We start from the raw sequence: 132,823 nt of genomic DNA, 5'->3' as shown, positions 1-132,823 counted from the left end.
ATGGGCCCAGTGCACAGCGACAACCCCGCAACACAACACAGATCAACACATACACACAGCCCACTGGCCCTGCACAACAACACCCCCACAACACAACACACACAGCCCACTGGCCCTGCACAGCGACAACCCCTGCAACACAACACACACAGCCCACTGGCCCTGCACAACAACACCCCCACAACACAACACAACACACACAGCCCGCTGGCCCTGCACAGCGACAACCCCTGCAACACAACACAGATCAACACACACACACAGCCCACTGGCCCTGCACAACAACACTCCCACAACACAACACAACACACACAGCTCACTGGCTCTGCACAGCAACAACCCCGCAACACAACACAGATCAACACACACACAGCCCGCTGGCCCTGCACAACCACACCCCAGCAACACTACACAGATCAACACACACACACACACAGCCCACTGCCCCTGAACAACTACACCCCCCACAACACAACACAGATCAACACACACACACACACACACAGCCCGCTGGCCCTGCACAGTGACACCCCCTGCAACACAACACAGATCAACACACAGCCCGCTGGCCCTCCATAACCTCACCCCCTGCAACACAACAAGATCAACACACACACACAGGCCGCTGGCCCTGCACAACCACACCCCCGCAACACTACACAGATCAACACAGACACACACACACAGCCCACTGCCCCTGAACAACTACATCCCCCACAACACAACACAGATCAACACACACACACACACACACAGCCTGCTGGCCCTGCACAACGACACCCTCTGCAACACAACTCAGATCCACACTCACAAACAGCCCACTGGCTCTGCACAACCCCTCCTGCAACACAACACATAGAATAAACACACACACACACACACAACCTACTGGCCCTGCACAACAATACCCCCTGCAACACAACACAGATCAACAGACACCCCACTGACCCTGCACAATGACACTGATCAACACACACAAACAGCCTGCTGGCCCTGGGCACCAACACCCACTGCAGCACAACACCCCCTCCTTCTGCCAACACACACAGATCAACACACAAACATACAGTTCAACACACACACTCTAAAGTGTTCCCAACACACAGCCTCGAGTCTACACCACCACATCTCCTCCAGCACAACACACATACATGTCACCTCCTGTGCCCCCCCAACACACACACAACCCCCGGAACCAACTGTGTCCACCTGTCAACACACAACACGCACCTCCTACCCCAAAATTGATCAACTTACCCCTGCCTACCCCCCAACACACACACAGAGCCAGCTGTCCCCAATGCAATCACACACCTACCAGTCCCATGGCGCACACAATCCACACACGCACGCCCCTGCTTCCTCCCAACACAACATGAACGCATGGACCAACACCCACACACACACAGAGCTGGGCTTGTCCCCTCCAGCAGGGGGACACACCCACAAACACACCGGCACTCCCACTAAAGAAACATACACACCTAGTGGTTAGAGCGGGGGGGGGGGCTGGGAGCCAGGACTTCTGGGTTCTCTCCCGGCTCTGGGAGGGGAGTGGGGTCTAGTGGTTAGAGCAGGGGGGGCTGGGAGCCAGGACTCCTGGGTTCTCTCCACAGCTCTGGGAGGGGAGTGGGGTCTAGTGGTTAGAGCAGGGGGGGGGGCTGGGAGCCAGGACTCCTGGGTTCTCTCCACAGCTCTGGGAGGGGAGTGGGGTCTGGTGGTTAGAGCAGATGGGGGCTGGGAGCCAGGACTCCTGGGTTCTCTCCCCGGCTCTGGGAGGGGAGTGGTGCCTAGTGGTTAAAGCGGGGGGATGGGGGGGCTGGGAGCCAGGACTCCGAGTGCTTTACCCCACTGGACCCAGCTACTCCAGCTCTGGCCTCTCCCAGCAGGGGGCGCTGTGGGGTGTGGGGCAGGACGCTGGCTGTGGGGGTGGGGGCGCCCGGCTCGGGGGAGAGCCCGGTCCAGCTGGCAGCTGCGGGAGTTTCCATAGTGCACTGTGAGGCGTGTACACACCCGCTGGGATTCATGTCTCTATAAGGGCCGGTGGCGGGTGCGTCTCGGGGCCGCGTCCTGCCTTCGTCTTCCCCTTCGGGCCCTGACGCTAACGGGTTTGGATCTGACAGAAGGTTTTAATCAGGCCTCGTGGCTAATTGGCTGTAATTATTCCGGTGTTCGTTAAAATATCCCGGGGGGGAGCACTAACATAATTATACTTAGCAGCCGTTGAGGGTGTGTCAGAGTCAGGAACAGCTAATTACCAGACAGAGAGGAACCCAGGCGTCCTGGCTCCCAGCCTCCGATCCCCTGCTCTAACCACTAGACCCACTCCCCTCCCAGAGCCAGGGAGAGAACCCAGGCGTCCTGGCTCCCAGCCTCTGATCCCCTGCTCTAACCACTAGACCCCACTCCCCTCCCAGAGCCAGGGACAGGACCCAGCCTGGGCTGGTCAGAGCCGGGGAAGCAGATGGGAGTCAGGAGGGGGGAGCCCCAGTGGCCTCGCATTGCTTTCCCCCCTTACGGCCTCCCTTGGCTCCCGCCCCCAGCTAGCGCCCTGCCCCGCTGCCCACAGCGCCCCCTGGTGAGTGAGGTCGGGACTAAACCAAGAAGGGACAGGAGGGCTGGGGGGTAAACCCAGATCCCTTGCAGACCCCAGGGGTTCCCCCCACTGTGCCCCAGCTCCCTTGCCAGCTGTGGCCTGGGAAGCCGGATAAACTAATCACTGGATCACCACGCGCGCCCCGCCCGCCAGCGACGCCCCCCCATGTGCTTCCCCACCCTTCCCTCCCCTCCCCCATTGCAGAGCGTCCCATTCACAATTCCCAGCCCGGCCCAGCCCTGGGGGGGCGGATCTGCCCTCGGGAGCCGCCTGCTCCTTCATTGCAGGCGAGATAAGGAGGGACGGGGCTTCCGCCTTTGGTCTGGGCATAGGACAATACTCCGAGTACTGGTACTCTGAGCAGCATTACTGCCACTCCTGCAACCGCTGCTGCTGGCAGGCCACACCTGCACCCAGCGGGAGTGTTGCCCGAGACGCGGCCTTCAGCATTTGTCCTGGTGTAGAGAGGGTGGGGTCGGGTGGAACGGTGTCGAAACACCGTTACCCTCAACAGTGCAACAGACATTGTTACTGCTAGTGCTACACACAGTGTTAGCAACACCGTTACCCTGAACAGTGCTACAAACACTGCTAGTGCGGCACAGGGTGTTAGCAACACTGTTACCCTCAACAGCGCTACAAACGCTGTTCCTGCTAGAGCCACAGACTGTTAGCAACACTGTTACCCTCAACAGCGCTACAAACACTGTTCCTGCTAGTGCAGCACAGGGTGTTAGCAACACTGTTACCCTCAACAGTGCACAGACACAGTTACTACTCATGCTACAACCATTAGCAACATCAATACCCTCCACAATGCTACAGACCCCATTCCTGCTCATGCCACACACCGTGCTAGCTATGCTGTTACTGCTCTTGCTGTTGCCAGAAATACTCCAAACCTTTATCACTCGCGTTGTTGCTACTGCTACAACAAATAGCATCATTAACATCACCACAAACACGGTGACAGTGAACGTTGTCACTCATACTCCAAGACTGTTACCCCAATTCTGGGAACACTGTAACCCCCTGACTTATGCTACTGACACTGTCACTAATTGTAGGAACGGGGTAGCCACTGATGTTATAACCACTAATCCTACAAGTACTCTGCTCAGTAACATCACCATCACCCCGTCACTGCTCCCAATAATACAGCCATCCCTGCCACTCCAGTTGTTACCTCTGATTCTCCAGTCGCTACCCACATTGTAAGCACCATTACTACTTACAGTTATTACTCCAACTGTTACCGCTGTTACTCTAAAGAGTTACTAGCCAAATGGTACCACCAACACACCAGAGAGTTACTAGTGAAATCGGTGCCACTAATACTGCAAGTAGTTACTACTAAAATTGGCACAAGTAATACTCCAAAGAGTTACTAATGGTCCAAAGGGTCACTACTCACACGGATACCACTAATATTGCACAGAGTCACTAATACTCTACAGGGCGACTAGTCAAATGGATACAGCCAATGTTCCCAAGTTAATACTCAAACGGACATCCCTAATACTCCGAGTTACTAGTCAAATCGATATCACTAATACTCCACCACTAATACTCCAAAGAGTTACTAATGCTCCAAATGGTTACTACTCAAATCAATACCACTAATACTCTGTGGAGTTACTACACAAACTGCTCACATCAATACTCCACAGAGTCACTACTTAAATAGATACCACTAATACTCCAGCTAGTTACTACTCAAGCTGGTATCACTCATACGCCAGAGTTACTCAAACCAATTCCATTAATACTACAGACAACCTGAGTACTTACAATTGTTACCACTAATTCCAGGATCAATGTTACTCCTCAAATCCTCACCAATAGCAGGCACCGCAGCTACTACTCGCCTGGTTCCTGAGATTTCTGTCCCTGTTAACGCCTCGGACTTGCGCTGCTCTGTCCAGTGGCCAATTTCTCTCCAAAAAGAAAGAGCTCGTTCACATTCGCCCAGCAACTTTTCAACAGTTAAGAGGATGGGCGGGGGGGGGGGGGAGCCTCCCAGCTACTCTCAGACAAGGAATAGCCGCTGGAAGACAGTCACCTCTGGTTTTGAAGTTGGAAAATTGCAATCAGGACTCCTGGGTTCTCTCTGGCTCTGGGAGGGGAGCGGGGTCTGGTGGTTAGAGTGGGCGGGGGAGCTGGAAGCCAGGACTCCTGGGTTCTCTCCCTGGCTCGGGGAGGGGAGCAGGGTCTGGTGGTTAGAGAGGGAGGGGGCTCAGAACCAGGACTCCTGAGTTCTCTCCCCAGGGTCTGGTGGTTAGAGCGGGGGGCCTGGGAGCCCGGACTCCTGGGTTCTATCCCTTTCTCTGGGAGGGGAGTGGGGGCTGGTGGTTAGAGAGGGAGGGGGCTCAGAACCAGGACTCCTGAGTTCTCTCCCCAGGGTCTGGTGGTTAGAGCGGGGGGGCTGGGAGCCCGGACGCCTGGGTTCTATCCCTTTCTCTGGGAGGGGAGTGGGGGCTGGTGGTTACAGCAGGGGGGCAGGAGCCAGGACTCCTGGGTTCTCTCCCCGGCCCGGGGAGGGGAGCAGCTGGCGCTGGAAGGGAAGCCACAAGCTTAGGCTGGAACAAGCCAAGTTCTGGCAGGTCAGGACGCCCGGGCTGAGCCCCCCCGTGGCGGGCCCCGCATCACTCACCCTGGGCGCGGAGCGGAGGGTCCCGGCGCGGGCGGCGGGGCGAGCGGACTGGGGCAGCCGGGCGGGGCGCGGGGCGCGCTGGGAGGGGATCAGGTTACCCATTGCATCAGCTCCCAGCCCCACGCTGCTGGGGCACATCCGGCTGTGGGAGGGGACCGGACTCCTGGGTTCTGTTCCCTGAGGAGGGGAGGGGGGGCTGGTGGTGGGAGCAGGGATCCCGGACTCCTGGGTTCTAGTCCCTGGGGAGGGAGGGCTGGTGGTGGGAGCAGGGATCCCAGACTCCTGGGTTCTGTTCCCTAGGGAGGGAGGGGGGCCTGGTGGTGGGAGCGGGGATCCCGGACTCCTGGGTTCTATTCCCTGAGGAGGGAAGCAGGGATCCCAGACTCCTGGGTTCTATTCCCTGGGGAGGGAAGGGGGGCTGGTGGTGGGAGCGGGAATCCCGGACTCCTGGGTTCTATTCCCAGGGGAGGGGGGGGGGCTGGTGGTGGGAGTAGGAGGCACTGGGGAGTAGGACTCCTGGGTTCTATCCAGGGGGTGGGCACGTGGTTGGGGGAGGGGCCTGGGAGCCAGGACACCTGGGTTTTCTTCCTGGCTCAGGGAGGGGAGGGTAGTGGGGGCTGGTGGTTAGAGCACAGGGAGGGGGGGTTGGAAGCCAGGACTCCTGGGTTCAATCTGCAACTCGGAGAGGGGAGGGGAGTGGGCTCTGGTGGGCTACAGCAGGAGAGGCTGGGAGCAGGACTCCTGGGTTCTCTACAAGCTCTGGGAGGGGAGTAGGGTCTAGTGGTTAGAGCAGGAAGGTGTCCTTTAAACCCAGCTCCCCCTTAGGACCCTGCCTCAGTTTACCCAAGCCCAGATTTTTGTTTTCATCTTTTGTTTAAAAATCCAGCTGTGGCAATTGATTCCCCGGGGCTTAAAACCCATCCCGATCTCACGGAGCCACACGGCCACCCAGCCGCCACCCCAGGGGAGGCGCCAACCCTCAGCCCCGGCCCGGTTAGAAACGGAGAGAGCCGGAGCCGGCCGGGAGGGATCCCTGGGAGCCCCTGGTCTGAGCCCAAGCAGATAAACTCCCTTATTAAGCTGCTCTGGGGCCCTAGGCTACATGGAGACACTGGATGGGGCTGTGGGTGGATCTGAAAAATGGCCCCAGGGGAGGGGGTGTTAGGCAGATAGAAGCACATTCTCCCCCAGACAGGGGCCAGGTTGCGTCTCTAGGAAGGAGATGTGCCAGCCTGCCTCAAAGCAAGAGAGAAGGGGGGGGATCACCCATCAGGTCACTGCAGTACAGGGAACATGACACACACGGCCACAGTCCTGAGTGCATCCATTGCAAGGCAGTGGTGATATAGACAACCCAGCCCCCTGCTCAAACCCACTAGACCCCCCCCCTCCCATCCTGGCACCAGGGAGAGAACTCAGGAGTCCTGGCACCCAGCCCCCTGCTCTAACCACTAGCTCCCCCTCCCCTCGACAGTTCACAGGGATGGTGCCAGACTGGAGTGAAGGCTTCTGGCTCTAACTGGAGTAACATGATGCTCCGGGCTCCAGGGTTCTCTCCCAGGCTCCTGGCGTGGGGGCTAGAGGGGAGAGCCAGGACTCCTGGGTTCTCTCCCCAGCTTGGGGAGCAGAGGGCTGGAAGCCAGGACTCCTGGGCCCTTCCTGGGGCCTCCCTCCTCTCTCTTTTCCCTGCCCATGAACAAACCCGGCCACAACCAGCCACTTTTTCCTCCTTTTATTTCCACTTTCATTCCTGTAGCACATTCACTCCAAGGCCCGAGCGGGACCCCCTTCGCCAAGCCCAGCTTTGGGCGCGGGGGTTTAGGAACATGTGGGGTCTCCGACTGTACAGAGGATATATACAGGGGATGGAACAGCTGTGCTGACCCAGAGGCCATAAACCCAGCCTGATCCAGGCCAGGTCCCCTTGGCACCACACCAACGCCCCGGCCGGCCGCCCTCCGCCGCGGCTTTAGCTAGATTTGGTTCCTTGGGTCGGTTAGAGAACTCAGCTGCTTGGGAGGCAGAAAGAGATCGAATCGCTGGCAGCCTGGAGGGGGAAGAGCTCCAGGCGCTTGGCCGTTAACGGGAGCAGAATCCAACTCCTCGGTCTTTCCCCCAGAGGAATCCAGAATCGCCGTTGGCTGGGGGGTGGGGTGGGGGGAAGCACCCAATCCCCCTTGAAAGTGACGCCTCGAGCCCCCCAAGGCAGTGTTAACTGGCTGCTCCCCCAGCCTCCCTCCCAGAATCCACTGCAGTTTTTAGAGAGTCCGTAGCCAGGAGAAGTCGCTCGGTCAATTCCTGGTGCGAGGGCCGCGTTTCTTTTTCAAAGGGGTCCCGGATCTCGAGAGCGCACCGGGCAAAGCCTGTGAGAAGACTCCAGCTGCCTGATTTCAGCACCACCCCGTGAGAATCCCACCTTTGTTTCAGAACCTTTGTCCTGTTTAAACAGCCCGGCCGGGTAAATAAACTTCACAGCCCAGAAGGTTGGCAAAATAAATAGAGTGGCACGAAATAAGGAAAGGCTGAACACCAACCAAAACATTCACAACTCAGCACCGCTGGCTTCTGCGGCTCATCTACAAAGAGATCAAATGGGCGCCTGGGTTTCAGCAGCAGAGCACGAGTTTGGACGGGGCCCCCAGCACAAAGCCAGGAAGTGGAAGACACAGTAGGCCCTACAATAACAACACTATCCCAGCACAGCGGGGCGATCGAGTAGCAAACGCCGCTAGAATTTTTGGAAACATCACTAAAGAATTTGGGGTTGATCCAGTTCAAAAATCAGTCAGATCGTTAAGGGGAGGGGGGGCTCTGAGGGGAGGGGGGGCTCACATTCTCCTGCAGTCAATGACAGCTGAGATTTCCAACTGCTAATTTAGCCCCCATGGCAAAATACCCAGAGATCTGATTTCCCAGCACCCAGGGTACTAGGATCTGTCTCAGATTTTAAATATTGAGATCCCCAAGGATTTTTAAAGAAAAAAAAAATCAACGGTTTGATTTTTAAAATTGGGATTTTTGCCCAGGAGTTTGCCAGCTCAGCAGGTGAAACTGACTAGGCAAAGGAGTGAAATTACCCAGGAGTCGTGGCACCAAAGAGAAATAGCACTTCCTGGAAACCGGATCAATTCAAAATTCCTTCAGGTTTAATGATCTCAAGCGTCAGCAACCTTAACGAGGGGAGCAGAAAACCAGATCGGGCCTGATTCCCGCTCTGGCCGTCTCTGAGCCGACAGTCAGAGCACAAACTGTCCTCATTCTATTGCCTTTGGTGGAGCAAAGCTGCGTTTCCTACTAAACACGGGGTGTTTTCCACCCCAACCCAACCTCCACTTCTCTCTGAGATGAATTTGGCAAAGTTTCCAATGGAGACGTACCAAGCTCTTAGGAAAGAGGAATCCAGTGTGTGAGATGGAACAAGATCTGGGGGAAAAATTGGCATCTGGAGACCCACAAACCATCAGCCTGGGTTTGGGAAACATCTCAGGATAAACCTGTCCCAGGTGCCAGAGAATATAAAGTCATCACCAGTTAGAACCCAGTGGATTTGGGGGAGACAGGAGTGGGTGTCAGGGTGTCTTTCAGTCACTTGGAAAACCGTCCCCGGTCGCTCCCAAGACACCCACAGCGTTGGCAGCCTCCCAGCTGACTGTGCCAGCAACGGCTTCGTAGCTTTCACCCGAGCCCAGTTGATCTGGATTGAAAAGCAGCCCCAGGGATCTAAAAGAACCAGCTTTCAGGCAAAGCGCGGCTGGAGCCGGATTCGAAAATTCCCACCCGCCAGTCCTGTGTGTCATTTAAATCCAGGGAAGCAGAGAATGGACGATTGCGAGTGGCATGGAACGGAACGGAGCACCACGCCTGCCCCTGGAGCCTCGTCCGTTGGCAGAGACTCAAAGACAACCAACCTCCATGGAGCAAATCGGAGCTTTAAAGACTTTTTTTTTTTTGATGCATCAAAGGCAAGCTTTAAAGAGCTGCAATTTCTCCCGAGAGCTGAGCACGTCGGGTGTTGAGCTCTGGGGAAAAAACTAGCTCTTATTTAGACTTGGAGACCTTTAGAGACGCTGGCTCTGAGCTAAGCACCTGAATACCTTCCAGGGCCTGGGCCTGAGACGGTAGCAACCTGCCCCTCCTCACCTCTTGGGCACAAATCTTCCTCCAAGAGCAAGCACCCCCTCTGGGCGGAGCTGAGATTAATCCCCTTTGATTAAAGGCAAATCAGAATCGGGTCAGTTTCCATTCAATGCCAAAGCAGTTTCCTCTTTTCTGAACCTCAGCGTCAGTCGCAATGACAATTCTTTGCAGTTTCACACCCCCAATTTCCCTCTGTTTACAAAAAAAACCACCACACCCCAAAACTAGCCTCTCGTGCTGACCTGAAAGCCCAGCCTAGAGCGACCTGAGCCCTGAGGGACGGGCTGGAACGTCTTGCCCGGCCGAACTGTATTTCGGTCTGAGGCTGAAACTGATTAGATGCGAAAATGCAATGGACTAGACGCAAGAATAGGCCCCGGATGCTCAGCTGGTGGAAATCAGCGTCAGGCTGTTGACTTCCCCACTTGGGGAGCTGGTCTTTGAGCACTTTCTAACTGACAGAGGAAAACATTTTCCCTCCCTGCACCTCTCCAGATTGGGTGGTACCACGAGCAGGTTCGTGGGCAAGTCAGGGGTGTCTGCCTCATTTAAATCCAGAGCAAGGAGAGGGTGGGGAAAGACAAAATGGAAGGGGACGAGCGATCCTGCCAAGTCTTGCTCGGGAACAGATGCCGAGGGTTTGTTCGAGGGCCTGGTTTCTGGCCAGCTTTGGAAAAGAGACTCCCCGTTTCTTGGCTGGGATCAGAAGATCCTAACCTTGGCAATGAGGATGGAGGTGTTTTAAGGACATGAGTGTCCACAAGAGTCGAGTCTGACCCTCCTCCAGCGGTGAAATCCAAGAGCCCCCTGCCCGTTCAAAGGAAGCGGCACAAATCACCGGAGTTGTCAGAGACACACCGGCGGCTTCCTTGTTTCCTCACGCTGGGAGCTCCGGAGGAAGCACCCCGCTGGGGCAGGTTTGATCTAGCCCCAGAGCAGCAGGGCAGGGCTTGGTGCGTGTTTGTTCGGGGCTAAGCTATTGTGGGGCTGCCCGGGGGGCACGGGAAGGGCGGAGGAGAGTGATCGCTGCCGCCCCCCATGGGCTATCAAGGAGCACGCCACCCGCTGGGGTCAGCCCATCACACTCTCCCGCAATGGGCTGTAGGGGGAGCATGTGCTGCGTCCATTCTGCTGGACACCGGAGTCAGGCGCCTTCCCGGCGTCGGCAAGACGCTGGAGCCAACAACAGATGGGGAGGCAAACGCCCCTGGATCTGAGGGGTGACCCCCTGGGCACCCCTGTTCCCACAGAGCCTCACTGCTGCCTATAACTGCCCACCCCTGCCCCTCGCTCCCGCTGGGAAGATCTGGAACCCGAGTTTAAGGTTCGGCCCACGCGCGATCCAGGGTACAGCCCAAGTGGCTCCCTTCCCTGTCACTGCGTCCGACTCCCTGCCAGGACGAGGGAAGGGGCCGCGCAGCAAGGCAGAACGTGGTGTTTTCAAGCCGCTGCTTTTCGGAGGCAGCCAAAGGCGAGAAGATGCCGACGCGGGTCAAATGTGAAAACCCCCCTCGAGCGCAATGAACGGAGAGCGCCGGGGAGTCAAGCCAGCCAACCCTGCTCGCAAGGAGACAAGCGGCCGAGAACTGAGTGGCCTTTAGCAGGGGCCACTGACGTCTCGATCGGGCTCGGGGGCCAGTCGGGTCGCAAGACGGCTCCTGCGGCTAGTCAGTTACAGCTGGGCCAGCCAAGGGGTGTGAAACTGACCAGGGCGGGGCTGCTACAGTTGACTAGCTGTGGGCTGTAATTAAGGGGGAAGTTAATCTGGTGGGAGGGGCCAGTCCCCTCTGCCTCCACCCCACGGCCAACAGCCCCCTGCGCATCAGCCTAGTCCATCAGCCCAGAGAAGCATCAAGTGCTGCCACCGATGGTCAGTTACAACACGAGTCGTAATCAATTTCTCTCCCCAGGCACGGCCAGTTGAGGAGGCGGGGGGGGGGGAGGTGCGTAGGAGCTCTGGGTGGGGGACAGGGGCCGCACCGGTGCAGGCTCTGGCCAGGCCAATCTCTCGGGACCTCCCACAGGCCGGATACACCCCCCCAGAGACGCCTGCCAATCCGGGCTCTGCCTGCCGGTCCCTCCGGTAACAGGGCTACGTACCAACTCTCTGGCGATCCCCCAGATCACCAGAAAGATCCCCGGACGGCCGGTTTCTCTCCCCATCCCTACCTAGATCCTGGGGGATCTCACAACCCAGAGCCGCCCTGGGGTAGAGAACTCAGAGCTGCAAAGCCCAGCGTGAGTTATCAGTGCCCTCTAGTGGCCAGGCTGCTCCCCTACAGGAACTGGAGCAGGCACGTTTCCCCTTGTTATTGTTTGTTTTTCCAATAGGACCTAGAGAAAATCCCCTTCTCTGCTATGGCACAGCCAGCTCTCTGCTTCGTCTGCCTTAGAGACTCTAAACCCCACGTGGCTGCATGAAGGGATTCATCTCAGACGTCATACAAAGAGCCCAGCTCTGGGACGATAGGAGGGGCAGATATCCGGAGGGGGGGAATATCCGTCGCTGTCTTGAGCCAGGCCATCCAACACATGCACTGATGCAGGGGGTGGGTCTCTGAGCTAAGACAAGGCCAACGCAGATGGATGCCACTGAAACAAAAAGGCATCGGGGCTAGATCCCAGCTGAGCAAGCCCCGCTCAACTCCGGGCGGACGCGAAGGGGAAAGAGGATGTTCGGAAGACGTCTTCGTCGGCAGAAATTCCCAGATCGGCGCGGCTGATGCAGGCCAGGCTCCGCTTCCGAGCCCATGTCATAGAAACGAGCGAGGCTCCGATCTCGGCAGCGTCCAGAGACGCTCCAGACTGATGCTGGCCCGGCCGAGATCAGAACCCGCTTCTGGACAGACCGTCAGCAGATCGCACGCCAGAGCCAACCCGCCGCAGGGACGCTAACGCAGCGCGAAGAGGCGCGATCGACGGAAATGGTTTTGTTTGCGATACCTCCAGCCCGCCCCTCTCCCCGCCGCTATGGCTCCTGCCCCAGAAGTCAATCCACATGCGAGCAGGTCTTGCCTCTATCAACAGCTGATCTCTCGTTAAAACAGGAACAGAAAGACTCGGCTGATCGAAGATCTCTGGTTAGTTTTACATCCGAGCAAATCCAAGGAGCCACTGGGGTCCGTTTGCCCAGGGAAACGGCTACTGAACGGAAGTGTCAAGCCAGCAGAGATCACACGTTGTTTGATCCCCCAGCATCCCGGATTCCTGCCCTTTTGCATCATGGGAGCTGATGTCTGGTCTTCCTCCAAAGCGCGGAATAAATTCCACTCGATCTCTTCATGGGAGGAGGAAATATACCACGACTGGGCAACTTGGTTTAAAAGGGAACCAGCCAAGTTATGGGTCAGTGAAAAGCGGAACGGAAAAGCGCACGTACATCCCAGCCGTCAAGTCTTAACACTCAACGTAGCATCTGAATCTCTGGGGCGGGGAGCTGGGAGCCCTCCCCAGCTTTGGGCAGCGACGCTGTCAGAGGCTGCAGCCGCAGCGGGGAGAGAAACCAAAAACCGGATCTGCTAATGCACATAAAAGAAAAAGGCACCGGAGTCCGAGTGGCCGATCCTGGCTGGGTCTCTGAAGGATCTTCCAAGGGGATGGATCTGCCAAAAGGATCACTGCAGTCAGAAGGGGATGGTTAGAGGGGAACCCACTGGGAAGGCCAGATACTGGTAGGTCCATGAAGGATCTTCCAAGGAGAACATTAAATCCGGGGGTGTTTGAAGGGGATCTAACAGGAAGGGAGATATTCTAGTTGGTCTCTGATGGATCTTCCAAGGAGATAGTTGAAACTAGAGAGGATGCCAATGGAAAGGGCAGATCCTGATTGGTTCATGAAGAATGTTCCAGGGAGATCATTAGATCTGCAGGGGGATGGAGGGAGGGGGTCTCACAGGGGGGAGAGATCCTGGTTGGTCCATGAAGGATCTTCCAAGGAGACCATTAGATCCAGGGGGAACAGAGAGGATCCAGAGCAAGGAGTCCCTCCTGGCTGACCTGTGATGAGTCTCAAGGAGGCCACCAGAATGGGGAGTGGTGGGAGAGTTTTGGGGGGAGGGGGAGATGTCACGAGACAGCTGGGGACTCTGCGGCCGCCTCGTCCCCCTCCTCTGAGTCCCAGACCTCGGACTGCAGGTAGTCGGCGAAGAGGGCTTTGGCCCGGTGCAGCACCTTGGCCAGATTGTGCCGGCGCACCAGGCGGTCGAAGTGCATGGCCAGCTCGTTGTAGTCCATGTTGTTCTTCATGATGTGGTCCCGGTGCTCCAGCAGGATGGCCAGGCACAGGAAGAGCATGAAGGGGTTGCCTTTGCCGAACTCCTGCGGCGGAGGCAAGCTCACCGTGGCTGGGGACGGGGCGGCGGGGAGGGGGCTGCTGGGTGAGGAGGATGGCGTGTCACCTGCCAAATCTCCCTTCTCCTCCGGCAGGCTCTCGCTCTTCTCGCTGCCAGGGAGGGGGGAGGGGGAGGGGGAGGAGGTGGAGTCTCGGGAGGGCGTGGGCGGGGTCAGGAGCCGGAGGGACGGGGCGGAGAAAGACTTGGTCATGGCCGGGAGCTGGAGCAAGGGGTCCTGCTCGCTGCAGAAGTCCTCCTCTTCCTCCATAGAGCGCTGGGATCTCAGCGAAGGCTCTTCCTCGGAGCTGTCCTCACGAGCGCTGTAGTACTTGAATTCTCCAAAGCTGGATTGCTTCAATAAGGTCTTCTGCTCCAGACAAGGATGGTCTCCGGGGTCCTCCAAGCAAGGCCGGTCCCCAGTCGCTTCGAAGCTACAGGTGGGCCGCAGCATGTGGCGTTGGCGGACAGGCTGGCCGCTCTCACTGAGCCTGGCCGGCGGCCCCACCAGCTCCACCTCCTTCTCCGGAGGATCCGGTGGCAAGGAGCTCCAGGTTATCTCCAGCATCCGCAAGGCGTCCTCAAAGGCAAACTCCCGTTTCAGCTCCAGCAGCAGCCAGCGGTAGCAGAAGAAGAAGTCGTCAGCACCCCGGGAGAGGAGGTAGGCGTAGAACTCAGGATCCGAGTACTGGAGGAGCAGCTTGAGGTGGGAGAACTTGAGGGACATCACCTCGCCGTCCATCTGGAAGTTGCCTTCCAGGCGCTTCATGATGCCGCAGAAGCAGATGAAGGCGTGGGCCTCGTTGTCCATGACGGCCAGGATGGGCGAGGCGATGTCACTCATGCCCTGGCAGTAGGAGATCTGCGGGTGGGTGACGGCGTAGGTGGTCAGCAGGTCGTGAAGGGCAGTCAGGTGCGGGTTGTCCTCCGAGCCGGCGTAGTAGGGGTGGGTGCGGTCCGTGCGGAGAACGTCCTTGAGGACGTTGCTGCGGATGAAGTCCAGGTCTTCGGGGCTGGCCCGCTCCGCCCACTGGCCCTTCAGCTGGTCGTACTCCCGCGTCTTGCGCTTCATGTAGTTCATGCGCTCCTGGCCCGTCAGCCCGTCCGGGTAGACGTTCAGCAGGTAGCGCCACACCACCTGGGGGCAGAGAGAGGAGCTTCAACACCCGGCATCTTCCCGCCACCTCTCAGCGTCCCACCACCTCTGACCCGCCCTGCCTCTCCCAGCATCCCACCGTGACTTGGGGGGCAGAGAGGGGTCTCAGCGCCAGGCATCGTCCCACATAGCCGGGCACGCTATGCCCCTTTGTGCCACGCACCCCGACATCTCTCCTCCATGGCTAAGCACCCCGACATCCCATCTCCACTATCCCCCATATCCCAGAGCCGGGGAGAGAACCCAGGAGTCCTGGCTCCAGCATCCCTGCTTTAACCAGCAGACCCCACTCCTCTCCCAGAGCCGGGGAGAGAACCCAGGAGTCCGGGCTCCCAGCCCCACTCCCCAGAGACTCACTTTGCGCAGCGAGGGCTCCACGCCGCCATGGTAGATGCGCAGCCGCAGCTCCTCGGGCCGGTTCAGCTGCCCCTCGTGGTTCAGGTAGGTGTGGAACTCGGAGTCGCTCAGCGGCGGTTTGAACGGCTTCATGTCCTCCCCGTAGGACCAGCTCAGAGCCTGCTGGACCTTCGACAGCGTCCGGCCCACCTAGGCAGAGAGACGGGGTCACTGAGCGAGTCCTGCTCAGAGCAAGGCATGTCAGACGCCGGATCCTCCCCACTGTATGGGGGAAACTGAGGCACGGGAGCAGCCCGGGGAGGTCAGTGCAGTAGGAGACTTCATTGGCCCATGATGATCCTAGCATTGGGACAACAGAGCTGGGACCAGCTACCAGGAAGAGCAGGCAGGAGAGCGGGAGTCAGGACTCCTGGGTTCTACCTCCGGCTCTGGGAGGGGAGTGGGGTCTAGTGTGTTAAAACGGGGGGTTGGGGGGAGAGAACCAGGACTCCTGGGTTCTCTTCTGAACTCTGTTCCACCCACGTAGCTTAGGGTGCTTCCTACCTGAACCACCCTCCTCCCCGTCCCCTCTCGACCCACCTGGGAGATGATGGTCTGGGTGAAAGGCAGGGCGGCCGCCGCCAGGGACCGCTTCTCCACCAGGAGCAGATCAGTGCTGATGACATCTTTGGGGCTGATGATGTCCCAGTCCTCCAGCAGGGGGCCTGAGAGAGCAGCACATGACAGTTAGCAAGGTCTGTTCCCGGCTCTGGAAGGGCAGTGGGGTCTGGCGGTTAGAGTCCGCGGGGGTGGCAGCCAGGACTCCTGGGTCCCTAGCCCTGCCACAGTGACTCACTGTCTTCCGAAGGCTTGATGTCTACGAGGAGCTGCAGGTAGGGCTTGGAGGCGCTGGCGAAGGCCGTGGTCAGGTCCCAGTCCGACAGCAGTGACAGGTACGTCTCCTGGCCCTGCTTCTCCTGGCCCAGGTAGCTGATCCCAAAGTTCTTCTTCCTGGGTGAGGTGGAGGTGATTGGCTCCAACGCACGCAGGACAACATCACCCCAGGCACAGCGTCTCCCCTCCCGGCACCTCTCGGGCTCCCCCATCGGTACAGAACCCCACACGGAACCTCCCACTGCTCCCCTGGGGTCTCCCATTGGCTGTGAGGACACACACCCCTTTGAGGTCCTCCGTCGGCTACACAGAACCTCCCCTGCCTCGTTAGGGTTTGCTGTCAGCCATGATGAAGGACCCCAACGGGAGGCATCCTCAACCATACAGAACCCCCCCACTACTCTCTAGGGGTCCTTCACCAGCCGTTCCGGCCCCTCTGCCTTCCCTCCTTTCGCAGGGTCCCCCATTGGTTCTTCAGACCGAATGAGCTCATCTGTCCCCCAAGTCTCCTCTTTGCCCCCTGGCTCCGCACAGCCTCAAATTCTTCACTAGCTCCGTCCTCAGTCAGGATCTAACTCCCAGGCAACCCCAGAAATAGCAGCACTGGGGAGAGAACCCAGGAGTCCTGGCTCCCAGCCTCCCCACCCCCCCCCCACTCTAACCACTAGACCCCACTCCCTTCCCAGAGCCGGGGAGAGAACCCAGAAGTCCTGGCTCCCATCTCCCCCCCAGTCTAACCCTCCAATGCTGGGCACAGGTCCCTGGCGGCTGGGGCGGGACTCACCCGTTGAGGTCGAAGGCGCGGATGAGGATGTGCTGGAGGACATCCAGCGAGGTGATCTGGGGATCGACGGCAAAGGTGCGGAACTCGGGCTGCAGGAACCCCTCGCGCTTCTGGGGAGACAGGACTGGAGTGAGCGCCCACAAGTGGGGACAGGCCCCCTGCCCCATTCCCCACCCCCCGAGCCAGCCGGTCCCCCATCCTGGCGCCCAAGGGGGAGCCGGCGCCCCCTAGAGGGGAAAGGCCCTGGCTCATTCCCCACCCCCCCTGCGCTGCACAGATCCTCCCGGGTTTCGGACGGAGATCTCCGCGGACACAGGGGCAGGGCAGTTTCCCGGCGCTCTTTCACACCGAAATCCTCTCTCCTCGCTGGCCGTGGGAGGTCTGACTTCCTGTGCGTTTCTTGCCCCTCCTTAGCAGGTGCCTCGCCCCAGGTCTCCTGGCCTCCACGCAGCCACCCGGGGGGGAGGCCGGGGGACGAGACGCAGGCGTCCGCTAACGCAGGAGGGGAAAGGGACACTGGGTCGCGTCCCCCGCTCTGTTCTGGCTCTGACACGGTCAGTGAAGGCAAAGAGGGTTTGTCGGGGGCAGTAAGGGTGGGGCGTAGAGGGCACACGGACAAGCAGGACTCCTGGGTTCTCTCCTGGCTCTGGGAAGGGATTGGGGGCTGGGGGTTAGAGGGAGGGGGGGCAGGATTCCTGGGTTCTCTCCCCGGCTCTGGGAGGGGGAGTGGGGGCTGGTGGTTAGAGCAGGGGGGTTGGGAGCCAGGACTCCTGGGTTCTGTCCCCAGCTCTGGGAGGGGAGTGGGGTCTGGTGGTTAGAGCGGGGGGGCTGGGAGCCAGGACTCCTGGGTTCTCTCCCCAGCTCTGGGAGGGGAGTGGGGGCTGGTGGTTACAGCAGGGGGGGGCTGGGAGCCAGGACTCCTGGGTTCTCTCCCTGGCTCTGGGAGGGGAGTGGGGGCTGGTGGTTAGAGCAGGGGGGGCTGGGAGCCAGGACTCCTGGGTTCTCTCCCCAGCTCTGGGAGGGGAGGGGTGTCGGGGGGGCTGGGTGGGGGAGGGGGAGACTCCCTCCTCACGCCCCGATCCCGACCCCCCTTTTCTCTCGCCAGCCGCCCGCCCTGGGCTCCCCCTGACCCCCCCCCCCCGCCCTGTAGGGGGGTCCCACACTCTGCGCCCCTCCCCCCGCCCCATGTGACCCCTGACCCCGCCGTGACCCCCTGACCTCTCACCTTGACCCGGACCCGCACCACCTCCCGCTCCTCCTCCTCCTCCCGGGCCTCGCCCCCCGCCGCCGCCATCCCGGCCCCGGCCGGCTCCGCGGGGGGGCGGGGGCGGAGGGGGGGAGGAGCCTCGCGCCGGACGGGACCGTTACGGCCCCGCCCCTGGGGGGAGGCCTCGCGCCGCGGCGGGTAGAAGCCGGCTCGCGCCGGGCGGGCGGCTGACGTCAGGTGGGGATGGAGGGGGGGAAGCCTCACGTGACCCCGCCGCTACTTCCGCTTCCGGCTCGGAGGCCTCAGCTCAGGCTCTGACGTCATCGCCCTCCTAAAAATCCGAAGTGGGGAGGGGGAGAGACGGGAGCAGCCGGGCCCCTCCCCGCCGCGGGACGGGGATTCGCATCCGGGGTTAACCGGAAATAGCCGCCCGGCCACGGGAAACAACATCCGGGTTAACTGGAAATAACCGGACAAGCCCCTCACTGGGGAAACAGCGGCCCAGCCAACCGGAAATAGCCCCCCAACCGGTGAACACATCCGGGTCAACCGGAAATAACCGCACAGCCACGGAAAACAACATCCGGACCTACCGGAAATAGATGTACACGCAGGGACAGCAACATCCGGGTTAAGCGGAAATAACCGCCCAGGCAGGGAAAACAACATCCGGGTCAACCGGAAGTGACTTCCCCCAACGGGTGAAAACAACAACATCCGCCCGCAGCTCCAGGGACCCGGATGCTTCTTTCCCCCGGCAGCCGGAGCAGGAGCCCCAGGCTCAGCGGGCAGACGCCGCGCCTGCGCCCCAGCACGTTGCTGTCAGGCCCCTGCCTCAGTTTCCCTCCGCACTTTGAGTTGCTCCACGCGGTGGGGGGGGGGGACAAGCTGCTGTGGGAGCCCCACCCAGGGTCACCGCCAGGGGGCAGCTCGGAACCGGGCAGGGGCTGCAGGAGCTGGACAATGGACCCACAGGGGCCTGGCTCGGGGAGACGCAGAGATCTGGGACGGAGCGAGAGGCAGGGCCAGAAATGGAGCCCACGGTGGCTTGCCCGCGTGGAGGGCCGGCCTGTGTCATAACGGTGCCAGCCGAACGGCTCCCCGTGCCAGGGAACTAACCCACCCTGCTCGGTCTGGCAAGGCCGCCCGGTGTCACTGCAAATCCTGGCTGCGATGCCTGGAGCCCAGCGCCGGGCGCGTCTGGCTCAGGTGGACTCACAGGAGGAAGCTGGAGGCCAGAGGCTCAGTCGTTAGAGAGTGGGACCCCTGGGGCAGGGGCTGGCCCACTGATCGGGCTCCCCTAAGGGGCTGTTTAAAAGCTGGAGCATAGAACCTGTCCTGGGGAATCCATGACACAGCACCCAGTGGCTCCTTCCCAGAGCAGTAGTTACCCTGCTCCACGTGTTACATCTCTGACCCTTGTTCCCTTCCCTGCATTTTCATTAGCTGTCCCCCAGAATCAGGTGTTTTATGGGCTCTGTGGCCCTGCTCCTCCATTGAGGGGATGGAGCTTTCCTACAGGACAGGCAGAATCCCACTGTGCCCAACCCAGTGAACACTGCATTAGAAATGGGGCCTTTCCCCTCTAGGGGGCGCCAGCTCCCATCTGGTCCCAAGCAGGGGACTAGCTGGCTCCAGGGGGCAGGGAATGGGGCACAGGGCCTTTCCCTTCTAGGGGGTGCTGGCTCCCATCCGGCCCCAGGGCAGGGGACTGGGAATGGGACACAGGTTAATGAGATGGAGAGTGCAATCCCCTGCTAAGGGAAAAAGTATTTCCATTGATCCTTTTGGAATACACCCCTCTCGGAGAAGGTCACTCTCCCTTGTTCCTGGTCATGGTTTTAATCAGGGCCCCTCCATCTCCTCTCTAAAGCATCCCAGCCCAGGAGGGACCCTCGGGATCAGCTGGTATGACCTGCTGTATAACCCCTTCTGTCCTGGCAGCACGGCGCCACCCGGACGGCGACAGTGGCAGACAGGGACAGCTGCTGGAAGGCAAAGGAGTACATACGTGTGTTTATTAAAACAAGCTGATTGGCCCTGTCCACCAGAGGCACTTAAGGTCCCAGCATCCCCCACCCTGCAGCCAGTCAGGAGGCAAAGGGGGGCATTGTCGGGGGCACACAGAGACGGGGTCAGAGCTTTGGTTATGGGACCAGGGAGGGTTTGGCGGAGGAGGGGGTGCTAGGATAACAAGTCATAGGGAGGCAGACATCTCCCCGACCCTTGCTAGCGATCTCCTCCCCCTCTTACCCGTCCCTCCCCACCAGGCCGGCAGGTAAAGGCGGCTTGGAGAAACTTGAATGTCGCTCACAGAGGCTGGGAAAAGAGCCAAGACGTCCTGGCTCCCAGCCCCCCAGCTCCCCTCCCAGAGCCAGGGAGAGAGTCCTGCGCACGCCAATCCCTGAGCATCATTCATTCTTCAGCCCCCCCGGGGCAGTTTTGTGCCAGATACCCCCATCCCGGGTGGCAGGGGGGAGTGAGGCATCAGTGTCTCTTGGCCTTGACAGAGTCCAGCGCCCTCTGGGCAGTGCTCAGGTGCCGCCAGGCGTCGAGGAGGAGGATGGAGGGGATGATGATCCACAGGGCGTTCATGAAGACAAAGTAGAACCAGAAGTAGAGCGGGTGCCACATCTCGCTGTGGGCGAAGCCCTCCCGGTACTCAGTGTAGAAGTACAGGACGTCGCCGTACAGCTGGCCTGTTGCGGGTGGGGAAGAAAGCTCAAGGGGTCAGATCGAGGGGAATCCAAGGGTCATGGAAAGATCAGGGGGGATCTGGGGTCCAGGCTAGGTTAAGATGAAGCTGATCTGGGACCTCCGACCATCGTCCCCTGGCCATTCTACAGCCAGGGAGAGAACCCAGGAGTCCTGCCTCCCAGCCCCTCCGGTTCTAACCACTAGACCCCAAGCCAGAGAAGGGACCCAGGCATCCGGCCACCCTTACCCAGTGACACCACCAGCTGCAGGATGTAGCGGTGGGGCTGGCGCTGGAGAAAGGCCAGCACGGTCCAGAGGCTCAGCGGGCCCCACGCCCAGGCAGTGATGGTCTCCATGCACACAGTGAAGTTGTCCTCTCTGCAGACAGAGGAGAGAGGCACCAAAGGGTTAACCCAACTTCTAAGCCCCCCCCGTCCCTCCCAGTCAACCATGTGTCTCAGCTCGCATCCCATTGGCCTCAGTTTCCCCAGCTGTACGGCGAGGAGAAAGGTCCTGCCTGGGTGTGTTTAGACTGGAAGCTCTTTGGGGTCTCAGTGGGGGGAGGGGGTCTGTGTAGCGCCAGGCACGATGGAGGGGGGGGGCTCCATGCAGCACCCAGCATGACAAGGGCTGTGATCTCCCTCTGGGAGGGGCTGTGCAGTGACAGGCCCCGATGTAGGAGCTGGCGGGGTGGGGGGGTTATGCAGCGCCCAACGGGGGCCCTGCTCTCAGGGGTGGGTCTGTGCAGCACCTGGCACGACAGGGCAGGTTCTCTGGTCTCTGCTGTCCGGGAAGTCAGACGTGCTGATCACAATGGCCCCTTCTGCCCCCGGAATTTACGAACCCACGAGCGGCGTGGCTGTGAAAAGGCCATGGCACGACGCAGCAAACCCGGCTGATCTTTTGGGACCTGGCAAGCTAAATTCCCAGGATGTGCGGGGGACGAGCGGGTGGGGACAGCAACACCACCCCCGCCCCACAGACTCAGCCTTCAGAACTTCCCCCTGAGATCGGGGAGGGAATTGGGGGGGGGCCAATCTTTAGGCTGACACTGCCCCAGCTTGGAGTTGCGGGTGGGGAGATCTCTGGTCAATTTACATGTCGCTTCTTTGGCTGTTTTCCCCGCAGCGCTCCTGCCTTACGGCTAAGCAGGGCTTGCTTCCGAAGAGCTGCGTGTTATTAATCGCCGAGGAGAAAACAAGTAGCCCTGGAGCACTGTGTCCAGTTTTGGGCCCCACACTACAAGAAGGATGTGGAAAAATTGGAAGAGTCCAGCAGAGGGCAACAAAAATGATCAGGGGGCTGGAGCACATGACTTACGAGGAGAGGCTGAGGGAACTGGGGTTATTTAGTCTGCAGAAGAGAAGAATGAGGGGGGATTTGATGGCTGCTTTCAACTACCTGAAGGGGGGTTCCAAAGAGGATGGATCTAGACTGTTCTCAGTGGTGGCAGATGACAGAACAAGGAGCAATGGTCTCAAGTTGCAGTGGAGGAGGTTTAGGTTGGATATTAGGAAACACTATTTCACTAGGAGGGTGCTGAAGCACTGGAATGGGTTCCCTAGGGAGGTGGTGGAATCTCCATCCTTAGGAGTTTTTAAGGCCCGGCTTGACACAGCCCTGGCTGGGATGATTTAGTTGGGGTTGGTCCTGCTTTGAGCAGGGGGTTGGATTAGATACCTCCTGAGGTCCCGTCCAACCGATATTCTATGGTTAACTAGCCTGTCGTTTGCTGGGAATAACGCAATGAAGGCAAGGGGCGGTCACCCGGAATTGGTCTCGCTTCGACTAAAGTAAAGAGTCAGGAAAACGAGGGTTTTGCTCTGCCGATGGCTGCTGTGGACTTCAAGCCATCGGATCAGGTTTGACCTTCCTCTGCTAGATCAAGCACCTGTTATCAAATGTTTGTTCCCTGCGTAGATACGACCGGGATCCAATCACCCTTCAGCCGTCTCTTTGTTCAGCTCAATAGCTGGAGCTCCGGGAGTCTCTCACGCCAAGGCAGGGTTTCTAATCCTTGAATCATTCTCATGGCACTTCTCTGATGCCTCCCTGATTGAGCAACGTCCTTCTAGAGTTCTGGCCACCAGAAGAGGACGCAGGATCCCAGCAGCGGTGGCACCCGGGTCAAATCCAGAGGGGAAAATCCTCTCTGTGTTCCACCTCCCAATCCCCATTTACACATCACAAGGTGGCCTTCGCTCTTTTGGCCCCAGCGTCGCACCGGGAACCCACACTCAACCGACTGTCCCCCATGACCTCCAAATCTTTGTCAAGCCAGAGTCCCCCTGCCCCCATCCTGTACACATTGCCTGTGTGTTTTGTTCCTGGAGGGATAGATTTGCATTTACTCATATTAAACCACATATTGTTTGCTTGCACCGAGCTAGCAGGCATGTGTAAAACCTGATGGGTTTTTTGAAGGCTGCAGCTGATCCATTCCAAAATTTCCAGGTGGATTTTGGGCAGATGCCAGTGGATTGTGGTGGGTGGGTGGGTAGGAATCAGGAAAAGGGAAGGGGGGGGGAAATGGGACACACAAAGGCTAACACTCACATGACGTATCTGCTGTCTCCTTTGGCGTACTCCTTCCCTGGAGACGAAAACAAGGAGATTCAGATGAAACGGTTGCTCGTCGGTCAAAAAGAACGAATCGAATTAATCATTTTATAGAACCGGACAGAGGAACGTGGGGAGGTTTGGAAACAAGGGAGGAAATATTCTAAAACCCAGTAGATTTTCACAAAGTTTTTGGGCTGGGAATTTCCATAGTTTCCTCCCACTGTTCCCAGCTAGGAGCAGTGGAACTTCTGGAGCTGTTTCTACAAGGATCCATAGTTCTTCCCAGCATCCAATTTCACGGGCTCCCATCCCTTCTCTCGGGAAGAGGATTTCCCCAGAGGGCAGGTAACCTGTCTAGCAGAATTCCTTTCCTCACATTACACTGGCAAACAGCTTCTGTCAGGGCTCCCCTCAGCTGGGCTAGAACCCAGGAGTCCAGACACCCAGTCTCCCCTGCTCTAACCACTAGACCCCACTCCCCTCCCAGAGCCAGGGAAAGAACCCAGGAGTCCTGGCTCCCAGTGCCTCTGCTCTAACCACTAGACCCCACTCCCCTCCCAAAGCCAGGGAAAGAACCCAGGAGTCCTGGCTCCCAGCCTCCTCCCCCCCCCCCGGGTCTAACCCACCAGACTCCATCCCCCACCCAAAGAACCCAGGAGTCCTGGGTCCCAGGTCTTACACAGCTGGGAGAGGAAGGACTGGTCCCCTGGTATATCCGTGTGGTAGAGGCTGAACCAGCCCTCGATCACGCCATGGATGAAGCCGCAGATGGCGAACCAACAGAGGGCCAGGCGGCGCCCGGGCCTCATGGGCGCCCCCGTCCACCCCCGCCAGCCGGCGGCCCGCCAGGTGAGCGCCAGCAGGACCGCCGAGACGGAGAAGAGGAAAGCCAGGCTGTGCCAGGTGGGGCGGTCGTTGGGGACGTAGCGCCCGATCTCCAGGTCCCGGGGCCAGTAAGGGTGGGGGGCGGCGAGGGGCTCGGCCTCCAGCCCCATGGCAGGCAAGACAGGGACTCCCACTGCCAAGGAACAGAGAGATGGTGTCAGGAAGGGGATCCGGGGACTTTCCCCTGGGGGGGGGGCTCAGTCCCGGATTGGGGGGGGGGCAGATCCACTCCCCAGCTGGGCTGGGAGCGGGGACCCCCGGGGGGGGTTGCACGTCACTGCGGGCAGCCCCCTGCGTGCCCGCCCCGGCAGCCCCTCACCCGCTCAGCGCCTCCCACCAGAGACCCGGCGCCACCGCCCTCTGCCCGCGGACTGAAACCGGCGCCCGCCCGCCCGGCCACCTGCACCGCTAAGCCCCGCCCCCGCGACCAATGAGCGCGCTCCTTGGCCGCCGCCTCCGCTCGATCCGCCCGCCCGTTGGTCCGCGGGCCTTTTCTTCGCGGCCAATGGGAGGCCGGGGCGCTGGTGGGCGGGGCCGCGAGGGGCCCTCCCGAGCAGCGGATTGGCCCAGGAGTCGGCTGAGGCGATGTGGGCTCAGCAGGGGGCGGGGAGGTTGGGGTAGCCATGGAAACAGGTGTCGTCAGAGCGGGAGATTTAAAGGGAGGAGGGAAGGGGCCGTGTTTGGGAGGGGCCTGAGTCCAGGGGGAGGAGCCAGTGTCCAGGGGGCGGGGCCAGTGTGCAGGGGAGGGGCCTGAGCCCGGGGGGGTGATTGTGTCCAGCAGGGGGAGGAGCCTTTGTCTAGCGGGGGGAGGGGCCCATATCCAAGGGGCGGGGTCTGTGCCCAGGTGGCGGGTCCAGTGTCTAGGGGGGTGGGGCCTGTGCCCAGGGGGCTCATCAGGGGAGGAGCCTGTGGCTGGAGGGCGGGGCTTAGTTTCAAAGGCAAGGGTGAGGCCCCCTGACAGGTGCCCTGGGTCCATGGGAGGGACTTATACTCACCGTGGGGGAGGAGCTTCTCCCCAGGGGTGGGGCCTTAACCCAGCTGGTAGAGGGATTGCCGCTGTTCCCCAGCTCCCCTGCCCCAGAGATGGCTGCATCTCAGCACTGGACAAGCCAGCCCCGTGTTGCATTATGAGTAGCTGTTCCCTGGCTGCCCCTCAGTGCCAGGTGAGCCCTGCCCATGTGGTGTTATATGCGGCTGTTCCCCAGCTGCCCCACCCCAGAGGTGGCTGCATCTCAGAGCCAGGTGAGCCCTCCCCATGCAGCGTTATATGCAGCTGTTCCCCAGCTGCCCTAAACCTTGTTTAATGCTAGCTAAAGTCAGATCAGTGCAAACCACAAGGGGCAGGTCTCCTGGGTTCCCTGCCACCTTTCGCAGGGCGGGCCCTCCTTTCTCTGTGCTTCCCAACTTCAGAACGGACATAGGGCACTGTCCTGCCGCCCAGGGTTAAGGTGTCAAGTGACTGTGAGGTGCTCAGATACTGTAGCAATGGGGGACAGAGAAGTACCTAAAATATAGACCCCCCCCCCCCAGCTCTAATCTACTAGCCCCCACTCCCCTCCCAGAGCCAGGGAGAGAACCCAGGAGTCCTGGCTCCCAGCCCCCCCGCTCTAACCACCAGACCCCACTCCCCTCCCAGAGCCAGGGAGAGAACCCAGAAGTCCTAGCTCCCAGCCCCCGGCTCTAACCACCAGACCCCTCCCTTCCCAGAGCTGCCGAGAGAACCCAGGAGTCCTGCCCTCACTCCCCTCCCAGAGCCAGGGAGAGAACCCAGGAGTCCTGGCTCCCAGCCCCCGGCTCTAACCACCAGACCCCTCCCTTCCCAGAGCTGCCGAGAGAACCCAGGAGTCCTGCCCCCACTCCCCTCCCAAAGCCAGGGAGAGAACCCAGGAGTCCCGGCTCCCAGCTCTGGAGCTAGAGGGCATCCATTGGCTGTCTTGATCGCCCGCCCCGTCTCATCCCATCCGGCTCCCGATTGGCCGAGCCGAGCCGTCTCCCCTTCCCATAGGAGGCTGCGCCGATCCTCCCCGCCCCCAAATTTAAAGGGGATTAGCTCCCCCTCCCCCTCCCCCCGGGAGAGCCGGGCCGCAGGACGGGCCGCGCGGGGACAGACGGACCTGGAGGGAGAGGCTCGCAGCAAAGGTACCAGGGCCCCGCGCGAGCCACAGCTGGAGGGAGGGGAGAGCAGGGAGACCCCCCCTCTCCCCCACATCTGGATTCAGCCACCAGTGCAGCTGTTTAGGCGACCCCCGCCATTCCCGCCACATCTGGATCCAGCCACCAGTGCAGCTGTTTAGGCGACCCCCCCCCCATTCCCACCACATCTGGATGCAGGGACCAGTGTGGCTGCAGAGGGGGAATCCCACCCCTGGCCACCTCTGGCCACATCTGGATGTCATTGCCGGTCTCCCAGGCTTCTTACTTGGGGGGCGAGGGGGGTTATCAAGACATGTTGCTGGGGGGGGGGGATGGGGCGGGGGGGAGCCTGCCTCCCCACAGCGTTCCTAGTTCTCAAGTTGGGGTGATGTGCATTCCACTCATTCAATACTACCCCCCTTCCACCCTCACCCTACCACCCCCCTGTGGCCCAGCGGTCCCAGGCTGGATCAGGCCCTGGTTGAGCTATGTGAATCCTGGAAAACAGATAGATCAGTGTGCTAGGATTTGGGAAGATAGATAGATACGTGTATGGAGATGGATGGATGGATAGATGGAGAGAGAGATGGGTACATATGGGGAGGGAGGGATGGATGGATGGAGTGACAGATGGATGTTTATGGAGATGGATGGATAGATAAAGGGGTGTATATGGGGACAGATGGATCAGTGGGGGTGTAATGGAGATGGATGGATCGATAGAGGGGTGTGTAGGGGGATGGATGGATCAATAGACGGGTGTGTAGGGGGATGGGTAGATAGGTGCATAGGTAGGGGGTGGTGCAGGTTGGATGGATGGATAGAATCATTGTAATGTCAGGCTGGAAGGGATCTTGGGAAGTCACCAAGTCCAGCCCCCTGTGCTGAGATAGGACCTTTCATCTAACCGTCCACACATCCATCCATTCATTAACCATCCAACCATCCATTCATTAACCATCTAACCATCCACACATCCATCCATTCATTAACCATCCAATCATCCATTCATTAACCATCCACACATCCATCCATTCATCTAACCATCCAACCATCCATTCATTAACCATCTAACCATCCACACATCCATCCATTCATCTAACCATCCATTCATCACCCATCTAACCAGCCATTCATCATCCATCTAACCAGCCATTCATCAACCATCCACACATCCATCCATGAAGCCAGACAATCAAACATGCCAATATGTCTTGGCTTTTTCGGCTCCATGTCCTCTCCAGCAGCTCCTGTCCATCCTGGTTCTCCTTGACTCCCCCACCCCTCCCTTCTCTTTCAGGCCCTGGCGATGGCCACTTTCACCCGCCAGGAGTTCTACCAGCAGCTGCTGCAGGGCTGCATGATACCCACTGCCCAGCAGGGGCTGGAGCAGATCTGGCTCCTGCTGCTCATCTGCCTGGCATGCCGGCTGCTCTGGAGGCTGCGTAAGCAGGTGGCAGGGATGGATGGAAGACTGCAGGGAGGGTTGGTTGGAGGGTGGGTGGGTTGGATGGAGAGAAGGAGGGATGCATGGAGGGTTGGTTGGTGGGATGGATGGTAGGTTGGTGGGTTGGACGCATGGAGGGCTGGTTGGAGGGATGGAAGGTAGGTTGGTGGGTTGGACGCATGGAGGGCTGGTTGGTGGGATGGAAGGTAGGTTGGTGGGTTGGACGCATGGAGGGCTGGTTGGTGGGATGGAAGGTAGGTTGGTGGGTTGGACGCATGGAGGGCTGGTTGGCGGGATGGAAGGTAGGTTGGTGGGTTGGACGCATGGAGGGCTGGTTGGTGGGATGGAAGGTAGGTTGGTGGGTTGGACGCATGGAGGGCTGGTTGGCGGGATGGAAGGTAGGTTGGTGGGTTGGACGCATGGAGGGCTGGTTGGCGGGATGGAAGGTAGGTTGGTGGGTTGGACGCATGGAGGGCTGGTTGGCGGGATGGAAGGTAGGTTGGTGGGTTGGACGCATGGAGGGCTGGTTGGCGGGATGGATGGTAGGTTGGTGGGTTGGACGCATGGAGGGCTGGTTGGTGGGATGGAAGGTAGGTTGGTGGGTTGGACGCATGGAGGGCTGGTTGGAGGGATGGAAGGTAGGTTGGTGGGTTGGACGCATGGAGGGCTGGTTGGTGGGATGGATGGTAGGTTGGTGGGTTGGACGCATGGAAGGCTGGTTGGTGGGATGGAAGGTAGGTTGGTGGGTTGGACGCATGGAGGGCTGGTTGGTGGGATGGATGGTAGGTTGGTGGGTTGGACGCATGGAGGGCTGGTTGGGGGGATGGATGGTAGGTTGGTGGGTTGGACGCATGGAGGGCTGGTTGGTGGGATGGAAGGTAGGTTGGTGGGTTGGACGCATGGAGGGCTGGTTGGTGGGATGGAAGGTAGGTTGGTGGGTTGGACGCATGGAGGGCTGGTTGGAGGGATGGAAGGTAGGTTGGTGGGTTGGACGCATGGAGGGCTGGTTGGAGGGATGGAAGGTTGATTGGTGGGTTGGACGCATGGAGGGCTGGTTGGAGGGATGGATGGATGGAAGGTTGATTGGTGGGTTGGACGCATGGAGGGCTGGTTGGAGGGATGGATGGATGGAAGGTTGATTGGTGGGTTGAATACATGGAGGACTGGTTGGTGGGATGGAAGGTGGGTTGGACGCATGGAGGGCTGGTTGGTGGGATGGGTGTATGGAAGGTGGGTTCGTGGGTTGGACGGATGGACAGTTGGATGGATGGAAGTGTCCCCACCACAACTCCATGTCCCCCCTCCCCCAGCTCTGCCCGGCTATGCAAAGCACCTCAGCACGGTGGTGGGGGGGTTCTACGCCCTCCACCACTTCTTCCAGCTGCAGATGGTCTGGGTGGTGCTGCTCAGCCTGCTCTGCTACCTGGTTCTCTTCCTGTGCCGGCACTCGGCCCACCGTGGGGTCTTCCTCTCCATCACCATCCTCATCTACCTCCTCATGGGGTGAGGCCTGGGGGGGCGGGCTGGGCCTGGGAAGGGACACAGAGGGATTCTGGTCTGCAAAAACCTTCTGGGTGGAGGTGGGTGCATGGCGAGGATGGGGGGTGCATGATCCATGGAGAGGGGAAGGCCGGACCCATGAGGGGAAGGGGTCCCTGAAGCTAGGTGAGACCCCGCAACTCCCCGTAGGGACCCCAGCCGAGTCTAGCGAGTGGGAGGAGAAGTGGGAAGACTGGGTGGAAGGCAGCCCTGGGGTGGGGTGCAGCGATGTCTGGGGAGGGGAGCCAGCCCTTGGCTGGGGGGCTGGAGATCAGCTGATCTCACAGGGCGATCCCCACCCACCCCATTAGTTCCTCTCTCTGATACAGTCTCCGTCCTTCTCTCCGGCAGGGAGATGCACATGGTGGATACCGTGACCTGGCATAAAATGAGAGGTGAGACTCTGGGACTGGGACACGGGGCCCCCACTGGGACTGGGACACGGGGCCTTTCCCATCTAGGGGACGCCGGCTCCCATCCACCCCCAGGGCAAGGCGGGCTGGCTGGCGGAGGGGGTGGGGTGTCAGGACACCTGGGTTCTATCCCCAGCTCTGGGAGGGGAGTGGGGTCTAGTGGTTAGAGCAGGGGGGGCTGGGAGCCAGGACTCCTGGGTTCTCTCCCCTGTAGTCCCAGGGTACCCCACCCCCCGCCTGTCTCTCTCTCCGTGGCAGGGGCCCAGATGATTGTGGCGATGAAGGCCGTGTCCCTGGGCTTCGACCTGGACCGAGGGGAGCTCCCGGCCGTCCCCTCCCCCGTGGAGTTCATGGGCTACATCTACTTTGTGGGCACGGCCATCTTCGGGCCCTGGAGCCGCTTCCGCAGCTACCTCCAGGCGGTGGAGAGCCGGGCCCTGGTGAGAGTCGGGGTGTGGGGAGGGGGAACAGCGCCCCTGGTGGGGACACCCGGGACTGCGCCTGGCGGCCTGTCCCCTTTAGCGGGCGCCGGCTCCCCCCAGGGCAGGGACTGGCTGGCTCGGGGTGGGGAATGGGGCAGGGGCCTGTCCCCTCTAGGGGGCGCCGGCTCCCCTGTGCCCCCAGGGTGGGGATTGGCTGGCTCGGGGCGGGGGGTACACGACGGGACACGCTTGCTAAGTGGCCCTTCGCCCCGCAGAGCCTCCCCTGGCTGCGGAAGGTGTCCCGGAGCCTCCTCCTCTCCATCATCTGCCTCCTCGTCTCCACCTGCGTCGCCCCCTACCTGTTCTCCTACTTCATCCCGCTCTACGGCTACCGGCAGCTCAGGAAGTGAGTGTGTGCGTCCCCTCCCCCCACCCTAGGGAACAGGGGTTAGACCCCACGACCTCCTGCTCCCTCCCGCTCCGCTGCTGCAGGATCCTCCCAGTGTCCTCAAGGCCCCAGCTGGAGAGAACCCAGGAGTCCTGGCTCTCAGCCCCCCTGCTCTAACCCACTAGACCCCACCCTCCCCTAACTGAGCCAGGGAGGGAACCCAGGAGTCCGAGCTCCCAGCCCCCCCTGACCCCACTCTCCTCCCAGAGCCGGGGAGAGAACCCAGGAGTCCTGTCTCCCAGCCCCCCTGCTCTAACCACTAGACCTCACTCCTCCTTCACTTTTCCACCGGTACCTTGATCCCCTTGCTGCCCCCTCCGATGCCCAGCATCACCCCTCTGCCCCCCGCGAGAGGCGCCTCGCTGCCGCTGCGACTGAGAGCGGCCCCCAGGCCAGCGTCGGTCTCCGTCGCTCTCTGTTTCTCACTCCTTTCCCCTTCGCTCTGTGCTCCCGCTCCTTGCCCGGGATCCCGCCGGCCTCAGGAGGAAGCGCAAGGCCAGGTAACGGCAGCCCTGGCGTGCGCCGGGTTGGGGGTTCGCTCGCGGGTCGCGCCGCGGCTTGGCGAACGGCTCCTCCGAGCCACGGCCCATCGGCCCCCTCGCTCCATGACTCGCTCGCCCTCTGGCCTTGCCGTCCTGCAGCTGGCTTGTTGCCGCAGCGGCTCATTTGCCGCCCACCCCCGGCACTGAGGTCCTGGATCTCTGGCCAGGGTTCACTGCCCAGCTGCCACGGCCCGCAGCTGCATTCGCTCGGAGGTCTGTGGTTCTCAGTGACTCAGCCATGGCTGGCTCCGTGGCCCCGTGGCTTCTCCCGTGGCTTGGCGGCTAGCTCCCTGAGTCACTCGCTGGCTGGCCCCGTGGCTTCTCCCGTGGCTCGTGGCTAGCTCACTGAGTCACTCGCTGCGTGCCCCCATGGCTGGCTCCGTGCCTTCTCCCATGGCTCGGTGGCTAGCTCCCTGAGTCACTCACTGCGTGCCCCCATGGCTGGCTCCGTGGCCCCGTGGCTTCTCCCGTGGCTCGGTGACTAGCTCCCTGAGTCACTCGCTGCGTGCCCCCATGGCTGGCCCCGTGGCTTCTCCCATGGCTCGGTGGCTAGCTCCCTGAGTTACTCACTGTGTGCCCCCATGGCTGGCTTGCTCCGTGGCTGCCTCGCTCCGTGACTCGGTGGCCAGCTCGCTCCGTGGCTGCCTCGCTCTGTGACTCGGTGGCCGGCTCGCTCCCTGCATGGCCCCCTGGTTCTCCACCTGATAGTTTCTCCTTGAATTTCCCGGGTTCTGCCTCTGCCCACACCGCCCAGGGGCTTGGCAGTGAGGTGAGTGGGAGGCCGGCCGCGGTGGGAGCCGGGCCCTGCCCCTCTCTGGGAGCAGGGTTCCCGTGGGCTGACCCCCATCCCACCAACCTACGCAGGTGGCTCCGGGCCTACGAAAGCGCCATCTCCTTCCACTTCAGCAGCTACTTTGTGGGATTCCTCTCCGAGGCCACGGCCACGCTGGCTGGGGCGGGATTCACCGAGGAGAAGGACAACCTCAAATGGTGAGTAGCGGGGGAGAGAACCCAGGCGTCCTGGCCCCCAGCCACCCTGCTCTAACCACTAGACACCACTCCCCTCCTAGAGCTGGGGAGAGAACCCAGGAGTCCTGGCCCCAAGCCACCCTGCTCTAACCACTAGGCACCACTCCCCTCCTAGAGCTGGGGAGAGAACCCAGGAGTCCTGGCCCCAAGCCACCCTGCTCTAACCACTAGGCCACACTTTTTCCCCCTCCCCCCCCGAGCCAGGGAGAGACTCCAGGAGTCCTGGCCCCCAGCCCCTCTGCTCTAAGCACTAGACCCCACCCCCTTCCCAGGGCTGGGTAGAGAACCCAGGCGTCCTGACTGCTCACTCTCTCTCTCCTGGCAGGGACCTGACGGTGTCCCGACCCTTGAATGTCGAGCTGCCCCGGTCGATGGTGGAAGTCGTCACCAGCTGGAACCTGCCCATGTCCAGTTGGCTCAATTCCTGTAAGTTCCACTAGGGGGCGCTGGGGGGAGCGGGGCAGGAGCTGGCTGTGGGGGGAGCTCCTGGCTATTACATCCCGGATCTTTCCCAGCAGGGGGCGCTGTGGGGCGCGTGGGGGGTGGAATCTTCTGGCTATTCCATCCCGGATCTTTCCCAGCAGGGGGCACTATGGGGCACGGGCAGGGGGGGAATCTCCTGGCTATTCCATCCCTGATCTCTCCCAGCAGGGGGCGCTGTGGGGCGCGGGGGGGGGGGGGAATCTCCTGGCTATTCCATCCCTGGTCTCTCCCAGCAGGGGGCGCTGTGGGGAGCGGGGCAGTTTGGTAGATTTACACACACACGGTGTTTCCTTGCAGATGTCTTTAAGAACAGCCTGCAACTGGGGACTTTCTCCGCTGTCATTGTCACGTACGCCGCCAGCGCCCTCCTGCATGTAAGTTTTGGGGGGGTTGCGGAGAGGGGGGCAAATGGGGGAGCAGCCCCCCCCCCCCCGGCTGGCCACTGGCTGATGTCTCCCCCTCTCCTCCTCATCCCCAACCCCAGGGACTCAGCTTCCACCTGGCTGCCGTGCTGCTCTCTCTGGGATTCATCACCTACGTGGAGCATGGTAAGTTTCCCTGGGGCCCGGACGGGCCCTTGAAGAGCTGGCGGCTGTGTGCCCTATGCCCCGTAGTGCTCCCTGCCTGAGGGGGATTCTCCGTCTGCCTTTGGAGGGGTTGTGTGACAGCATGATCTGTGCGGGGGGAGGGGGGTAAATACACACACCCACACAGAGCAGGGCCCATCCCCTCCTCTAGGGGGTAGCAGGGACACAGACACTGTGCAGCGAAGTGTGTCCTATGCCCCGTACTGTCACACACACCCCAGGGGGATTTTCCTCAATCTCCAGGGCCAGTGTCCTGCTCTCACGTCTTTCTTTTCTCCCAAGTCCTCCGGAAGCGCCTCTCTGTCATCTTTGACGCCTGTCTCCTCTCCAAGCGCTGCCCGCCCGGCTGTCCCCACCGCCATAACACGGTGAGCCCACACCTGGGTTCAATCCCCAGCTCTGGGAGCAGAGTGGGGTCTAGTGGGTTAGAGCCGGGGGGGCTGGGAGCTAGGACTCCTGGGTTCTCTTCCCGGCTCTGGGAGGGGAGTGGGGTCTAGTGGTTAGAGCAGGGGGGCTGGGAGCCAGGACTCCTGGGTTCTATCCTTAGGCAGGAGGTGAGTGCAGGGTGACAGAGGTCTCCCTGAGGTTGGTAGGGGATTGGAAGGGAAGGACATGGGTGGGGGTCTCTGAACTGGGATCTTTCTCCCGCAGAATCCCTGGGTTCGGCTGCTGAACCTGCTTTTCGGCGCTCTGGCTGTCTTCCACCTGGCCTACTTGGGCTCACTCTTCGACATCGACGCTGACGACACCGTAGAGGAGCAGGTAGGGCGGTGAAGTCCGACTGTACATCAGTCATCAGCAGAAACAGGCAGCCCTACCCTCCTGATCTCCAACTGTACCTCAGTCATCCCAGGAAACAGGCCCCCCTACCCAACTGGGATCCAACTGTATCTCGGTCACCCCCAAGAACAGGCAGCCCAGCCTCCTGCTCTCTGATTGTATGTCACTTAACCCCAGGGAACAGGCATCCCTCCCGTCCAGATTTTTTACTGTACCTCAGTCCCTGCTTTGATGGGATCTGACCTTGTCACCACAGGGACAGTTGTTCCTACCCTCCTAACTCTCAGCTGTACCTGAGTCACAGGCGGCCCAACCCACTGGGCTCCCGACTGTCCCCCAGCACCCCAGAACACAGGCGTTCCTGCCCCCAACTGTAGCGTCTCTCTCTGCCGCAGGGTTACAGCATGTCCTACACCATCTACAAGTGGTCGGAGCTGAGCTGGGCCAGCCACTGGGTCACCTTCGGCTGCTGGGTCTTCTACCGCCTCATCGGCTGAGCTGGACTGGGACACAGAGACACCGGGAGGTGGGGGGTGTCCTGGTGTGATCTGACTGTACCTCCCACAGCCCCTACTGAGACCATCGGACACAACCTCAAGAGCTGGTGGGCTTCAGCTGGGGCCTCTGGCCCCAAGGCATGGGCAGGAGGTGATGGGCATCAGGGACTGGGTGGGGGGGCTAGTGGCCCCATGGGGAATCACAGTCCCTGTCCCCTGCTCACTGGCCAGCCATTAACCTCTCCCTGCCTTGAAATGAACTGGATGGCCAAGAACTGTACGATGGATCCGGATCCCACTTCTGCCACCATCTTATAGGTGCAGAGAGGGGGAACAGACACCATAGAGAGTGACCTCTATCTGTGCATCTCCCCCACTGAAACAATACGACCTGGTCCTCTCTAGGAACTGGAGGACTGAGATCTCTATAGTTGATTCAGCCCCCATGGCTCCCCCTGTGTTGTTTGAATGGAGAGAACAGACACCATAGAGAGCGGCCTCTATTAGTGCATCCCCCCCCCCACCTATATAACATGTCCTGGTCCTCTCTAGGAACTGGAGGACCGAGATTTCTATGGTCAGTTTGGCTCCCACGCCTACCACCATGTTGTAGGAGCAGAGTGAGAGAACAGACACCATGGAGAATGACCACACACACTCCATTCACCGTGCCCTGGTCCTCTCTAGGAACTGGAGGACCGAGATCTCTGTGGTCGATTCCCATCCCACCCTGTTGTCGCAGCAGAGAGAAAAGGGACACTGCCACCCAAGGAAGGACACACCCCGGCCCCCGCCCAGAACTCCTCCCCATGCAGCGTCCCCTCTAGGACCTGCACGACCAAGAACTCTGTGAGTTTATATGGCCCGAGTTACAGCTGCTACCCCCATCCCCCCAACCCCCGAACCTGCCAAGGGTGGGGGACAGGAACGTACTGTACTTAGCTTAGAAAAAGGGATTTTTTAAAACAGAAAACTCCCAAGTGTCGGATTTGTTACCTGTAAAATAAATAATAAAACCCATGTGTGCGCAGAACCACACTGCCTCCTGCTGGCTGGATTGCTTAATGAGCCATTCACGCTTTAATAGTAACGCGTCGTTAATCGATGGTGGGGCTTCTCATTTCAAACTCAAGCCTTTTGCACCCATTCATGCGTCATTATTAATACTTTGCATTATCACCAGGATCAGGTCCCCTGTTGCAATGGGGGCTGCCCGGCCCCCCCATATCTCCCCACCAGACTGAGATTGGGGGGGCCTCCATTGTGCCAGACAGACACCCCCACTGAGAGCAGAGCCCCATCATGCCAGGTGCTAGAGTAACCCGCTCGACCCCGCTTCCCTCCCAGGGCTGGGGCTAGAACCCAGGAGTTGGGAGCTCGCCGTCTAGTGGCAGAGAGTTCCACAGGCCTCAGCCACCGAACCGTTCGCCGCTGCCCAGCAAGGGGAGGAAGCCGGACTTGGACCCCGTTACCTGGCGCTCGCACCTGGGCTGGGTCAATGATTAATTAATATGGTGACTAATGAGGAAGGTTCCTTCCTTGCGGGGGTGGGGGCAGCGGAAGCTGGAAACAGAGAATCAAGGACGCCGGGTGGTGTCTGAAGAGAGGGGAGGGTTGAAATGGCGCGGCCCCAAAACTGCACCCACCACAGCGGCCAGTTCCCCCTGTCCTCCGAGATCTTCCAAGGTGGGACCCAGGCGTCCGGGCGCCCCGAGGACCAGAGTGGAGGGCGGGGGAGCATGCAGCCGGGGGGGGGGGGAATCAGGCCCGAATGGAGGGGGACTCCCTGGGGGAGGGGTCAGCCCAGGGAGGGCACTTGGGGGGAGCAGGAGCACTGTGGGGCTCAGGCTCACCCCTCCCCCCTCTCTCTGCCTTCGCCCCCTCACCCCCTAGTGTTCCAAGCCCAGCTATGGATCTTCCTCATTCCCACGGCCCTGGGCCTGGTGCAGCTGGGCCTGTTCCTGGAGCAGACGGGCTTCTTTCTACGCCGCCTGGGCGCCTCCCGCAGAACCAGCCTCTCCCTCTGGATCCTGGGGGTCTACCCGGTAAGGCAGGAGAGAACCCAGGAGTCCGGGCTCCCAGCCCCCCCGCTCTCACCACCAGACCCCACTCCCCTCCCAGAGCTGGGAGTGAACCCAGGTGTCCTGGCCCCCAGCCCCGCACTGGTCTAACCACTAGACCCCACTCCCTCCCCAGAGCTAGGGATGGAACCCAGGAGTCCGGGCTCCCCTGACACTGGTCTCTGCTCCATCCTCAGGTGTTCAGCATCATGTCCCTCATTGGCATGTACATCCCCCGATCCTCCTTCGTCTGCAACTTTGTGGCGAACATGTGAGTGTCCGGGAAGCAGGGGGCGGGACTTAAGTTAAAGAGGAGGGGCATAGTGAGGCAGCGTTATGTGCAGCTGTTCCCCAGCTGCCCCGCCCCAGAGGTGGCTGCATCTCAGCACCAGGCGAGCCGTCCCTGTGCAGCGTTATGTGCAGCTGTTCCCTGGCTGCCCCGCTCCAGAGGTGGCTGCATCTCAGCACCAGGCGAGCCGTCCCTGTGCAGCGTTATGTGCAGCTGTTCCCTGGCTGCCCCGCCCCAGAGGTGGCTGCATCTCAGCACCAGGCGAGCCGTCCCTGTGCAGCGTTATGTGCAGCTGTTCCCTGGCTGCCCCGCCCCAGAGGTGGCTGCATCTCAGCACCAGGCGAGCCGTCCCTGTGCAGCGTTATGTGCAGCTGTTCCCTGGCTGCCCCGCCCCAGAGGTGGCTGCATCTCAGCACCAGGCGAGCCGTCCCTGTGCAGCGTTATGTGCAGCGGTTCCCCCAGCTGTCCCACCCCAGCATCAGCAGCATCTCAATGCCACCTTGCCTGCCCCGTCTCCGCAGCTACCACTCCATCACCCTGTGGAAATTCCTGGACTTGGTGACCGATTTCTTTGGGGGTTCGGCCCGCATGGTCCAGCGCCTGCGGGGTCAGCACGTGGCCCCAAACCCCTTCCCCTGCTGCTGCTGCTGCTGCCTCCCCAACATTTCCACCAGCTGGTAAGTGCCCGGCCCTGCTTGCCCTGCACCCCTCTGCTCGGTGCCAAGTCAGTGCCCCAGGTAGCGGCACAAGCAGACGCCCGGCTTCCGGCAGGTCCTTAGACCTCAGCAAGCCAAGCACCCCGCTGTGCCCGGGTCTCCAGCCGCAGCCATGGTGGGTTCCCGTGCCCGGCTGGCCTCCGTGCCCAGCCCATGTGGGTCGGGTTCTTCTGTTGTTCCGAGGCACATGGGTTTGACGTGCCAGCCCCCTAACCCGGAGCCACAATGGGCCCCTTTAGGTTAGAATCGATGACTCCAGCGTGGGTCATCAGTAGATCTCCAAGCACCTTACACAGATTGAAACAAGTGCTCCACCTGGATTCCTCGGCTCTCCCCGTCCCTGAGATCCCCCGTTCAGCCCCTTTCCCATGGTCTCTTCCAATTGCCTGCCTGGCCCAACACCACTGGCGTACAGGACACCCGCTCTGCCGCCTCCCCCCTTGGAGAAATCAGCCCCTTTGCCCCCAACCGGGAGCCAGACGAAGAAGGGAAACTGAGGCACACCTCGGGTCCACCCACATTCCTACCTTCTCCATTCTGGGCCGCAGCAAGGCTGGGACCTCTCTCCCCAAGTCAGGCAAGGCAGCCCAAGGGGGAGATGGATCATCTCAATCTCTCCCATTTAAGCTGTTCCCTCATTGGAGCAGGGGGTCTGGTCGCTGGGTCTCCCACCTCCCAGCGCCGTAACCACTAGGCTGCACCATCATTCTCGCTCTGGGGCCCTGTGGCTGAGTGGAGGAGGTGGAGCTGCCATCTAGGGAGTCCCCTTAGGCTGGTCACCCCCATGTCTCACCCGCTCCCCACCCGCAAGGTCCAACCTGCGCTGGATGACCCTGGCCGTGTACCAGCTGTCCATCATCAGGACCATCCTCTTCTTCGTCACGCTCATCCTCTGGACCGACGAGAAGTACGACTACGGTGATGTGAGTCGCTCTGGCCCCATGTCGTCCCCTCCCCCTCCCCGGCATGGGGTGGGCAGACCGCTCGGGGTAGAGGGGGTAACTCGTCCACCGAGGGCAGGGAATGGCGACACCAGCTTAGCATTGGGGTTGCGTGTGAAGATGGAGTGTAGGTTGGGATGGGTCAACTGTTACCCAGGGGTGTAGCATCAGGTGTTACCCTGGGGGTTGGGTTGAGGCTGGGTGTTACCCTTGGGCATTGGGTTGGATGTTACCCTAGAGCATTGGGCTGAGGTTGTTCCACTTGGGCACTGGGTTGGGCCGGGCATTACCCTTGGGCATGGGATTGTGCTGAGGTTGGGCATTACCCTTGGGCATGGGATTGTGCTGAGGTTGGGCATTACCCTTGGGCATGGGATTGGGTTGAGGTTGGGCATTACCCTTGGGCATGGGATTGGGTTGAGGTTGGGCATTACCCTTGGGGAGGGGGGGTTAGGTTGGGTTGAGGTTGGGCATTACCCTTGGGCATTGCGCTGAGGCTGGGCACTACCCTTGGGTATTGGGTTGGGCATTAACCTTGGGCATCAGGTTGAGTTGACTTTGGGCATTACCCGTCAGAGTTGGGTTGAGCGTTACCCCTGGGTGTTGGGCAGAGATTGGGCATCACCCTCAAGGTTGGGCTGAATGTTACCCGTAGACACTGGGATGGGTTGAACGTTCTCCTTGGGCATTGGGTCGAGCTTGGACTTTACCGGTGGGCGTTGGGTAAGGCTGGCATTACTCTTGGCCATGGGGTTGTGTTGAGCTTGGGTGTTCTCCCTAGGCAGGAGGTTGGGCTGAGGCTCGCCCCAGGGCGCTGGGCACTACTCGGGGGCACTGAGTTGGGTTGAGCATTATCCTTGCGCATGGGGTGGGGTTGGATGGAGGTTTCTGTGTTATCTGGGGCGTAGGGTTAAGCTGAAGATGGGCGTTCCCCTTGGGTGTGGGAGTGAGCTGGTTGGGCGTTCCCCTTGGGTGTGGGAGTGAGCTGGTTGGGCGTTCCCCTTGGGTGTGGGAGTGAGCTGGTTGGGCGTTCCCCTTGGGCGTGGGAGTGAGCTGGTTGGGCGTTCCCCTTGGGCGTGGGAGTGAGCTGGTTGGGCGTTCCCCTTGGGCGTGGCAGTGAGCTGGTTGGGCGTTCCCCTTGGGTGTGGCAGTGAGCTGGTTGGGCGTTCCCCTTGGGTGTGGGAGTGAGCTGGTTGGGCGTTCCCCTTGGGTGTGGGAGTGAGCTGGTTGGGCGTTCCCCTTGGGCGTGGGAGTGAGCTGGTTGGGCGTTCCCCTTGGGCGTGGCCGTGAGCTGGTTGGACGTTCCCCTTGGGCGTGGGGCTGGGCGTTACCCTACAGAGGGAGGGGGCCTGGCAGACCACCCAGCCCCATCTTCTGACCCCCGGCCTCTCCCGCAGGTGAGCTACACCAACCCCAACTCCTACATCAACGCCATCATCGGGATCTCTACCCTGCTGTCCTTCTACGGCTACCTGCTCTTCTACAAGGCCACCAAGCCGGCCCTGGCCGGCTACAACCTGGGCTCCAAGTTCATCTGCATCATCCTGGTCCTTGTGGTGTGCGGCCTGCAGAGCGGCATCCTGGAGACCATGGGGGCTCTGGGGGCCATTCCCTGCCAGCCTCCGCTCTCGGCCGATACCCGCTCCCAGAGTGAGTCCGCCCGCAGCAATCCCCCGGGGCGGCGCTAGGGGGCGCCGTGCTGCGGGGAGCAGGGTGGGGGCAAGGGGCGCGCTCCCCTGGCAGCCAGTGCCAGGCACTAGGGGGCGCCGTTCTAACCTCGCCGCTCTCCCTTCCCAGTTATCTACTACTACTCCCTGGTGGTGGAGATGTTCCTCATCAGCCTCTTCGCCCGTTACTGTTTCCGACGGGACGAGCTCACCCCGGAGAGCCCCACCGGCACCAGGAACCAGGCCTCCCAGACGCAGGCGCCCCCTAGAGGCGCTGGGGAGGACAGCGCCTCCCTGACAGGCCTCAACCCCTGCTGCTCCCCCGACGAGAGCCTCTGCCGAATCGAGCACACGCCGCTGGATCGCTTCCATTTCAGCCCCGGCTTCCCCCGACCCGGCGGGGAGCTGAGCCAGGGCTGGCCAGCTGGAACTCCCCCGGGGGCCCTCGAGATGGGAGAGCTGAGTCCCGGGGTCCCAGCGAATGGGTCTCCCCCCAGGAAAACCAACGCCCATCCCAACGGAGTCCAGAACCAACCCGGCACCCCTGACGTCACCGTGGTATAAGCGGGACCCCACCCCACATGGGGCAGGGAGGAGGCAGAGGTAGAAGACAGATGGTGTTAATCTGCGGAACTCCCTGCTACAGGAGACGGCAGGAGGCGACGCTTCCCAAGAGAATGGCGGGGGGGGACTGGTTGACCCCCAGAAAGAATGGGGATGAGGCAGGAGCTGGAGATCAAATGCTAAGTGCTGTTGTATAATTGGGGTGATCTAGGGACCCCCTGTTCTTACGAATGGTGGGGGATATGAAACCGCTGTGTCGCGGGAGGCCTCTCTGTCTACCCAGCGCGGCTGCTAAGTCTTTAAGCAGAGACCTCCCAGAGGACGCACCGGAAGAGCCACTCGGCGAGGCAGAGCGGGAGGGGGGCGCCTGTGTTATTTCGGGGTTGGGGGGGTCTGCATTTCTCATTAATATCGTGTCTGACCCTGTTTCCCCGGCTGCATCTAGGGCAGGCGAAGGAGGCTCAGAGTACGCAGACCAGCAGCTCTGTGGGGCGGGGCCCGTCGCTCTCTTCTGGGCTTGGAGAGGGCCGCGGGGGAGCGGGCCAGGGCTGGGGGGCGCGTCATTACCCCCCAAAATAAAGCAACACCGGCTGGGACAGTCTCTCCAGTGCCGGCTTCAAAGGGGCTAAAGGAAGAACCGCGGGAAGAAGCTGCCGCCGTTAACCAGCGGAACTCCCTGCTCCAGGATATCCCTGAAGGGGAAGATTGCCACGGTGCTTCATCTCCGTGAGTCTTTATTAAAACAGAGGCCGGGGGGGTGGGGGAGGAAGAGCCCCCAGCAAAGACCGGCCACAAAGGGTTAAATTAAAATGCTCTTTTCACAGATGTGGAGCAGGGCTCATCCCCGACACACACACACACACACACAGACACACACACACACCCTGTGCTAGGGTGACACGGACAGAGACGCCAGGACGTTTTCAACAGCCGCCTCCGGGGGGCAGCCCTGAGGTTCCGGCGCTGACCCATACGTGGGGGCGGGGGCGGCCTCCTCCAATGGGGCCGGCCCGGGCTCCTTAGCCAATAGGTTGTTCCTCTTCAAGAAGCAGGCTTCCTGGTAGGGGGGCCGGATGGGGGGCTGGAGGGGGGGCACGTAGCTGTATTCCTTCCCTGGGGCCAGCTGCAGAGGGGGCCAGAGAGAGAGAGGGGAGTAGGGGGGGCAGCAAACCCACCTGCCATCCCCACTGCTGGGATCCCGCCTCATCCCCCCCAGCTTGTGATTCCCCACGGCCGGGCTCCCGCCCCATCCCCCCCAAGCCTGCGATTCCCCCCCCGCCCGTGCCCCCCCCCACACCGGGCTCCCGCCCCGTCCCTGCAGCCTCACCTGGAGGGGATACGTCCGGTCCGAGTCGTAGGCGCTCAGATCCCCACAGGCCAAGAACGGGACAATGATCCTGTTGGGACCTTCCAGCTGGTTAAAATCCACATCTGGAAAGGGACAGACGTGAGCAAGAGCCGGCCCTGCCCCCCGGTGCCCCCTGGTGCCCCCTGCTGAGCCCTGCGCCCTGCCCCCCGGTGCCCCCCAGCCCTGCCCCCCGGTGCCCCCTGCTGAGCCCTGCCCCACGGTGCCCCCTACTGAGCCCTGCCCCCGATGCCCCCTGCTGAGCCCTGCCCCATGGTGCCCCCTGCTGAGCCCTGCGCCCTGCCCCACGGTGCCCCCCGGCCCTGCCCCACGGTGCCCCCTGCTGAGCCCTGCCCCACGGTGCCCCCTGCTGAGCCCTGCGCCCTGCCCCCCGGTGCCCCCCGCTGAGCCCTGCCCCCCGGTGCCCCCTGCTGAGCCCTGCGCCCTGCCCCACGGTGCCCCCCAGCCCTGCCCCACGGTGCCCCCTGCTGAGCCCTGCCCCACGGTGCCCCCTGCTGAGCCCTGCGCCCTGCCCCACGGTGCCCCCTGCTGAGCCCTGCCCCCCGGTGCCGCCTGCTGAGCCCTGCGCCCTGCCCCACGGTGCCCCCTGCTGAGCCCTGCCCCACGGTGCCCCCTGCTGAGCCCTGCCCCCCAGTACCCCCTGCTGAGCCCTGCCCCACGGTGCCCCCTGCTGAGCCCTGCGCCCTGCCCCACGGTGCCCCCCAGCCCTGCCCCACGGTGCCCCCCAGTGCCCCCTGCTAAGCCCTACCCCACGGTGCCCCCTACTGAGCCCTGCACCCTGCCCCATGTGCCCCCCAGCCCTGCCTGCCAGGGGAGAGCACCCCCTGATAAGCCTGCACCCCGCCCCACAGTGCCCCCAGCCCTGCTCCCCGGTGCCCCCTGCTGAGCCCTGCCCCATGGTGCCCCCTGCTGAGCCCTGCGTCCTGCCCCACGGTGCCCCCCGACCCTGCCCCACGGTGCCCCCTGCTGAGCCCTGCACCCTGCCCCATGTGCCCCCCAGCCCTGCCCCACGGTGCCCCCTGCTGAGCCCTGCGCCCTGCCCCACGGTGCCCCCCAGCCCTGCCCCACGGTGCCCCCTGCTGAGCCTGCGCCCCGCCCCACGGTGCCCCCCGGCCCCCCACTCTCTGCAGCCCCGCTCCTCACCGTAGCAATGGTCCAGCAGGGGGTTGGACATATTGGGCACGTAGCCCTCGGGCGGGCAGTAGCCCCGGCAGACAACGAAGGCCTCTGGAGGCGGGAGAGATGTGGTTGGGGGGGGGCGGCGAGTCGGGGCGCCCGCCCGCAGGCCCTGCCCCCCGCTGTGGGTTCCCAGCCCTGCGCCAGGCGGCGGGTGGCGAAGGGCGTCGCTGTTACACACCCGCCCGGGGAGAGGGAATCGCCCCGGAGCGCAGCCGAGCTCTGAGCCAGCGCGGAGCTTTGCCCGGTGCACGTCCCCTTGGCAAGGGCCGGGGGCACCTGGCGCGGCTGGCGAGGGGGGGCCCACGGGGACGAGACACAACAGATTTGGGCATCTCAGGACCCAGTGTAGCTGGGGGAGGCACAGAACATGGTGCCTGTTTGCTCGGCCCCCCAACCCCCAGCGCTGCCTGCCAGGGGAGAGCCCCCCCTGCTGAGCCCCCCACCCCACTGCCCGGAGCAGGGCACCCCCCAGCCCCCAGCCCTGCCTGCCAGGGGAGAGCCCCCCCTGCCGAGCCCCCCACCCCGCAGCACGACAGCCCCCAGCGCTGCCTGCCAGGGGAGAGCCCCCCCGCTGAGCCCCCCACCCCACTGCCCGGAGCAGGGCACCCCCCAGCCCCCAGCGCTGCCTCCCTGGGGGGAGCCCCCCAGCTGAGCCCCCCACCCCGCAGCACGGCACCCCCCCGCCCTGCCTGCCAGGGGAGAGCCCCCCCGCTGAGCCCCCCACCCCGCAGCACGGCACCCCCCAGCGCTGCCTGCCAGGGGAGAGCCCCCCCGCTGAGCCCCCCACCCCACTGCCCGGAGCAGGGCACCCCCCAGCCCCCAGCGCTGCCTGCCAGGGGAGAGCGCCCCCTGCTGAGCCCCCCACCCCACTGCCCGGAGCAGGGCACCCCCCAGCCCCCAGCGCTGCCTGCCAGGGGAGAGCCCCCCCGCTGAGCCCCCCCCCCCACTGCCCGGAGCACGGCACCCCCCAGCCCCCAGCGCTGCCTGCCAGGGGAGAGCCCCCCCCGCTGAGCCCCCCGGCCCACGGTGCCCATTACTGCCCAGCCCTGCCTGCCAGGGGAGAGCCCCCCCGCTGAGCCCCCCACCCCGCAGCACGGCACCCCCCAGCGCTGCCTGCCAGGGGAGAGCCCCCCCGCTGAGCCCCCCACCCCGCAGCACGGCACCCCCCAGCGCTGCCTGCCAGGGGAGAGCCCCCCCTGCTGAGCCCCCCACCCCGCTGCCCGGAGCATGGCACCCCCCAGCCCCCAGCGCTGCCTGCCAGGGGAGAGCCCCCCCTGCCGAGCCCCCCCCCCCGCTGCCCGGAGCATGGCACCCCCCAGCCCCCAGCGCTGCCTGCCAGGGGAGAGCCCCCCCCGCTGAGCCCCCCGCCCCGCAGCACGACAGCCCCCAGCGCTGCCTGCCAGGGGAGAGTGCCCCCTGCTGAGCCCCCCCGGCCCACGGTGCCCGTTACTGCCCAGCCCAGCCTGCCAGGGGAGAGCCCCCCCTGCCGAGCCCCCCCCCCCGCAGCACGACAGCCCCCAGCGCTGCCTGCCAGGGGAGAGCCCCCCCTGCTGAGCCCCCCACCCCGCTGCCCGGAGCACGGCACCCCCCAACCCCCAGCGCTGCCTGCCAGGGGAGAGCCCCCCCGCTGAGCCCCCCACCCCGCTGCCCGGAGCACGACAGCCCCCAGCGCTGCCTGCCAGGGGAGAGCCCCCCCTGCTGAGCCCCCCAGCCCACGGTGCCCGTTACTGCCCAGCCCTGCCTGCCAGGGGAGAGTGCCCCTGCTGAGCCCCCTGCAACCCTCCCAACCCCCAGATCTGCCCCCTTCTGCAACCCCACGGGGGCGCCCGGTCCTGCCCTCACCGATGCTGGAGTTTCGGCTGCTCCGGGGTTTGGCGCAGGTGACGTCGGGAAAGAAGATGCGGAGCTGGGAGTAGAGAAGCGTCACGTCCTTCCCCCGGAAGATCTGGGCCACGGAGGTGGGGACAGGGTCACAGGCCAGCAGGGGGCAGCGCAGGGACGGTGCCAACGGCATCGCCAGCGCCCGGCCCTGACTGCCAGGGGAGAGCACCCCTGCCCAGCACCCCCACAGCATGCTGCCCCCGGCATCACCCCCTAACTCCCCCAGTTACAACTCCAATCGTCCTGAGCCACGGCTCCAGCTAGGGGGCACTGGTCCCCAGCCGCCCCGCCCCAGAGGTGGCTGCATCTCAGCACCAGGCGAGCCCCCCCCTTGCGGCTCTTACCCCTTCGGCTAGGACCCCGGGGCTTCTTAGAGGGGCTAATATTTACCTTGGCCACAAAGGTGCCTCCTTTATTCAGGACGTGGGTCGTGATGTTCAGAGCCTGGAATGAGAAGGAGAAATTATCAACTAATGCCAAAATCCTTAATAAAAAAGGAACAACTCTCTCGGCACTGAAATGCAGCCACCTCTGGGGTGGGGCACCTGTGGAACAGCCACACATAACGCCGGATGGGGATGGCTCACCCGGCGCTGAGATGCAGCCACCTCTGGGGAGGGCAGCTCGGGAACAGCCACACATAACGCCGGATGGGGATGGCTCACCCGGCGCTGAGATGCAGCCACCTCTGGGGAGGGCTGCTCGGGAACAGCCACACATAACGCCGGATGGGGATGGCTCACCCGGCGCTGAGATGCAGCCACCTCTGGGTCGGGGCAGCTGCGGAACAGCCACACATAACGCCGGATGGGGATGGCTCACCCGACGCTGAGATGCAGCCACCTCTGGGGAGGGCTGCTCGGGAACAGCCACACATAACGCCGGATGGGGATGGCTCACCCGCGCGCTGAGATGCAGCCACCTCTGGGTCGGGGCAGCTGCGGAACAGCCACACATATCGCCGGATGGGGATGGCTCACCCGGCGCCGAGATGCAGCCACCTCTGGGGCGGGGCAGCTTGGGAACAGCCATTTGGGACAGGTAGCGATTGAAACTGCAGTGGGGGATGGAATCACCTAAGAGGGGGCGCCGCGCCGCAGGGAGCGGGGCTCGGCAGGGGCGCCCCCTTGCGTCCGGGTGGGGTACTCACCGCTAGCAGCAGCTGCGCTTGGATGTATTCGTCGATATCATGAAGGCCGGTCACTGCAAGTCAGGAGGGGAGAGGGGGTTCAGTGGGGCCCAGTCCTACCCCACGCGGTGCCCTCCAGGGGGCGCCAACGAGGGGCCTCCCGCCCCCCTCCCACCTGGAGCCAGGGGGCTGGTCCCACTCACCGTCGGGGGCCCCATCGCAGACCACCAGGTCGGCCGGCTGCCCTTCGAAGTGCTGGATGATCTCCTGCGCCGTGGAGACCTGGCGGGGGACAGACGGGCCGGGTTACGGGTCGGGACGGACGGACTCGGATCGGGGAGGGGGCGGGGGGAATGGGCCGGCGCCCCCCCCCCACATACCTTGGTGATGTCCCCCTGGATCTGGACGACCCCCGGGAGCGGAGCCATGGCCTGGAGATCGACTGCGACGATCTTCACGGAGTCAGGGCCCTCCCCAGCACCGCCCCTGGGGGACATGGGGGGTGAGAGACAGCCTGGGGGGGCCCTTCCCCCTCCCGCCCCACTCCCTCCGGCCCCATCTCCCCCCACCCTGCCCCGCCCCTTTCTGCTCTGCTTCCCCTCCCCCCTCCAGGCCCGTCCTATCCCCCCCCAAACCACTGCGACCCTCCCTGCCCCGCCTTCACCTTCCACCCCCTCCCCCTCCCATTCCTCCATCTACCCCATATCGCCCCCTGCTACCCCCCCACCCCCTGCCACCCATCTCCCTCCGCCTCCAGCCCCCCCCACCCCCTGCCACCCATCTCCCTCCGCCTCCAGCCCCCCCCCTGCCACCCATCTCCCTCCGCCTCCAGCCCCCCCACCCCCTGCCACCCATCTCCCTCCGCCTCCAGCCCCCCACCCCCTGCCACCCATCTCCCTCCGCCTCCAGCCCCCCCACCCCCTGCCACCCATCTCCCTCCGCCTCCAGCCCCCCCCACCCCCTGCCACCCATCTCCCTCCGCCTCCAGCCCCCCCCACCCCCTGCCACCCATCTCCCTCCGCCTCCAGCCCCCCCACCCATCTCCCTCCGCCTCCAGCCCCCCCCCTGCCACCCATCTCCCTCCGCCTCCAGCCCCCCCCACCCCCTGCCACCCATCCTCCCTCCGCCTCCAGCCCCCCCCACCCCCTGCCACCCATCTCCCTCCGCCTCCAGCCCCCCCCACCCCCTGCCACCCATCTCCATCCGCCTACAGCCACCCCACCCCCTGCCAACAATCTCCCTCCTCCTCTTGCCCCCCCACCCCCTCCCACCCATCTCCCTCCGCCTCCAGCCCCCCCACCCATCCTCCCTCCGCCTCCAGCCCCCCCATCTCCCTCCGCCTCCAGCCCCCCCACCCCCTGCCACCCATCTCCCTCCGCCTCCAGCCCCCCCCTGCCACCCATCTCCCTCCGCCTCCAGCCCCCCACCCATCCTCCCTCCGCCACCAGCCCCCCCACCCCCTGCCACCCCTATACCTCCGCCTACCCCCCCCCCCCCCCCCTCCCACCAAAATCCCTCGGCTTCCACCCCCCCACCCATCTCCCTCCACCTCCAGCCCCCCCACCCCCTGCCACCCATCTCCCTCCACCTCCAGCCCCCCCACCCCCTCCCACCCTTCTCCCTCCGCCTCCAGCCCCCCCATCCTCCCTCCGCCTCCAGCCCCCCCACCCCCTGCCACCCATCTCCCTCCGCCTCCCCACCCCCCACCCATCTCCCTCCGCCTCCAGCCCCCCCACCCCTCCTCCCTCCGCCTCCACCCCCCCCACCCCTGCCACCCATCTCCCTCCGCCTCCAGCCCCCCACCCATCTCCCTCCGCCTCCAGCCCCCCCACCCCCTGCCACCCTTCTCGCTCCGCGTGCAGCCCCCCCACCCCCTCCCACCCTTCTCCCTCCGCCTCCAGCCCCCCCACCCATCTCCCTCCGCCTCCAGCCCCCCCCCACCCCCTGCCACCCATCTCCCTGCGCCTCCAGCCCCCCCACCCCCTCCCACCCATCTCCCTCCGCCTCCAGCCCCCCCACCCATCTCCCTCCGCCTCCAGCCCCCCCACCCCCTGCCACCCATCTCCCTCCACCTCCAGCCCCCCCCACCCATCTCCCTCCGCCTCCAGCCCCCCCCACCCCCTGCCACCCACCTCCCTCCGCCTCCAGCCCCCCCACCCCCTGCCACCCATCTCCCTCCCCCTCCAGCCCCCCCCCCCCCCTGTCCCCCATAGCCCTCTGCCGCCAGCCCCCCCACCCATCCTCCCTCCGCCTCCAGCCCCCCCCCACCCCCTGCCACCCATCTCCCTCCGCCTCCAGCCCCCCCACCCCCTCCCACCCATCACCCTCCGCCTACAGCCCCCCCACCCATCTCCATCCGCCTCAAGCCCCCCCCTCCCCCTGCCACCCACCTCCCTCCGCCTCCTGCCCCCCACCCCCTCCCACCCATCCTCCCTCCGCCTCCAGCCCCCCCACCCCCTCCCACCCATCTCCCTCCGCCTCCAGACCCCCCTCCCATCCTCCCTCCGCCTCCAGCCCCCCCACCCCCTCCCACCCATCTCCCTCCGCCTCCAGCCCCCCCACCCCCTGCCACCCATCTCCCTCCGCCTCCAGCCCCCCCACCCCTCCCACCCATCACCCTCCGCCTCCAGCCCCCCCACCCATCTCCCTCCTCCTCCTACCCCCACAACCCCTGCCACCCATCTCCCTCCGCCTCCAGCCCCCCCACCCATCCTCCCTCCGCCTCCAGCCTCCCCACCCCCTCCCACCCATCTCCCTCCGCCTCCAGCCCCCCCCACCTATCTCCCTCCGCCTCCAGCCCCCCCCACCCCCTGCCACCCACCTCCCTCCGCCTCCAGCCCCCCCACCCATCCTCCCTCCGCCTCCAGCCCCCCCCCACCACACCCCCAACTCACTTCAGCTTCCTGCTCAGAACCTGGCTCCAGCTGCCCGGGGCAGCGCACAGATCCACCGCCCGGCGCACCCCTGCAGGGAGAGAATGAGCAGGGGGGCTGGGAGCCAGGACTCCTGGGTTCTCTCCCCAGCTCTGGGAGGGGAGTGGGGGCTGGGAGTCAGGACTCCTGGGTTCTCTCCCCAGCTTTGGGAGGGGAGTGAGGGCTGGTGGGTTAGAGCAGGGGGGCTGGGAGCCAGGACTCCTGGGTTCTCTCCCAAGAGACTGGGCAGCACAACAGGACCCCAATCTCCCACAGGCTTTGTGCAGCACCCGGCACAACAGCTGGGGGCTACCGTAATACACCTAATAGAAGGGGCTGGGGCCGGTTCCCAGTTTACCCTCAAACAGCTGGAACTCCTCGTCCAGCTGCAGGAGTTTGAAGGCGCTGCGGGCCCGCCAGCCCTCCTCCTTCGCCAGGCGGTAGTAGATGTCCCGCTTGTCCTTCGACGAGCGCCCCATTTCGGCTCCGACGCCCCCAGGCCTGGAGGGCAAAGGAGGAGGGCCAGTTACCCCCCCTTCCCGGCTTGGCACTGGGGGTGTTCGCCTCTTAACGAAAATACTTTTGTGCAGTTGAGACGGAATTAGCTGAGAGACGTTACTGTAGGCCCTACAATAATAGGTCTGATGGCACTGGAGCCAAATTAATTAGGGCTCTATTCCTGTAGGTCCTGCATTAATAGATATATGGACACAGGTTCTAAATGAACCCCAATATGTTACTGTAGGCCCTACACTAACAGGTATAATGGCCCTGGACCTAAATGAACATGGATATATTATCGGGGGCCCTTTCAAAATAATTTTAATGGCCCAGGACTCAAATTTCTGTATCTGAAGTTGGGAATATTGACTCTGTATCTGTATTTCAACTGTGCTGGCTTGGGTGACGCCCCCTGCTCACGCCAACGAGGGAAAAGCCAGACGGGGCGAACGGCCCGTCAGCGAGGACAACGGACTGTGAAAAGCTCGGCCTTCCTGCGTCCCCTCCATACTGCCCCGGCCTCATGGACGCCGTGATCCTCTCACCGGATCCTAAACCGTTACCTGGGACTTCTTGTAACTTCCACCGTAAGGGAAGGGGGGGTCAGACTGGGGAAACACAGGCCTCCCGCCTCATGCCAATCCCATTTCAGGGTGGGGAGTGAGGTAATCCTGGTCGTCAGTTCTCCCCGGCTACCCCACCCAAGATGACTACGGGGGGAAAGAACTGGGGCCAGCCAGGCTGTGTGTGCGTGAAGAGGTTTTAAGAGTCTGGCTCAGCAAGACAGGTTAAAGGGGGCCCAGGCTGGCAGGACAGGTAGACTGAGGGGTGTCCCAGCACACCGGGTGACATCCCAGGGGGGGCAACCCGTCACAAACCCCAGGGGGGGTAATTCTAACCAAGAAAAACCTGGCTGAAGTTTTGACTAGTTGAAAGAGGGAAACTGAGGTAGGCTGCTTGTAGCGTGAGCCTCAGACACCAGCGGCACCTACGTTAATAGGTACAGTGGCAGTGGACCAAATTTCTGTAGGCCCTACAATAACGGGAGGCTTGGCAGAAATAGACTTCTTCGTATAATTTCAATGGATAATCTCGACATTTATTTTTAAGTGCTTTTTTCTGGTTTCATCCAGTTAAATATTCACAGGTTCACAAAATTACGGGCTTCGCGCATTTTATTTTTATCAATTTAGACTTTTGCAGTTGCAGGAAATCATGGGCCGGGTGAGACGATTGCTTAATGACGTTAAAGCTTTATACTCGTTACAAGCTGTCAACTCCACAGGTCAAAACATACAAACGCCAGCAGCGTTGTCACCAGTCCGTTTCGCAGAGTTAGCGACCAGCTCGTTTGCAGTAAGTTTATTAACATACTTCTGGCCCGTGTATATTTTGTCAAAATCAGGGAGGAGCAATTCTTCCTCGGCTATCCAGCAATCTCCTCAAGCAGGTCTCAAGCAGGATTTCTCTTACTTTGCCTAGCTGGGAATTTAGACTATTATCGCTGGAAATATTTTTCCGTCAATGTGGGCAGTGAAATCGACATTTACCGACAAAAATCAAAACCCTGCAATCCTAAATAACAGGCGCACTGAGAAAGAAGCCAGGTTCGATGTGGCTCTGTTATAGTAGGCCCCACCTGAAATGATTTATTGATACAAGCCTCAAATTAAGTCGTCTTCCTTATCTAATCAAACAGACTCCACTGTACAAGTCGTCTCTCTCCAAACTGCTCTGCTCAATTCATATCTTCTATCACCCGACTTCTTCCTGGGTTGGCCTCTCGGTCTTTTCCCATCAGTCCTGATCTTCTGGACTCTCTTACCCACATAACTGTCCAGCCTGCGCTTTTGTGACCAATTGATCTGGGACTTTTTTTCCTTTATGGGGGTTACTTTGAGTATGTCTCCGACACACACATCCCTCGCATGGTCCTTGTTTTCACCACTCATCCACCTCATTGTGTGCGTTTCTGCAGAACAGATCATTTCCTCACGTTTCTTCTTTGATGCCCCGGTGCACTAACACGGACGGAGCAGCGTTTTCTGCACTTACCCTTTTCATTGTATCAGTATCTTCCTGATACGTACTGCACCACTTCTCTCTGTCTAAGCCAGGTATTTATTATTCTAGCTCTAATTTAGTCCTGTATTTCCCCAGATTCTGGAACTCAAGATACTTGAAACTTTTCATTTTCGGTATTACCTGCCCATCTAGCTTCAAGGCTAATTCTTGAGTGTCCACACTATTGAAATCACATGTTTATTTTGAGTGCCTGATTCTCCAATACGTATCTCCAAACAGTCATCAAGATCCTCTTCTAGCCTATCTTTAGGCATGGAATGATCAGAGTTTTCTTTAAATGGTGAATCTTAGTAAACACAGAATCTCAGGGTTGGAAGGGACCTCAGGAGGTATCTAGTCCAACCCCCTGCTCAAAGCAGAACCAATCCCCAGATAGATTTTTGCCCCAGATCCCTAAGTGGCCCCCTCAAGGATTGAACTCACAACCTTGGGTTTAGTAGGCCAACACTCAAACCACTGAGCCAGGGGTCCGCATCCTGGCTGGCGCTCGAGCATCTGCTGAAATGCCGCTGAAATTTGGCAGCATTTCGGCAGATCCTCAACCACTGCCACAGTCCTTTGTCTGGCACCCGCCAGACAAAAAAGTTTGGGGACCACTGCACTGAGCTATTGCTCCCCTCCATTGATTTTACCAGATACCCACCAACAGACGAAAAAATATTTCCATCGATAATAAGCAAAATTTACAGCTAGGCAAAGTAAGAAAAATACTGCTTGAGAATGTAGTAGAGACTGTCCTTAAATAATAGTTGTAAATTTATTGTATGGCTCCCCCGACTCTTCTGACAGGTTTAAACTTTTCCCCATTATCTTTTAACCCTTCTTTTACTTCCTTGCCCCGCCACCAAGTTTCTTTGGCAGTGAAGCTTTTCCCTTTTGATTCACCCACCGCTTGTCACTAGAAAATCCCCCGATTTATCCACTTCTTCCGCACGTGATGCCGACCTCACCTTCTCCATAACCGCTCCCTAAAGACCTTTCCAGCATCACCCTGTAGTATTTGCCACCTTATCTGTGGTGTTATTCTCTTTGCTTTTCTCTACATCTTTGTCCTAAGAAACGTATCCAAGGTGAGGGGTCTCTGTTGACTAGTAACGCTCTCTCCCGCAATCACCTTGCAATTTCTTTCATATCATTTATTTTCCGGATCCAAATTAAGTAGAGACATATTATTCTAGGCCCTGCGTTAATGAAGTGTGTTGGCACAGGTTCTGCATTAATGTGGATACATGATTCTCAGCCCTCCATGAATATGTATATTGTCACTGGAGTTAAATTAATTACACACTTCTGACAGTAGGCCCTGCGTTAATTGGTAAGATTGATCCAGAGTCCTGGTAAATTATGGATCTGTTATTGTAGGTCCTACAATAAGTCAGTTGTGTTGTCCCAAGGTGCTGAATCCATCCCCACCAGGAATAAATCAAATGTTACATATATTATTGTAGGGCCTACAATAATATATCAGTGGCAACCTCCTTTAGCAAACACCACACCCCCCCCATCCAACGTGATCAGTTATTGTAGGTCCCACCTTAATGGGTATCGCCTCTGCACATGCGCCCTGAGGCCCAACGTCCGAGCACCGCACAGGGTGCAGCCGCGGCGCACGCGCAGCAGGGGAACCTGCCCGCGGCGGTTGAAACGTGCTTCCCCAGCCTCCCGCTGCGCGCATGCGCACGGGCACCCGCCTGCCCACCGGCGGCGCAGGCGCACAAGCTTCCTTGCCCGACCGCTGCTTACCGCGCCGGAGGCGACCGAAGCCGCGCGAAGAGACGGCGCCGAACCGGAAGTGGTTGTTTCCCAAGCCGGAAGCGGAAGCTAGGGCGGCGGCGCTAGGGGGGGACGGAGTCGGGCGGGGGGGGCAGCCTCCGTGAACTGGGGACTATGGAGAACGGAGCTGGGCTGACGGCGGCGGGTTTTCCTCAGTGCGCCTGCGCAGAGAACGGCTCGCGTTCACTGCGCCTGCGCAGGAGGCCTAGCCCAGTGAAGTGTACCCTATTGCGCAGGCGCAAAAAACCTTCCCCTCATTCGATCAGCGCATGCGCAGTGTAAGTGCAGTACTGCATGGTGGGAATTGTAGTCTCCATGGGTCATCTGACCTGGGGCCCTGCCTTCTAGGCATTGCAGTGCCCTAGGCTCCTGGAGCCGCAGTGTTTCGCAAAACCCCTCCCAGCAAGAGCAATGCATGCTGGGATGTGTAGTTCCCTGGGGTGAGGGGGGGGCAGGTCGAGGCGCATTGCATACTGGGATTTGTGGTTCCCTGGGGAGGATAAGGTGCAGTGCACGCTGGGATTTGCAGTTCCTTGGGGAGCCAATTGCAGGAATTTCTAGCGGGGGGGGCAATCAGGAGCGGTGCATGCTGGGAGTTCTAGCCCAACAACCCATCCCCTCCAAAAAACGAGGTCGGCGTAAAGCGCTCATGCAATTTATTTAAAAGAGAATGAACATGGGGGGGGGCTCCCCCTTTGTCTGCTGCTCTTTGAGGCCTGGGGGGGGGGCAGCTTCAGGGCCATGGCATCCTCCCGTCTCTGCGAGGGTGAGAATGGTGGAACCAGGACTCACAGCAAAGTCTCCAGCTCTCCCGAGGGAATCTGCCCCAACCCAGCCCCAATTATCCCTCCTCCTGGGAGACACGGCACCCACTGTGAGTGAGCTGGAGGGGAGCCCAGGGCTGGGCTGGCAGGGGCTGCGGGTCGGGAGTGAGGGGCACCGGCAGAGCTGGGGACAGCACCCACGGGGTTAATACTCCTCCACCTTGTGACATCTGAGTCCGTTTGATGACATCACAGCAGAGGAGGAGGAGCTCTGGCAACCACACCCAAGCATTCAATGACATCACTGCCTAGAGGTGTGGCTTCCTGAAGGCCCCGCCCCCCTGCTGGGGCTATTTGAAGGTGTCACTGCCTAGACACCTGGGCAGACCCTTTGATGACATCACAGTAGATAGGGTGTGGCTTGTTCTACTCTGACATCACCACCATTGTGGGCGTGGCTTACCACCTCTGATGAGGCCCCAGTAAGATGGGTGGGGCTTGTTGCCTTGTGAGGACCCGCCCGGTGAGCAGCCAATAGCCCTTGTCTCATTGAATGACGTCATGAGTGGAGGTGTGACTTGGGTCACTGGGTGACATCACCCTTCATGGGGGCGTGACTTGGTCCATCCAATGACATCATTGGATGGGGCGGGGCTTAGCCCATAGAGAGCCAAGATTAGGAGCAGAAAGCAATGGGGTGGGATGATGAGGGGCGGGGGGCCCTTACCTAGTGGGGGGGTTCTTTGGGATGGGGGGCCGAGCCCCAGCCCTGGGTCAGCTGGGGAAGCAGATGGAGCAGCACTCCAGGCAGATTTCCAGGCAGTCGGCGGAGTCGCAGCAGTCCTGGAGGAGCCCGCACCCCCCTCCGCAGGGGCAGCCGCCTCCTCCACAGCCCTGCCCTGCGGGGTCCCCCCCGGCACAGCACCCCCCCGCCAGGCACAGCGTCCCGCAGCCCAGCCCGTCCAGCGCCAGGGAGCAGAGCGCCAGGAACTCGCAGAACAGGCAGGCCAGGGCGCAGTGAGCGCAGCGGTCTGGGGGAGAGAAAGGGGGGGCAGAGGGTGAGCTGAGCCCAAGAGAGAACCCAGGAGTCCGGGATCCCGGGCCATCCGCAACCCCTAGACCCCACTCCCCTCCCAGAGCTGGAGAGAGAACCCAGGAGTCCTGGTGCCCAGCCCCCCCCACTCTAACCACTAGACCCCACTCCCCATCCATAGCCAGTGAAAGAACCCAGGAGTCCTGGTTCCCAACACCCCCCCCCCACTCTAAGCACTAGACCCCACTCCCCATCCATAGCCAGTGAAAGAACCCAGGAGTCCTGGCTCCCAGCCCAGCCTCCTTACTGTTTGTTTTTCTATCTCGGCGGAAATGGCCATAATAATAATTGAGTTAACGAGCTCCCAAGGGTACCCTGGGCGGATGCTAAATTGATGCCCAACTGTGGGCGAAACCGGCAACCCGAACCCAACCCTGGGCTCCTCTCCCCCGCCCCAGCCCTGCCGGTGCCCCTCACTCCCGACCCGCAGCCCCTGCCAGCCCAGCCCTGCCGGTGCCCCTCACTCCCGACCCGCAGCCCCTGCCAGCCCAGCCCTGTGCCCCCAGCTTTGCCGGTGCCCCTCACTCCCGACCCGCAGCCCCTGCCAGCCCAGCCCCGCACTCACCATCCCCAGCTACCTCCTGGATGTGCGAGGCGGTGGATTTACAGCTCTGGTGGCTGCAGACAGACGCGGTGGAGCCCAGACGCTGCTTCCCCCGCCGGGCCGGAGCCACCGGGGGCACCGGGAGCAAAGCCTGGTCCCTCCAGCGCTCAGGGCAGCGGGTGACCGCAGGGCCCCCCGAGGGCTGGGGTGGCGAGTCTGAAAGCAGAGGGGACAACGGAGATGGAACCCAGGAGTCCTGGCTTCCAGCCCCGCCCCACCAGACCCCCTCTCCTCCAGAGCTGGCGAGAGAACCCAGGAGTCCTGGCTCCCAGCCCTCCCCCCCCTGTGCTCTAAACCACTAGCCCCCACTCCCTCATACCTCTCCCTGCTTTCTCAGTGGGCAGGGGCAGGAGAATTAGCGATGTCTCCTCGCTGGGCTGAACCTCTTCCCCAGGCAGAGATCTCCGGCTGGGACAATCCACATCCCCTGGGAGCAACCAGACTGTCAGCAGCAGCCCCATCCGCTGTGCGGCGCCACCCCAGCTGCCCCGCCCCAGAGGTGGCTGCATCTCCGCGCCGCACAAGCCCTCCCTGTGCAGCGTTATGTGCAGCTGTTCCCCAGCTGCCCCGCCCCAGAGGTGGCTGCACCTCCGCGCCAGACGAATTCTCCTTATGAGTTGAGGAGCTGCAATGAGACAGGCACTTACTCTCCAACGTGGAGAATCTGCGTGGGTCTCCTGCGATGCCCTTCGATAGTGCATCCACCCCACGACCGTCAGCGGGGACTGGGCTGCAGCCAGACATCAGGGTAGGAACAGCAGGTGTAATGGTTAGAGAACTCGCCCCACACAGCTCTGCCGGTGCCCCTGAATCCTGACCCGCAGCCCTCTGCACCCCCAGCCCTGTCCCCTCCCCACGGCTCTGCCAGTGCCCCTCAATCCCGACCCGCACCCCCTGCTCGCCCAGCCCTGGGCTTTTCAAAGGTTTTGGCTTCTGGCTGGGTGAGTGGAAAGGGAGCTAGCGAATGACCGGATGCGTCAGAGTGACCCCTCCCTGCAGACAAGTGGGGAGGGGGAGCTAGTGGGGAGGTGGGGGGCTGTTGCTGGGAGCTAGGACTCCTGGGTTTTATTTCGGGCTCTGACACTGAATTACCGTAGCAACTTCTTTAAGGCACTTTTCCACTTCGCTAGACACTACCCTCCTCCCAGAACCAGGGAGAGAGCCCAGGAGTCCTGGCTCCCAGCCTCTCCCCGCCCCGGCTCTAACCCACTAGAGCCCACTCCTCTCCCAGGGCCTCAGAGAGAACCCAGGAGTCCTGGCTCCCAGCCCCCCTGCTCTGACCCAGCACACCCCACTCCCCTCCCAGAGCCAGGGAGAGAACCCAGGAGTCCTAGCTCCCAGCCCCGCAGCTCTGACCCAGCACACCCCACTCCCCTCCCAGAGCCAGGGAGAGAACCCAGGAGTCCTAGCTCCCAGCCCCGCAGCTCTGACCCAGCACACCCCACTCCCCTCCCAGAGCCAGGGAGAGAACCCAGGAGTCCTAGCTCCCAGCCTCTCCCCGCCCCGGCTCTAACCCACTAGAGCCCACTCCTCTCCCAGGGCCTCAGAGAGAACCCAGGAGTCCTGGCTCCCAGCCCCCCTGCTCTAACCACTAGACCCCATTCCCCTCCCAGAGCCAGGAGAGAACCCAGGAGTCCTGCTCTGTGCGGCTGGGGGGAGGGGGAGGTCCCAGCACAGCAGGTACCGGAGCTGGCAGGAGATGAAAGTGGGGGAGGGGGGTCAGAGGTGAGGCAGCCGCTGGGCCTTGGCTTCCTGATTTCCCCGCCCGGACGCCTGGGTTCAAAGGAGAGGGCAGCAGAGGTGGAAATAACAGACCCATAAATCTCCAACCCCTGTGGGAATATAACCAGCTCTCAGGGATGGGAAGATAAACAACACGGATGGGGGGGGAGCCAGGACACCTGGGTTTTTACCCCCGGCTTTGTGGGGGAAAGACCCCATGTCCTATTCGTTTCTCACAAAATAGATACACACCCACAGTCACACCCAGCAAGATAGGCACAGGTGTCCTACATACACGCAACAACACGGACAAAACCCACACCTCAATACACAGCCTCCGAACCCACCCACCCCCGGATCCACCCCTTACCTCAGCACGGGTTGGGGAGCCGGGGGCTGCTATTCACCCCTCTGCTGCACCGTGACAGTCCCTGTCTCCGGTGTGTGTGTGGGGGGGGGGTCCTGGGTCAGAACCGCCCTCTTCTGCCTCCTTGTGTTACCCCATCCCCCCTTCTATCGCCCTCGCAGCATCCCCAGACACCCCATCAATCCCCAGGCACCACATCCATCCAACACCCCATCCATCCATCCTTCCATCCAAACACCCCGTCCTGACACCCCATCCATCCCGACACCCTATCCAGCCTTCCATCCATCCATCCATCCATCCATCCAACACCCCATCCATCCATCCTTCCATCCAAACACCCCGTCCTGACACCCCATCCATCCCGACACCCTATCCAGCCTTCCATCCATCCATCCCGACACCTCATCCATCCATCCTTCCATCCATCCATCAAAACACCCCGTCCTGACACCCCCATCCAGCCTTCCATCCATCCATCCAACACCCCATCCATCCATCCATCCTTCCATCCAAACACCCCGTCCTGACACCCCATCCATCCCGACACCCTATCCATCCATCCATCCATCCAACACCCCATCCATCCATCCTTCCATCCAAACACCCCGTCCTGACACCCCATCCATCCCGACACCCTATCCAGCCTTCCATCCATCCATCCATCAAAACACCCCATCCATCCTTCCATCCAAACACCCCGTCCTGACACCCCATCCATCCCGACACCCTATCCAGCCTTCCATCCATCCATCCATCAAAACACCCCATCCATCCATCCTTCCATCCAAACACCCCGTTCTGACACCCCATCCATCCCGACACCCTATCCAGCCTTCCATCCATCCATCCATCCATCAAAACACCCCGTCCCGACACCCCATCCATCCGGACACCCTATCCAGCCTTCCATCCATCCATCCTGACACCTCATCCTTCCATCCATCCTTCCATCCAAACACCCCGTCCTGACACCCCATCCATCCCGACACCCTATCCAGCCTTCCATCCATCCATCCATCCATCCAACACCCCATCCATCCATCCTTCCATCCAAACACCCCGTCCTGACACCCCATCCATCCCGACACCCTATCCAGCCTTCCATCCATCCATCCATCAAAACACCCCATCCATCCATCCTTCCATCCAAACACCCCGTCCTGACACCCCATCCATCCCGACACCCTATCCATCCTTCCATCCATCCATCCCGACACCTCATCCATCCATCCATCCATCCATCCATCCATCAAAACACCCCGTCCCGACACCCCATCCATCCCGACACCCTATCCAGCCTTCCATCCATCCATCCATCCATCCAACACCCCATCCATCCATCCTTCCATCCAAACACCCCGTCCTGACACCCCATCCATCCCGACACCCTATCCAGCCTTCCATCCATCCATCCATCAAAACACCCCGTCCCGACACCCCATCCATCCCGACACCCTATCCAGCCTTCCATCCATCCATCCCGACACCTCATCCATCCATCCTTCCGTCTCAACACCCCATCCATCCATCCTTCCATCCAAACACCCCGTCCTGACACCCCATCCATCCCGACACCCTATCCAGCCTTCCATCCATCCATCCATCCCGACACCTCATCCACCATCCTTCCATCCATCCATGCATCCTTCCATCAAAACACCCCATCCTGACACCCTATGTTTCCATCCTTCCATCCAACACCCCATCCATCCATCCATCCTTCCATCCAAACACCCCGTCCTGACACCCCATCCATCCCGACACCCTATCCAGCCTTCCATCCATCCAACACCCCATCCATCCATCCTTCCATCCATCCATCCATCAAAACACCCCGTCCCGACACCCCATCCATCCCGACACCCTATCCAGCCTTTCATCCATCCATCCCGACACCTCATCCATCCATCCTTCCATCCAAACACCCCGTCCTGACACCCCATCCATCCCGACACCCTATCCAGCCTTCCATCCATCCCGACACCTCATCCATCCATCCTTCCATCCATCCATGCATCCTTCCATCAAAACACCCCATCCTGACACCCCATGTATCCATCCTTCCATCCAAACACCCCGTCTTGACACCCCCATCCAGCCTTCCATCCATCCATCCTGACACCCCATCCATCCATCCTTCCATCCATCCAAACACCCCGTCCTGACATCCCATCCATCCCGACACCCTATCCAGCCTTCCATCCATCCAGCCCGACACCTCATCCATCCATGCATCCTTCCATCCCAACACTCCATGTATCCATCCTTCCATCCAGAGGTGGCCGCATCACAGTGCTGGGCAAGCCGTCCCCGTGTGGCGTTATGTGTGGCTGTTCCTCAGCTGCCCCGCCCCAGAGGTGGCCGCAGCTCAGTGCTGACCTGGACTCTCTCAGTTCGGCAGCCGAGGACTGAGGTCGTAGGGGGCTGGGCCGGGAACCAGGGAAGGCGGCAGAGAAGAAATGGGCACTAATGGATTCTGCCATAACTAATTCATTCCCGAGCAGACAGTGAGATGCAGCCTCCCCCAGGGCTCATCGGCCCCGGCTGCTCACGCTGCGGCTCCCTGTATTTACAGCTCTCACAACACCCGCCAGTGACGGGGGGGTCGGAGACTTGCCAAATGCAACAGGGGGCTGCGGGGCGGGAGTGAGGGGCACTGGCAGGGCTGGGGGGAACCCAGGGCTGGGCTAGCAGGGGCTGCAGGTCGGGAGTGAGGGGCACCGGCAGGGCTTGGGGGGAACCCAGGGCTGGGCGAGCAGGGGCTGCAGGTCGGGAGTGAGGGGCACTGGCAGAGCTGGGGGGAACCCAGGGCTGGGCTAGCAGGGGCTGCAAGTCGGGAGTGAGGGGCACTGGCAGGGCTTGGGGGGAGCCCAGGGCTGGGCTAGCGGGGGCTGCAAGTCGGGAGTGAGGGGCACCGGCAGAGCTGGAGGACAGGGCTGTGGGGAGCAGGGGCTGCAGGTCGGGAGTGAGGGGCACCGACAGAGCTGGGGGGGAGCCCAGGGCTGGGCTAGCGGGGGCTGCAAGTCGGGAGTGAGGGGCACCGGCAGAGCTGGTGGGGAGCCCAGGGCTGGGCTAGCAGGGGCTGCAGGTCGGGAGTGAGGGGCACCGGCCAGGATGGGGGGGGGTGCGGGAGTGAGGCCACCTTGGGTCTATCCCATCATGCACTTTCTCTCCCCCCTCCCCTTCATAAATGAGTCATTCTGTCTCCATGGCAATGGAGGCTGCAGGAAGCAGAAATTAATGATCAGGGAGGGACCAAGATGCCCCCCCCCAGCCCTGCTTGTGCCGCCCGCTCCCGACCCGCAGCCCCTGCAGGGGGGGGATCCCGGGGATGGGGAGGCTGGATGCAGGGGGGAGGATCCGGGGGGGGCTGGATGCAGGGGGGAGGATCGGGGGGGATGGGGGGGCTGGATGCGGGGGGGGGGATCCCGCGGGAGGGGGGGGCTGGATGCAGGGGGGAGGATCGGGGGGGGGGGCTGGATGCAGCGGGGAGGATCCGGGGGGATGGGGTGGCTGGATTCAGGGGGGGGATGGGGGGGCTGGATGCAGGGGGGAGGATCCGGGGGGATGGGGAGGCTGGATGCAGGGGGGAGGATCCGGGGGGATGGGGGGGCTGGATGCAGGGGGGAGGATCGGGGGGGGGGGGGTGGATGCAGGGGGGAGGATCGGGGGGGATGGGGGGGCTGGATGCAGGGGGGAGGATCGGGGGGGATGGGGGGGCTGGATGCAGGGGGGAGGATCCGGGGGGATGGGGGGGGCTGGATGCAGCGGGGAGGATCCCGGGGATGGGGGGGCTGGATGCAGGGGGGAGGATCCGGGGGGATGGGGGGGCTGGATGCAGGGGGGAGGATCCGGGGGGATGGGAGGCTGGATGCAGGGGGGGGATCCGGGGGGATGGGGGGGCTGGATGCAGGGGGGAGGATCCGGGGGGATGGGGGGGCTGGATGCAGGGGGGGGATCCGGGGGGAGGGGGGGGGCTGGTTGCAGGGGGGAGGATCCGGGGGGGGCTGGATGCACGGGGGAGGCTACGGGGGGAAGGGGGGGCGTGATGAGGGGGGGAGGGGCCGGGGGGGGCTGGGTGCAGGGGGGAGGATCCGGGGGGATGGGGGGGGCTGGATGCAGGGGGGAGGATCCGGGGGGGGCTGGATGCAGGGGGGAGGATCCGGGGGGGGCTGGATGCAGGAGGGATGGGGGGCTGGATGCAGGGGGGAGGATCCGGGGGGATGGGGGGGCTGGAAGAAGGGGGGAGGATCCGGGGGGGGCTGGATGCAGGGGGGAGGATCCGGGGGGAGGGGGGGGGCTGGATGCAGGGGCGAGGATCCGGGGGGGGCTGGATGCAGGGGGGAGGATCGGGGGGGATGGGGTGGGATGGAAGGAGGGGGGAGGATCCGGGGGGGGCTGGATGCAGGGGGGAGGATCCGGGGGGATGGGGGGGCTGGATGCAGGGGGGAGGATCGGGGGGGATGGGGGGGCCGGATGCCGGGGGGAGGCACCGGGGGGCAGGGGGGGCCGGAGGCAGGGGGGGGATCCGGGGGGATGGGGGGGGCTGGATGCAGGGGGGAGGATCCGGGGGGCTGGTGGGGCTGGATGCAGGGGGGAGGATCGGGGGGGATGGGGGGGCTGGATGCAGGGGGGGGCACCGGGGGGATGGGGGGGGCTGGATGCAGGGGGGAGGATCCGGGGGGGATGCGGGAGGGATGGGTGCGGGGGGGGTCCCGGAGTGATGGGGGGGCTGGATGCAGGGGGGGGCTGGATGCAGGGGGGAGGATCCGGGGGGATGGGGGGGCCGGATGCAGGAGGGAGGGGGGGGGAGGATGCACGGGGGATCAACCGGGGGGATGGGGGGGCTGGATGCAGGGGGGAGGATCGGGGGGAAGGGGGGGCTGGATGCAGGGGGGAGGATCCGGGGGGATGGGGGGGCTGGATGCAGGGGGGAGGATCCGGGGGGATGGGGGGGGCTGGGTGCAGGGGGGAGGATCGGGGGGGGGCTGGATGCAGGGGGGAGGATCGGGGGGATGGGGGGGGCTGGATGCAGGGGGGAGGATCCGGGGGGATGGGGGGGGCTGGGTGCAGGGGGGAGGATCGGGGGGGGCTGGATGCAGGGGGGAGGATCGGGGGGATGGGGGGGCTGGATGCAGGGGGGAGGATCCGGGGGGAGGGGGGGGCTGGATGCAGGGGGGGGGCGATGGGGGGCGGGATGCAGGCGGGGGATGGGGGGGCGGGATGAAGGGGGGTGTAGCGGGGGGGGGTGGTTGCAGGGGGGGGATCCGGGGGGATGGGGGGGGCTGGGTGCAGGGGGGAGGATCGGGGGGGGGCTGGATGCAGGGTGGAGGATCCGGGGGGATGGGGGGGCCGGATGCAGGAGGGAGGGGGTGCTGGATTCAGGCGGGATGAGCCGGGGGGAGGGGGGGGCTGGATGCAGGGGGGAGGATCCGGGGGGATGGGGGGGGCTGGATGCAGGGGGGAGGATCCGGGGGGATGGGGGGGGATGGATGCAGGGGGGGGGACGATCCGGGGGGATGGGGGGGGCTGGATGCAGGGGGGAGGATCCCGGGGGATGGGGGGGCACGATGCAGCGGGGAGGGTCGGGGGGGATGGGGGGTCTGGATGCAGCGGGGAGGATCGGGGGGGGGCTGGATGCAGGGGGGAGGATCCGGGGGGATGGGGGGCTGGATGCAGGGGGGAGGATCCGGGGGGGCTGGATGGATGCAGGGGGGAGGATCCGGGGGGGATGGGGGGGCTGGATGCAGGGGGGAGGATCGGGGGGGGGGCTGGATGCAGGGGGGAGGATCCGGGGGGATGGGGGGCTGGATGCAGGGGGGAGGATCCGGGGGGAGGGGGGGCTGGATGCAGGGTGGGGAGGGGGGGGCTGGAGGCAGGGGGGGGGATCCCGGGGGAGGGGGGGGATGGGTGCAGGGGGGAGGATCCGGGGGGGGGGGGGCTGGATGCAGCGGGGAGGATCCGGGGGGGGGGGCTGGATGCAGGGGGGGGGATCCCGGGGGATGGGGGGGGCTGGATGCAGGGGGGAGGATCGGGGGGATGGGGGGGCTGGGTGCAGGGGGGAGGATCGGGGGGGGGGCTGGATGCAGCGGGGAGGATCGGGGGGGGGGGGCTGGATGCAGCGGGGAGGGCGGGGCTCGGGGCGGGGCTGGTTTCGCTGCAGCGGCTGCTCCCTGCGCCGGTCCGTGTCGCCCCCTCCCCGCGGTCCGGTCCCTGCGCGATGGCTCCGACCCTGATGCTGGCGGCTCTGCTCTGCGCGCTGCGCCCCGCCGCCGGGAAGGTAGGGAGGGGACCCGGGACCCCCGAGCCCCGCGCCCCATCTCTCCCCACCTGCCCCCGGCACCCTCATCGCCCCCCCTGCGCCCCCCGGCACCCCCAGCTCCCCTCACCCCCCCCGGTACCCCCAGCTCCCCTCATCCCCCCCGGCACCCCCAGCTCCCCTCACCCCCCGGCACCCCCGAGCCCCGCGCCCCATCTCTCCCCACCTGCCCCCGGCGCCCTCCTCTCTCCCGGTTTGCCCCCTGGCACCCCCCGGCACCCCCAGCTCCCCTCACCCCCCCCCGGTACCCCCCCGCACCCCCATCTCCCCTCATCGCCCCCCTGCGCCCCCAGCTCCCCTCCTCCCCCCCGGCACCCCCATCTCCCCTCATCTTCCCCCGGCACCCCCAGCTCCCCTCATCGCCCCCCTGCGCCCCCCGGCACCCCCAGCTCCCCTCACCCCCCCGGTACCCCCCGGCACCCCCAGCTCCCCTCACCCCCCCCGGCACCCCCAGCTCCCCTCATCGCCCCCCTGCGCCCCATCTCTCCCCCGGCACCCCCAGCTCCCCTCATCGCCCCCCGGCCCCCCATCTCTCCCCCCCTACGCGAACCCCACGCCCCCTTCCCCCCAGTCCTTATTATGGTCTCGGGGGGGGGGGGCGGGGGATGTACCCGGACCCAGGGGAGTCTCGTGGGGGAGCTGATGGTCCCATCTCTGGGGCTGCCCCACCTCCATTGAGGCCCAGCCCCAGCCCCCCAGCGCAGGAGATCGGGGCGGGGGCTGCTGTGAATTCCCCCTCTCAGTCGAGACGGTGGCGCTGAGGGGGATCGAGGTGGGTGTGGGGTGTCTAAAGGGGGTGGGCTGCGTTTGGGGGTCTAGGGGGTCTGGGGATCGGGGTGTTTGGGGGGGCGATCTAGGGGGATGGGGATCGGGGTGTTTGGGGGGTGGCGGTCTAAAGGGATGGGGTGTTTGAGGGGGATGGGGGTGTTTGGGGGGTGGCGGTCTAGGGGGGAGGGGGATTGGGGTGTTTGGGGGGTGGCGGTCTAGGGGGGAGGGGGATTGGGGTGTTTGGGGGGTGGCGATCTAGGGGGATGGGGATTGGGGTGTTTGGGGGGTGGCGGTCTAGGGGGATTGGGGTGTTTGAGGGGGATGGGGGTGTTTGGGGGGTGGCGGTCTAGGGGGATGGGGATCGGGGTGTTTGGGGGGTGGCGTTCTAGGGGGATGGGGATTGGGGTGTTTGGGGGGTGGCGGTCTAGGGGGATGGGGATCGGGGTGTTTGGGTCGTGTGGGGTCTAGGGGGATTGGGGTGTTTGAGGGGGATGGGGTGTTTGGGGGGTGGCGGTCTAGGGGGATGGGGTGTGTGAGGGGGATGGGCGGTCCAGAGGACGGAGGGGGATGGGGGGTTCTGTGTCACTGTCGCACTCCGCCCCAGAAGCAGCTGCATTTCAGCAGCAGACGGGAGCCAGGAGCCCTGCGCAGGGGGGAGGGCAAGCGGGGGGGGGAGAGAGAAAGAACGAGAAGGGGCCCCGCCAGCCGCAGACACGGGCAGCCCGTGATGCCTGGGAGGCCACCCCCCCCGAACCCCTCCCCATCTCCCCCAGCTGCCAGCCAACCCCCCCCCCCCCCCGCACTCCTAGTGACTCAGCCTGCAGAGCCCGGCTGCCACAGACACATGGGGGGGGGGATCACTGCAGAGATGCCCCTCCCCCACCATCTCCCAGACCTGCCCCCCCATTTGCTGACCCACCCCCCTCCATTAGCTGGAAAAGGCGAGGAGCTGCCCTGTGCTGAAAGGAGCAGCACTCCTGGCTCTGGGAGGGGAGCGGGGTCTGGTGGTCAGAGCAGGATGTGGGAGGGGGGGCGCTGGGAGCCAGGACTCCTGGGTTCTCTCCCCGGCTCTGGGAGGGGAGTGGGGTCCAGTGGTTAGAGCGGGGGGGGGAGCTGGGAGCCAGGACTCCTGGGTTCTCTCTTGGTCTGGGAGGGGAGTGGGGGCTAGTGGTTAGAGCAGGGGGGGGGGCTGGGAGCCAGGACTCCTGGGTTCTCTCTTGGTCTGGGAGGGGAGTGGGGGCTAGTGGTTAGAGCGGGGGGGGGTTCTGGGAACCAGGACTCCTGGGTTCTCTCTTGGTCTGGGAGGGGAGTGGGGGCTAGTGGTTAGAGCAGGGGGCGGGGGTTCTGGCAGCCAGGACTCCTGGGTTCTCTCTTGGTCTGGGAGGGGAGTGGGGGCTAGTGGTTAGAGCGGGGGGTTCTGGGAGCCAGGACTCCTGGGTTCGCTGGGTACCGTCCATTCACCTCTCTGCCTCTTTCTCTCGGTGTTTTCCCCACAGGCTCTTCCCGCCGGCCCCAGGGGGGCGCTGCCCCACGAGGCGGCCGGGGGCCCTCGGCGATTCCGACGGGACCTGCGGGGGGCTCCCTACGAGGGGGAGATGGGGCTGGCCAACGAGATCTACTACCCCCGGCTGGGGCCGCTGGCCCAGGACGAGCTGCTGGCCCAGGCGCTGGAGAGGCTGGGGGCGCCCCCTGCGGGCCGGTGGCGGGAGGACGAGCCGGGGGGCACCCCGTGGCTCCAGGAGGCGCCCCCCGGTGGCCGCTGGAGGCAGGACGGGGCCCAGGCCGCCCTGGCCCTCCAGCGCCTCCTCCAGGAATCGGTCCCCCTGGCCTCCCTCTTGCAGCTGTGGGACCAGGCCAGGGGGGCCCCGTACCCCGATTACGATGAGACCGGGGCGGGCGCCCCCCCCAGGCCCCGGGCCCCGCCCCCACCCCAGCTGAGCCGCTACCGGACGGACGGGGCCTACGAGAACCACCAGGACGAGCCGGGTGATGAGGAGCCTGGGGAGATGGATGCGGAGATGCTGAGGTGCCTGGAGAAGGGCCGGGCCCCGGGCCCCATTCCCCACCCCCCTGAGGCACCCAGTCCCATCCCCACTGGGGCCGCATGGGGGTCAGCGCCCCCTAGAGGGAAAAGGCCGTGCCCCCCAGTAGGGCTTTCGGATTTAGGACTCCTGGGTTCTCTCCCTGGCTCTGGGAGGGGAGTGGGGTCCAGTGGTTAGAGCAGGGGGGGCTGGGAGCCCGGACTCCTGGGTTCTCTCCCCAGCTCTGGGAGGGGAGGCGTATTTAGTGGTTAGAGCGGAGGGGCTGGGACCCCGGACGCCTGGGTTCTAGCTCTGTTTTTCCTCTGGCTCGCAGGTACCTGGTGGGCCGGATCCTCGCGGGGGGTGGCGAGACGCGACCCCCCCGCCACCCCAGACGCCTGCGCCGGGGGCTGGAGGAAGACCCCCCCACCCTGCTGCGCGTGAAGCGGCTGGGGGGTGACGGGGAGGGCCCCGAGGCGGGGGCACCCCAGCTGCAGCGGGCCAAGAGGACGGAGGAAGAGGAGGAGGAGGCAGCTGTTGGGGGGCGGAGGGGGGCATCGGGGGGGGAGCCCCTGCTGAGGTATCTGCCTGAGTAACGGGGACCCCCCCCCCAGGGCCCAGTGAGTGCTAATGTGGCGGGGGAGGGGTTACATCCCCCATGTCCCGTCCGTCTCTGAATGTAGCCAGCCTGTGGGCGCCGGGGAGGGGCTGCCCCCCAATCTCTGCCCCCCAATGACCCCTCCCTCTGCAGGCCGGCGTATCCCTGGGCCCCACGTCTCTCCCCCACAAGCCAACTGCCCCCCCCATTGGGGTGACGGCTCCCCCCCGACATGCTTCAAGACCCCTATTCCCCCCCCCGGGCTCTGCCCCCCAGTGTCCCAGCTCCGAGCCCCCTATTGTCCCCAGGGCTCTGGCCCCCCCAGCTCAGAACCCCCCATTTCCCCCACTACCCTAGCTCTGCCCCCCACCCCCTGGTTCCCCCTGCTTCTATCAGTCCATTCAGTAACGCCCCCCGCCCCCATCTGTCCGTCTGGTGTTGATTAATTAACTAATGAAATAAAGGCTCGTCAGGTATTTTGATGTAAAGGCCTAGTGGTGGTTTCCATGTGTGTCCCCCTGCCCCCCCGACCCCCCCAGCTAGGGAGCGCCGTGCTGTGGGGAGCGGGTTGGGGGGCTCAGTACGGGGTGCTCTCCCTTCGCAATGGGGGCCAGGCACTGGGGGGGAGGGGCTGTGCTGTGGGAAGCGGGTTGGGGGGCTCAGTACGGGGTGCTCTCCCTTCGCAATGGGGGCCAGGCACTGGGGGGGAGGGGCTGTGCTGTGGGGTGCGGGTTGGGGGGCTCAGTACGGGGTGCTCTCCCTTAGCAATCAGGGCCGGGCACTGGGGTGGGGTGCAGGGCTGTGGGTTGGGGGGCTCAGTAGGGGGCGCTCTCCCTTCGCAATGGGGGCCAGGCACTGAGGGGGAGGGGCTGTGCTGTGGGGAGCGGGTTGGGGGGGCTCAGTACGGGGTGCTCTCCCGTGGGAATTGGGGGGGCGTGCTGTGGGGAGCGGGTTGGGGGGCTCAGTAGGGGGCGCTCACCCTTCGCAATGGGGGCCAGGCACTGGGGGGAGGGGCTGTGCTGTGGGGAGCAGGTTGGGGGTGCTCGCCCATGGCAGTCGGGGTGGGGGGCGCCGTGCTGTGGGTCAGGGGGCTCAGTAGGGGGCGCTCTCCCTTTGCAATCGGGGCGGGGTGCTGGGGGGGTGCTGTGCTGTGGGTCGGGGGGCTCAGTATGGGGTGCTCTTGTGGTGGAGCAGGGACTGTCTGTGTGGGGGATGGGAGAGCAGGGAGGATTTTAGGTGAGATGCAGGTATTCAGCGGTAACATGAGCTAGGCCTGGGGGAGGGGAGGTGACACCTCTGCCCAGGAGCTGGACAAAGGAAAGGGGCGGAGGGGAAGGGTTGAGTCAGTCTTCGGTTTGGGAGCTGGGAGGTGGGTTTTCAGGGGATCCTAGGCTGGGATCCAAGCACCCTGAACCCCCCAGAAAGGCCAGATTGAGGGGTCCTGGCTCTGAACACAAGCTGGGCTGTATCCTGTGTTCCTGTTGTTCAATAAACCTTCTGTTTTACTGGCTGGCTGAGAGTCACTGTGAGTCCCAGGAAGAGGGGTGCAGGGCCAGACTCCCCCATACTCCGTGACAACTGGTGGTAGCGGTGGGATCGACTGCACCCCGTGGATGGCGCTTCCTGCAGTAAGTGGCTGGGGAGCAGTAAAACGAAGGGGCGATTCACCCCTGGGCGAGTGTGGCCAGAGAGAAGGACTTTGCAGTAACAGGGTCCCCCGGGGGATCACAGCGAGCAATCCCAGGGGCGGAGGAGTCTGCAGCTCGACCCTGGCAGAGAGGGGGTGACCTCAAGGACTGGCACACTAGGGGTCCCCCTGGAACCTGTGGGGAGCGGCGAGCACCCCGGCCTGCGAGTGGCCAGCAGGAAGATGTATGCCACGCAGCGCAAGTGGGAGCTGGTGGAGCTGTGCAAGCAGAGGGGGCTGCGCTGTGGGAAGCTCACCAAGGCCCAGCTGATTGCCCGGCTGGAGGAGAGAGACCGCGTCAATGAACCGGTCCCTGTCTCTGAGGGAAGCAGCCGGGCAGATGCAGCGCAGGCACCAGTGTCTGTTCCCGCTGGGAGTGGTCAGCCGGCCGCTGAGGGCGTCCCGAGACCCCCCACCCCTAGGCGTAGGGGGAGGGGGAGCCCAGCGACTACCGAGGGCTCAGTGGCCAGCAGGGGATCGTCCCGGCGGAGCTCCCTGTCCCTGGAGCGGAGGCGGCTGGAATATGACAGGGAGGCGCTCGAGTTAAGGAGGCAAGACCTGAGACAGGAGCGGGAGGAGAAGGAGAACCAGCGTAAACACGAGGAGACCCAGCGCCAGCAGGAGCGGGAGGAGAAGGAGAAGCAACACGAACACGAGGAGAGGGAGAAGGAGAAGCAACGTAAACATGAGCTGGAACTGGCCCAGCTGAACAATAGGGAGGCCCCGGCTGCGGTGAGTGAGGGGGGGCCCAAGCCTACAAAGAGCTTTGATAAGAGCTTCCTGGCCCCGCGTAAGGAGGGGGAGGACATAGACACCTTCCTGACGGCCTTTGAGAATGCCTGCGAGCTGCACGAGGTGGACCCCGCAGACAGAATCCGGTGCCTCACCCCCTTACTGGACTCCACCGCCGTGGAGGTGTACAGCCGAATGAGAGGGGCGGAGGCGCGGGACTACAACCTGTTCAAAGAGGCCCTGCTCCGCGAGTTTGGGCTGACCCCGGAGATGTACCGGAAGAGGTTCCGGGGTCAACATAAGACCCGGGAGGTCACATACCTCCAACTGGTCAACCGGGCGCAGGGATATGCCCGCAAGTGGACGGCTGGGGCCCAAACTAGAGAGGACCTGCTTGACCTATTCGTACTGGAGCACCTGTATGCGCAGTGCCCATCCGACCTGAGGCTGTGGTTGATGGACCACAAGCCGGAGAACCCGCAGCACGCAGGCCGGCTGGCCGATGAGTTTGTGGACCATCGGGCAGGGGATAGCAGGGAGAATCTGGCCCGAGCCCAGAGGAAGCAGAAGGTCTGGTACGACCACACGGCGCGGGCCCGCGCCTTCGCCACCGGGGATCAGGTGATGGTTTTCATCCCCATGAGGAAAAACAAACTCCAGGCTGCCTGGGAAGGGCCCTTCAAGGTTGTCAAGCAGCTAAATGAGGTAAACTATGTGGTGGAGCTGTCGAACCGGGCGCACCACCGCCGGGTGTACCACGTGAATATGATGAAGCCATATTATGACCGGGGGAATATGGTGTTGGCCGTGTGTGGGCACTGGGAGGAGCCGGGGGATGACCCTTTAGTGGATCTATTCCCAGGGACAAAGGCTGGTTCCCCCCTGGAGGCGATTCCCCTCTCTGATCAGCTGACCCCGGCCCAGCAGGCTGAGATCAGAGGGGTGCTGCATCTGTACCGACAGCTGTTTTCCAACCAGCCTGGACGCACTAATTTGACTGTCCACCGGGTGGAGACCGGGTCACATCCCCCTATACGATGCTCCCCTTTTCGGGTCACCGGGAAAACTGCCCAAGACCTAGAAAGAGAGGTCAGGGACATGCTGGCCTTGGGGGTGATCCAGCCGTCTGCCAGCCCCTGGGCCTCCCCAGTGGTGCTGGTCCCCAAGAAGGACGGGTCGATCCGGTTCTGTGTGGACTATAGGAGGCTCAATGCCATCACTGTATCTGATGCCTACCCCATGCCAAGGCCTGACGAGCTCCTGGACAAGCTGGGAGGCGCTCGGTACCTCACCACCATGGATCTTACAAAGGGCTACTGGCAAGTGCCGCTGGACGCAGATGCCAGGCTGAAATCAGCCTTTATCACCCCTCTGGGGCGCCATGAGTTTCTGACCCTGCCCTTCGGCCTCAAGGGAGCGCCGGCCACCTTCCAGCGCCTGGTGGATCAGCTACTGAGGGGGATGGAGAGTTTTGCCGTGGCGTATATTGACAACATCTGCGTCTTCAGCCAGACCTGGGAGGACCACGTGTCCCAGGTTAGACGAGTGCTGGACCGACTCCGGGAGGCTGGACTGACCGTAAAGGCTGAGAAGTGCAAGGTGGGGATGGCGGAAGTATCTTACCTGGGCCATCGGGTGGGGAGCGGCTGCCTAAAGCCGGAACCAGCCAAGGTGGAGGCGATCAGAGACTGGCCCGCTCCCCAGACCAAAAAGCAGGTCCAGGCCTTTATTGGGATGGCGGGGTACTATCGGAGGTTCGTGCCCCACTTTAGCGCCATAGCCGCCCCCATCACTGAGCTGTGCAAGGAGGGGAAGCCAGACAAGGTGGTCTGGACCGAGCAGTGCCAGCAGGCTCTCCAGGCGCTGAAAGAGGCTCTGCTCAAAGGCCCAGTTCTGGCAAACCCAAACTTTGACCAGCCCTTTATGGTGTTTACCGACGCCTCAGATACGGGGCTGGGGGCGGTGTTGATGCAGGAGGATGAAGAGGGGGAGAGACACCCCATCGTGTACCTGAGCAAGAAGTTGCTACCCCGGGAGCAGAACTATGCGGCCATCGAGAAGGAATGCCTGGCCATGGTGTGGGCCCTGAAGAAACTGGAGCCCTATCTCTTTGGGCGCCACTTCACCGTGTGCACCGACCACTCTCCCCTGACCTGGCTGCACCAGATGAAAGGAGCCAACGCCAAGCTCCTGAGGTGGAGCCTGCTCCTGCAGGACTATGACATGGACGTGGTCCACGTGAAGGGAAGCGCCAACCTGATAGCGGATGCGCTGTCCCGGAGAGGGGGCCCCGAACTTCCCCGGGTCACTGGGCAGAGTGACCCCGCTCAGTTCAGTCTCGGAGGGGGGAGAGGTGTGGTGGAGCAGGGGCTGTCTGTGTGGGGGATGGGAGAGCAGGGAGGATTTTAGGTGAGATGCAGGTATTCAGCGGTAACATGAGCTAGGCCTGGGGGAGGGGAGGTGACACCTCTGCCCAGGAGCTGGACAAAGAAAAGGGGCGGAGGGGAAGGGTTGAGTCAGTCTTCGGTTGGGGAACTGGGAGGTGGGTTTTCAGGGGATCCTAGGCTGGGATCCCAGCACCCTGAACCCCCCCGAAAGGCCAGATTGAGGGGTCCTGGCTCTGAACACAAGCTGGGCTGTATCCTGTGTTCCTGTTGTTCAATAAACCTTCTGTTTTACTGGCTGGCTGAGAGTCACTGTGAGTCCCAGGAAGAGGGGTGCAGGGCCGGACTCCCCCACACTCCGTGACAGCTCTCCCTTAGCGTTTGGGGCCAGGCACTGGTGGGGAGGCTCTGCTGTGGGGAGCGGGTTGGGGGGCTCAGTACAGGGTGTTTTCCCAGGGCAATCGGGGTGGGGGGCGCCGTGCTGTGGGTCGGGGGGCTCAGTAGGGGGCGCTCTCCCTTTGCAATCGGGGCGGGATGCTGGGGGTGCGCCGTGCTGTGGGTCGGGGGGCTCAGTAGGGGGCGCTCTCCCTTGGCAGTCGGGGCCGGGCACTGGGGGGGGCTGTGCTGCGGGGAGCGGGTTGGGGGGGCCAGGCAGGGGGGCGCTCTCCCCTGGCGGTCAGGGCCGGGCGCTGGGGGGCGCCGTGCTGAGGAGGGGGGTCGGGTCCATCTGCCATCAGCCCCAAAGAGGGCCCTGATGGGAGGTGAGCCTGAGAGACGGAGGGAGGAGTGTGTGAGGGGGAGGCAGGTATTGGGGTCCCCTCTGTCCAGCCAACCCCCTTTCTCAGCCTTGGGGGGGGGGTCAGGCATTGGGGTCCCCTCCAGCCAGCCCCCCCCGAGCCTGGGGGGGTGTCAGGGCTGTGGAGGGGGGGGAACCGCCTCCACCAATTGTAGCTCAAAAGGGCCCAGCAGCCGCCTGCCCCCCTCACCCCGATCCAGCTGCATCCTCGCCTCCCATTGGCTGTTGCTAGGAGACCACCTCCCTGCTGCTCCACAGCCCTGATGCTGGCTAGGGGGAGCTTGGGGCGCTGGGGGGGCCCTGTGGGGAGCCCTGGAGGGTTTGGGGGCTCTGTCCGGCTCAGTGGGAGGTTTGGGGGCAGTGAGGGGGTTCAGGGGCTCTGCAGGGAGCCCTGGAGGGTTTGGGGGGCTCTGTCCGGCACGGTGGGAGGTTTGGGGGCAGTGAGGGGGTTCAGGGGCTCTGCAGGGAGCCCTGGAGGGTTTGGGGAGCTCTGTCCGGCACGGTGGGAGGTTTGGGGGCAGTGAGGGGGTTCAGGGGATCTGCAGGGAGCCCTGGACGGGTTGGGGGGGCTCTGTCTGGCACAGTGGGAGGTTTTGGGGCAGTGAGGGGGTTCAGGGGCTCTGCAGGGAGCCCTGGACGGGTTGGGGGGGCTCTGTCCGGCACAGTGGGAGGTTTGGGGGCAGTAAGGGGGTTCTGGGGCCCTGGGAGGAGCCCTGGAGGGTTTGGGGGGCTCTGTCTGGCACAGTGGGAGGTTTGGGGGCAGTGAGGAGGTTCAGGGGCCCTGTGGGGAGCCCTGGACGGGTTGGGGGGGCTCTGTCCGGCACAGTGGGAGGTTTGGGGGCAGTGAGGGGGTTTAGGGGGCTCTGCGGGGGGCCCTGAGCCCCCCCACTGCCCCCCAAACTTCCCACCCAGCAATAAACGACCAGAGATTCCCCCCCCCCCCAGCCCCTTTATGCTCCAGCTGGTAACACTTATTCCGATCACTGAATAAAGCCTCCTGCATTCACACAGGGAGAGTCACTCCAGATTCAGGAAGCTGGGGGGGGGGCTCCCTTTCGGGGGGGGTCTCCCTCCGGGGGGGGGCCTCACTGCGGGGAGCTCATGACGTGAGGGGGCGGCACTGAGGGTTGGTCCCAGGGGTCAGAGAAACCAAGGGGCTCCCTCCAGGGAGAGTGTGAGCCCAAGGGGGGGCTGGTGCACTGAAGGGGTCGCCCCCCCCCCCCGGGGCAGTACCAGAGCCGGGTGAGAGCCGGGCCCGTGGATCCGTGCGGCCCCCCCTCCGGTACTGCTCCTCCACCGGGCCTGTCTCGTTCCCTCGTTCCCCTCCTCCACCTCCTCCACCGGGCCTGTCTCGTTCCCTCGCTCCCCTCCTCCACCGGGCCTGCCTCGTTCCCTCGCTCCCCTCCTCCACCTCCTCCACCGGGCCTGTCTCATTCCCTCGTTCCCCTCCTCCTCTTCCTCCACCGGGCCTGACTCGTTCCCTCGTTCCCCTCCTCCACCGGGCCTGCCTCGTTCCCTCGTTCCCCTCCTCCTCCACCGGGCCTGTCTCGTTCCCTCGTTCCCCTCCTCCTCCACCGGGCCTGCCTCGTTCCCTCGTTCCCCTCCTCCACCTCCTCCACCAGGCCTGTCTCGTTCCCTCGTTCCCCTCCTCCTCCTCCTCCACCGGGCCTGTCTCGTTCCCTCGTTCCCCTCCTCCACCTCCTCCACCGGGCCTGTCTCGTTCCCTCGCTCCCCTCCTCCTCCACCGGGCCTGTCTCGTTCCCCTCCTCCTCTTCCTCCACCGGGCCTGTCTCGTTCCCTCGTTCCCCTCCTCCTCTTCCTCCACCGGGCCTGCCTCGTTCCCTCATTCCCCTCCTCCACCTCCTCCACCGGGCCTGTCTCGTTCCCTCGTTCCCCTCCTCCTCCTCCTCCACCGGGCCTGCCTCGTTCCCTCATTCCCCTCCTCCACCTCCTCCACCGGGCCTGCCTCGTTCCCTCGTTCCCCTCCTCCTCCACCGGGCCTGTCTCTGGAGAGTGGCCGACTCGTCCGCTCAGCAACCTGTGTCCTTCTCTCGCTTGGGGTGGGGTGGGGTTGGGGGGCAGCGAACCAGGCTCCCTTCCTCCTCTTTGCGACCTGTTTCGCTCCCTTGCTCCTGGCTGCGGCCTGCTGGATCTGCCTGGCAAGCTGGCGCACAACTCCTCCGCGGGTCATGCTGCGCTGCCTTGCTCCAGAGCGCTGGGGGGGCGGCCCCCCAACACTGCCAACCTCTCCTGCAGGACCTCCCCCACGCCCAGCACAACCCCCCACCCACAGCGCCCCCTGCACTGCCCCCCCACCCGCAACCCCAATCCTACAGCACCCCTATGCCCTGCCCCCCCACCCACAGCACCCCCATGTATTGGCCCCCACACCCACAACCAACAACCTGGCACAATCACCTGTTTAGTCAACACCCCCCCCCACATCCTGGACACACCCCGCACCCAGGGCAGGGATCCCCACCAGCAGGGGGCAGCAGGGACCCACACAAGTATGGGGCAGCAGCAACAGATGCAACCACTTCTGGGGGCCGGGGAAAGAACCCAGGAGTCCTGGCTTCCAGCCCCCCCACTCTAACCACTAGACCCCACTCCCCTCCCGGAGCCGGGGAGAGAACCCAGGAGTCCTGGCTTCCAGCCCCCCCTCCCCCACTTTAACCACTAGACCCCACTCCCCTCCTGAGCCGAGGAGAGAACCCAGGAGTCCTGGCTCCCAGCCCCCACTCCCCCACTTTAACCACTAGACCCCACTCCCCTCCTGGAGCCGGGGAGAGAACCCAGGAGTCCTGGCTCCCATGCCCCCCTCCCCCACTTTAACCACTAGACCCCACTCCCCTCCCAGAGCCGGGAGAGAACCCAGGAGTCCTGGCTACCAGCCCCGTCCCCTCCAGGACTCCATTTCCCAGGCGGCCCCGCGGCGGGCGGCCCCGGGCGGCGGGCGGGCGGGGCGGCGCGGTGCATGCCGGGGGCTGTAGTCGGCGGCCGGGCGCTGAAGATGTCCGAGGTGCGGCCGCCCCCGCTGCGGGCGCTGGACGATTTCCTGCTGGGCCCCGCGCGCCTGGCGGCCCCGGACCCGCGCGACCCGCAGCGCTGGAGGAACCGGGTCCTCAACAACCTGCTCTACTACCAGAGCAACTACGGGCTGGGCCTGGGGCTGGCGCTGCTGCTGGGGGGGTGAGCGCCGGCGGGGGGCCGTGCAATGTGCGGGGGGGGTCAGTGCAAGGGGGGGCGTGCAATGTGCGGGGGGGGGGGTCAGTGCAAGGGGGGCCGTGCAATGTGCGGGGGGGGGGTCAGTGCAAGGGGGGGGCCGTGCAATGTGCGGGGGGTCAGTGCAAGGGGGGGGCCGTGCAATGTGCGGGGGGGGTCAGTGCAAGGGGGGCCGTGCAATGTGCGGGGGGGTCAGTGCAAGGGGGGCCGTGCAATGTGCGGGGGGTCAGTGCAAAGGGGGGGCCGTGCAATGTGCGGGGGGGGTCAGTGCAAGGGGGGCCGTGCAAAGAGCGGGGGGGGGGTCAGTGCAAGGGGGGCCGTGCAAAGTGCGGGGGGGGTCAGTGCAAGGGGGGGCGTGCAATGTGCGGGGGGGGTCAGTGCAAGGGGGGCCGTGCAATGAGCGCGGGGGCAGTCAAAGGGCTGGGCCGTGCAATGTGCGGGGGGGGGTCAGTGCAAGGGGGGCCGTGCAATGTGCGGGGGGGGTCAGTGCAAGGGGGGCCGTGCAATGTGCGGGGGGGGGGGTCAGTGCAAGGGGGGCAGAGCAATGGGCGGGGGGGGGGGGAGTGCAAGGGGGGGGCCGTGCAATGTGCGGGGGGTCAGTGCAAGGGGGGGGCCGTGCAATGTGCGGGGGGGGACAGTGAAAGTGGGGGCGTGCAATGTGCTCGGGGGGGCCGGGCAAGGGGGGGGGGCCGTGCCGTGCGCGGGGGGGGCAGTGCAAGGGGTGGGGGGTCAGTGCAAGGTGGGCCGTGCAATGTGCGGGGGGGGGGTCAGTGCAAGGGGGGGCGTGCAATGTGCGGGGGGGGCCGTGCAATGTGCGGGGGGGGTCAGTGCAAGGGGGGGCGTGCAATGTGCGGGGGGGTCAGTGCAAGGGGGGGGCGTGCAATGTGCGGGGGGGGTCAGTGCAAGGGGTGGGGGCCGTGCAGTGCGCGGGGGGGGCAGTGCAAGGGGTGGGGGGTCCGTGCAATGTGCGGGGGGGTCAGTGCAAGGGGTGGGGGCTGTGCCTGCTCGGGGGGGGTGAGCGCCGGCGGGGGTCCGTGCAATGTGCGGGGGGGTCAGTGCAAGGGGTGGGGGCTGTGCCTGCTCGGGGGGGGTGAGCGCCGGCGGGGGTCCGTGCAATGTGCGGGGGGGTCAGTGCAAGGGGTGGGGGCTGTGCAATGTGCGGGCGTGTCAGTGCAAGGGGTGGGGGTCCGTGCAATGTTCAGGGGGGTCAGTGCAAGGGGTGGGGGGCTGTGCCTGCTCGGGGGGGGGGTGAGCGCCGGCGGGGGTCCGTGCAATGTGCGGGGGGTCAGTGCAAGGGGGGGGGGCCATGCCTGCTCCCCAGGGAGTCGATACAAGCGGTGGGGGGCCATGTATGCTCTATGCAAGGGGGGGGCGCATGCTCCCGGGGGGTCAATGCAAAATGTGGGTGCCCGGACTCCTGGGTTCTCACTCTGCCCTGTCCCCGCAGGTACTTCCGGCCCCTGCACACCCTGCTCTCCGGCTCCGCCGTGACCCTCATCTTCGTCGCCTTCGTCTGGGCGGCCGAGAACAAGGCCCCGATTCGCCGCTTCCGGCGCAGCTACCCCGGCGCCAGCCTCCTGGCCGTGCTGGGCAGCGCCTATGGCCTGGTGTCTCTCTTGGGGGGCTCGGAGGTCTTCCTGCTGACAGTCGCCCTGCCCATCTCCAGTGAGTGGGAGGGGGAGGGATGGGCGGTAGGGTGAGGGGTTGAGGCAGGGCTGATGGGGGTGTGGAATCTATGGGGTCAGGTTAAGTAGGGCCTAGGCAATGCTATGGGGCGGGGTGGAACAGAGGAAGAGGGCCAGGTTACCTGGGGTGGAATTTGGGTGTGGGGACGCATGGGGTAGGGGAGATCGGGGGGTGGGGTTGATGGGAGAAGTGGAACAGGGGTATTGATGGGGGTGAGTGGGGCAGGCAGGGGGTGAACACAGTGTATGGGCTGGGGGGAGTCAGATCCGTGGGTCACATGCTGCATACTGGCCGGGGGGAGGACAAGGGGGTGCATGGCTGTTGCTTCCTTGCGGGCAGATCCATGCATGCAGCCCCCACCCTGGAGGGCAGTTGCATTTCCTAGTCGTTCTCACGGGCGGCCGGCAGGGCCGTTCCTGCAGCCTCCCTGCTGCGGGCAGTTGCATCTTCGTGCCACGGCCGCTGCAGCATCCGCCCATGCGGGGCCGTGCTGCAAGCGTGGGGCAGGTGCATGTTAGATGCATTCCCGCTGTGCATGCCGGTGCAGCGTGGGCTGCTCCGTACCAGCTGCACCATCTCTGCATGCAGCAGGCCCCTGCGTTTTCGCTGCAAGAGCCAGGCGGGCCGTCACCGCCCTGTTGCATCGGTTGCATCGACTGGTTGCATGTTCGATGCATGTCCACTGATGCAGACCCCCATGCTGCTGCATCCTTTTGCCAGTGGGCAGGGGCATGGCGCATGCATTCTCGCCGCAGCATCCACGCGTGCCGTCCCCGCCCTGGTGCTGCTTTGGCTGTGGGAGATTGCCTGCAAACACGCCCTGCATGCAAACGCTGCGGCATGGCAGGTGCATTCTGACAGCCACATCCACGTATGCGAGCGGCGGCAGGGAGTAGCAACTTGCTGCTTTGCTGTGTCGCAAGACCTGGGTTGCGGGGACTGGGGCAGTTCTTAGCAAGCGATGGGGATGCTTTCAGCCCCCCCCCCATTTTCTCGCTTCCTCCCCCCCCACCACTTGCAGTGATTCTCATCCACGCCTCCGTTCGCCTCCGGAACCTCAAGAATAAAATCGAGAACAAGATCGAGAGCATTGGGCTGAAGAGGACGCCCATGGGGCTACTGCTGGAGGCGATGGGCCAGGAACAAGAAGCTGGCTCTTAAGGAGTGAGACGGACACCGCCCCCCCTCCGCCGTCCTTCCCACCAGCCCCTCACCATTGCCTCGGGCCTGCGCTTCGCTACTCTCCTACATGCCCGCCCGCACTGCCGTGAAGATGCAGCTTCCCCCTGAGTCGAGCCAGGGCCTTGAGGTTGGACATGGGGAGGGGATGAGCTACAGCTAACCTGTGGAACTACCTGCCACATGATTTGATACAGAGGACCAGATAATTTAGCCAGAGGGGGTGTGGGGGGGAAGATGTGGAACTACTTGCCAGATGATTTGACCCAGAGGTCCGGAGACTTTAGCAGGGGACAAAGGGCTCTAGTTTACATGTGGAACTACCAACCACATGATTTGACCCAGAGGCCTGGAGAGCTTAACAGGAGGATGAGCTGTGGTTAATCTGTGGAACTACCTGCCACATGATTTGGCACAGGGGAGAATGGCCTGTGGTTAGCCTGTGGCACTACCCCCACCACATGATTTGACCCAGGAGCCCAGTGAGGGGCTGAGAGCTGGGTAACCATTTGCACGACCACGTTTTGACCCAGGGGCATGGGGAATTCAGCAGAGGAGAGTGAGGGGTGGTTAACCTGTGGAACTACCTGCCACATGATTTGTCCCAGGGACCAACCCCCTAGGTCTGTTTATGTAGGCCCTACCTAAATACCCTGTTTATACGGCAACGAAAGAAACAAGGGAGCGGTGGGGCAGTGGGAAGGGGCGTGTTCAAGGGAGCACTGAGGATTCAGCGGGATGCTGCATCTGGCGCTGAGTATTTATCCACAACTCCTCCTATTTATTTGAGGAGCAAACTATTCTAATAAAACGTCTGTGCCAGTTCTTGCTATAAACGCTTGCAGAGCTTCTTTTGGCAGGGGAGGGGGAGAATGGGGCACGGGGCCTTCCCCCTCTAGGGGGCGCTGGCTCTGATCTGGCCCCAGGGTGGGGTCTGGCTGGCTCAGAGGGGGAGGGAATGGGGCACGGGGCCTTAACCTACGTAGGGGGGAAAAATCCTCAATTCTTTGTGTTCAGGGGAATTTTAACCAAGTTTTCCACATCTCCCCCAGGAGAAAAAACATCTGAGAACTCCAAAAACCTGGAAAAACACTTTGTAAAAGACCCTGGAGTCTTTTCCTCCATAGTTGACAGGAAATTAATCCAGGTTTCCCCTCCCACACACACATACGGGGGTGGGTTAGGGGGAGAAAAAACCCTGGAGAAATCCACCAAAACCTGGAAAAACAATTTTACAAAGATCCTGGTTCCCCCCCCGGTGAATTTTTTTTTTTAATCCCATGGGGTTTCCATTCCCCTGCCTCACTTGTGGTTTATTTGTGACGTGGGTAAAAAGCTGTGGCTGAACAATGAATAAATCGCCTGGAAGAATCCAGGTTGTCTTTCACCCCAGAGCGGGGGGCATTTTTACTTGGTTTATGTAGGGTCTCCCAAAGCCACTCGAAGGAAATCCAACAGAATTCAAAGTTCTGCTCTAGGAATTACTGGGGGGCCATTCTCTGGCCTGCATGAGATCCTCAGACTGGAGGATCACACGGGTCCCTTCTGATGTGAGATGTAACTGCCCCAAGGAAGTCCGCTTTTTACGTGAATCTGGGGAACTCCTTGCCTCATGATTTCCCCCAGAGGTTTTTAGCAGAGCTCAGTGTAGAGCCAGGGGACAAGGAGAAAGGCTGCTGCGTTATACGCGAGGTCAGAGTGGTCCCTTCTGAAAATCTGGGACATCCCCGCTCCAAAATGAAATGAAAACCAGAAAAAAAAAATCCCAGCAGGGCACTGCCCGAGGCAATGGTGTCAGTAGTGGGATCCCCAGGTAATTTGCTGGTTTTGGAGAGGGGCAGGGCCAGCCTCCCTCCTGACACACGCTGTATGCCCTGCTGGGAGGGGGGCATTTAATGCCCCCTTTGGAGGCAGCGAGTGACTCACGCCCTTGCCGTGTCAGTCACACTCAGAACCGTTCACACCTCTGTGAGCGACCAGTTCAGGCTTTCTGCCGACTCGGGCAGCGTCGGTTACACTGAGGGCACGTTTACATTCAAATGCTGCTGCGGCACAGCTGTAGCACCTCCGTGAAGACCCTCTAAGCGGCGAGCGCTCACCCATAGTTAATCCACCTTCCCGAGCGGCAGTAGCTGTGGCGACGGGAGAAGTTCTCCCACCAACCTAGCACTGTCTACATGGGCGGTTAGGTCGGGGTAACTATGTTGCTCGGGGGAGTGTGGATTTTTCATACTCCTAAGTGACACACAGTTATACTGATTTAGGTCTGTAGTGCAGACCTGGCCTAAGGACCGTTCATACCTCTGCAAGTGATTGGCTCGGGCTCTCTGCAGAGCCAGCCAGGGATTGGTTCACACCTCTGCAAGCGATCGGCTCAGGCTTTCTGCAGAGCCAGGCAGGGATTGGTTCACACCTCTGCAAGCGATCGGCTCGGGCTCTCTGCAGACCCAGGCAGAGATCAGTTCCCCCCAGGGCAGTTCACACCTCTGCAAGTGATCAGCTCAGACTCTCTGCAGACCCAGGCAGGCGTCACATTTTGGGACATTTCTCCCCAACCGTAAGGGTCAGAAGTGCCCTTCTGCCCCCCTCGCCCCCGATAGCCCAGGCTCCGCTCCCGCCGGCGCGCGCCCCCTCCCACGCCCCCAGCCAAGCCACCACGCCACAGCCTCGCCTTTGCGCTCTGTATTATACAAACCCCGTTCTGCACCGTGACCCGTTTGACATTCGCCATAGAAATTCCCGCTACAATCCACACGCTGGGAACGGGACAAAGTCGAGGCCCAGAGCCTGTCGCATGTTGGTGCCTGTCGCTACTAACATGTGGCCCGGGGGAGGTGGGTGTGCACGCAGGGGGGACGGGACCTGGGGGGGGGGGGTAGAGTCCCCGTCCCCCCACCCCACTTCCCCCGAAATAAAATCCAGTAGGAAAAGGAAAAAATAAAAAGTGACGTTCTTGTTTCGTGTGCAACTTTGAAAGGAAAATCCACTGGCCGCCGGCCAGGGCTGGAATGTCGAGTTTGAGTTCGTTTCCTAAATGAGCCAGATTGGGGGGGGGGGGGTGTTTTAGGAGAGGCTCACTGGATGGGGGGAGGGGGATGTGGTGATGGGGGGGTGCAGGGGAGGGAATATTGGGGGGGGTCAGGGAGCTGATAGGGCGGGGGGGGGCCGTCTGTCCAGACTTTAAGAAGGGGGAGGGTTTTTGGGGGGGCCGGTTAGTGCCGGTGGTAAGGGGGGTTCAGTAGGTGGCTGATTCCCCAGCCAGGACCTGCCCCCCATATCTGAATGTGGGCAGGGGCAGGTTGAGGTTCCCATAGGGGGGAATCCGTGCCCCACAACGCCCTAGTGTGGGGGGGGGGTAAGCGGGTGCATCTCCCCCCCTCCAATCCGCCTGGTGCCCCACACCCCCCTGTCCAGCAGGGGAGCGTCCCCCCAGCATGTGAGGTTAACCCCTGGCTGTGCCTGCCCCCCCGCCCCGGGAGGTCAGACCAGCGTCCCTGGGGGGTGTCTCTCCACATCCAGGGGGGGCCCCAGGCCGGGGGAGGGGGCGCTGGGCCCGTCCGGGTAGAGGAGGTCTGCGAAGGGTCTGCCGGACGGAGGCAGAGAGACCGACAGACAGACGGACGGATGGGGGGCGGGGGTGGTAGAAGAGACAGATGTGGGGGGAGAGATGAGGGTGGGGAGAGAGAAAGAGAGAAGAGAGATTAGCCAGAGGAAGGGATGGGGAGGGTTAAGTCATAGCAGAGAGAGTCACCCTTCCCCGGACACCTGGGTCCCTTGCTCCCTTCCCCGGATGCCTGGGTCCCTTGCTCCCTTCCCCACCAACGCCTGGGTCCCCGTCCCCCCCACAACCCAGCAGCAGAGCCGGATGCCTGGGTCCCGTCACCTTAAATCCCCCCGCCAACACCCCCCCCCCACTCCCGGACGCCTGGGTCCTTCCCCCCCCCCCCGCCAACGCTGCCCGTGGAGGAGGGGTGGGGGGGGGCAGCTGACGAAAGGCCGACGTCCTAGCAAGAGACGCATGAGCCTCCTGCCCCCCCCAAACAACTGGGGGGTGTACCCCTGCTGCGGGGGAGCAATGGGGGCGATGATTCCAAGGGGGGGTTCGGTCCCCTAGGCCCCCCAACCTTAACTCAGGGCTGCCAGCCCCCCCGGCCCCCATACCTGCCCTGCAGCGGCTGCCCAGCGTAGCTCAACGAATGTGGCAGGTAGCCCCCCGTCTCCGGCCGGGGGTGGGGTTCGGGCCAGCCGCGGGGGGGCCCCCCTCTCCTGTCCCGGGGTGGGGGCGGGCCCCCCCCGGCGTTACGCAGGTACCAGTTCCGGAGCCCCTCCAGGGCCAAGGCTTTGTGGACGGCCCGGGGCGGGCGCTGGGGGGCCGGGGGCGGCTGGCTCTGGGGAGGGGGCCCGCAGGACTTGGCACGTCCCGCCCGGCGCGGCAGGGGGCTCTCGGGGTATCCCCAGCCGGGCGGCGGGGGGGCGTCGCGGCGCGAGAGGTGGTCGCCCGCCGGCCAGCCCTGGCGCTCCAGGTAATAGTCCAGCAGGATCTCGGCGTAGGGGGGCCGGGGCGGGCCGCGGAAGGGGGGGTCTTCGGGGGGAGCCCCCCGCTCGATCAGGGCCTCCGAGCTGTTGCTGCGGCGGGTGCGGGCGGCGAAGGCGGGGGGGGCCCGGTCGGCGCTGGGGTCCCGGCTGGGGGGGCCAAGCTGGGAGTCCTGGCTCCCCGACCACTGGCGGGCGGCTGGGGGGGCGTCCGGCCTGGGGGGGAGGCAGAAAGAAAAGGGGGGTTAGTGAAGGGTGGGGAATAGCAGGCACCCCACATTCAGTGCCCCTGCCCCCAACGTGAACCACAGAGCCCCCCCCCCAATTCACCCCCCAGCCCCAAAACCCAACGTCACTCACGCCCCCACCTAGCCGGACCCTGCCCAACTCCCGCTAAGCGGGACGGGACCCACGCGCTGCCCTCGGGGGGGAGACCGAGGGGTGAAGCGGAGACGCAATGGGGGACGCTGAGCTGTGGGGGTCAGGTGGGGGGCTGGGCAGGGGGCGCTCTCCCCTGGCAGGCAGGGCCAGGTACCATGGGGCGGGGGGTCTCTAGGGGGCGCTGTCCCCGGGCGGGGCCGGGTGGCGCCACAGGGCGGGGGGTCTCTAGGGGGCGCTCTCCCCGGGCGGGGCCGGGAGGCGCCACGGGGCGGGGGGTCTCTAGGGGGCACTCTCCCCGGGCGGGGCGGGGGGCGCCTGGGGGCGGGGGGGTCTCTAGGGGGCGCTCTCCCCGGGCGGGGCCGGGCGGCGCCACGGGGCGGGGGGGTCTCTAGGGGGCGCTCTCCCCAGGCGTGGCCGGGCGGCGCCACGGGGCGGGGGAGGTCTCTAGGGGGCACTCTCCCCGGGCGGGGCCGGGCGGCGCCACGGGGCGGGGGGTCTCTAGGGGGCGCTCTCCCCGGGCGGGGCCGGGCGGCGCCACGGGGCGGGGGGTCTCTAGGGGGCGCTCTCCCCGGGCGGCGCCACGGGGCGGGGGGTCTCTAGGGGGCGCTCTCCCCGGGCGGGGCCGGGCGGCGCCACGGGGCGGGGGGGGCTGTAGGGGGCGCTCTCCCCAGGCGTGGCCGGGCGGCGCCACGGGGCGGGGGAGGTCTCTAGGGGGCACTCTCCCCGGGCGGGGCCGGGGCGGCGCCACGGGGCAGGGGGGTCTCTAGGGGGCGCTCTCCCCGGGCGGGGCCGGGCGGCGCCACGGGGCGGGGGGGTCTCTAGGGGGCGCTCTCCCCGGGCGGGGCCGGGCGGCGCCACGGGGCGGGGGAGGTCTCTAGGGGGCGCTCTCCCCGGGCGGGGCCGGGCGGCGCCACGGGGCGGGGGGGGGGTCTCGCGGGGGCGCTCTCCCCGGGCGGGGCTGGGAGGTACCATGGGGCGGGGGGGGTCTCTAGGGGGCGCTCTCCCCGGGCGGCGCCACGGGGCGGGGGGGGGTCTCTAGGAGGCGCTCTCCCCGGGCGGGGCTGGGAGGTACCATGGGGCGGGGGGGGTCTCTAGGGGGCGGTCTCCCCGGGCGGGGCTGGGAGGTACCATGGGGCGGGGGGTCTCCAGGGGGCGCTCTGCTCCGGTACCTGAAGTTCTGGCTCCCGCTGCAGATGTTCCGGGTCAGAACCGGGGTCGCTGGGACGCTCCGGCCCTCAAAGCTGGAGACGCTCCGGGGCAGGGTCCGATTCGGGCTGAGGGGAGCAACCAGAACCTGAGACCAGCTGGGCCCAGCCGGATGGGGGGCAGCCCCACTGGCCGGGGGGTGGAGTGGGGGGGTGGGAGGCAGCAGGGGAGACTGGGGCGAGAGGAGCAGGTGGGGGGAGGGACACCGGCCTGTACCCACCTGGTAGGGCTGGCTAGCGAGCTGCGGCGGCTGGCGGCCCCCCCGCCCAGCTCCATGGGGGGCCCTCGCCAGCCGGGCCGGCGGTCGGGGCTGCCGGACACGGCGCGGAGGTGATCCCGGCTGCGGGGGGACGAAGGGCCCCCCTTGGGCGGGTGGAAACCGTGGGGGTCATCTGGGGAGAGAACGTGAGGGATGGAACCCAGGAGTCCTGCTCCCCACCCTGCCTGCACCGTATCCCCCCCACCTGCACCCCACCAGTCCTGCCCCCCCTCCGCTCTAACCACTAGACCCCACTCCCCTCCCAGAGCCAGGGAGAGAACCCAGGAGTCCTGGCTCCCAGCCCCCCCTGCTCTGACCACTATACCCCACTCCCCTCCCAGAGCCAGGGAGAGAACCCAGGAGTCCTGGCTCCCAGCCCCCCTGCTCTAACCACTAGACCCCACTTCCCTCCCAGAGCCAGGGAGAGAACCCAGGAATCCTGGCTCCCAGCCCCCCCCCCCCCACTCTAATCACTAGCCGGGGAGAGAACCCAGGTGTCCTGACACACTCACCGTTCTCGTGACTGGCCGCTTCGGAGAGGGAGCTGTTCTCGGAGGTGAACGCCTCATCTTGAGAGGGTGGGGAATGGAAAGGGAGATGGGTCAGTCCCCTATAAACCTCCCCCCCGGTACCAGCCCCCCCAAGCCTGCGACACCCCCCCCAACTCCAGTAGCAGACATGTGGGGGGGCTGGAACACTCCCCCCTTCTGAAAATCTCTGGATGCTGGGGGTCACAAATGCAGCAGGGGACAGTGGGTAGCCGGGGGGGGTGACTGAGGGATTTGGGGGGTCGGGGACAGGAACTCACCGTGTGCTCCCCGGGGCGCCCCCAGCTGGGCCCGCGTCTCCCCCAGCTGCCCCTCCAGCTCCCGCAGCCGCTGGGCCGCCTCGGCCTGGACCTGCCGGCGCCGGCGCCGCTGCTGCTCCGTCAGCTCCGGGGCCAGGGCCAGGCGCCGAGCGGCCTCCACCACCTGCCGCTGCACGGCCAGCTCCCGGCACAGCTCCCACGCCAGCGCCTGGGGGGGTGGGGGGAGGTGAGAGACTGTGTGTCCCCCCCCAGGCTCCCACCGCACCCCCCAATCCACCCAGCTCCCGGCACAGCTCCCACGCCAGCGCCTGGGGGTGGGGGGTGGGGGGAGGTGAGAGACTGTGTGTCCCCCCCCAGGCTCCCACCGCACCCCCCAATCCACCCAGCTCCCGGCACAGCTCCCACGCCAGCACCTGGGGGGGTGGGGGGAGGTGAGAGACTGTGTGTCCTCCCCCCAGGCTCCCACCGCACCCCCCAATCCACCCAGCTCCCGGCACAGCTCCCACGCCAGCACCTGGGGGGGTGGGGGGAGGTGAGAGACTGTGTCCCCCCCACTCAAGCTCCCACCGCACCCCCCAATCCACCCAGCTCCCGGCACAGCTCCCACGCCAGCACCTGGGAGGGGTGAGAGACTGTGTTCCCCCCAGGCCCAGCCACAGCCCCCCCAGGCTCCCACTGCACCCCCCAATCCTCCTAGCTCCCGGCACAGCTCCCACACCAGCGCCTGGGGGGGTGGGGGGATGAGAGACTGTGTCCCCCCCCAGCTCACCCCCCCCAGACACAGCGCCCCCCCTGGCTCCCCCCTCCCCCAAGCTCCTGGCACAGCTCCCATGCCAGTGCCTGGGGAGACAGGGGGGTTAGAGACTGTGCAGCCCCCCAGATCCACCCACAGCCCCTTCCCCACAGTCCCACCCCCTCCTTCCTGCCCCCCCCAGTCCCCTCCTCACCTCGGCTCCAGGTCCCCGGTGGGCGGGCACTGCTCTTCTCCGGACGAGGTGGGGTCTCTCCCCCGGCTCCAGTGGGTACTCGGGGGGCAGCTTCCCTGTCAGCTCCTGGGGGCAGGCAGGGGCACAAGCATTAGGGGAACAGCCTACTGTCACAACGCAGCTAATGGCGGAAGATAACAACCTACTACTGCTGGAGGGGATGGGAGGGGAGGGGATGGAGAAGGATAATAGCCTACTACAGGTGTGAGGCTAATGGAGCTGCACCATTAGATTGGGGTGGGGCACTACAGGTTGTGGGTTCGAATCGCACTGAAGCTGGAGATGAGGATGACAACCTACTGCCGCTGATGGGGGAATGGAGAACAACCTACTAGAGCTACCCAGCGAATGGAGCCGCACCATTAGATCGAGGAGCCGCTCCAGGTTGTGGGTTCAAATCCTGGGGAGGGCTGGAGACCAAGGATAACAACCTACTACCGCTGACGGGACGGAGCAGGAGAAGAGCCTACTCTGCCTGGGCACCTCGCGGCACGGCTCCCTCCGATCTAGAGGGGATAGTCCCAGTTCAAATCCCCCTTGGCACTGAAGGAGAGAGCAGGGGAGAGGCGGAGAAGGATAACAGCCTACTATAGCTATGCAGCTACCAAGGCACTGCATGGCGGTGGGGGCGGGATCCCGGATACTCACGGCCTCCTGCAGACACAGCCGGCGCAGCTCGGCCACCCGCAGGCCCAGCGCCTCCCGCAGGCCCCGCTGCCGTTCCAGCAGCTCCTGCAGCCGCAGCCGGGCGCCGGGTTCCCACCCCAGGGCATCTGCGCGGGAGGGGGGGAGAGGAGACGGGGGTCAGAGCTGAGGGGGGAGGGATTAGTGGGGTGGGGGGAGATGGGGAGGGGTCAGAGTTGGTGGGGGGGGAGAGACAGGAGGATCTGGGGGTCACAGCCGGGAAGCGGATATTGGGTGGGGGGCATGGGCAGGCTGGGGAGATCTGTGGGGGTGGGGTCAGGCAAGGGGGCGGAGTCAGGGTGGGGGGGTCAGACCAGGGGCAGGGCAGGAGGGGTCCTTGGGGGCGGGGCCAGGGTCCATGGGGGCGGGGCCATTACCTGCAGAGCTGTAGCTGGAGGAGGTGATGAGCTGCCCTTTGACCTCCATGCTGGGGCCCGGGGGGCGGGGTCAGGCCGGGCTAAGAGCCATGAGCCCCCGACCCCAATGTCTGTGGGGGAAGAGAGAGAGAGACGGGGTGAGGGGGACCCAGGTCACCTCCCCCCATCCAGCACCCCCCCGGCCCCATCCAACCCCCCTAGGAATCATTAAAAAGGGGATAGAGAATAAGACTGAGAATATATTATTGCCCTTATCTAAATCCATGGGACGCCCACATCTCGAATACTGTGTACAGATGTGGTCGCCTCACCTCAAAAAAGATATTCTAGCACTAGAAAAGGTTCAGAGAACAGCAACTAAACTGATTAGGGGTTTGGAGAGGGTCCCATATGAGGAAAGATTAAAGAGGCTGGGACTCTTCAGCTTGGAAAAGAGGAGACTAAGGGGGGACATGATAGAGGTCTATAAAATCATGAGTGATGTTGAGAAAGTGGATAAGGAAAAGTTATTTACTTATTCCCATAATACAAGAACTAGGGGCCACCAAATGAAATTAACAGGCAGCAGGTTTAAAACAAATCAAAGGAAGTTCTTCTTCACGCAGCGCACAGGCAGCCTGTGGAACTCCCTGCCTGAGGAGGTTGTGAAGGCCGGGACTAGAACACTGTTTAAAAGGGGACTGGATAAATTCATGGTGGCTAAGTCCATAAATGGCTAGTAGCCAGGCTGGGTAAGAATGGGGTCCCTGGCCCCTGTTTGTCAGGGGGTGGAGATGGACGGCAGGAGAGAGATCACTTGATCACCACCTGTTGGGTTCACTCCCTCTGGGGCACCTGGCACTGGCCACTGTCGGCAGACAGATACTGGGCTGGATGGACCTTTGGTCTGACCCGGTCTGGCCGTTCTTATGTTCTGTTCTCCCTGGGACCAGCCAGTCCCTGCCCTGGGGCCAGTGCCCCCTACATTCCCGCCTCCCCCAACTAGTCCCTGGCGGTGTGATGTGACGGGGATCTCAGGGCTCTGACCTGGAAGGAAAGGAGAGAAATTCCACCGACAAACATCCAGGTGGTCTCTGGCCAGGTCGAGGGAGCGAACCCAGGAGTCCTGGCTCCCAACCCACCAGACCCCCCCTCCGCTCCCAGAGCCAGGGAGCGAACCCAGGAGTCCTGGCTCCCAGCCCCCGCCTGCTCTAACCACCAGCCCCCACTCCCCACCCAAAGGGAACAGGCCATAAACCTCTGCCCCGCCCCCATCACCCAGGACTCTCCAATGTCCCCCATCCCCCACAAAGGGACCAGGGGGAACCAGGCGTCTGGGATGGTTCCTGCAGGGTGCGCCAAAGGGCTGGGGGCAAGACTGACACCAGCCCCAGCCCCCCAGAGGTGGGCCAGGGACCCAGGCGTCCGGATCCATACCCCCAAAGTCCAGCACAGCGACCTCGGGAGGAGAAATGGGATCCGCGCCTCCCAGAACTGCCTGCCAGGCTCCAGCCCAGGGACGGGGGAGGGCGGGATTCGGAAAGGGACCCCGGTGTCCGGGAGGGGGAGGGGTGCAAGTTGCTAAGGATCCTCAATCGACAGCAGCGAATTCCTGATCCATGAATGTTTCTTGTTCACAGCCCCTAGGCTGGGCTGGGGGGGGCTGCGGGTCAGGAGTGAGGGGCACCGGCAGGGCTGGGGGGGTGAGGGGCACCGGCAGGGCTGGGGGGGTGAGGGGCACCGGCAGGGCTGGGGGGGTGAGGGGCACCGGCAGGGCTGGGGGGGGCTGCGGGTCAGGAGTGAGGGGCACCGGCAGGGCTGGGGGGGGTGAGGGGCACCGGCAGGGCTGGGGGGGCACCGGAAATCCTTGCGACACCCCACACCGGCACGTCACAGCGTCTGGCCCCTGGGGCGCGTCTGATTCCCAGCCCCAGCTCGGCCGGGGGCAGGACCCGACAGGTCCCTCCTGGGATCTTCACAGCAGCAATTTCCTGCGAATACCTTCAGCGCTGTCCCGGGGAGCTTCCGGCCCCACCCCCTCCTAGAGAACCCAGGAGTCCCGGCTCCCACCCCCCCCCCCGCTCTAACCACTAGCCCCCACTCCCCTCCCAGAGCCGGGGAGAGAACCCAGGAGTCCCGGCTCCCAGCCCCCCCCCCCGCCGCTCTAATCACCAGCCCCCACTCCCCTCCCAGAGCCGAGGAGAGAACCCAGGAGTCCCGGCTCCCACCCCCCCTGCTCTAGCCACCAGCCCCCCCTCCCCTCCCCTCCCCTCCCAGAGCCGGGGAGAGAACCCAGGAGTCCCGGCTCCCAGCCCCCCCTGCTCTAACCACCAGGCCCCACTCCCCTCCCAGAGCTGGGGAGAGAACCCAGGAGTCCCGGCTCCCAGCCCACCCCCCGCTCTAATCACTACCCCCCACTCCCCTCCCAGAGCCGGGGAGAGAACCCAGGAGTCCGGGCTCTCAGCTGAGGGGGACACTGTGTTTTATAGTTTCTTTTTTTTGGGACGGGGGGGTTTGGTGCTGGGCAGCGGAGCTCAGCAGCCGGCCCCGCCCCCGTTGCAATCCGGAGTGACTCCGGAGTGACCCCGGGGCACCTGAGAGCAGCCCCGCCCCCCAACACGCTAACTTTGTTCCAGGAGCTCTGACCCCCGGGGGGGCTGTTCCCTCCCCCCCTTCTCAGGGTCTTGGGGGGGGGGCTGTTCCCCCCCCCCCCGCACAGCGGCTGGGGGCAGGACTCACCTGGGGGGCGCGGCGAGACCCCTCCCCGCCCCACGCGAGACCGACCCGCGGGAGGCTGGAGCGAAGTGCCGCGATCCGGGGCCACGGCGGCGAGCGGGGGCGGGGCCGCGCCTTTAACCCCTGGCGCGCCGGGGCCGGGCCGGACTCACCCGCCGCCAGGTCCCGCCCCGGACACGCACAGGCAGGGACACACAGACCCAGGTACACACCGCCCGGGACACACACACACACACACACACACACACACACACACAGAGGTACACACAGCCTGGGACACACAGACCCAGGTACACACCGCCCAGGACACACAGACCCAGGTACACACTGCTGGGACACACACACACACACACACACACACACACAGGTACACACTGCCCAGGACATACATATACCGGTACACACCGCCCGGGTCACACACACACACAGGTACAAATGGCCCGGGACACACAGACACAGTACACACTGCCCGGGACACACAGACATAGGTACACACAACCAGGTACAGGCCGCCAGGTACCGCGCGGCCCGGGACACACACACCCAGGTACACACAGCCTGGGACACACAGACCCAGGTACACACTGCTGGGACACACAGACATAGGTACACACAGCCTGGGACACACAGACCCAGATACACACCGCCCGGGACACACACACACAGCCAGGTCCCGTCTGGGACAGGCACAGGCAGGGGGACACACAGCCAGGTACCGCTCCGGACATGCAGCCAGGTACAGGCTGCCCAGGACACACACAGCCAGGGACACACAGACACAGGTACACACAGCCAGGTACTGCCCGGGACACACATAGGCAGAGACATGCCTGCTGCTCCCAGATACACACACCCAGGTACACACCACTTGGGACAGGCACAACCGGGAACACGGCACCTGCCCGGGACACACACCCAGGTACACACACCCAGGTACCGCACGGGACAGACAGACACAGGGACACACCGCCCAGGACACGCACATCCAGGTACACACAGCCAGGTACCGCCCGGGACATGCACAGCCAGGGACACACATACACAGATACACACCGCCCAGGACACACACAGACACAGGTACACACCATCCGGGACACACAGCCAGGTACCACCCGGGACACACCCAGCCAGGGACATGCCTGTCGCTCCCAGACACGCACATCCAGGCACACACCACTCGGGACACACCCAACCAGGGACAGGCTGCCCGCGCGGGACACACAGACAGGTACCGCCTGGGACAGTAAGAACCAGGGTGACACCTGCCACTCCTGGATATGCACACCCAGGGACACACCCACCCAGAGACACACCCACCCAGGTACACACCACCCGGGACACACACACCCAGGTACAAACACACCCAGGTACATACCACCCGGGACACACGCAGCCTGGGACACGTGCACCAGGACATAGCACCTGAGACACACAAACTGGGACACGCACCCAGGGATCTACACACCATCCGCGACACACACACAGATCTCCACATGCAGAGTGAAACACAACACACACGGATGCACACACAGACTGATCTCTCCCTCTCTCACACAGATACACACTCACATACACACAACACAGACACGTACACGGTAACAGATGTACACACCAGGCAAATACACAGAGTAACACACACTGCAACAACACATACCCAGAGCAACACACACCAGGTAACACTATAACATACTAGCACATCAACACACGCTAACACAACAACACAACACAAAACACACAGACAGTAACACCACACAAGATAATGCATGCTCTAACACACCAGTCTCACACACAAAATGATACAGCACAACACACACACCCAATAACACCCACACAACAAAACACACTAACTCACCGACGCCGCACACACACACACACTAACACTTACACAAGGGAACACACACGCTAACACTCCAACACACAACACACCCACCCAATAACACCCACACAAGGAAACACACTCTGAGACAATGACACAGCGACACCCCAACACAACACACACACAAGCAGGGTAGCACACACTAACACCCCGACAGACAATCTCCGGAGAACCCAGGCATCCAGCAGGAACCGCAGGTGCTGCCGGGGTTAAGCGGCCCTGGACTGAGGGGCTCCCCCCTGACGTATTTGGGGACCCCTCGGCCCGGTGGCTGGGGGGGTGGCAGGGCCTGTTTGCGCTGCCCCCCGCCCCCATGGCATAGGGCTGGGGGGGGGGATTCCACACATTCCTGGCTGCAGGCCCAGGCAGGTACAGAGCGAGGGGGGAGGAGGCCACCCCACGGCGCCCCCTGGGGGTGCCCCACAGCACAGCCCCACCCCACAGTGCAGCCCCACTGAACCTGCCCCACAACTCCCCCTGAGGCTCCGCACAACCCCACTGAATTCACCCCACAGCCCCCCCTGCCCCACAGCCCCCCCCCCCCAGTGCCCAGCCCTGACTGCCAGGAGAGAGTGCCCCCTGCTGGTATCCCCCGATTGTGCTCCTACCTGGTCCCCCAGCCGGGGGCTGAACCACGCGGCCGCCCCATAGCAGAGGGCCAGCCCCGTCCCCCGCCAGCAGAGATGTGCTGACAGGGTTCGCTGCCAGAAAAGCCGGAAAGGATCTGTGTGAAATTCGCCCCTGGACTCACCAGGGTTTCCTGCTCAAGGAAACTGTTTGGAACGCTGGCCCCCAGAAACCGGAACCCCCGCCCGCAGCGATGTGCTTCCCTTTCAGCAGCTGTTCCCCCGTCATCCCACCCCAGAGGTGGCTGCATCTCAGCACCGGGCGAGCCGTCCCCGTGCGGCGCTATGTGCGGCTGTTCCCCCGTCATCCCACCCCAGAGGTGGCTGCATCTCAGCGCCGGGTGAGCCGTCCCTGTGCAGTGTTATGTGCGGCTGTTCTCCAGTCACCCCACCCCAGAGGTGGCTGCATCTCAGCGCCGGGTGTGGTGTTGTGTGTGGCCTTTCCCCAGATGCCCCATCCCAGAGGTGGCTGCATCCCAGAGGTGGCTAAACCGTCCCCGTGCAGCGGTTCCCCAGTTGCCCCGCCCCAGAGTTAGTTGCAACACACTCCGCCAGCTCATGACACCGTGTACTTTCCCTCCTCTCTCAAAGGCACAAGGACACCGGTGGCACCAGTCGGACGGGCCTCCTACATTCCAGAGTCCCGGCATAACCAGCCCAGGAATGATTCATCTATCGGAAGGCAGCCAGGACTCCTGGGTTCTCTCCCCGGCTCTGGGAGAGGAGTGGGGTCTAGTGGTTAGAGCAGGGGTCTGGGAGCCTGGACTCCTGGGTTCCTTCCCAGCTCTGGGAGGGGAGTGGGGTCTAGTGCTTAGAGCAGGGGTCTGGGAGCCTGGACTCCTGGGTTCTCTCCCCGGCTCAGTGCAGGGAGGGGCCCCTCAGTCCATTTTCCTGACTCTCATTAAAATTGGGATTAACGAGTCGGCGGTTGCCGGCGCAATCAGCTGACTCCAAAGCTGATTAGGGAGACAATCCCTGAGTCAGGGCCTGGGTCCCTCTGGCCTGTGCACATTGATGGGGGGGGGGGCGCGGCTCTTTCCTCTTTGGCACTGCAAGGGTTAAAATGCCCCCTGCCTGCCCCACTGAGGTAGGACAGGTGCTGGGCCAGGGAGATTCAGCGGCAACCTCTCCCTGCGCCACAGAGTAGGTCACTCTGCCATGCCGCCAGGCTAATCCCTACCCCCAGGAACCCAGGAACCCAGGAATCCTGGCTCCAAGCCCCCCCGGCACTAACCACCAGACCACACTCCCCTCCCAGAGCTGAGGAGAGAACCCAGGAGTCCTGGCTCCCAGCCCCCCGGCACTAACCACCAGACCACACTCCCCTCCCAGAGCTGAGGAGAGAACCCAGGAGTCCTGGCTCCCAGCTCCCTCTGCTCTAACCACCAGACCCCACTCCCCTCCAGGAGCAGGGGAGAGAACCCAGGAGTCCGGGCTCCCAGTCCCTCCCTCTGCCCCCTTTAGCCCATTAGCAACTCAGCATCGATTCCCCCCTGCCCCTGTTTCCAGCTGAAGTTACCCTCAGATCAGCCACCCCAACGGCCCCCTCACCGGACCAGAGTCACCCCACAGGGAAGCTGAGATGCAGCCACCTCTGGGGCGGAGCAGCCGCACGGGGGGTCAGGAACACATTCTGCCAATCCCCCCGGCCCCCCCAGTACAGCACCCACCTGCCCTCCGGCCCTGCTCCCCACCCCACGGTGCCCCCCAGCGCCCGGCCCTGACTGCCAGGGGGGAGTTTATCCCAGTCCACACGCACACCCCTGAGCAACCAGTCCCCCGCCCTGGGGCCGGATGGGAGCCAGTGCCCCCCAGAGGGGACAGACCCTGGGCCCCATTCCCCACCCCCCTGAGCCAGCCAGTCCCCCTACAACCTATTTTCCAGGGGGGTCCCTCTTACCTTTCCTCTCTGGAATGTGCTGTTCTGCTTCCTGGATCGGTGGATGCACAACCGCTGTGTGTGTGTGTGTGTGGCCCCAATCCAGGGGTGCAAGGGGGGGACCCCAGGCTTCCCCCCCAGCCCCCCCTCCCCGGTTTAATCCATCCAGCCGGTTCCCGGATCCATCCCAGCTCTTTTTCTGCTGAAACTGCCCAGGCTACACCTCCCCTGCGCCTGTTTCACACCCTCCCCGCTGCCAACAGGCGGAGGAGGGAGGGAGGGTGTGCGGGGGGGTTGTACAGTCGGACAGTCGCTGGCTGGTTATTGGCCATGGGCAAATCGGCTCCCGATGCACAAACAGAGACACCTTGCCACAGGCCGGGTGTAGCCCCCCCAGCACAGGCAGGCCGGGTGTAGCTCTCACACACACACAGCGTGTGTTGTCCTTCCAGTTCGCCTGCTCCAGGGGTTAACCCTTGGGGCGCTGGGGGGAACGGAGGGGGCGGGGCCCGATGTGACGCGCAGATTGGCTGTAAGGGGGGGGGCTGTAGGGGGTACACATACCACAACACAGAGCTGGCCAGACACACACACCAGGACAACTGATACACAGAGGCACAGGCACCGCCTCACCCTGACAACTGGCAGACACAGAGGTGCACAATCCCCCCCCCCCACCTCAACTGATACACAGGTAGACAATTGCACAAACAGATGCACAGTCACACACACAGACACACTGACAGACAACTGCACACACCACCTGGCCCACACCCAGAGACACAGCATCAGACACACACCATAACAACCGATACACACAGAGAGCTACACAGTCGCACACATACCATGACAGCTGATACACACAGTGATGCACAACTGAACGCACAATGTGACAGCTGATACACACAGATGCACACACCATGACAACCGATACGTAAACCGGCATACACAATCACACACACACATACCACGAGAACTGATACACACAGACACAGACAATTGCACACACACCACAACAGCTGACATGCACATACACACACAATGAGACACACACGATGACAACCGATACCCACAAAAAGCTACACAATCACACCATGGCAACTGATACGCAGAGATGCACAATCACACACACACCCGCCCCCCACAACAATCAATACACACACAGGGAGAGACGATCACACAACCGCCAACAAACCTGACACACACACACAACCTTCCACGCACAACGATGACTGACAGACACGCACACTCACACAGCGACAACTCGCACACACAAACCCACGAACCACTAGTGACGGAGACACACTCGTCGGAGACACTGGCAGACTCACAAACGCACCCACACAGCCGGAGCAGGGGGCTCGGCCCGAGGGGCTCACGGGTGGGACCCCCGAAAATCCACGTGCGCCCCAGGTGACCCCAGTCAGAACCCGGGGGGGCCTCTGACCCCCCAGGGCCGGGGCAAGTCCGGGTCTGGTAAGAGCAACCCCTGCTGGCCAACCCTGGAACTGCACCCACGACTGTTCCCCGCACAGATCTAGGGGCCCCAGCGGGTGGGGAGTGAGGGGCCCTGGCAGGGCTGGGGGAGGGCAGGACAGGGCTGGCAGGGGCGGCAGGTCGGGACTGAGGGGCACCAACAGGGCTGAGATGGGATGTGGGGGGGATCCCAGGGTTGGGCGAGCAGGGGGCTGCGGGTCGGGAGTGAGGGGCACCAGCAGAGCTGGGAGGGGGGAGCCCAGGTTGGGGTGAGGGGCACCGGCAGAGTTTGGGGGGGCTGGGTTGGGAGTGAGAGGCGCGGGGGGGAGCCCAGGGCTGGGCGAGCAGGGGGCTGCGGGTCGGGAGTGTGGGGCACCAACTGTTCGTGTGTCAAATGCCCCCCTGGCACCCCCCCGGGCTGGGGGGTGTTTCCCGACGTGACGTCATTTCCCTTGGCGGCCCCCCCCCTCCAGCCAGGGATGAGGCAATAACTCTCCGGCCGGGTGTTTATCGGCCGCGATCGGGGCTCGGGGGGTCCCGCACCAGAGCCAGCAGCCGCCCGCAGCCCCGCCCGAGGCCCAGCGCCCCCCCGGGGCAGGACCCGTCCAGCCGGGAGCCCCGCTCGCCCCCCCGGGCCGGGAGCCCTGCGGGGGGGGGGGGGAGGATGTCGCATGGGGCGGGGCAGGGGGCCCGGGATTCCGACCCCCAGCGGGGCCCCCCGACCGTCTACGTCCTGCTAGAGGGACCCCGCACGGCCGAGGCCGTCCAGGTGCTGAGGTGAGGGGGGCAGAGACCCCCGGGACCCCCTGTCTGCTGGAGTCCCCCTTCCCCCACGGACCCCCCTTCCCCTCTGGGGTCCCCTCCCCCCCTCCTTCCGTACCCCTCCAGCATCTGCTCCCCACTTCCGCCAGCCACTCACCCCCCGGCCCCAGCTCCTGCCCCAAACGGCCCAGTCCGCCCCCCCCAGCCCCAATTTCTAGGGAACAGACCCCGCCACAGACACACATGTCACTAGATTCCCCCTCGGTCTCCACCTCCAGGGGGCTGCGGGTCGGGAGTGAGGGGCACCGGCAGAGCTGCGGGGGGGGGGCAGGGGGCTGCGGGTCGGGAGTGAGGGGCACCGGCAGAGCTGGGGGGCAGGGGGCTGCGGGTCGGGAGTGAGGGGCACCGGCAGAACTGGGGGGGGCAGGGGGCTGCGGGTCGGGAGTGAGGGGCACCGGCAGAGCTGGCGGGGGGGCAGGGGGCTGCGGGTCGGGAGTGAGGGGCACCGGCAGAACTGGGGGGGGACAGGGGGCTGCGGGTCGGGAGTGAGGGGCACCGGCAGAGCTGGGGGGGGCAGCCCTGGCTGGTGCCCGGGGACGTGGCGGGGTCTCAGTGCCCCTGGCACCGTCTGAGCACCAGGGGTTGCTGCTGGCATGAGAGCATCTGTCCAGGGGGGGGCCTTGGTCGCTGGCTGCATTTGGAGCTAGGAGTGGGGCCTAGTGGTTAGAGCAGGGGGGGTGGAGCCAGGACTCCTGGGTTCTCTCCCCGCTCACGGGTTTGCTGTAACAGAGCCCCCCTCCCCCAACCCTGCTCTATGGACATTTCTGGCCCCTCCTGACCCAGACCCCCGGGCTCCAGGGTTTGGTTAATGATCCCTAGAGGCTGGAGCCGGCGAGGGGGCCACAAGGGGACTAGTCACTGAAGGTCACTCAGCGAGTTGGGGGGAGGCCTGGAACCAGACCCCCCGCTCTAACCACCAGCCCTCACTTCCCTCCCAGAGCTGGGGAGAGAACCCAGGAGTCCTGGCTCCCAGTCCCCCCAGCTCTAACCACTAGACCTCACTCCCCTCCCAGAGCCGGGAGAGAACCCAGGAGTCCTGTCTCCCAGCCCCCCCAGCTCTAACCACTAGACCTCACTCCCCTCCCAGAGCCGGGGAGAGAACCCAGGAGTCCTGGCTCCCAGTCCCCCCTGCTCTAACCACCAGCCCTCACTTCCCTCCCAGAGCTGGGGAGAGAACCCAGGAGTCCTGTCTCCCAGCCCCCCCAGCTCTAACCACTAGACCTCACTCCCCTTCCAGATCTGGGGAGAGAACCCAGGAGTCCTGGCTCCCAGCCCCCCCTGCTCTAACCACTAGACCCCACTCCCCTCCCAGAGCCGGGGGGAGACCCCAGACACTCTGCTGGGGGGGGGGGGAGTGCAGTGGAAAAGGTTGTTGCGGGGGGGGGGGGAGCGGTTAGATTTCAGACAAAGCTCCAATGAAGGGGAGGGCGGGAACTTCACCTTCCAGGAGAACCGGGACCAACACCCGGGGGGAGCCCCCTGACCCCTCCCAAGGCAGCCTGGAGCTGAGCTGACCCCCCCCCCCCGTCTCTGTCACTTCCCCTCCAGCTGCTGAGTCCGCGTCTTTCCCGGCCATTCAATTTCCTTCCGCCACTGGGAAGCCCAGTCCTCCCCCACGCCCCCATCTGCTGGTGCCCCTCACTCCCGACCTGCAGCCCCCTGCACCATGTCATATTGACAGCAGAAGCGGGTGTAACTCCCATCATTGCAATTTCCAGGTGTGTGTGTTGGGGGGGGTATTTTACCCCCCAAAGGAAACTCCCAAAACCCTTTGGACTCCATCCCCAGCTGGGGTGTTTTGGGGCTTGAGATGGGGGTGGGGAGGGGCAGGGTGTCTGCAGAGACCCCTCCAAAGGTCTGTGTATGTATCTGGGGTCAAGACATCCCCCCCTCAATTCCACCCCCCCCCATAAAAATTGCTCCAGCACCCCTGGATAGAACCCAGGAGTCCTGGCTCCCAGCCCCCTGCCCCCACCAGACCCCACTCCCCTAGCCAGGGAGAGAACCCAGGAGTCCTGGCTCCGAGCCCCACCCTTCCGACCACTACACCCCACTCCCCTTCCAGCGCCGGGGAGAGAACCCAGGAGTCCTGACTCCTATCCCCCCCTGCTCTAACCACTAGCCCCCATGTCCCCCACAGATCACCCCAGTATCTGCTCCCCTTGGGCCGCAGGCCAGGAACCACATTCTGGGCCCAAGAGGGGTGGGGTGGGGGGGTTGTGTGTTTGTCAGGGTGGCTGTGTATACTGGTGGTATGTGTGTTGGGGAGGTTGTTTATGAGGTTGTGTATTGTGTTGTGGGGTCTGTTGGGGGATGGTAGGTTGTGTGTTTGGGTGGGGTGGGTAGTGGGGGTTGCGTCTGGGGTTGTGTGTTGTGGCTGTGTATTGTGGTGGTGTGTGTGTAGTAGAGGTTGCATCTGGGGTTGTGTGTTCTGAGGTGGGGTGTGTTGGGGGATGGGGGGTTGTGATGCGTTCCCATGATGGTTAACCCTGCTCCCCCCATCTGCGTTGGGGACACCCCCCCATAGCTGCCATTTCAGGGTCCCCACAACCCCATCACCTTGGGTCTCCCTCTCTGGGTCAATCTCAAACCAGGAAGTGTCCCCCCCACCCCGGTGTGTCTGGGGGGTTACCCCTGCCTCCTACCCGTTGTCACCCTAGGGCCTGGTGCAAGAATGGGCAGGGGGTGGGGAGGCGTCTAGTGGCGGGGACCAGCCACTGGGGGGCGCTCGCGAGTCCCTCATGACAATGATGCCCATGGCCAATGCCCATGGCCAACGCCCAAGGCCAACTCTTGTCTACCGGGGAGGCACGAGGGGGCGGGGAGAGGATGCGCCATGAGAAATTTGCACGAGCGCCGTGCACGAGGATTCACGCTCGCCCTGTCTCCCCCACCCTCCCCCAGCCTCGAGTCTTTGCTCCCCGAGTCGGGCATCGTCGCGGACATTGACTTAGAGAACGTCTTCTCCTTGGCCGGGGACAACTTCTACGAGCTGAAAAGCCAGCCCATCTCCGGGAGGTAAGGCGGCCATCTTTGGGGCGGCTCTTAGTAGGGCCCCTCTCCTGTCACCCCACATCCCGCAAACCCCATGGGGATGCAAGGACCCCAATGCCAGATGGCGGCTGGGGGGCAGGGGGCCATTCCCTGGGGCAGCCTCCCACCCCAGGCTCTGACCGCCAGGGGGCGGAGAAGGGGAGTGAGGGAGCAAAGGGCCCCCTCACCCCAATTTTAAAAGTCCCCACCCCCAAATTGGCCCCAGCGCCCCCATGGACTAAATCCAAGATGGCCGCCTTTAGTCGTCTTCGATATTTGCCGGTGGACAATGGGGGTGGGAGGGGGCATGGACAGGGAGCAGGAAATGGGGGGGGGCGTACAGGGACGGGTGGGGGGAGGATTTGGGGGGCTGGGGAGGATTTGGGGGGCTGTACGGGGGGAGGGGCAGGATTCTGCACATGGCCCCCCCCATGTCTCTAACCCTGTCTGTCTCTCCCAGCCCCCCGGCCGCCCCCCTGCAGCCGCCGGCCCCCCCAGCCCCAGGGGACCCCCCCGGCCCCAGCATGTCGTCGTCGCGGGTGCTGCTGCGGCAGCAGCTGATGCGGGCGCAGACCCAGGAGCAGGAGCGGCGGGAGCAGCAGCAGGCGGCCCAGTTCCTGCCCCCCAACTCCGCGCCCCCCACTCCGGCCATCTCCGTCAGCAGCCCCCTGCCCCGCCCCTCCGCCCAGGTCCCGGTGGAGGTGCTGAAGGTGAGAGCCCGGGGCCCTGCGGGGAATGGGGTGGGGAATGGGGCCTGTCCCCTCTACGGGGCGCCGGCTCCCATCAGCCCCATGGCGGGGACTGCCCGGCTCAGGGGGGCGGGAATGGGGCAGGGGCCTGTCCCCTCTGGGGGGTGCCGGCTCCCATCAGCCCCATGGCGGGGACTGCCTGGCTCGGGGGGCGGGAATGGGGCAGGGGCCTGTCCCCTCTAGGGGGCACCGGCTCCCACCCGGCCCCAGGGCGGGGACTGGCTGGCTCAGGGGGGTGGGGAATGGGGCAGGGGTCTGTCCCCTCTAGGGGGCGCCGGCTCCCACCCGGCCCCAGGGCAGGGACTGGCTGGCTCAGGGGGGCGGGGAATGGGGCAGGGGCCTGTCCCCTCTAGGGGGCACTGGCTCCCACCTGGCCCCAGGGCGGGGACTGGCTGGCTCAGGGGGGTGGGGAATGGGGCAGGGGCCTGTCCCCTCATAAGAACATAACATAAGAACATAAGAAAGGCCGTACCGGGTCAGACCAAAGGTCCATCTAGCCCAGTATCTGTCCACCGACAGTGGCCAATGCCAGGTGCCCCAGAGGGAGTGAACCTAACAGGCAATGATCAAGTGATCTCTCTCCTGCCATCCATCTCCATCCTCTGACGAACAGAGGCTAGGGACACCATTCCTTACCCAGCCTGGCTAATAGCCATTTATGGACTTAGCCACCATGAATTTATCCAGTCCCCTTTTAAACATTGTTATAGTCCCAGCCTTCACAAACTCCTCAGGTAAGGAGTTCCACAAGTTGACTGTGCGCTGCGTGAAGAAGAACTTCCTTTTATTTGTTTTAAACCTGCTGCCTATTAATTTCATTTGGTGACCCCTAGTTCTTGTATTATGGGAATAAGTAAATAACTTTTCCTTATCCACTTTCTCAACATCACTCATGATTTTATAGACCTCTATCCTATCCCCCCTTAGTCTTCTCTTTTCCAAACTGAAGAGTCCTAGCCTCTTGAATCTTTCCTCGTATGGGACCCTCTCCAAACCCCTAATCATTTTAGTTGCCCTTTTCTGAACCTTTTCTAGTGCTAGAATATCTTTTTTGAGGTGAGGAGACCACATCTGTACACAGTATTCGAGATGTGGGCGTACCATGGATTTATATAAGGGCAATAATATATTCTCAGTCTTATTCTCTATCCCCTTTTTAATGATTCCTAACATCCAGTTTGCTTTTTTGACCGCCTCTGCACACTGCGTGGACATCTTCAGAGAACTATCCACGATAACTCCAAGATCTTTTTCCTGACTCGTTGTAGCTAAATTAGCCCCCATCATGTTGTATGTATAGTTGGGGTTATTTTTTCCAATGTGCATTACTTTACATTTATCCACATTAAATTTCATTTGCCATTTTGTTGCCCAATCACTTAGTTTTGTGAGATCTTTTTGAAGTTCTTCACAATCTGCTTTGGTCTTAACTATCTTGAGTAGTTTAGTATCATCTCCAGGGGGCCCCAGCTGGCATTCAGGGGCTGGCCGGCTGGGAAGGGGGGGGCAGGGGGGACTCACCCCTAACGGCCCCTGTTCTGCCCCCCCAGGTCCAGACCCACCTGGAGAACCCGACTCGGTACCACATCCAGGCGGCCCAGCGGCAGCAGGTCAAGCAATACCTCTCCACCACCATGGGCAACAAGCTGGCCGCCCAGGCCGTGGCCGGCTCCAGCCCCGGGGCCCCCGCCCGCTCCCCCCAGGCTGCCTCGGCCCCCGAGCCCCACAGCCTGCCCCCCCGGCAGCAGCCCGCCTCGGGCCCCGGCAGCGCCCCCAACAGCCCCATGGCCATGCTGCACATCGGCTCCAACTCGGAGAAGGAGGTGAGTGGGGTCCCCCCCTCCGCCCTGAATCCCTGCTCCCCATCCAGCCCCTCTGCTCCCCCATTCCCCCCCAAACTCCCTCCCCCCTCCGGGCCCCCATTCCCCCAGCCCCCTTCCCTTCCCCACTCTGTGCCCCTGCCCCAAATCCCTGCTCCCCATCCAGCCCCTCTCCCGCCTCTCCCAACCTACCCCGCTCCCTGCACGCTGCGGGGGGACGGGGGACAGGGACACCCACTTTCCCGTCTACCCCGGGAAACATATCTAATGACCCCTCCCTCCCCAGATCGATGATGTCATCGATGAGATCATCAGCCTGGAGTCCAGCTACAATGACGAGATGCTGAACTACATGTCCGTGGACGGGGGGCTGCAGCTGCCCAGCACGGTAATGGGGGGCAGGGTCGGGGGGGGCCCCTCGCAGATCGCAGCTGGGGTGGTAGGACAGGGAACGCCGTCCCTTTAAGGGTGACTGGGAGGTGGTGGCTGGCTTGTACTCTGCGCCTTTAAGGGCAACCAAGCGCGCTGCCCCTTTAACCCTGGCTAAGTGTGGCGGCTGCCTGAGCCTCCGCCCCTTTAAGGCGGACAGGGGTGGGTTTGGACTCTGCCCCTTTAAGGCCGACTGGGGGTGGCGGCCAACTGAGGCTCCACCCCTTTAAGGGCGCCTGGGTGGGCGGGACCATCCCTGCCAAGATGGGCCATTGCCCCTGTAAGGCGCCGCCCCTTTAAGGCATCCTGCAAGGTAGTGGCCAGGCCAGACAGCGCCCCCATAGGCCAGGAGGCGTCACTGCCCCACCATGAATTTTAACCCCTTGTCTCCTGCGCAGCTGCCGGTGGCCGGGAACCTGCTGGAGATTTATAGCAGCCCGGGGCTCCCGGACCCAACCGTCCCGGTCAGCAACTCCTGCCCCGCCGACCTGCCCAACATCAAGACAGAGATGTCAGGTACCCAATGCTGGGAAGTGGCGGTGGGGGGGGGGGCATGGCAGGGGGCACTCTCCCCCCCCCTTCCCCAGTGGTTGGTGCTGTGTCTTTCCAGACCCCCGTCCGTCTGTCCCGCTGATACACTCCCTTCTTCCCTGGTTACAGAGAATGAAGCCAAAGCGCTGATGAAGGAGAGGCAGAAGAAAGACAATCACAACCTGAGTGAGTGTCCCCCCCGCAGTGGGTAGAGTCTTCTTGAGGGGCTGCAGTTGGGGGGGGCATGGATATTTGAGGGGGGAAGTCACAGGACCCCCCCTCCCATTACACCCAAGAGGGGAGGTGGGTCACACTGGAATGAGAAATCGCGCTGACGTTGGCCAGGGGAACTCCCAGCCACATGACGCAGATGAAGAGATTTAGGGATCCCTGGATGTTAATCGTGGAGGGGTGAGTGGCAGGAATTGGGGGCTGGACGATGGGTGGGGGGGACCCCGGGCTGGCTGGGCCCAAGGCATCTGAGCCGCAATTTCTCCCTCTGCAGTTGAAAGACGCAGACGCTTCAACATCAACGACCGAATCAAGGAGCTGGGAACCCTCATTCCCAAATCCAATGACCCGTAAGTGTGTGTGGGACAGGGGTGGGTGGGGGTGGGGGCCCGGCCCCCCCTGCTCTAACCACTAGACCCCACTCCCCTCCCAGAGCCAGGGAGAGAACCCAGGAGTCCTGGCTCCCAGCCCCTCTGCTCCTTTTCTGCCCCCAGGGAGATGCGCTGGAACAAAGGAACGATCCTGAAGGCCTCCGTGGATTACATCCGCAAGCTGCAGAAGGAGCAGCAGCGCGCTCCAAGGAGATGGAGCTGAGACAGCGCAAGCTGGAGCAAGCGAACCGCAGCCTGCAGCTCCGGGTGCAGGTCAGCCAGGGGGCGCTGTGGGGCTGGGCAGGGGGTGCCCTCCCCTGGCAGGTGGGGCTGGGCGCTCTGGGGGTGCTGTGCTGCAGGGGGCTCTGTGGGGCTGGGCAAGGGGTGCTCTCCCCTGGCAGGTGGGGCTGGGCAGGGGGTGCCCTCCCCTGGCAGGCGGGGCCAGGCACTGGGGGGGGCACAATGAGGGTGGGGAGTGGGGTGGATCAGTGGGGGGCTCAGCAGGGGGCGGTCTGCCAACCACCCCTTTTCTCCCCCTGCAGGAACTGGAGATGCAAGCCCAGCTGCACGGCTTGCCCCTCACCTCGCCGGCAGGGCTACTGCCCCTGGGGGGCTCTGGGGAGGGTGCCAAGCCGGAGGGCCCCGGACCCCCTCCATTCCTGGGGGGCCCCTCCTGCGCCCCGGCTCCCGCTTCTTCCGCCACCTGCCTCCTGGACCTGGCCTTCCCCTCGGAGGAGCTGGGGGACGCCGGGCTGGGCTTCCCCCTGGGGCTGGGGGTTGATGGGGGCCTGGAGGACATTCTCATGGAGGACGGGGGGCCCCTGTCGCCCCTGGGGGCCTCCGACCCCCTGCTCTCGTCCCTCTCCCCCGGCGCCTCCAAAGGCTCCAGCCGCCGCAGCAGCTTCAGCATGGAGGAGGATTCCTGATCCTGGTCCCGCCCCTCTGGGGTGGGAGGAGCCAGGGGAGCCACACCTCTAATCCCATCGGGCTCCACCCCCTGGCTGTCTTCAGGCTCCGCCCCCCTCTTTTATAGGCTCCGCAAGCTCCTCCCTTTCTCTCCACTTTCGCTCCATGGGCTGCGCCCCAGGCTCGTAAGCCCCTCCCTCTCAGCTCAAGCTCCACCCCATTGTATAGGCCCTGCCCCAGCTGTCTGTGCACAGCGCCAGAGTTCCAAAAGCTCCACCCCCTCCTCAAGCCCCTCCCCATCACATAGGCTCCACCCCTTTCAGCAGCAGGGACTGGGCCTCAGAGTTTCAGACTCTGCCCCTTTTACCCTCCCTCTCCGCCCTGTTGTGTAGGCCCCGCCCCTTGTGTGTTCCCAAGCTCCACCCCTTTTCTAGTCCCCCCCCACATGTGGAAGCCCTGCCCTCTCCAGACCACACCCCTTTTACATAGGCCCCACCTCTTATTTGCAGTCCACACCCCTTTTTGACAGGCTCCGCCCCTTCCTTTCACACTCTTCCCCCTCCCCATTTGTTCTCTTCCTTAATGGATAACGCCCCACATCCCCCTCTCCCCCACGCACACGCCTCCCCTAAACTACCCCTCCCTTCCCCCCCCAACCTTGATTGTGGAGCATCAGGGGACCCCTCCCTGCAGCCTACTTGAGGGTCAGGGGGCCCCGTGGCCTCTCCCTAACAGGCTGTGTATGTGGGGGTGCTTGTGATTGGGGGAGCCCCCAAAAGGAGCTATTCCCCACAGCTGTGTTAATATCGGGGTTCGTCCGAGCCCACACTGTGAACCCAAGAGGGACAAAATTGGGGTGTGGCCATTGGGGGAGGGAGCTGATTGGCCCCCAAACGGCCCCTCCAAACCAGTGGGTGTCAGCTCATTCCCAAGGGGGCTGTCCACCCCAATTTTGGGATGGGGGTGTCCCTATTTCCGGCTTCTTCCAATACATTTCCCCCTTCTTCTGACGGTGTACTCCCAAAATCTGCTTCATGGAGGAGGGCTATGTATGAGGGGTCCCTTGGATAAAACAGGTGTACCCCCAAACTTGTACTCCTGGGGTGTCTAGCTATGGGGTGTCCTCACCCAAATGCACCCCAAAATCTGCTCTACTGAGGGAATAAAAAGAGGTGCTCCTTCAGAAAATGGGGTACAGAGGGAATGAAATAGCTGTAAGCCAAATCCTGCAAACCTTGGGGATCAACTACTAATGGGGTCCTCTCTTTTGGGGGGGGTGCATAAAAATGTCAAACACCCACATTTATCTCCCCCAAATTGGCTGCTATTTTGGGGTGACATTTGGAGGAGTGACTCACGGGCTCTAACCTTCCATGGCCCCCCAAAAGTGTGGCACCCCAAAAACACACACGAGCAGGGGGAGTCACTGTTGAGTCCTGTCCTTTCCATAGCCCCATTGTGTATATGTCCCCTAAATAAGGGTGAGAGTGTTTTTGGGGGGTCTATGTCTTGTGGGGGACTCATGCAGATTTTGGAGGGACACGGTGGGAGGGAATTTTTTTAAATGCTTTTATTTTATACAAATCCTATTTTTTTTAAGAGAAAATTATAACCCTTTCCTGGCCCATACAAATCTGGGGTTCAGGGGATTCTCATTTGCCTTTCCATACTCCCTGCCCAGCCCACCACCACCAACCCCCACAGGCATGAAGGATCCCCCTTAATTTCCCCTCTAGGGGGCATCAGCTCCCCTCCAGCCCCAGTGCAGTGGGCTGGCTGGCTCAGGGGGGCAGGAAATGGGGCATGGGGCCTGTCCCCTCTAGGGGGCACCAGCTCCCATCTGGCCCCAGGGTAGGGCACTGGCTGGCTCAGGGGAGTGGGAATGGGGCACAGGGCCTGTCCCCTCTAGCGATGGGAAGGGGGGTAGTTTGTGGGGGGATATGGGGGAGGAGAAGGCATGTCTGAAAATAGGAGGGGGAGATTTGGGGGGGTGCTTTGCGTAGCGAAGCTTTGGGGGCTGGGTTGCATGGAGGGAATGAAGGGGAGGTTACAGAAAATGGGGGGCTTGGTTGAAGAAGGGGGGCTGGGGGAGCTATGGCTAGTGGGGTGCAATAAAGGGGACCAGCAGCCTTCTGGTGGGGGGTGAGAGCTCTATTACATTTTGGGGGGGCTGGCTCTACCCCAACTCCCCCCGTACCCCTCTCCCCAGTTTTGTACCGAGACATGGAAATAAATATTCGCTCTGAGATGCTTATAAATAAACCCAGGCTGCCGATGATTTTCTAACACGGCCCCGTATCCAGAGTCTGATTTGGGATGTGTGTGTGGGGGGGTAATGATTCCTTTGCTCTCTGGGGCTTACGGGGGGCGCTGGGGCCATGTTTGTGGGCGCTGGCCGCTGACCCGCAGGCTCCTGCTTCTTTTGCATTGGAAATTGGTGATTCTCCGAGGGCCGGGGCTGGGAGCGACAAGGGTGGCTTGCGGGGAGGGTTGAGCCCGTCGACTTGTCCCCAGCACCTAGACCCATCGAGCTGTGCCCCAGCCCCATTAGCAGGGCAGCCCCCCTCCCCGGGGTTCGGCTCTTCCTCCAGGGTCGGCCACGTGGCCTCTGAGAGGGAGCCCCTGGGGCTCCTGCCCTCCTGCTCGGCCCTGGAGAGTCCGACTGAGCCAGGCATCTGGCGTGAAACGCGGGCACATCTCCAGGGCTGAGGCACCCCCGCCAGGGCTGGCAGGGACGCCCCGGGACCGGCCTGGCAGGGGGACGACCCCTGGGGTGCCGTGGGTGGGGGGTGCGTGGGCACGAGGCAAGGAGCGGGGCAGGCCCAGGGAAGGGAGCTTGGGGCAATGGGGGGGGGGGGGGAGCGGGCCTGGGGGCGATGAGGTGGGACCCTGGGGAGGCAGGAGGGGATGGGTGGATAGAGGATCTGGGGGGGGCAGCACCGTGGCCTCCTCAATTAGCCCGGCTTAACTGGGCGGCCCCAGCCCTGGCCGCTCATTAGCGCGGCAGCCTCATTAATTAGCCCAGGGTTAATTGGGCGGCGTTGATTGGCCCTGGCTGGGTCATGAATCAAGCCTGGCGCTCCCCCCTCCCCCCCTCCCCAGGCACCTGCCTTAATGACCCCACCCCCACCCCGGGCTCTCGTTAATGGGGGGTAATTAGCTAACTGGGGCTGGCTCATCAGTGCTAATGAAGGATTCCAGTAATTGGCCTGGGTGGGTCTGAAGTGGGGGCAGCCAGGGAGACCCCTCCCCGCTCTGTCACTAACTGATCGTTAATTCGGGCTGACCGGGGGTGGCACTAATTGGGATGGGGGAGGGGGCGCTGGAGCCCTTGGAGGACCAAAGGAGGTGACGCTCCCTGGCTGCGTCACTATGGTCACCGCGCTTCCGGTTTGACAAGAGACGCTCTGTCCCTTAAGGCTCCATGGTCGCCACTTCCGGTCTGGCGGGCGACGCTCTCTCTCGCGCGCTTGCTAAATTTCCATGGTCCTCAAGTCACAGCCGTGCTGCTGGCGACGCTCCCCTTTTCCGGCTTGCGCTTCTCCATCTCTATGGTCATAACTTCCGGTTCATAGGAGGGGGGGCGGGGACGGCTATTCCTCGCCCTCCAGCCTCTCTATGATCCTCCGGCCTCTAGGCGCGACTCTCTTCCCCCAGCGGGCCAGGCCCCTCTCTATGGTCCCTACTTCCGGCCGACGCTCTCTCCCTCGCCCTCCCCGGCAACTCTATGCTCCGCCCGTAAAGTCACCCGCGCCTTTAAAGGCCTGGCGGGGGCGGGGGTGTTTTTTGCCCGCCGACAGGCCGAGGCCGGAAGTGGGGGCGGGCCCTGTCGGGGGAGGAGCTTCAGCGCCCGCAGGAGCCGGGGGGAGGGGCTAGAGGGGGAGGGGCTGGAAGGGGATGGAACTGGGGCGGGGCTAGAGGGGGTGGGGGGGGTCTAGAAGGGGCGGGGATGGGAGCTGGGGGAGGGGCTAGAGGGGGTGGGGGAGGGGCTAGAGAGGGGGCTGGAAGGGGATGGAGGGAGTGGGGGTGGAAGGGGCGGGGCTGGGGAGGGGCTAGAGGAGGAGGGGTTCGAAGGTGCTGGGGCGGGGCTAGATGGGTGGGGGAGGGGCTAAAAGGGGATGGAGCGGGGGCGGGGCTAAAGGGGTGGGGGGGCTAGAAGGGGCGGGGCTGGGAGCTGGGGGAGGGGCTAGAGGAGGAGGGGCTGGAAGGGGCGGGGCTAGAAGGGGCGGGGCTGGGAGCTGGGGGAGGTGATAGAGGAGGAGGGCCTGGAAGGTGCGGTGATAGAGGGTGTGGTAGGGGCGAGAAGGGGAGGGGCGGGGAGCTGGGGGAGGAGCGGGAAGGGGCGGGGCGGGGAGCTGGGGGAGGGGCTAGAAGGGGCGGGGCTGGAAGGTGCTGGGGTGGGGCTAGAGGGGTGGGGGAGGGGCTAGAAGGGGCGGGGTGGGGAGCTGGAGGAGGGACTGGAAGGGGATGGAGCTGGGGCGGGGCTGGAAGGGGCAGGGCTGGGGAGGAGCTAGAGGAGGAGGGGCTGGAAGGTGCTGGGGCGGGGCTAGAGGGAGTGGGGAGGGGCTAGAAGGGGCGGGGCTGGGAGCTGGGGGAGGGGCTAGAAGGGCGGGGCTGGGAGCTGGGGAAGGGGCTAGAGGAGGCGGGGCTGGAAGGTGCTGGGGCGGGGCTAGAGGGGTGGGGAGGGGCTAGAAGGGGCGGGGCTGGGGGAGGGGCTAGAGGAGGAGGGGTTGGATGGTGCTGGGGCGGGGCTAGATGGGTGGGGGAGGGGCTAGAAGGGGCGGGGCTGGGGGAGGGGCTAGAGGAGGAGGGGTTGGATGGTGCTGGGGCGGGGCTAGAGGGGTGGGGAGGGGCTAGAAGGGGCGGGGCTGGGGGAGGGGCTAGAGGCATTGTCTGGGGGCGGAGGAGGGGCAGGAGCAGGGGGCGAGGAAGGAGCTGAGCAGGGCAGGGCCCGGTTCCCACAAGTCCATCCCTCTCGGCTGTTCCCAGCGGCTTCTGCAGCCTGGGGCCCGTGGGGAAGAGCTGCTGGCCCCTGAGGCCTGGGGCTGAACCTGGCAAACTCGTGCCCGGCTCATCCCCTCCAGCAGGGGCACCGGCCAACACTGACCCCCAGCGCCTCCCCTCCGCCCCCGCTCTAACCACTAGGCCCCACTCCCCTCCCAGAGCCTGGGAGAGAACCCAGGAGTCCTGGCTCCCAGCCCCCCTTTGCCCCCCCCGCTCTAACCCCTGTTGTGAAAGTTGGGGGGAGTTGAGCCGGGAAGGGGTTAATGAGCTGGGGATGCCTGGCTCTGGGACTGCCCTAACTGGCCGCCTCTGGGGAGGAAGAGGGGCAGGGGGGATAAGCTGTATGGGGGGGGTGAGGTGGGGGTCAGCGGGGGGGTCAGTGTGCGGATGGGGGGAATGAATCTGTGCCCTACCTCCCCGTCTAGCCCCCTGTCACCCCCTGCAGGTGGTGGCAGCGCAGCTCCGGAACAAAGTCCGCAGCCGGCTCCAGAACAGCACCCCACACGCAGGAGCTGTCCAAGGTACCGGTCAGGGCTGGGCTCTGGGGGGCACCGTGCTGTGGGGAGCAGGGCTGGGGGCTGAGAGGAAGGGCCGGGTGCTCAGGGGTGCTGTGCTGTGGGGGGCTGAGCAGGGGGGGCTCTCCCCTGGCAGTCAGGGCTGGGCTCTGGGGGGCACCGTGCTGTGGGGAGCAGGGCTGGGGGCTGAGAGGAAGGGCCGGGTGCTCAGGGGTGCTGTGCTGTGGGGGGCTGAGCAGGGGGGGCTCTCCCCTGGCAGTCAGGCGCTTGTGTGGAGCCAGGACTCTTGGGTTCTCTCCCCAGCTCTGGGGGGAGGGTAAGTGGGATGAAGTGGTTAGAACAGGGGGGACAGGGAGGCAGGAGGGGCGTGGGGGCGGGGGGCTGGGAGCTAGGATGCCTGGGTTCCTGATGCCTGTGTCTGTCTAGGCCAGGCTACGAGATCCCGGAGGAGACCTGGAGAGCCTGGCCTCTAGGGATAGCGGAGGACCTGAGATGCCGGGTTGGCCCGTTACTCAGTGAGGGGGGAATGTGGAAATGACCGAGGTGCCTAATGACGTCTTTGTCTCGGTGGCGAACGGCCGGCTGACGTAGTGAACGCCGGTGAAAACGAGGTAGGATCAGAGGCGAAAACAGAGAAAGAACAAGTTAACCGTTCTTAGACACGTCAGATGTCTTCACGCCACCAGGGCTGATGACATGCCTGCTAGGATCCTCAAGGAGCTGCCTGAGGAGACGGCTGAGCCGCGGGCAACTAGCTCTGAGAAGGCCTGGAAGACGGGAGAGATTCCAGATGACCGGAAAAGGGCAAATCTAGTGGCCAGCTCTAAAAAGGTGAAGAAGGAGAACCCGGGAATTACAGACCAGACAGCGTCACTTCTGTACCCGGAAAGATAATGGAGCAAATCATTAAGCAGTCGAGTTGCAAACGCCTAGAAGATAATGAGGTGATAAGTGACAGTCCCGTGGATCTGTCAAGAACAAATCGTGTCAAACCAACCTGAACCTTTCCCTGTGGACGGGAGGAAGCGGCAGACGTGGTATAGGCTTTAGTAAAGCTTTTGATACTGTCTCGCGTCACCTTCTCCTAAAGGCACTAGGGAAAAGCAACCTAGACGGAGCTACTGTACGGTGGGCACAAAACTGGTTGGAAAACCGTTCCCAGAGGGTAGTTATCAGTGGTTCAGTCAGGCTGGGAGGACATAACGAGTGGGGTCCCGCAGGGATCGGTTCCGGGTCTGGTTCCGTTCAATATCTTCATCGATGATTAGATAACGGCGTGGAGAGTCCACCGATAAAGTGTGCGGACGATACCGAGCTGGGAGCGGTGGCAAGTGCGTTGCAGGACAGGGTTAGAATTTGAAACTGGAGAAATGGTCTGAAGTCAATCGGATGAAATTCAATGAGGGTAAATGCAAAGTGCTCCCCTTCGGAAGGAACCATCAGTCGCACACACGCAATGGCAATGACAGCCTAGGAAGGGGCACTGCGGAAAGGGCCTGGGGGGGGTCACAGTGGATCACAAGCTAAATATGAGTCAACAGTGTGACGCTGTTGCAAAAAAAGCGACCGTCCTTCTGGGCCGTATCAGCAGGAGCGTTGTAAGCAAGACGCGAGCAGTGATTCTTCCGCTCTGCTCCGCGCTGATACGGCCTCAGCCGGAGGATTGTGTCCAGTTCTGGGCGCCACATTTCAGGAAAGACGTGGACAAACCAGAGCAAGGCCAGAGAAGAGCGACAAAAAATGGTGAAAGGGCTCGAAAACATGAGCTAGGAGGGAAGATGGTTTGTTTAGTCTGGAGAAGAGGAGGCTGAGGGGGGACATGGGAACAGTTTTCAAGTACGTAAAAGGTCGTTACAAGGAGGAGGGAGATAAATTGTTCTTCTTAACGTCTGAGGACAGGACAAGAAGCAACGGGCTTAAACTGCAGCAAGGGCGGGTTAGGTTGGACATTAGGGAAAACGTCCTGACTGTCGGGGTGGTGAAACACTGGAATAAATTGCCTGGGGAGGTTGTGGAATCTCCATCATTGGGGATTTTTAAGAGCAGGTTGGACAAACACCTGTCAGGGATGGTCTAGATAATACTTAGTCCTGCCATGAGTGCGGGGGACTGGAGTAGACGACCTCTCGAGGTCCCTTCCCGTTCTATGATTCTTCGATGCAGCTGCCTCTGGGGCAGGGCGGTTAGGAACAGCCGCACATAACACTGCACGGGGACAGCTCCCTCAAACTGCGGGTCCCCAAACTGGGGTTCTGCCCGGACACCTGGGTTCACACCCTGGCTGTCGAAGGTCGGAGCCGGAGTTCGCCCCGCCTCCTATCAGCGGGGCAGTGCTCCCCACAAGGCCCCCCGAGGGGAGTGCTTTCTGTCTGTATCTCATCCGGTGTCCTTCTGTCCAGCTGCCCCGTTTTCCTGCTCCTCCTTCACAGTTTTGACACCCTGGGGTTGGGCCCGGATGCCTGGGTTCACTCTTTCAATCTCTCCCCCACTTCCATCCGTTTTTAATGCAGTCTCCCTGTTTTCCTTCCTCCTGTTCCTCCGTTCTCCGTTCATTCTCTTTTCATTTCTTCGTTGCTTTTCTCCTTCACTCGTCCTTTCCTCGCTGGGTTGTTCTTTCTTTCACGGTTTTGTTCACTGTCTCATTCCTTGTTTCATTCTCCTTTGCCCCTTGATTTGTTCATTTCTTTGTTCTTTCTATTCGTCCGTCGCTTGTCTCCTTCCTTCCTTCCTTCCTTTTTTCTTTCATTCATCTCTTCCCTCTTTCCACTGGTTCATCGGGTCTCTCTTTCGTTGCTTCGGTCATTTCTTCCCGTTCCATTCGTCCGTCTGTTCTCTCATTCCTTCCTTCGTTTCCTCGTTCCTTTGTCCTCTCTTTCCATTCGTCCCTCTGTTCTCTTCTTCATTCCTTCGTTCGCGTTTTCACTCACTTTTCTCTGTGCCCCTCCCAGTCATCCGTCGGTTTTCCTTCATTTCTCCCATCTTTCCATTTGGCCGGTTTTCTCCTTCGTTTCTTCGTTCGTTTCTTCGTTCGTTTCTTCATTCTTTCCGTTCGGCCCCTTGGTCCCTCCCGTTTGTGTCTTCGCTCGCTCGCGTCTTCGCTCGTCCGTCCTGCCCCTGCGTTTTCTCCTGCCCTCATGTTTTAATTCGTCCAGGTGGGGGACCCCGGGCTCTACCAGCTGGTGTGGGGGGGTCCCTGGCTCTGTCTCCCACCCCACCCCGATGGGGGGCTGGGAGGGCACCGGGCCAAGCGCTGCCCCTCACCCCTGGAGGTAGGTGGCGGGGCTGGGGTGAGGGGTTGGGCTCCGGGGGGGAGCCCGGAGAAGGTGAGGGGCATGGGTGGGACTAGGGGAGGGGCTGGAAGTGGCCAAGGGGCGGGGCTAGATGACAGGTCAGGGAGGGGGCAAGGGGTGGAGCTAAGGCTGTGGGCGGGGCTGTACATCCCATTGGGGGCGGAGCGAGGGTTGTGGGTGGGTCTAGGGGAGGGGCAGGGCTGGGGCAAGGCAGAGGGGCTGGAAGGGAGAATGGGGGTGGGGCCAGGGGCCTGTGAGTGGTGGGCGGGGGGCCTTGGGGGAGCCGGCTGGCTCAGGGGGCACCGGCTCCCATCTGACCCTGGGGCAGGAGAGAGACCTGGGAGGGGCCTCAGCCGGGTTCCTGGCCCTCAGGCCTGTGTTTGCACCTCCCCCTAGAGGAAAGGAGCCGGGGGAGCGACCCGCTGGGGAGGAGTCACCCCCACCCCCCACCCGCCATTGGTCGAGGGACGCTGGTTACTCCTGCAGCCCCACCCCCCTCACTGAAGCCCCGCCTCCATCCAGTGGGGGAGCCCCCCAGATGAGTTGTACTGGTGGGGGGAGGAAGTTGGGGGGCTGTCAGATCTACGGCCCTTAAATCAATTATCTGGGGCAGAAGAGGTCTGTCTGCTCTCCTGCCCCAAGGGAATATGGGGGCTGCCCCCAGGGAGAAATCGGGCAGGGGGGTTGGAGGGAGACCCCCCCCCCATCACAGGGTACCGGGGTGGGGGAATTGCCTAGAGGAACAGGACAGTGGTCACATGAGCCCCAGATGCCTAGACAGGAAGCTAAGCCAGGCCAAAGCCTCTGTCCCCCAATAGAACCCAGGAGTCCTGGTTCCCATCCCCCCCTGCCCTAACCCACTAGCCTCCACTCTCCTCCCAGGGCCAGGGAGAGAACCCAGGAGTTCTGGCTCCCCCCCACCCCGTCTAACCACCAGCCCCCACTCCCTTCCCAGAGCCAGAGAGAGAGAACCCAGGAGTCCTGGCTCCCAGCCCCCCCTGCTCTAACCACCAGACCCCACTCCCCTCCCAGAGCTGGGGAGAGAACCCAGGAGTCCTGGCTCCCAGCCCCCCCTGCTCTAACCACCAGACCCCTCTCCCCTCCCAGAGCCGGGAGAGAACCCAGGAGTCCTGGCTCCCCCCCACCCCGTCTAACCACCAGCCCCCACTCCCCTCCCAGAGCTGGCAGAGAACCCAGGAGTCCTGGCTCCCAGCCCCCCCCCCCCCCCGTTCTTCCCCCCCACCCCCGCTCTGCGATTTGAACCCTCCATCTCTCCCGCTCCCTCTGCCAGGGAGTGACATTCCCCCCGTCGTGACGTCACCCTACCCCCCCCCCGCTCTTCCCTCCTGCGTCTGCCCCCCCCCCGGCTGTTCCGGATCTAGCCCCCGCCCCCCCCCCGCCTTGCTCCAGACAGCTCCAAGATGGAAGTCCTCAATCAGGTACGCACCTGGCTCTCAGCACCATAGACAGCAATCGGGGGACGGGGGGGGCCTTTCCCCATGGGACAGGGGGGCCCCTCTTCCCCCCCTTTTGGAGATGCAGCCCACTCCCTCCGTGCCCCCCCCCCCCGGTCCCTGCCTAGCAGCCTGCTCTTTTTTTCCTTTTTTTTTTTTTGCAGCAGCTGCTGCATTCAAATGCAACGCCCTGCAAATATGGGGGGGGCGGGCTATGGGGCGGGCTGGGGTGCAAATGGGGGGGTGAATCTGAGATTGATACTGGGGGGGCACAGATGGGCTCGAATATATGAGATTCTAATGGGGGGGTTAGGAGATTTCCCAGCTGCGGGGGGGGGGATCTGAAATTCATGCATGGGGGGGGGGCACAGATTGTCTCCAGGCAGATTGCAATGGAGGGGAGGGATTGCAGGATGTTGCGGGGGGGGGAGTCAGGCGCTAGGATATTTTCGTGCTGCAAACGGGGAGGGGGGATCTGAGACTGATGCACGGGGGGGTTTCAAATGGGATGGAAGGGGGAGGCGCCCGGCTATTTTGGAGTGGGGGGGGGCGTATGCGGGGAGGGGGGGTGACCCACAAATGCCCCCCCTCCATTTGCAGCGGGGGCGGGGGCGAAGATGGCTGAGCTGCTGCAGAGGATTCATTGCCATGACGGTCAGGTGCGGGAGGGGAGGGGATGTGGGGCTCACGCGTGGGGGGGGGGCTCGTTATCAATGGGGGGGACTCGAGAATCTCCTCCCACCAGCTGCTGCGGCAGAGCCTGGCTGGGTGGTGAGTTCCCCCGGCCCCTGCCGGCTGGAGGAATATGGGGGGGCAGATAATTTGGGTGGGGGCTGATTGCCAGGGGACGGGTCTGGCTCAGGGATAAGATGGGGGGGTCACCATGGGAAGTGTAATGCCAGAAATGGGGGTTCAGGGTAATTGGGGGGCAGTTTATGAACTGGTGGGGGGAGAATTTTCTCCCACTAGGGTTGGGGCGCTGGGAGGGGGGCGATGCATCAGGCGGGGGGGCAGTTGAGGGGGTGCAGATATCAAGGGGGTTGTTTATTAATCGGGGGTTGAACATAGACCCCACCGACAGCAGGAGGAGAAGGGGGGGTTCCTGGTGACGGGGGGGCAGTGAGTTTGGGGGCGGGGAAAGGTTGGAGGGGCTGTCGGGGTGTTTGGGGGAGATATTTCCTGCCGGGCTCTTCCTAGTAGGAAGTTGTGATCTTCAATAACCGTCTTGTGCTGGGGTCGCTACCCGGCTCAGGGTGGGGAGTGGGGGCTGGTGGTTAGAGCAGGGGGGGCTGGGAGCCAGGACTCCTGGGTTCTCTCCCCAGCTCTGGGAGGGGAGTGGGGGCTGGTGGTTAGAGCAGGGGGGGCTGGGAGCCAGGACTCCTGGGTTCTCTCCCCAGCTCTGGGAAAGGAGTGGAGTCTGTTGGTTAGAGCAGTGGGGGCTGAGAGCCAGGACTCCTGGGTTCTCTCCCCAGCTCTGGGAGGGGAGTGGGGGCTGATGGTTAGAGCAGGGGGGGCTGGGAGCCAGGACTCCTGGGTTCTCTCCCCGGCTCTGGGAAGAGAGTGGAGTCTGGTGGTTAGAGCAGGGGGGGCTGAGAGCCAGGACTCCTGGGTTCTCTCCCCAGCTCTGGGAGCAGGGTCAGGGATAGATGGGATGTCAGATATTTTAATATCACCCCCTGCCCCTGCCCCATCCCCCTCTCTCTCCACCTTGATTGACAGGTGGTGGCTGGGGGACAATTCCGGATGCTCAAGGAGCCGCTGGGGTTTCTGAAGCTGCTGGAATGGGTGAGTCCCCAGAACTGGCTCCCGGGGTCCCGTCTGTCCTGCCTGGGAGCTGCCTAGGGCGTGGAGGGGACAGGCCCCTGCAGAGCCAGTGGGCGTGGGAGGGGCTGGAGGAAGGAGGTGCAGGAAGAACGAGTTATCCGATCCCGTTTCCCCCATCAGATTTGGGGAGACCAGAGATGGAGAAACTCAGAGACAGAAGGAGAGAGTCCAGACCCCCCACCCTGCCTGTTCTGGAGCAGTTCCAGACCCCCCTCCCCTCCCCTGCCTGTTCTGGAGCAGTTCCAGACCCCCACCCTGCCTGTTCTGGAGCAGTTCCAGACCCCCCTCCCCTCCCCTGCCTGTTCTGGAGCAGTTCCAGACCCCTATCCTCCCCTGCCTGTTCTGGAGCAGTTCCAGACCCCTATCCTACCCTGCCAGTTCTGGAGCAGTTCCAGACCCCCACCCTGCCTGTTCTGGAGCAGTTCCAGACCCCCACCCTGCCTGTTCTGGAGCAGTTCCAGACCCCCACCCTGCCTGTTCTGGAGCAGTTCCAGACCCCTATCTTACCCTACTGGTTCTGGAGCAGTTCCAGACCCCCTACCCTACCCTGCTAGTTCTGGATCAGCTCATGATCCCCCCCTTAGTTCTGGAGCAGCTCCCGACCGACCCCGCACTGGTTCTGGAGTGGCTCCCGACCCCACCCCTCACCCTCTGTGGTTCTGGACCAGCTCCCGACTCCCCCACCCCCTCCAGTTCTGAAGCAGCTCCCAGCCCCTCCCCTGCTGGTTCTGGAGTGGCTCCTGGCCCTCCCCACCCCCTCTGGTTCTGGATCAGCTGCTGACTCCCCCACATCCTCCAATTCTGGAGTAGCTCCCCGCCCTCCCCACCCTGCCAGTTCAGGAGTGGCTCCTGGACTTCCCCACCCCCCCCTCCTGTTCTGGAGCGGCTCCCGAGTCCCTCACCCCCTGCAGTTCTGGAGCGGCTCTGGCCCTCCCCACCCTGCTGATTCTGGAGTGATTCGAGACCCATTCGCTTGACATTTCTGCCATATTATGGACCCATTTACCCAACTGGCTGGGGAACGATTCCAGGGCCCGTGGATCCTGCTGGTTCTGGAGTCATTCGCCCCAGGATCAGACCCACAGGCCCAGCCAGCCTGGTATCCGCCCCCCAGAATGGCCGCGTGGGCCCATCCACAGTATCCCCCCCCCCTTCCACTTCCAGCGCCCGGGGGGGGCGGAGGAGTGCGGCCGATGCACAGATGGACAATTGGGTCAGACAGGGTCTTATCTCGTCCCAGCGCTCGGGGGGGGATTAGAGGGGGTGGGACCCAGCTAACCCTCTATAATTACCCACAATTCCTCTCCGCTCCACCCTCCTCCCCCTCCCCGAGGTGGGGTTATTAATCCTGGCACCAGCCAGCGCTCCCAGCCCGCTCCCCCGGGAGCTCCCCCCACAGCCGGCGCTCCTGCCCCACGCCCCGCAGCGCCCCCTGTGGGCTCACCCGCCCCATCTCGCTCCCCAGCTCTTTGCTATCTTTGCCTTCGCCACCTGCGGGACCTACAGCGGGGAATTCCGCCTCAGCGTTGAGTGTGTGAATAAAAGCGAGAGCGACCTGAACATCGAAGTGGAGTTTGGCTACCCATTCAGGTGAGCTGGGCGTTATATTGCATAGGGACCGGCCGTCACGCTGCGTAGGGACCGGGAGACTTTTGATGGGTAAGGACTGGGATGGGCCAGCAGCTGAGATTCACACTGACTTTGGCTCATAGAGGCCTGGGCTGTGTATGCAGCATATCAACTGGCACTTCCTGTACAGGCTGGGGCTTTCTTCACAGTATAGAGACCAGCATCGCCTGGGTCAAGTGTTCCAACTCACCGGACACCTTATTGCCAGGCTGTATTCTATATACAGACTGCCCTTGACTTTGACTTTGCAGTCAGGATTAACGCTAGGAACTATTCCTGGGAAGCCTGGGCTGTATATTCAGTATATCGACCGACACCGCCTACACAGCCCAGGGCTGTATTCTGTATACAGAGGACCTTTGAAATGGGCATTAGGATTTACACTGGGCACTATTCTGGGGATGTATTTACAGTATATGGACCAGCATCTCCTTGGCAGACTGGGCTATATATATGGTATATGGATTGGTGCCTCCTATACAGAGCGAGGCCGTATTCCATGTGCAGACTCCTGCCCTCGACTTTCAGATAGAAATCAGGATGTGCTCTGGGCTAGTCTCTGGGGAGCCCAGGCTGTATTTCTAGAATATACGATGTGGTTCCTTCTGTACAGACCAGGGCTGTATTTTTTGCACGGCCTGCTCTCAATCTTGAGTTACAATCAGGATTCATAAGGGTCGCTGTTCCTGGGAGGTCTGGGCTGTACATACAGTGTATGAACTGGCATCTCTTATACAGATCTGGTATGTATAGCCCATATATGGACCGGCACCACCTATACAGGCCAGGCAGTATTCTGTATACAGTGTGCCCTTGTCAGGGTTAACATTGTGTGCTGTTCCTAGGACGTCTGGGCTATGTATGTGCAGTATATGGACCAGCATTTCCTACACAGCTCTGGTCCATAGTTACTATACACGGACTGATACCTCCTACAGAGCCCTGGTCCATAGTTACTATACCAGGACTGGTACCTTCTACACAGATGGGGCTGTATTCTGTGAACATACAGCCTTTGTCTTTGTGTTAGTGGTCAGGGTGACATTTGGCCCTATTGCTGGAGGTCTGGGCTATATATAAGAAATACATGGCCCGGTACCTCCTACACAGACCTGGTCCATATATGGACCGGCATCTCCTACATAGACTGGGCAGTATTCTGTATACAGACAGTCTTTGTCTTTTGTTAGTTGCCATGATTGACATTGGGTGGTATTCCTGGGAGGTCTGGGCTGTATATCCAGCATATTGACCGGCATCTGCTATAGAAAACTGGTCGATATTTGCTGTATATAAACTAACACCTCCTACCCAGACCGGGGCTGTATTCTGTCTACAGACTGCCTTTGTCTTTGCATAAGCAGTCAGGGTTGACACTGGGCTCTATTCCTGGGAGGTCTGGGCTATACATACAGGATACGGACCGGGACCTTCTCTATGACTGAGTCCCCTGCCTCATCTCCCCCCCCTCCCCCCGCCAACCCTCTCCCTCAAGACTCCACCAGGTCTATTTCGACGTCCCAGCCTGCAAGGGGACCGAGGTGCAGAGGATTTTCCTCATTGGGGATTACTCCTCCTCGGCCGAATTCTTCGTCACCATTGCCGTCTTCGCCTTCCTGTACTCGCTGGCTGCCACTGTCGTCTACCTCTTCATGGAGAACAAGTACCGGGAGAACAACAAGGGCCCCATGATCGTGAGTGTGGGGTGCACACGGGGCGGGGGGCTGGGCAGGGCCAGGTGCTGGGGGGCTCTGTGCTGCAGGGGGCAGGGCTGGGAGCTGGGCAGGGGGCGCTCTCCCTGGGCAGGCAGGGCCGGGCTCTGGGGGGCACAGTGGGGCAGGGGATGGGGCTGGGAGCTGGGCAGGGGGCGCTCTCCCCGGGCAGGCAGGGCCGGGCTCTGGGGAGCACCGTGGGGCAGGGGATGGGGCTGGGAGCTGGGCAGGGGGCGCTCTCCCCGGGCAGGCAGGGCCGGGCTCTGGGGGGCACCGTGGGGCAGGGGATGGGGCTGGGAGCTGGCCAGGGGGCGCTCTCCCCGGGCAGGCAGGGCCGGGCTCTGGGGGGCACCGTGGGGCAGGGGAGGGGGCTGGGAGCTGGGCAGGGGGCGCTCTCCCCAGGCAGGCAGGGCTGGGCTCTGGGGGGCACCGTGGGGCAGGGGATGGGGCTGGGAGCTGGGCAGGGGGCGCTCTCCCCGGGCAGGCAGGGCCGGGCTCTGGGGGGCGCTATGGGGCAGGGGGCGGGGCTGGGGACAGGGCAGGGGGCTGTGCTGGGCGTGGGGCAGGGGGCGGGGCTGAGGCAGGGCAGGAGGGGCGGGTCCAGGCCTGGGGCGGGGCAGGAGGGGCTGGGCTGGGGGAGGGGCCAGGGTGGAGCCTGGGCAGGGCAGGGGCGGGGCAGAAGGGGCGGGGCTGGGGGGGCAGGCAGGGGGCTGTGCTGGTGCGGGGCCAGGAGCAGGGCAGGAGGGGCGGGGCTGGGGCAGGAGGGGCAGGGCAACGGGGGGCCGGGCAGGAGGGGCGGGGACGCAGGCGGCCGGGCAGGGGGCTGGCGCAGGAGGGGCGGGGCCAGGGCAGGAGGGGCTGTGCCACGGGGAGCCGGGCCGGAGGGGCGGGGCCGTGGGGGGCCGGGCAGGGGGCTGGGCAGGAGGGGCGGGGCTGAGGCAGGAGGGGCGGGGCCCCGGGGGGCCGGGCAGGAGGGGCGGGGCCGAGGCAGGAGGGGCGGGGCCATGGGGGGCAGGGCAGGGGGCCGGGCAGGAGGGGCGGGGCCGGGGCAGGAGGGGCTGTGCCATGGGGGGCTGGGCAGGGGGCTGGGCAGGAGGGGCGGGGCTGAGGCAGGAGGGGCGGGACCATGGGGGGCCGGGCAGGAGGGGCGGGGCCGAGGCAGGAGGGGCAGGGCCATGGGGGGCCAGGCAGGGGGCCGGGCAGGAGGGGCGGGACCATGGGGGGCCGGGCAGGAGGGGCGGGGCCGGGGCAGGAGGGGCTGTGCCACGGGGGGCTCGGCCGGGGGCCGGGCAGGAGGGGCGGGGCCGGGGCAGGAGGGGCTGTGCCACGGGGGGTTGGGCAGGGGGCTGGGCAGGAGGGGCGGGACCAGGGCAGGAGGGGCTGTGCCACGGGGGGCTGGGCAGGGGGCTGGGCAGGAGGGGCAGGGCCGGGGGGGTCTGGGCAGGGGGCTGGGCAGGAGGGGTGGGGCCGGGGCAGGAGGGGCGGGGCCGTGGGGGTCCGGGCAGGGGTCTGGGCAGGAGGGGCGGGGCCAGGGCAGGAGGGGCGGGGCCTTGGGGGGCCGGGCCGGGGGCCGGGCAGGAAGGGTGGGGCCGAGGCAGGAGGGGCGGGGCCATGGGGGGCTGGGCAGGGGGCTGGGCAGGAGGGGCGGGGCCGGGGCAGGAGGGGCGGGGCCGCGGGGGGCCGGGGCAGGAGGGGCGGGGCCATGGGGGGCCGGGCAGGGGGCCAGGCAGGAGGGGCGGGGCCGGGGCAGGAGGGGCGGGGCCATGGGGGGCCGTGCAGGGGGCCGGGCAGGAAGGGTGGGGCCGAGGCAGGAGGGGCGGGGCCATGGGGGGCCGGGCAGGGGGGCCGGGCAGGAGGGGCGGGGCCGGGGCAGGAGGGGCTGGGCAGGGGGCCGGGCAGGAGGGGCGGGGCCGGGGCAGGAGGGGCTGTGCCACGGGGGGCCGGGCAGGGGGCCGGGCAGGAGGGGCGGGGATGCAGGGGGCCCGGCAGGAGGGGCTGTGCCACGGGGGGCTGGCCAGGGGGCTGGGCAGGAGGGGCGGGGCCGGGGCAGGAGGGGCGGGGCCATGGGGGGCCAGGCAGGGGGCCGGGCAGGAGGGGCGGGGCCGGGGCAGGAGGGGCGGGGCCACGGGGGGCTGGGCAGGGGGCCGGGCAGGGGGCCGGGCAGGGGGCTAACCCCGCGCTCTCCCCAGGATTTCGTCGTCACCGCCATCTTCGCCTTCATGTGGCTGGTGAGCTCGTGCGCCTGGGCCAAGGGTCTCTCCGACGTGAAGCTGGCCACGGACCCCGACAGCGTGATCGAGGGGCTGGATGTCTGCAAGAAAGAGGGGAACACGTGCAAAGAGCTGAAGGACCCCGTCATCTCGGGGCTCAACACCTCTGTGGTGAGACCCTTCCCCAGCCAGCCAGACCCCCTGAGGGGAGCCAGGCCCCAGCCCCATTCCCTGCCCCCCAGCCAGCCAGTCCCTGCCCTGGGTCGGGTGGGAGCCGGCGCCCCCCAGAGGGGACCCCCTGCCCGCTGTGCATTAACCCTCCCTTCCCTCTCTCTGCCTCCCCCGCCACCCAGGTCTTTGGCTTCCTGAACCTGGTGCTGTGGACGGGGAATCTCTGGTTCGTGTTTAAGGAGACGGGTTGGAGCGCCCCCTTTGCCAAGTACCCGCCTGCCGCCCCGGAGAAGCAGCCGGCTCCGGACGCCTACGCCGACTCCTACAACCAGGGCTCCGGCTACGTGCAGCAGGATTCGTACGGCCAGCAGGGCGGCTACCAGCCGGAGTATAACCAGCAGGGCTACGGGCAGCCCGACCCCTACGGCCAGCAGGGGGGGTACGGCCAGGCCGCCCCCACTTCCTTCTCCAACCAGATGTAGGCGGGTGAGTTAAAGTGGGGTGCAGGGTGGGGGGGTTGTGTTGTGCGGACGCAGGCCGGACTGACAGACTTGGGGGGGCGTCTGTCCTGGGAAGTAGCGACGCTGGATGTGGGGAGCGTGGGGGACGCGGGGCCCCAAGAACTAGGGCGATCCTGGGGTGTATAAAGAGGCGACTCGCGAGTGGGAGCGGAGAGGTGAGTTGGCCTCCGGACCAGGCCCTGGTGCGGCCGCTGCTGGGATCCCGGGTCCAGTTCCGGTGCTCGCGGTTCAAGGAGGACGTGGGTCAATCGGGGAAGAACCGCGAGAATGAGTCGCTGCCTGAGAGCGAGGGACGCCGGGAGCTCCCGCTGTTCAGCTGAGCAAAGGGCAGGTGAAGGGGTGAATTGATCCTGTCTCGACGTGTCTCCCGGGGGAAGAAATATCTAATAACGGACGCTCCCGTCTAGCCCTCAAAGGTCTAACACAGTCCAGTGGCTGGAAGACGAAGCTGGAAAATTCAGCCTGGAAATCAGGTGTCCATTTTGAACGGTGGGTGTAATTCACCATTGGAACAACGTGACCGAGGGTCATGGTGGATTGTCCATCACAGGCGATTTCTCAGTCAAGCTGGGACGTTCTAACTCGGGTGACCAGATGTCCCGATTTTATAGGGACAGTCCCGATTTCGGGGTCTTTTTTTATAGAGGCTCCTGTTACCCCCCCACCCCCTGTCCCGATTTTTCACACTTGCTGTCTGGTCGCCCTAGTTCTAAAAGATCAGTTTGGGATTATTTGGCGGCCGTTCTGCAGCTTGGGTGATACAGGAGTTCAGGGCTGATATTCACACTGGACGATTCTGGCCTCGAAATCCATGAATCTATAAGCAAACTGGGAAGGGTTCGGCTTTTATCTCACCGGAGCCGAATGAACCGAACAACAAACACAATCTGTCCCTCAAGAATCAAAATGTGTACGGGGCAAAGCAAGAGAAACGCTGCTTGAGAAGGAGAGTTTGATTTACTGCTACTTCGTATATTCTGACCTGCACTGGCGACAAAGACTGGTTCCTCCCGTATACACTTGCACCTTTCTGAATTTCAACATCTGGTGTCACAAAATAGTTTTTTTCCCCTTCTCATCGTCTGACCTGTCCCCAGAATTTCCTGCAACGGTGAGAATTGAAATCGGGAAAAATCAAATGCTTAAAACCCGGAATTTGACACAGCCATGAAAAGGTAGCTGGGAAAAAGTGCTTCAAACCCATAATTTCAACTGTTTTAAAAAAGTGCGTAAAGCCCGTCGTTTTGCACAGCTATGACCATTTAAATGGATGGACACTGAAAAAAATGCTTAAACCCACAATTTTAACGGTGAAAATTTAAATTAGGAAAAATAAAAAATGTGCTTAAGACCCGTAATTGTGCACCACTGTGAAAATGTACATCAGTGAAAAGAGTAAAACCCCTCAGGCCAATGGTGAAAATTGAAATTGATAAAAATAAAAAAAAAAGTGCTTAAAACCGGTAATTGTGGACAGCTGTGAAAATTTAAATCTGTGAAAATCGAACAGTTGCCTGACACCCATATGTGGGCACGGCTGCTAAAATTGCAATCAATAAAATTAAAAAATACCAATGCTTAAAACCCATAATTTTGCACAGTGGTGAAAATTTAAATAGGTAAAAATAACCATTAATATTGTCCGTCAAAATTATATTTTAAAAAAATCGGTTTCTGCCAAATCCCATATTACCTAATTCCGTGTATCACCTTTCTCGAGGTCTTTCCATTTCCATTGCTTCGCTAAAAAAAGGTCCTGAGCGTCGAATTTAACTTTATGGAGCTTTATTAGCTACGCAGAACAACAGCAACGAATCGTGCACGACAGAGGAAGGCAAACGTGGTGTCGCGCTGTGATTCGGCATGACATAAGCCAGACAGTTGGTCGATACACCCCTCCACCTTTCCAGAATCAAATAACACACAGGGACAAGGAACACGTCTCCTCCATCGCCAGCCTGGGAAGGTGACTTTGTTTAGCTTTTTGTGACTAACAGACCCGCAGAATAGTCCCTCGCTTGTGCCAGTTGCTTATCAAATCTGGTGTTGCTAACACAATTGAGGAAAAAGAATCCAGATCTCAACAGAAGACAGCAAGGTCTTGTTCCCATCAGATCTGTCGTCAACCTTTTAACCTACTTCCCCATGACAGATTCAGCTACTCTGTCCTCCTGTGTCTCACCTGTGGCCTTTCTCCTCCTTCCCTGTCACTATACTGACTTCTCCTAAAATCTCAGGCAAAAAAATCATGAGGCGAGGAGTTCCAACAGATCACATCATAAACTGGTGCTTCTTTGGGTCTGTTACCGATTCTCAGAAGGGACCGTTGGGATTATCTAGTCTTGTATCACACAGGACGTCCTCCGAATCATTCCGTCTTTTAGATCTTGATTTTAAAATTGCCCAGGATGGAGAATCCACCGCGAGCCTTGGGAAATTGTTCCAGTGGTGAATTATCCTCACCTGGAGCTGGCGAGGCCGGAAGAAACCGTTAAGCCTGGCGGGATGGTTCCCAGTCAAGAGGAACTTGTTCTGTTTGGGAGAAACTTTCCCGCAATCTCGAGCGGCACCTGCTGCAGAACAAGGACCTGCCCAGGGACCCGGGACAGTTTTTAAAGCGCGTGAACTGACACCTACACGTCCTGATTAATTAGTTCCAGGTCACCAGCATCCAGGAGCCAAGCCAGTGTTATATTTGCAGAGGAGGCGAATGTCCCGGGCGTGATTTATATTTCCTAGTGCTCTGGTGTTTTGCCTCCGTGAGCTTTTCCCGCTCCACAGACCAGCTCTGTCGTCGTGTTAAGTTGCTTCCCAAGGCATCATCTCGCTGCCGAAAAAGAGGAGGGTGGGACCTGTTCTGGACCAAAGTCCAACCTCTGTGTTGCGACCGACCTTTCACCCCGAGCCAGGTGGTGACCCCGCGGTCGAAAGGCCTTGGATTGAACACGGCTCACTGACGCTCATCTGCGGGGCCAGCGTTCCCCAGCGCCGAGACCATCGGGACAATGACACCCCCCCCCCCCGGCCCGTGTTTGACAACAACCCTCCCGCTAACACACCCAGAACGAGCTTCGGCGTTTTCGCGGCCGCATCCTGTGGCAGGCTCTGCTTCAATCCGTGAGCTGCTCCAAGCTCCAGCGCCTCTTGAGCCGTCTAACCACATTTCTATCACTTGCGCATTATTGGAACGACCCTCGGCGAAAAGCACCTTGAGCTCCGTGAGCCGCGCGGACAAAAACTACTTCAATATATTGGGGGTCAGAGCCGTGTCTCTCTCTGATACCAGGGAGCACCCTGAAAGTGGGAGGGGCTATAGGTGCCCAAACCATGGCCCCGCCTCCCACCATGCCCCAGACCCCGCCCCTGCTTCCTGATGGCCCGCCCCCCACCCCACCCCTTCACCTGAGGCCACGCCCTCACCCTTTCCCCAAGACCCCGCCCCCCCCATTCACTCCTCTCCATGCGTAGCCGCGTTGGCCCCAGGATACTAGCCAGCCAAGGTGGGGCGGGGAGCGGCTTTGATCGGCCCGGCTTCTGCGGGCGGACGAGCCACAACGCTCGTCGTAGGCCCTACGAGGACCCGCCCGCCGTGAGCTCGGCTACCGGTCGCAGCGGGAGGCGGGGACACGGTCTGGTCGTTTTCAGGCAGGGGCCCGGCTGGGTGCCCCAAGCCGGTTCCTCGTCTTGGAGGCGCTGGTCTGGCGTGAAGCTTAGCGACAGGCAGCTGAAGCGAGCGGCCATGCAACCAGGGGCCGAGGCGGCCGCGCCGCCGGAGCCAGCGCCTCGTGTGCGACCCGCCTCGCCGGAGGCGCCGGGTCAGGCCTTCTCCCTCACCCTCCGCGGCTAACGGTGACACCCCGTTTCCTATACATCCTGCCAGTCTTCGGGCCCTCCCGCTGAACTGCTCTGGGCCCTGGCGGGTCGGTGACGCTGCTGATTACTCCGTTCCGGCCGAGCGGCCTTGCAATGGTGTCACTCCCTTTTCTTCACCGCCTCGCCCGGCCTAGCTGTGGCGAGCGCATACGCTGGTTTGACAAGTCGTCTTTCTTCGCTTCAGCCTTAAGAAAGCAGTCTGAACGCAGCAGCCTCTCCCCGGTGGTTAAGCCCCCACGGTTTCACTAATTTCCCCTCACACTCCCCGCTCGCCGCGTTCGCTTCACGTCCCTCTTTTCCCTGCTGGATGGGGTGACGTTAAGCGTCGCGTAACATCCGCCAGCTAGTCTGTTAATGGCTCAGCGCCAGGTGGAGGCAAAGCAGCGGCTCGTAGCCTGTGGCAAGCCATCAATTCCCCCGCTCCGGCCCTCGGGCTGTGCCGTGAGCTGGTATTTAGGCGACCCGCTGCGCTGGGGTGGGACCGTGACCACTGTGTAGCTTGACCCTGCGTTGGCCTGATGCTCAGGGCCAGGCACCAGAAACCCCACAGATCCTCGGGCCTGAACCAAGTCCTGCCCCCTTCACCAGGCAGCAGGCTGTGCCCCCCCCCCCATGAGAGCCGCCCACTGAGCAGAGTGAGGCCACCTGGAGAGCGGAAGGGCAGAAAAATGGTGGGAGAGGCTGAGCTGCAGCCATCTCTGGGGTGGGGCGCAGGTGCTGTTTACACAGGGCGCCCAGCACTAAGATGCGGCCGCTTCTGGGGCGAGCTCTTTAGTCAGAGATCTCGCACCCTCTGCTGGGTTGTTATAACTGGGGGTGCCTGCTGCAGCGTGCGGGAGGGGGTTGGCAGAGTCAGGCTGGACCCAGATGGACCCCCCCCCCCCCCCGAAGAAGGGGAATGGTGTGCCGGGTGGGGGATTGCCTTATAATTGTTTTAGCGTCCTGTATTTCATAGCAGGAACTGGGTATGACCCACTGCACCCCACTCCCCAGAGTCAGGAAGAGAACCCAGGAATCCTGGCTCCCAGACCCCCCTGCTCTAACCACCAGCCCCACTCCCCTCCCAGAGGTGAGAGAGAACCCAGGAGTCCTGGCTCCCAGCCCCCCCTGCTCTAACCACCAGACCCCACTCCCCTCCCAGAGCCGAGATAGAGCTCCAGTGAGGGGGGGGGGGATCCGTGATGTGGGTGCCTGGCCATCAGGGGGCGCTCGCTGAGTGTGTGCTTATTAATGACCCCTCCCCTGTTTTTCTCTTTCTCTCTCCCCCCCCCGCCCAGGTCTCTCCCCCAGCAGGGGGCGTCGTGAGGAGAAGACGCCTGTCCCGTCCCACCCCTCCCGTGTCCCCTCATGTGGGGGGCTGGTGGGGGGACCCCAGGATGAATGTAGATGTTTGTGCTGTTTATATATATTATATATATATATATATATGAGAAAATACAACTCTAGATAGCTGTGTGCCCCCCCACTTCCCTTCCCCCCACTGCTCCCAGCACCCCAACCCCAGACAGCTGTGCGCCCCCACCTCCCTCCCCCCAACTCCTGCACTGCCCCCAGCACCCCACCTCCGGCCCTTTCCCCCCCCACTCTAGCCAGTTGTGTGCCCCCCGCCCTCCCCCCAGTGCCCCCATCCCCTGGGCACAGCTAACTCTGTGCCCTTCTCACCCGCCACCCCCCAATTCCTGGCTATAGATAGCTGTGCCCTGCACCCCACTTTAGGGAGGGGTCAGCTCTCGTTTGATGGCTGTGGGGGAGATTTCAGGATTCAGGGGGGATCAGCAGCTTGGGGGAGATTTGGGGGTCCAGCATGTTTGGGGGACTGGAACTGAGTGGGGTACACAGGGCAGGGGCTGGAGGAAGGGAATGTGGGGGATGCTGGGGGGTAATTTAGGGCCTCCATCCCCACCCCATTACCCATGTGGGGGATGCTGGGGGGGTGTCACGCCGAGGGGGGACTCTAGGAAGTGGGGGAGGGGCACCACCCCAAACAGCCCCCATCACCCCCAATCCACACCCCTTCCGCAGTGACCGGTCGTGGTGGGGCAGACTGGGGCCTTCCCATGGTAGCCCGATTTCCACTGGAGGGGGTGTGGGTGAGGTGCTGTAGAACCCAGGTGTCCGGGGACAGTCTATCTATATAGCCCTCGATCCATCCATCTCTTCCCTGCACACCCGCCCGTCAATCCCCCCCATATCTATCTATCTATCCCCATCCACCCCGTATCTATCTATCCATCCCCCTACACCCCCTCTATCCCCATCCACCCCGTATCTATCTATCCATCCCCCCATATCTATCTATCCATCCCCCTACACCCCCACTATCTATCTATCCATCCCCATCCACCCCGTATCTATCTATCCATCCCCCCATATCTATCTATCCATCCCGGTACTCACCCTCTATCTATCTATCCATCCCCGTACACCCCCTCTATCCCCATCCCCCCCGTATCTGTCTATCCATCCCCCCATATCTATCTATCCATCCCCCTACACCCCCACTATCTATCTATCCATCCCCATCCACCCCGTATCTATCTATCCATCCCCCCATATCTATCTATCCATCCCCCTACACCCCCACTATCTATCTATCCATCCCCGTACACCCCCTCTATCCCCATCCCCCCCGTATCTGTCTATCCATCCCCCCATATCTATCTATCCATCCCCCTACACCCCCACTATCTATCTATCCATCCCCCCATATCTATCTATCCATCCCCCTACACCCCCTCTATCCCCATCCCCCCATATCTATCTATCCATCCCCATCCCCCCATATCTATCTATCCATCCCCCTACACCCCCTCTATCCCCATCCACCCCGTATCTATCTATCCATCCCCCCATATCTATCTATCCATCCCCCCACTATCTATCTATCTATCCCCGTACACCCCCTCTATCCCCATCCACCCCGTATTTATCTATCCATCCTCCCCATATCTATCTATCCCCATCCATCCTGTATCTATCCATCCCCGTACACCCCGTCTATCTATCCATCTCCCCACATCTATCTATTCCCGTCCACCCTATATCTATCTATCCATCCCTGTACACCCCCTCTATCTATTTATCCCCATCCCCCCCATATATCTATCCATCCCCATACACCCCCCTTTATCTATCCCCATCCACCCCCCACCTATCTACCCCATCCATCCCCACAGATCGTCTATTTCTCCCCACCCCCGCACTGTCTCCATCCCTTCCCCCCTTAGCCCCCCCATCCAGCCCCCCTCGCCCTTGCCCCCCCCCCCGGAAGCCCTGCCTATATATCTCTATACGCCATGTCTGCGCTCCACGTCGTGCCGTGCTCGTGAGTTTTGGTTCGTTCGTTCAGGCCCCCTCGCTCGGTGTCGTGAGATTTATTTTTCCTTCCATCTCCGCCAAAAGAAAACTGACGGCGACAAAGTCAAGACAAGGACACGCTAATGAACCAGCAAAGCCCCCGCCCCATCCCGCCAGCGCCCCCCCCCAAAATATAGAGAACAAAAGGAACAAAAACCAAATAAAAAGAGAAAGAGGGAAAAACCTTTCAATGCTTCTCCAGTCTGATTTCCAGGGCTGGGGTGCGGCGGCGGCTTCTGAGGTGGGGGCTGTTTATACCCAGCGTGGAGATGCAGCTGCCTCTGGGGTGGGGCGCGGCGCAGGGGCTGTTAATACAGGGACCCTTTGCCCTCTGCTGGTGGACTTGGGAACTGCAGTCTTTTGGGGTGACAGGCACATGCTGGACACCTGCACCCCGATTTCCCCCAGGGCCCCAAACCCGACGCAAAGTTTCAACTCAGCAAAGCATGCGGCTCAGAGACTGGAGTGTCTTTATTAACAGGAAAAACACGGGTGGGGGAGCTTCCCCCCTGCCATTAAAATCAGTTGCTCACTAAAACAATTTCATTATCCCACTCCAGATCCCTGGACGAGCTAATGAACGGAGAGAGGTGTCCGCAGGGAACACAGGAGTCCGGCCCCCCAGCCCCACATCCCCACTCTAACCCGCCAGACCCCACTGCCTTCCCAGAGCCAGAGAGAGAACCCAGGAATCCTGGCTCCCAGCCCCCCTGCTCTAACCACTGGACCCCACTCCCCTCCCAGAGCCAGGGAGAGAACCCAGGAGTCCTGGCTCCCAGCCCTCCCTGCTCTAACCACTAGACCCCACTCCCCTCCCAGAGCCGGGGAGAGAACCCAGGAGTCCGGGCTCCGCCCTAACTCCCCTCCCAGCCCAGAACACTCACTGCGTGGTGGGGAGGTACATGGGGGTCACATCCCCCCAGTCCCGGGCCTTCCCCGCCGCCCAGTCCATCAGCTGTGGCGCCCTGGCGAGGAAGATGGCGATCAGGGTGCGGACGT

General features: G+C 63.1%; 12 protein-coding genes and 1 long non-coding RNA gene across 19 annotated transcripts in view; 6 read left to right on the top strand and 7 right to left on the bottom strand.

Annotated features, from left to right (window-relative positions):
- Positions 1-47, bottom strand: part of LOC123357061 (sodium-coupled neutral amino acid transporter 5-like) — a 15,118-nt gene extending 15,071 nt beyond the window's left edge. Inside the window, exon 1 of the mRNA XM_045000314.1 lies at positions 1-47. This exon is cut by the window's left edge and continues 218 nt beyond it. The gene's annotated coding sequence lies outside the window, so the exon portion shown is untranslated.
- An 11,474-nt stretch (positions 48-11,521) lies between these two features.
- Positions 11,522-18,297, bottom strand: LOC123357070 (TBC1 domain family member 25-like). The gene is made up of 6 exons (XM_045000329.1): positions 18,110-18,297; positions 16,885-16,994; positions 16,063-16,217; positions 15,807-15,931; positions 15,228-15,416; positions 11,522-14,852 (listed from the first exon to the last, which is right to left on the bottom strand). The coding sequence occupies exons 1-6, from the start codon at positions 18,176-18,178 to the stop codon at positions 13,452-13,454; spliced, it is 2,049 nt and encodes a 682-aa protein (XP_044856264.1). The 5' UTR covers positions 18,179-18,297; the 3' UTR covers positions 11,522-13,451.
- Positions 18,298-19,892: 1,595 nt separating this feature from the next.
- On the bottom strand, positions 19,893-24,636 carry LOC123357064 (3-beta-hydroxysteroid-Delta(8),Delta(7)-isomerase-like). Its single transcript, XM_045000317.1, has 5 exons — positions 24,555-24,636; positions 24,030-24,368; positions 23,345-23,381; positions 21,036-21,166; positions 19,893-20,790 (listed from the first exon to the last, which is right to left on the bottom strand). Exons 2-5 carry the CDS (start codon positions 24,343-24,345, stop codon positions 20,579-20,581), a joined length of 696 nt encoding a protein of 231 aa, XP_044856252.1. The 5' UTR covers positions 24,346-24,368; positions 24,555-24,636; the 3' UTR covers positions 19,893-20,578.
- Positions 24,637-25,173: 537 nt separating this feature from the next.
- LOC123357062 (protein-serine O-palmitoleoyltransferase porcupine-like) lies at positions 25,174-35,503 on the top strand. The gene is made up of 13 exons (XM_045000315.1): positions 25,174-25,398; positions 27,669-27,813; positions 29,126-29,318; positions 29,706-29,749; positions 30,026-30,207; positions 30,465-30,595; positions 32,044-32,169; positions 32,534-32,634; positions 32,989-33,065; positions 33,176-33,239; positions 33,561-33,646; positions 33,930-34,040; positions 34,454-35,503. The coding sequence occupies exons 1-13, from the start codon at positions 25,210-25,212 to the stop codon at positions 34,553-34,555; spliced, it is 1,551 nt and encodes a 516-aa protein (XP_044856250.1). The 5' UTR covers positions 25,174-25,209; the 3' UTR covers positions 34,556-35,503.
- Positions 35,504-36,125: 622 nt separating this feature from the next.
- On the top strand, positions 36,126-41,134 carry LOC123357103 (organic solute transporter subunit alpha-like). The gene is made up of 7 exons (XM_045000416.1): positions 36,126-36,241; positions 36,449-36,600; positions 36,813-36,886; positions 37,426-37,581; positions 38,432-38,543; positions 39,959-40,211; positions 40,359-41,134. The coding sequence occupies exons 1-7, from the start codon at positions 36,175-36,177 to the stop codon at positions 40,790-40,792; spliced, it is 1,248 nt and encodes a 415-aa protein (XP_044856351.1). The 5' UTR covers positions 36,126-36,174; the 3' UTR covers positions 40,793-41,134.
- Positions 41,135-41,508: 374 nt separating this feature from the next.
- Positions 41,509-53,787, bottom strand: LOC123357110 (putative tRNA (cytidine(32)/guanosine(34)-2'-O)-methyltransferase). Of its 2 annotated transcripts, none has more exons than XM_045000426.1 (11): positions 53,589-53,787; positions 49,618-49,760; positions 49,242-49,311; positions 46,728-46,833; positions 46,551-46,629; positions 46,369-46,421; positions 45,609-45,662; positions 45,180-45,282; positions 43,302-43,385; positions 42,120-42,223; positions 41,509-41,915 (listed from the first exon to the last, which is right to left on the bottom strand). In XM_045000426.1, exons 2-11 carry the CDS (start codon positions 49,736-49,738, stop codon positions 41,682-41,684), a joined length of 1,008 nt encoding a protein of 335 aa, XP_044856361.1. In that variant the 5' UTR covers positions 49,739-49,760; positions 53,589-53,787; the 3' UTR covers positions 41,509-41,681. The 2 variants fall into 2 exon arrangements, with proteins under 2 accessions (XP_044856361.1, XP_044856362.1); XM_045000427.1 differs by lacking the exon at positions 53,589-53,787 and adding an exon at positions 53,380-53,489.
- LOC123357111 (proSAAS-like) lies at positions 53,545-68,365 on the top strand. Of its 2 annotated transcripts, none has more exons than XM_045000429.1 (3): positions 53,545-53,670; positions 66,755-67,284; positions 67,614-68,365. In XM_045000429.1, the coding sequence occupies exons 2-3, from the start codon at positions 66,854-66,856 to the stop codon at positions 67,873-67,875; spliced, it is 693 nt and encodes a 230-aa protein (XP_044856364.1). In that variant the 5' UTR covers positions 53,545-53,670; positions 66,755-66,853; the 3' UTR covers positions 67,876-68,365. The 2 variants fall into 2 exon arrangements, with proteins under 2 accessions (XP_044856364.1, XP_044856363.1); XM_045000428.1 differs by lacking the exon at positions 53,545-53,670 and adding an exon at positions 64,300-64,451.
- Positions 55,288-56,418, bottom strand: LOC123357112. Its single transcript, XR_006575503.1, has 3 exons — positions 56,399-56,418; positions 56,041-56,235; positions 55,288-55,413 (listed from the first exon to the last, which is right to left on the bottom strand). It is a non-coding gene; the product is annotated as an uncharacterized LOC123357112 (long non-coding RNA).
- Positions 68,366-76,474: 8,109 nt separating the features above from the next.
- Positions 76,475-80,396, top strand: PRAF2 (PRA1 domain family member 2). The gene is made up of 3 exons (XM_045000316.1): positions 76,475-76,668; positions 78,149-78,366; positions 79,409-80,396. The coding sequence occupies exons 1-3, from the start codon at positions 76,490-76,492 to the stop codon at positions 79,546-79,548; spliced, it is 537 nt and encodes a 178-aa protein (XP_044856251.1). The 5' UTR covers positions 76,475-76,489; the 3' UTR covers positions 79,549-80,396.
- Positions 80,397-83,510: 3,114 nt separating this feature from the next.
- On the bottom strand, positions 83,511-96,349 carry CCDC120 (coiled-coil domain containing 120). Of its 4 annotated transcripts, none has more exons than XM_045000319.1 (9): positions 95,918-96,349; positions 88,801-88,910; positions 88,388-88,512; positions 87,701-87,805; positions 86,754-86,961; positions 86,458-86,514; positions 85,907-86,078; positions 85,650-85,754; positions 83,511-84,315 (listed from the first exon to the last, which is right to left on the bottom strand). In XM_045000319.1, the coding sequence occupies exons 2-9, from the start codon at positions 88,847-88,849 to the stop codon at positions 83,697-83,699; spliced, it is 1,440 nt and encodes a 479-aa protein (XP_044856254.1). In that variant the 5' UTR covers positions 88,850-88,910; positions 95,918-96,349; the 3' UTR covers positions 83,511-83,696. The 4 variants fall into 4 exon arrangements, with proteins under 4 accessions (XP_044856254.1, XP_044856258.1, XP_044856256.1 ...); XM_045000323.1 differs by lacking the exon at positions 95,918-96,349 and adding an exon at positions 94,143-94,218; XM_045000321.1 differs by lacking the exon at positions 95,918-96,349 and adding an exon at positions 94,000-94,126.
- A 1,512-nt stretch (positions 96,350-97,861) lies between these two features.
- TFE3 (transcription factor binding to IGHM enhancer 3) lies at positions 97,862-108,141 on the top strand. The gene is given in 11 exon segments (XM_045000418.1): positions 97,862-98,149; positions 101,099-101,212; positions 101,688-101,937; positions 103,527-103,799; positions 104,083-104,184; positions 104,624-104,741; positions 104,886-104,942; positions 105,262-105,337; positions 105,482-105,557; positions 105,560-105,631; positions 105,901-108,141. Coding segments are annotated over 11 exon segments (1,635 nt in total). The 5' UTR covers positions 97,862-98,036; the 3' UTR covers positions 106,285-108,141.
- Positions 108,142-116,478: 8,337 nt separating this feature from the next.
- LOC123357113 (synaptophysin) lies at positions 116,479-130,769 on the top strand. The gene is made up of 7 exons (XM_045000431.1): positions 116,479-116,512; positions 118,247-118,312; positions 119,817-119,941; positions 121,476-121,674; positions 123,882-124,073; positions 124,256-124,559; positions 129,745-130,769. Exons 1-6 carry the CDS (start codon positions 116,495-116,497, stop codon positions 124,553-124,555), a joined length of 900 nt encoding a protein of 299 aa, XP_044856366.1. The 5' UTR covers positions 116,479-116,494; the 3' UTR covers positions 124,556-124,559; positions 129,745-130,769.
- A 1,869-nt stretch (positions 130,770-132,638) lies between these two features.
- Positions 132,639-132,823, bottom strand: part of TREX2 (three prime repair exonuclease 2) — a 1,593-nt gene continuing 1,408 nt past the window's right edge. For both annotated transcript variants that reach the window (XM_045000414.1, XM_045000415.1), the window contains exon 2: positions 132,639-132,823. This exon is cut by the window's right edge and continues 549 nt beyond it. In XM_045000414.1, the coding sequence (XP_044856349.1) occupies positions 132,705-132,823 (119 nt within the window). In that variant the 3' untranslated portion in view covers positions 132,639-132,704.

The sequence above is a fragment of the Mauremys mutica genome, unplaced genomic scaffold (assembly GCF_020497125.1).
Source record: "Mauremys mutica isolate MM-2020 ecotype Southern unplaced genomic scaffold, ASM2049712v1 000298F_np12_obj, whole genome shotgun sequence".
NCBI lineage: Eukaryota > Metazoa > Chordata > Testudines > Geoemydidae > Mauremys > Mauremys mutica.
The sequence above is the reverse complement of the archived record's forward strand: the minus strand, read 5'-3'. Positions and strand labels throughout refer to the sequence as shown.

Coding starts and splice junctions, on each gene's coding strand:
- LOC123357070 (XM_045000329.1), bottom strand. CDS start 18,178: ATGGCGGCGGCGGGGGGCGAGGCCCGGGAGGAGGAGGAGGAGCGGGAG. Junction 16,995..18,109: donor TGGTGCGGGTCCGGGTCAAG/GTGAGAGGTCAG, acceptor CTGTCTCCCCAG/AAGCGCGAGGGGTTCCTGCA. Junction 14,853..15,227: donor TGGAGCCCTCGCTGCGCAAA/GTGAGTCTCTGG, acceptor CTCTGCCCCCAG/GTGGTGTGGCGCTACCTGCT.
- LOC123357064 (XM_045000317.1), bottom strand. CDS start 24,345: ATGGGGCTGGAGGCCGAGCCCCTCGCCGCCCCCCACCCTTACTGGCCC. Junction 23,382..24,029: donor GTCCTTCCTCTCCCAGCTGT/GTAAGACCTGGG, acceptor TTTCGTCTCCAG/GGAAGGAGTACGCCAAAGGA. Junction 20,791..21,035: donor GCAGCTGGTGGTGTCACTGG/GTAAGGGTGGCC, acceptor CACCCGCAACAG/GCCAGCTGTACGGCGACGTC.
- LOC123357062 (XM_045000315.1), top strand. CDS start 25,210: ATGGGAGGGACTTATACTCACCGTGGGGGAGGAGCTTCTCCCCAGGGG. Junction 27,814..29,125: donor CCGGCTGCTCTGGAGGCTGC/GTAAGCAGGTGG, acceptor CCCCTCCCCCAG/CTCTGCCCGGCTATGCAAAG. Junction 33,066..33,175: donor CCGCCAGCGCCCTCCTGCAT/GTAAGTTTTGGG, acceptor CCCCAACCCCAG/GGACTCAGCTTCCACCTGGC.
- LOC123357103 (XM_045000416.1), top strand. CDS start 36,175: ATGGCGCGGCCCCAAAACTGCACCCACCACAGCGGCCAGTTCCCCCTG. Junction 36,887..37,425: donor TGCAACTTTGTGGCGAACAT/GTGAGTGTCCGG, acceptor CCGTCTCCGCAG/CTACCACTCCATCACCCTGT. Junction 40,212..40,358: donor GGCCGATACCCGCTCCCAGA/GTGAGTCCGCCC, acceptor CTCCCTTCCCAG/TTATCTACTACTACTCCCTG.
- LOC123357110 (XM_045000426.1), bottom strand. CDS start 49,738: ATGGGGCGCTCGTCGAAGGACAAGCGGGACATCTACTACCGCCTGGCG. Junction 46,630..46,727: donor TCCAGGGGGACATCACCAAG/GTATGTGGGGGG, acceptor GTCCCCCGCCAG/GTCTCCACGGCGCAGGAGAT. Junction 41,916..42,119: donor ACCGGACGTATCCCCTCCAG/GTGAGGCTGCAG, acceptor CCCCCTCTGCAG/CTGGCCCCAGGGAAGGAATA.
- LOC123357111 (XM_045000428.1), top strand. CDS start 64,392: ATGGCTCCGACCCTGATGCTGGCGGCTCTGCTCTGCGCGCTGCGCCCC. Junction 64,452..66,754: donor TGCGCCCCGCCGCCGGGAAG/GTAGGGAGGGGA, acceptor TTTTCCCCACAG/GCTCTTCCCGCCGGCCCCAG. Junction 67,285..67,613: donor ATGGATGCGGAGATGCTGAG/GTGCCTGGAGAA, acceptor TCTGGCTCGCAG/GTACCTGGTGGGCCGGATCC.
- PRAF2 (XM_045000316.1), top strand. CDS start 76,490: ATGTCCGAGGTGCGGCCGCCCCCGCTGCGGGCGCTGGACGATTTCCTG. Junction 76,669..78,148: donor CTGGCGCTGCTGCTGGGGGG/GTGAGCGCCGGC, acceptor CTGTCCCCGCAG/GTACTTCCGGCCCCTGCACA. Junction 78,367..79,408: donor AGTCGCCCTGCCCATCTCCA/GTGAGTGGGAGG, acceptor CACCACTTGCAG/TGATTCTCATCCACGCCTCC.
- CCDC120 (XM_045000319.1), bottom strand. CDS start 88,849: ATGGAGGTCAAAGGGCAGCTCATCACCTCCTCCAGCTACAGCTCTGCA. Junction 86,515..86,753: donor GGCGCCCCGGGGAGCACACG/GTGAGTTCCTGT, acceptor CACCCTCTCAAG/ATGAGGCGTTCACCTCCGAG. Junction 84,316..85,649: donor AGCGGGAGCCAGAACTTCAG/GTACCGGAGCAG, acceptor CCTCCCCCCCAG/GCCGGACGCCCCCCCAGCCG.
- LOC123357113 (XM_045000431.1), top strand. Junction 121,675..123,881: donor ACAACAAGGGCCCCATGATC/GTGAGTGTGGGG, acceptor CGCTCTCCCCAG/GATTTCGTCGTCACCGCCAT. Junction 124,074..124,255: donor CGGGGCTCAACACCTCTGTG/GTGAGACCCTTC, acceptor CCCGCCACCCAG/GTCTTTGGCTTCCTGAACCT.